This window comes from Epinephelus fuscoguttatus, linkage group LG23 (assembly GCF_011397635.1).
Source record: "Epinephelus fuscoguttatus linkage group LG23, E.fuscoguttatus.final_Chr_v1".
NCBI lineage: Eukaryota > Metazoa > Chordata > Actinopteri > Perciformes > Serranidae > Epinephelus > Epinephelus fuscoguttatus.
This window is the reverse complement of record NC_064774.1, coordinates 26004946-26126841: the sequence shown is the minus strand read 5'-3', so window position 1 is coordinate 26126841 and position 121896 is coordinate 26004946. Positions and strand designations below refer to the sequence as shown.

Sequence of the window (121896 nt, the reverse complement as noted above, 5' to 3'; positions counted from 1 at the left end):
TTTTCTTGAAAAATCTGAGATAAAATAAATACAAAATCCAACTGGTTACATTTTTATGCTCCTCCCCTAAGCCAAAATAAATATAAAAACAAAAAAAAGTCTCTTACCTTAAGTGAATTTGTGAACACACAGCACACGCTACATCCGTTTAACGTATCCATCCATCCATCACAGTCAATTTGTACTTTTATATAATTGCATCATAAATGATTCTGTGTATTCAAGTACTTACTGTCTTTATAAATGATTCTAACAACATTGTAGAAAAATAACTCATTCTACGAATAGTATTTAAAGTATGGGTATCCTGAATTTATTCATCACCACACTCTCATTCACAAGCATGTTGTCATTTACATTACATTGATTTTGCCGCTAAAGCAGCTTACTTTAAGTGCATTCAACCATGTGGGTACAACCCCAAAAAAGGTGCAAAAAGAACCAGACAACTACCTCAACTCCATCATAATCACCTAAATGCAATAATGCATCTTTTGACAAAGGGCCAAGACGGGGCCTGAAGAGATGACTTTCCTATCTACATGAGTAGTTGCATTACACTTAAATCTTAGCCTCTAAATTAAATATATTATTAGGCCTATATTTTACACACAGACACAGGGGATGGTGTGAGCGCAGTCCCCCACTAGCATAAATTTTGCATTCCAGATTCCCACATTTGATGAATTTGCAGAGGTCAAAAAGCCAGAGCACAATGACAGTGCCTCTCCCTGGATGAACCACCTCCATGCCCATGGCATCACCCCCTCCATGTAAAGATGATGAAGACCTACTCCACAGGAGATCATCTTTCAGCCACATATGAGTCAGCTTCATGGTGTCATGGAAGCAAGGAGCTATACATTAATAGGGTGAGCATAATGATCAAACAACTTGTGCACCAGTCGAATAACATTATTTTTAAACTATAAAAGACTAATCATAAATCATTAGTATTCTTGCATTTTCCCATCATGATTCATAATTGTTTAGGTGTCCCGTGGTAGATTACTTCCGGGAGGTTTTGGTTTTCACTTTTACAAGCGAATAAGCTACTGTCTACACGGTTTATTCTTCAAATTTTACTTGATAAAAAGTTTCATTCGTCGACTACAGGAGCACCTGCACAGTGACACTTAGATCTCTCTGAAAACTATTATTTGTCCCGTTTTTATTTAGGCTGCTCCATCTATTGTCAAACGACATATTCCATTCCTCTTTTTTTATGAGTAGTGGGAACACAGCCTTTATAAACCTCGACTGCTACTGAAGGTAAAATAAAATATCTGGTAGACCAACAAACCAATGACTGTATACAGTCTGTGGTAGAAAGCCAAAGCGACAAAATACTGCTTTGATCCTATGAGATAATCACACATAATTGGATTTTGGCGCCACCTGGTGGAGTACACCATTAACTACATCCGTATTAGACAACATTTCAGTCCCAGGTGAAATAAATTGACATTTACACTCGTTGGAAAACATTTTAGTCCAGTAATAAGGCCACACTTAAGAAAAAAGTGGGTGGAATAATAATACACCGAGTATTATACTCCTAAAAATATTACCCTTTGACATATTTAAATCACAGCTGCAGTGAACACACTTCAGGGGCTTAAACGCCTGGTGGAGCTGTTAGTGGTTTGGGGAGAACATATTTCCCTCAGTTAATTAGGCTGCCTGAAAAGTCATGTTTTCTTCACCTTAAACTGAAACTGTATCCACACACAAAAGCGTTTGAAATAATTTCAGATATTTTAATAAGTAAAAAAGGTCTGCTGGGTTTTCCAGGGAGCAAATTTACCTTGGATGAAGAAGAGGGCCGCCATTGGTGACGTTACAAGTACGCCACTAAACTCCAAAAAGTTGTCTCAAAGTCATGTCACGGTCATTCCTCCAGCAGGACACGACAGTATTTTTAATAAAATGCTACAGATACAATAAATTGACCAGTATAATTAAGCCATTATACCTATTTTGAGCACAGGTATCGAAGAGGCGAGGAGCGGTCAGAAAAAGTCCCTAATTAGTTACACGTGCGCAACGCCGTTCGTGTCCAAATTGACCGGAAGTAGAAGTTAAAGGATATGTCCGTATTTTTTTTTTAATGTTCTTAGTTAAATAAAACACTCTTAAACATGGAAAAGTTAAAAGCAGGGCCACAAGAGCATCTGAAAATTTATTTACCAGTTAATTATTAACAATAATGAATGCTTGTTATGCATTCTGTAAAGCAAATAATGGTATGAAACACAATTTTTGTATGACAAAACAGAAAATTGAAAATGACAGCAATGAAATGAAATGATAGATGTGAAAAAAAAACAGCCTCTTCATTAAACTGTTGCTAGCGTTCTATTGGATAAGTTAGATAGAGTAGGTTGGTCATAGTATTGCCCAGTAACCCTGCTCTTGTACATGCCTGTACCACTCTCTTTTCCAGTCATATTGGAGTGATCACCACTGGCTCCAAATATCTCTGAATGATCAGGGTTTAATTATTTTTATACCACAGTTAAATGAAGTTTATGCATTGGCATGAAATTACAGGCTATATGTGATCAAATATTGTATTTGTATTTTAAATGTTTCAGTCTGTCATTGTTTCCATATGATTTCTGTAGTCACTGCAGAACCAAGAGCAGCTCTGCAACACTACAGGGCCAATGTGAAAGCTTTTGCAATTGCAAGGGCCTCTGAATAAAGACATTTCAATCTGGGGTTTGAACCAAGAGGTTCCTGTCCTCTTGAAGGACACGTCAGTCACACTGCCGCTCCACGTTTTGCTTTCTAATCGTTGGCTGCATGTTTAGCCAGGTAATTACCTGTTAAGCCGCTGCAATTGAAGGAGGTCAGAATACAGAACAGACAGGATAGTGTGCAGCCATTCACAACACAAGTGGCGCACTACTCAAGGAGGACGAGAAGGGCTGTGCTGCTCGTTTGCTGTTTTCTACTCTAAACATTTAGCAGAGGGAATTAAGGTAAGCAAACTGCAGTGAAGTAACTGGATTCATATTTAAGATGTTGGATGTCAAAGATTAGTGGTGGAACCAAAGAAGTTACTTTTGCATTAAAGTCTTTTCATAAACATGAGCTTTGATCCTCTTGCAACCTTTCCTTTTGCATCCCATTATGCATTTATAAAAAATATTTTATTAGCACGTCCAAAAATGCATGTTTACTGCAACCAATACAGGCGAAACATTGTTTTTGAGTGAATGTTACCATACACACTGTATATCCACAGCATGTCCAAAGCAGAAGAGCGGACAGCCTCTACAAGTTCAGTCAACTCAGCTGTATCAGAAAGGTAAGTTTAGATGTACAGCTCTCACTGTATATGTGCAGTTTTGTGGAGGCGCAGTCACCTTTTACAAGCCCCACTGTAATCTTTCATTTACAAACCACGAAATATGCCAATGCAAGTTCTCATGATACATTATGTATGTGGGTCAAGGGAAGTTTTCCCTATAATCAAGGTATCTTCAAATCTTTGCCATCTTTGCTTTTTAATGTTTTTCCCATGTAGTAGCAGAGATGGTTCCACATCAGGTTCAGTCTCTGAAACACCCAAGAAATCATCAAAGAAGTCCAAGAAATCCACTGAGAACATGAACAAAGTCTACAACTCTGTGCTCAACAGTGTTTTTGGGGCGGTAAGTAGCACACATCCACATTTTGTGAATTAAATCAATATTGTTGAACTGGATGTGACCATCTTCTACTTGGCTATAATGGTGCTTGACCTCTGATGTGGCCCTGTGACCTCTATCCTGCACTGCAAGACGCCACTGAAAGAGTTTAAGTAATAGCTTTTTACTTTAAACACCAATTTACCCCACTCTTTATTTAATAAAATTTGTGTTTCAGCTGAGCATGAAGCTTTTCCTCACATGTTAAAGCACTGTGATCTTTTAATGATGGGCTGAGAAAGGCTTGGAGATTGCTTTGAATAAGATCAAAAGGCACAGATGCTCTTCACCAGTTAAAGGCACCGTATGTCAGACATTAAAACATCAGAGTCAGAAGTGAGTAGGAAGTCAGGCAGTGTGCTTAAAGTTTTGTACGTGATCTTTCTCGAGCTGCTATCACTAAGCTGGGTGTGTCTGCAGCATTAGTGGCTCATTAGCTGAGGCTCACTGTCAAACCCTATTAGGGTTATCCAAGTGAGGAGCACCACCAAACACTTTGTTGATTCAACGTGAGAGTATTTACTTTTTCCATTGTATATATTTATTGTTGTCTCACACAAGACAATGAACCATGATCATACCCGAGAATTGCCCTCGGGTATGATTCCCTTTGTCATTTAATTTTGTTTTACTGCTTATTATTACTTCAACATGCAGAGTATACATGTTCAGAAATACAAAGTACTTACATGTCTTCGACACTGAAAGCAATACAGCCATTTATGTATAAGTCAAGATACTTTGGTAGTTTTTAATATTGCACAGTGCACAATTGTCTCTCCAGTTATAAAAAATATATTAGCCTTTCAACATGTGTTTTATTACTGTCTCTGCAGGAGCGAGAATTAGCTCAGGCTGAGTTGGATGGTAAGTGTCATTGCCACAGCTCACCAGATTACAGAGTCATTATAACTGTTGACATGTTAAAAGCTCCATCTGAAGTAATATCAGAAAACCTTAAACCCTCTGGAACTGCTGTAATCTCTCTGTGACCCCTGACCTTTCTTACAGAGTTGCAAGAGGCCTTCAAAGAGTTTGACTATGATCAAGATGGGTACCTGAACTACAAGGATGTGGCTGAATGCATGAGGACCATGGGATACATGCCCACAGAAATGGAGCTGCTAGAGATAGTACAACAGATCAAGATGAGAAGTAGGTTGATATAAGATCCTTTAAAAATGAGCCAAAACCAGACCCTTTAATAAATGTATAGAATACATGCACACAATGCCTTTAAAATATGCATCTGTCCTCTCCGCAGTGGGCGGGTTAATGGATTTTGAGGACTTTACTGAACTGATGGGACCCAGGATGATGGGGGAGACTGCTCACATGCTCGGACTCAAAGAGCTCCAGTCAGCCTTTGTGCAGGTATGTCAACTGATAATTTGAGCAATTTCCGTGCCTTTTTTCCCACTCTGACACACACTGAAATGTCCAAAGTAAAACCACTTGTTTGTGCAGTTTTCAACCCATTCTCATCATGACTTTTTGTTTTTAAAAGTTTGACCTCGACGGAGACGGAAAGATCAACCAGGATGAGATGAAAGAGGCAATCAAGACGATGCTGGGGGAGAAGCTGAAGAAAGGAGAACTGGAGGAGATCTTAAAGGAACTGGACATCAACTCAGATGGAAGCATTGACTTTGAAGGTGAGAGTAAGAAGTTCAGACGATAATTGCACATCACATTTTATGCATGTGGACCAAACATCATTGGCTATTTGCTGTTAAACCAATAAACTCAGCACTGTCTTAACTTGCTCTGTTATCTCTCTCTGCTCTCCAGAGTTTGTGATGATGCTCTCCATTCGCTAGTTGCTGAGAAGACTGACCACAAGGACAAGATACAGTAACACTTCTGAATCATTCCATAGATAGTTAATACAACTATGAATGTAATGCAGGTATAGACATCTACAACATCATGTGTGCCTAACTGTAATAACTGTATGACTTGCTAAGATATTCTTATCGATACATGAAAGTTTTGCAGTGATGTTACATGTAAATAAGACTGAGATGTTTTGCTATTTTTAATAAAGAAATTAAAATGAGTTTTTAAAATGTGTCTTTTGATTAAACACCATGACAACATTATTATAATATACAATATAAAAAGTAATTAATTGACTGGTCACATTCCTCTCAAACAGACTTTATTCCAAAAACAAGTCTTTTATTACCCCCAGGTCATTGTCAAACAACAAAATGGATGTAATCATCATCTTCTAGCGAATATAAGTTAAATATAAATTAAAGTCATGTCACTTGTCAATTGTTAACAACAACAATGCAGCTTTGAGCTTTGTCACATCTACTGTCTTCAGAACTGGAGAAGCACTTGTACATCCAAAACCATGATGGTGCACGTGTGTCAGGAAAAAAAGTCACATTTTCAGAATAAAATCCCACATCAGGCCAACATTTGATGGTGGCACTGGAACCAATCATAAGGAGAACTTATGTCCTGTTTGAAGATCTAAAAGCTTAACACTACTGGTAACTTAATCTGATTATTATTATTATAACATCAAACTATATGTGCACAGTTAAGAAAGATCTGCAAGATGCACCACGTGTGATCTGCTGAAATTAAACTCTTGTTATCAGACAAGAAACAGAATAAAGGAGAGATATTCAACTTGGTGTTTCACAGGAGGAGAAGAGATGTACGAGACAATGCCATCACAGGAGTCAGGAACGGGGCTTCAGGGAATACTAATTCAGATGTCTGAGGACTGTTTGCAAGCATGTGCTCTCTACTGTACATGTAGCGCCAGTACCACCACAAAAAAAAATGTTGGGATAAATTAAAAACAAACATATCTCACATCAAGTATATCACTCCTCACGAAACCTTATGAACTTGTGTTTCCATGTCTTGCTTGCTCAATAAGTACAGTAGACTATGTTAGGGTGTATATGCTAAAAAGGGGTGACTGTCTGTCAACATTGCGTCTGTCCACAGTGAGTCAATGACTCGTCTATTTCCTCTCCTCTTACAGGAATGTTTGCACTAACTTTTGGAAACCTTTTAACGACCTGAAATACCATCCAAAAAGCAGATTTTGTAAACAAATGCATATAAGTCTTCTGGCATGTAAGAGCTAATGTGAACATTTTGTGCACTTTGTATGGTACTCACATTGGCAGGGTTGAGGGTATTCAGGCATCCCCAGGATGACACACACTAAAACTGGATGCACTCAGGTTACTGTAGTGTAAGATGCTGCCGGATTAAAGCCCATACTGAATGGTATAAGGATGCATGTTGTGTCACTTCCACAGCTTTGTGAGGCTATCATGAATAGATTCAGCAGCTTGTTACTGTGTGCTGAAGGTACGTTTTGAGTATTTGTGGCAAGTTTGGACCAACATCATGCAAGGGTGTATTGTCCAATGGTCACACTGCAGTCACTCAAAATCACATCACAACATCCTTCGATGTACAGCCCAAAACACAACAAGCAAGTGGCTACAACACCTATGCCTCTTGTCTCTCTGTTAATGCCAGTCTCTACGTGCTATTAAATCTCTCTTCTTCTTGTAACTTCTTCATTTTTCAATCCTTTCTTCTGTCAGTCCCCCTACATGGTAGATAGATACAGATGGATAAGCTTCTTCTTCTATTTTGGCTATCCACAACTCACAGTGTCTTCATGGTGCAACAGGACAACTGCTAGGCTAGTAAGACTTGTTGACGATCTGCTGTTGTCTACAGCTCGTTGGTCAGTTCGTCAGCAAATTCAGCCATGATGTCATGCACCCAGATGTCCCTTTCTTCCTGTGAAGTGTCAACCAGGAAGACCGTCAACTTCCTGTCCCATGGGTTAGTGGCTTCCTGTATGGCCTCCAGCTGTGCCACGAGTGGTTTCTTCTCCACATGGTTCCTGAAAACGATCGAAGCCTCCTCTGACCACTGCCTCGGCTTCAACCCTGCAAGGGAAACAGGTGTGAAGGTTAAGGTGAACTTCACGTTAATGATGAAATATTAACATTTAATGCTACATGAAACTAGATAGGCACTTTGCTTGCTGTGTGCATAACTATTCCGATGATGTTCTGACTGACTTTACACTGTGGGTCAGTGACAATACAATTATTTTACTGCCCTACAAGAATATAACATAATATTCATAGATACTATGTTATTATTGTTATGTGAATTTCCATTTATTGTAAACTGCTCCGAACTTTTAAGTAGGTCTACCCCTATTTTTCCTCATTTATGATTGTTTGCCCTAAAAGGGACTCATTTAGTAGATGACTGAGAGAAACTCAATCTCCTAACAGATGAATGGGTTTTATTTTCCACTGTGTCTCTAGCACTACCATTAGCACAGAGTGTTCTTCTAGCAGGGATGGGTTGCACAAAACACCATTAGTTTTCTCCTTAAAGGAGAAGTCTGGTATTTTGCACTTTGAGCCCCATTTCTGGGTTGTTGAAGATGAAATGAAGAGTAGTTTCTATCCGTGTTTTCGCTATTCATCTCGATTGTGGAACTACTTTTTCAGCTGCCTCACATCTGTAAACTTTGATCGATCATTTGACCCTGAAGCGTTATACACTCCAGCCCACTTGATGGCGATAAGGCTCCTTTACATAGGTGTCGCCAACCGTCAGGAAACCATTGCAATGTAATGGGAAAACAAACGTTTAGGGTGGTTTTAGGACAGGTTCACACATGGCTATAGGCAGCAGTGTTAAGCCAGGCAGGGGAAAGCCAAAATTTCCCGAAAATGAGCAGTCGTCACTATTTTGGTCTTAGCCACTCTATTTCGTCATAAACAACCCAGAAATGGGCCTCAAAGTGCAAAATACCGGACTTCTCCTTTAAGGCTTAATTTCTCCTTGGTTAAGGGACTTACACAGCTGCACAGAAGCCCTTCGACAGTTTCATTAGTTAAGGAATAACTTAACTCACCTACTGCATTGTAAGAGATATTAGTGTAGCAAAAGTTTCCATGGAGATTGTCTGTGACGCTTGTGGCGCCTGTTATCATCTCACAAAGTTGCTTATAGTTAGATAGTGAAAAAATGGCAGAGGAAAAGAACCATATTGGTCAGAGGAGGAAAAGATCATACTACTGTAGGAATACAATCATGGAAAGCACATCCTACAAAGTAAATTTGATCCCCAATTACCAGAAAAGTATTTTAGGAAGGAACTGCAACAAGAATGAATTTAGTCAAACTATAATAAATAAATAGTATTAATCTGTGAGATATCAAGTAACTTCTGCTGGCATGTAAATGTACAGCTTTTCCCTCTGATAGTAAGGTAGAAATATAAATTAGGAGCACATGGAAATACTCAAGTAAATTCAGAATACCTGAAAACAATACTTATGTATGTCACTTTAGTAAATGTACTTCATAACATTCCACCCCAGCCATCAGACTCTGTTGTGGTGGAGCTCTGTATGGAGTCCTTTCTACTCACCAGCCAGCTGAGCAGTGATTCCCTGGAACGGCAGCTGTCTGAACTCCTTTATCAGAGGCCTGAGCTGTGTGCAGCTGACCAGCTCATGTTTACCATAGTCCAGCTCGTACACAGACACCAGCCCATTGGTCAGAACTCCCTTCACTAACACACGATGCCAGCTGAGAGAACAGAAAGAGGGAGAGCAGATATATTTAGGCAAAGCACAAGCTGTGATTGAATATCAAATACAGAGAGAAATGTGGCAGAAGGCACCACAAATACTCTGTGAAAATCAGAATAACTCACCTGTTCTCCACTTTAGCAGCGTATATCTGATTCTTCTCTATATTGACTGGTTTCTCCTCAGTTTTATTATAGTAGAGAATCATCTCTCCCATCAGCACCACCAGTTTGTACATATCTCTCCAAGGCTGCAGCACAAAGTGGCCTGGATGGCACGCCACTGATACGTAGACATCTATGTTGTTTCCTGAAAACAAAAAGACCTCTGTGTGAGGATGTTTTTCTATGCTACATTAAGGTCCAAAAATATTCCCACTATCTTTTTTACCTGCTGGGGGCAGCTCCAGTAACGGTGGCAGCTGGAGAGAGGATGAGGGGGCTGATGGTGTCTCTGGTGGGCTGGTAGTGGTCGTGTTACCTCCTCCACCTCCTTTGGGTCCTGACAGAGCCCTCCTGAGATGAGGCTTGGCTGGGACAGAGGCTGACGTTGGACTCCCATTAGTGTAGTCACTGGTGCTGGGAGTCTTAGAGGATAGAGTGGCTGTAGAGATCTTGCCAGGGCTGTAAAATAAAATTAATAGACAAGACATTAGGTGTATAAGATAAAACATACGTTGTAACTGAACATTAGCCAGACAGTGAACTGATAATACAAGCGAATATAAAAGGCGCAGAGACCTGTGGCTTGTCAGGAAAACATCTGGTTGCTGTTTGAAGAGGTCAGACTGAGCCATCTGATGGTTGAGGCTGCGGGCCGGGTCGTGGAAGTTCTTGTCGGTGAAAAGGTGGACGTAGATGCAACGCTTGGTTTCATCTACCTTGGCAACCTAGGGGGAAAAGTCAAGGTGGGTGTGGAGGAAAATGAGGAAGAAAAACAGAGGGGCTGAACAAATGAAGGCATAATTTGAGTGATTTCTAATACAAATCATCATCACTTCCATATAATGATGACTATCATTGAAGAGGTAAGCATACCTTCATGCTACAGTCTGTGGTGTTGAGCACTTTCTCTCGAAGCCATTGGACAGCATCTGGAGTCCAAGATCCAACACTGACAGCCAGGTCTGCCAGACAGCATTTCACAGCCTAAACACAGGTTGCTAGAAGTCATTTTCTCAGATAAAGTGAAGGACTAGAGGGCGCTGACAAGAGTACATAGCAAAAAGCATGATGTTCACACTTGAAAGACAGTGATGCTGACCTGTGGGGGGATTGCCATGAGGTCACGGAGAAACGGTGGTGGGATCTCTCTCAGCTCAAACACCTCGACAGAAGCCTGAACACCCACATCAATGAACAGGATGTCCAGCACTCTGCTGCCGTGCAGGTTGGTGATCTTAAGATAGAAACACAGACAGGGAAGCCTCATATTTTTTACAGTTGTCAACAAAAGCCTAGATGACCACTGCAGTGAACAAAATAAGTAAATCAGTTTCAAAGTGGTATATGGAGGTATAGACTGTTATGCAATTGCTGTTAGATTTTCTGACAATTTCAAATTATGTCTCTCTGGTGTACCTGTTTGACAAGACTACTGTCATCAGTACATCTCACATTTAAAGGAGCCACTGTTACAAAATCTAAATCATGATAGACTTGTTAGTTTTGTAAATCAATAATGTTGTTAACATAGCCAGGTAGTGAGACTTCTGCGTTTTAGAACTTATTTTACAACAACATCTTAAAAGCACAATTCAAAAATACTTATTTCTCATTATAGCTGTAGTGGTCAGTCTAGATTGTTTTGGTGTGAGTTACCGAGTGTTGAAGATATCGGCTGTAGAGATGTCTGCCTTCTCTCCAATATAATGGAACTAGATGGCACGCAGCTTGTGGTGCTCAAAGCATGCATGCATTTGAAAACCTCAGCAGCAATGTCTCTTTCCAGAAGTCACCACCTGTTACTCAAGATAATCCACTGACCTTGTTGTGAACAGTTTCATGTGGGAACCATTTTCTCTCCACCAAAGTAAACTTGCCAACCATATATCATTACAGAAGGAAGCGTGCACCTACTCATGGACGAGAAGTTCGTGTTCGTGACAGTGCGAGACGTAAACTTTAATGGTGTCCACTTTGGCTGAGCTTGGTGCTTTGAGCACCACAAGCTGAGTGCCATCTAGTTACATCATGGAAAAGGCAGACATCTCTACTGCTGATATCTCCAACACACAAAACAGTCTAAACTGATAAATAGTACTACAGGTAAGAGGAAAAACTTATATTTTTGATTTGGGGATGAACTGTCCCTTTAGCAATAGAGGGGAAGGGAGTGTGTGCATGGAATAATACCATAATTTGGATGGTAATAGACTTTGTAAAATCTTTCTTTTTGATCTCTATTCTTATGGTAACTAAACCTGCTGCTATTGTGCAATCATGACTTTATTCCTATTGTCAGGCCAACATCAATCAGATGTGGATTTATTTGACAGTCTTTGCTGTGGTGAACAGTGTAATCTTACCTCTACGCGAGACCATTTGCCTTTGTAGCGAGCCAGACATCCTTTCCCACAGAAAGGTCTGGATACCAGAAACTCTGATGTTACCTGGAACAAAAATATGTTCCATCAAGACACCAGTATCATCAGATTATTGCAAAATCTGACAGTACTTCCTCTGGGTTGGTGAGGTTATTGAGTACGTGTAACTGCTGCTTTATAACTGCAATAAAATGATACTGTAAAAGCTCACACAAACATTTCACAGGTCCACCCAGTCTGCTGCAGGTGTACACCACAATGACATCAAAGATGAGGACTTCAGATCTGTGGTTACTTGAAATGGGAAGGGGATGTTGTCAGTGTTTAAAGAAATTAGGATGAAGTATGAATTACAATTATGAGTGGTTGATTTATTCCTGAAGGAGTGATATTTCCATCTTACTCAGGTGATTGATGACACCAAAGTTACCAATAACAGCAGAGGGGGTTACCCTAACAGGTAAAGAATATACATTTTGCTGGTCCCAATTATGGATTACCAAATCTGGGTATTCAATTTTCAAAGTTATTCTCTGAACTTTGTTCTGACTAGAAAAACAAAACCAGACCATCCGGTTTGTTACAGGCTGTGGAAATCATAAGTATGAAGAATGTAATGAAAATGTCAAGTGTAAATATTTTATTATTTTGCTGCATGCCTGATGACTTCATATATGCTCTCTGGAATTCCAAGAAGTCTCTAGCCATCGTGAAACACAATACCAGACTCCACACTGTGTTTCCCGAAACACTGACGTAAAGCATTACTGAGCTGCAACTATGAGCTTTAAAGGACAGCAGTGGCACACCTAGAAAAAGCATCAGCTCCACTGTGCTGCTAACAGATTAAGTGGCTTGGCAAGATTATCAACCTTAATCTCAATCTGTCCACAACTCTGTTTGAAAGAAGCAACACAACACAAATACATTCACAAAAGGCTTGTGTGAGTCTTAGTCTGCTCAGTTTACTTCCTGTGAATATGGCACCTGACTAAACATGCTGGAATGACATATATACACTGCTAAGATTCATCATAATGGACACATATGTAAGCACACAACAAGGAAGGTTGATATTTTTCTCTTATCATTTCCATCCAGGAATATGCAACACACCATGTATGTTCCATTAAGAAAAAGTAATTCTATATTGATAAAAACAAATGCAGAAATATGCTAAAAAATGCTGTGCCTGCTAAATTTAGAAAATGGTAACATGTATAGCTATAGAAAAGAAGTCTAAGATGTGCAGAACCCAGAGAAGCAAATTAAATGGGCTCTCAAATGCTTTGAAGTCTGGAATAAGTTCACAGGAGTAGTTCCAGACCAAGAGTGGGTCTTTAGGTCTGTCATGAAATTACTACATTTTGTAGGGGTGTTCCATCCTTTGTAACCCTCCTCCTACAAGAACAATGGCTCTTACAGTAAATGTCATGATCACAGTAATTCACTGCCAGGTCTCTATCTCTCTACAAATGGCGTTCTCCTTCCATCCTGTGTATTGATGTATGTGTAATTCTACTAATTGAAACATAATGAATATAATGATTTAATGATGTTAAAGGTTAAGGTTGATGTTATACTATATTTTTCTTATTATTTTTCTTATATGCCATGAAAAGACCAAATTCAGCAACATTCTTTCAAACTGTCTTTGGGACCACACCCATTAATTTCTACTGAAGATATACATTTTCAAAAGGCTGGTCAAAAATATGTAGCTTTATCCTTAATAAAGGAAGAGTCATTCCTTAACAGCTGGGCATTGCATACACTTTTTAAACAAGAGCAAATAGTGCATTTGTCTGGGATTATTTTCTGCAGTAGATTACTACACATAAAAAGTATTTATGTATAGTATATACAGCACCAGGACCATGAATGTTGCATAAATTAATATGTCAATGTTAACTGTAATGAGAGACCTTGTAGCCTTGTGTAATGATGTAACTCCTTGATGTGTTTTAAATGTTTTTGTCAAAACGTAAATAAAGAATAAAGATTTCTACAGTTTCAGTGAGACAACAAATGTAACATGGTGTTAACCTGTGAGTGGAAGTATGTCTCGATATTCTCCAGTATCTCATTCAGCTTTGCAAGGCCTCTGGAGGGCAGCTGACAGTAGATGGTCCCATCTGAGCAGACGCTTCTGACAGTCACGTTCATATAAGCGCTGTTCACCTGAGGAGAGCCAGGGATAAGAGTTTAATGTGTCACACACACACACACACACACACACACACACACACACACACACACGCTGACCCAACTATGTACATAGACAAACTCTCCTGTACCTGTAACGGGCTGGCTAGCGTCTTGTCCTGCAGGGCTTTCATGCAGGCGGCATTGATGTTGACATCATCATCCTGCGACGTGTCATACAGGACGACAAGAGGGGTCTGCCCTCTCTCTAGGATCTCAGCCAATAGGATCTTTCCACTTGCCATTGTCTCAAACTTCTTCAGCACGGCAGGCTCCTGGCAGAATGGCTCCAGGCCTGGATACACACACACACACACACACACACACACACAAATAGTTAATAAATTTTAACTAGTCGGGGAAAATAGAAGGGTGAAACAAGTAGGACAAAACAAGAAAGTGTTTTTTCAGGCTCACCTGCCAGTTTACACTTGGTCGCCTGAAAAGGCAGCTGGAAAAACTTCTCATGCAGCTCAAACACTTTGGTTTTGCTGATCACCTCTGAGAAGCCATGATCCACGTAGTACACCTACAAACCAAAAGACAGGAATTACTGATACTTCCTCATGTGTCAAAAGCCCACAGTCCACTTGACAACCTTCCACATATCTTTCGCAATCATCCTCTGCCTTCCAGGAAACCTTTGATCCTCTGAGTTCAGAAAGATTGCTCCATTTGTCTTGGATCCATTACTTGGCCTTCAGTAACTACTGCCCTTACTTATTTTCTTGACTTCTCACCTTGACCTTGTCGGCCATGACCTCACAGACTTGTGCCCTCAGAATCTCCTCCTCTTCCTCTGCCCTGACAGCAACAAGTTGGCCTGAGGATGGCGATGACAGAGGGGTTGGACTGCTTTGGTTCAGGCCATAAAACTCTCTCATTTCATCCTCCATGGACTCCTGTGCCTGGGAGTAACCCTCACCAATATACCTGAAAGAGGAGAAGAGACAGACAGTGAGGGATTTATGAACTGGAGGGTCTTACAGCACATTTGCACATACACTTCTCTCCTACCTGAGTATAACTCCATTGGTGTTGGTGGCCTCCACCACTAACACAGAGGGGTACTCCTCTTTGGGGATCTGCAGAGAAGGCACTGCGTGGTTACTGAGCCTCCTCCCCAGTTCCTGCCTCACCCTCAGCTCCTCCTCACTGGCCGAGGAATTTCTCCTATTACAGTTCTCATCTTCTCCTCCTCCATCTCCACTGCTGCTCCTCCTGTACAAGATGGCCCTCTTGGGGTTGTCAGGCATCGGGTAGTCGATGGTGCAGATGTCAGAGAGGAGGTGTAGGTTCTCCAGGACGTGTCCAGGCAGTTTGAACTTAAATAGATACAATTAAATGTAATAAATCATAAAGTGTACCCAGCTCTTAAATTTGGTAATGTGACTAATATAAAAGTGTTTCAAAATGTTACTGACTTTGTAGGTGTCCTGGAAGAGCTTGGGGAGCGCGTGGGCCCACAGGCCGTTGGAGTACTTCACCAGCAGCTCCTCCAGTTTCAGCTTCAGGTCGGGGCTGAGGGTGGCGGGGGAGGAGGGAGGGCTAGGGGATGAGGAGGACGATGGAGGAGTCTGAGGAGAGCGAGAACCAGAGCGAGTCGGGTGGGTGCTGGGGGGTCTCTGCTGGGCGGGGGACTGCATGGGTTTGTCTCCTGGGGTGTTTGAAGACAGGACAGGGGCAGAGGTGGAGTTTGGGTTTAGGATGGGCGGAGGGGAGGATGTGGTGGTCTGTTCCTTGGCAGGGTATAGTAGCAGCTCTGATGGGTTACTGCTGCAGGTTTTCTCCACCTAGGAGAATAAATGGATAGGAGTTATTATGAAAGCATTTATTATTCATTATACAGACTGATATAATTGCCAGTGAGCTGCTTAACATGTACAATATATGATATCACAACCAATGCAAAGTGAATTGTACAACACAAAAAATAATTCTGTATATTTGATTCCATAAATAATTATTTGTGATTATTCTTTGAAAACAAAAATACATCTTATAATAATAAAATATAACAAATAACTACAGTAACATAAGGAATGCATACAGTGCATATGTGCGTCCAGGTCTCTAGGTCTTTGATGGCCTCAGTAGGCATGTCCTGTTTGTACAGTTCTCTGTAGATCTGAGGCAGCTTCGACACCCAGAACCCGTTACTATACTTCCCCAGGATCTCCTTGATGCGACCCTGGACCTGCTGAGGGTTGTAGGGCTTTCCTTTCCCCGAGCCGAGGCTCTCGTTCAGATTCATGGGTGCTGGGAAAAAAAACAGAGAGAAGGGGGCATTAGGCATACACATGCTTGCAATTATGGCTTTGATCATTTTGCCCCTGGAACTTATGGGTTGCATGGCATGCTTTTCCCAAAAACAAAGGCACTTGAGTTTTTAGAAATGGATGATTTGAACCAAAAAGAAGAATGATAATGAGAGATCTTCACAACCAAAGTCATGCTTCCTTTTGCCCCTGGTTTTGTCTTTTGATGGACTGGAACTTGTCTTTTGGTTTAAATGAGCTATAAATGAAGACGAGGAAACAACAGAGAGACACCAAGCCACTAACCTTCAGGCTACTTTTTCCTTTAATAAAACTTTAACTGTTAAAGTGGTCAAACTGTCAACAGTCCACTGAAACATGTTGTTTGCAAGTGTCAATGTCTGGGCCTGAAAAATGAGGCCAACACCCAAGTGCCAAAAACTGCAGTTTCTGAAATGGCCACCTGCTGCTAGCTTCAAAAGCAAGTCGATCCCCCCTAGACTCCCATGTTTTCTGTACTTTACAGAATAAATAAACATGTTTACATCCTGGGAGGGGGGTTTATATAACTCAACTGTTTGCATTTTATTATTTATATTATTACTTAAAGTTGTGCATAATTAGGAGCGTAGCTGCTTTGAGTGAGAGGTGGGTGCCACCACCACGACGTTTGTTTGGTAACTTAACCATGACATGACCCCAGGGTCACCGAGTATAGACTTAGCCTTAGCTGTCTTATTTCAGTGTATTTTTAGTTCATGAAAGTTAATTTTAATGTTTTGGTTGGCTAAAAAAGACAGGTTGTACTTAAAGAGCCTCTAAGAAGTCAGACGTTCAGAAATATATTTTGCTTTTATGTTGTGAGCCTGTTCTTTGCTGGCAAAAATTAGCATGAGCATTATCACCCAGCAAGCAATAGTCGTGATTTAAACGTATTGGCCATATTTAGCTCTGATTTAGTCTAGCTACATGTAACCCAAATCTAGCCGATTTAATTTTGAAATTGATTAAATGTAATTTTCGCCATTGCAGATGGCGTGCGGTATGATATTCAATCACGTATGGAGAGTCAACAGTAATTAAAATATGTTTATCTCCATTTTTTGGACATGGTCTCTACCTAGCCGTATAATTGATGACATCTACACTTTGGCTGTGGTTAGACGTCTACCAAATTTTCACTGACAGCCCAAATTCAGCCGTGATTTAGCCTAGACGTCAGGTCTTCATGTAGATGGCTATTAGACGTTTTTTAAACCAAAAAATGCTTGCTGGGCACAGTTGACCATAGCCATAAACACACTGTGCTAATCAAGCCAGAAGCTAGCATCAGTGTTAGCTCCACCCTCTTGTCCAAATATGGTCACTTCTGGCTCCAAAAAGGAGGTCAGAGGTCTCAATAAACATCATTTCCTCCTCACTCAGGGATGTCTCTTAACATGCAGGAAGCACAGGCTCTTAAACCAGTCAGAATCAAACATTAACAGTTTCTTCTGACTGTAGGGGCCTCAAATAAACATCTGAAATTGCTTGAGTTTTCAACACACGTTCCTCAAAGCTACGCAGTTTATTACATTCTTGTGCATTTCCCCAGGCTATACCCATGGTATCCCCTCTTCAAACAGGCAACATGGCAACAACACATTCTTAGTAAAGGAGGTGCAGAGGAGGGAGGCTGACACAGAGAACACAGCCCCTGGACAGTTGATTTACTTGAATGTTTTTTTAAAAAAAAAACTCATTAGGAACCTCAGAGAGCCCACTGAGATAGGGTTGCTGTTTGTTTGCTTGACACATCACGAAACTGTGAAGGTCTGTAAGAGATGTGATTTGATATTTTAGCACAAGGCAACACAGCATGACACTGGAAAATGGATCTTTGCTTTGTTGAATCCTGAATGTCCTCCGGTAATGGTTAGAGAAGCTGGCCAGCATTTGAAATGCCCGAAGCTATGTACAGGTCTGGGCTACATTTCTATTCATTTAGAGGACAAAAACCTACACAAAATGTATTTTTAGCGTAATAACAAGCAGCCTGTCCTACTTACGACCGGTCTGTTGGGAGTTTCTGGAAAGGTGAGCATGCACCTCCTTCTGAAACCGTGATGGGAGGGTCATCCTCTTGTCTGACCTGGACACAAGAGAAAAGAACAAGGAGGAGCATTACTTTCTATGGGCTCCATGAGAGAGGACAATTGTGAAAAAGACTGATTGGAAATGACCTTTTTTTTCTCTTTTTTGAACCTTCAAAAGCTAAAATATTTTCCATTCATATTGTTTGTGAGTAGTTTAAAAAAAAATCACTTCTGACTTCAGTTTTGAGGCTTGGCTAGGCATGACTCTGTGCTGCGTGTCTGTTCTTTAATCTCCCATTAGGCAAAGCACATTCTGAGATGTGAGGACTCTGGTAACATCTCAAAGTCTAACCAGATAACCTGATTAAGTTAAGTGCAAAACAGAGTCTTTTTCTGGTTTGTCCTCAGTAACAGGACCCATTAATCAAACTGTCTTCATCCCCCACAAATGTAGAACAATGGGTCGTGACATATAGCACACTGGATACTGCATTGCACTGTAGATGCTACTCCTCAGACGCAGTCAGCAACAAACTGAGAATGCATTAAAAGACTTCTACACTGTATAAAATACATCATTCTCTTTTTGTATACATTGCTGAACTTTATCGTGTAGGTCAATCTTTTCTTTCTCTCCACCCCTCCAATATCTTCTTCATCCAATCCTTATCATGCCTGCTGTACAGTAACTGCTTTGTTTAAACATTCCTCCTAAGTCTCCTGACTCAGCCTGTCTATCCCCTTCTTGTCTCTCTCTTCTGTCACAACTCCTGACTCACCCTGGTACATAGCTAATAATGGAAGCAAGAAATCAATAAACAGAGCAGAGCTATTTACTTTGTGACCCTAAATGGCTGTGAAAGGGTTTGAAGGACTTTAGTACCTCATACATAGATCCCAGAACATAAAATCAGCAATCAGTGCACTCCATTGACCTAAATTAGTTTTTCTTCGTGGCTGGTGAAGGTAGTGGAAAAAAAATGAGAGCAAGGATCAGTCATCACTGATGATTCTCTGGAATGAACATAAAAGCACTGCCGCTTTAAGAGACACACATTAGTTTACTTAAAGTTAAGGCTTCAGTTAATCACTCTCTGAAGGAAAGCCAATAACCAAATTGGCTTCATAATGTTATTTTTGTTCAGTAGAATAAATGTTGAGGTGTCAACTGGTAGCAGTGGGGAGGAATTTCTCTACTGGAGGCCAATTTCCATACCAACACTGCAACTTTAAGAGTACAAACGAGTTGCAAAGCAATGATATTTAAGTTGGCACAAGCAGTGCCTGTCAGTTAAAGTCATTCTAAGTGGTTAAATCAAAATGATCATTAATTTTGGTAGTCTAAGTCCTTACTGGCAGAATAACAAGGACAATTCTCCTCTGGTCTTCAGCCAAGAGACACTGACGAAGAAGTCACCTCTAAACCATATCTACTGTGCATTTCCATGACAACGGGGCAAACTACATCTGCAGGGGAAGATCGTGTGATACGATCGAACCCCCCTTAACAGCTGCTGAGTTGACTTTGTGGTGATGTTGTTTCTAGTCCAAGTTGAAGATTGTGGTTGAAGTGTTTTCTGGAGCCTGCTACACTGTACTTTAATTTTGATTATGCTTCAATAATTGTGCATTTATTGACAAATGAACCTGTTGCTTGAACTTGAATGTCAGGATTTCAAGAGTCAACTAAAAGCTACCCAGCCTGTTGCACAAACTCATCATCATATTTTCTCTCCCCAGACAGAGTCAACATTTTCTTCTGCATACACAAAACTCTCCTATCCAGGCACAGACTGGCCTCCTAGACTAATTTCTCCTGTGTTTCTATTTACATAAAATAATCAAAAATTGTATCATGTTGTTTTTTTAATTTGTTTGTTTGCTGAATCTACCTCTTGTACTGCCAGGCATCCCATAGTATACCTGCAGGCACACACACACACTCACACACAAATGATGATGGCGCTGGCCTGCCAGAGCACTGTCCAATGGAAGATCTAGAGGAATACAGAGAGATGTGCTGATTCACTCTGTGTCGGTTTAGAAGCGTTAATCTACCAGAGAATAGAGCGGGGATTAGAAAGGGCTCACGTTCCCCCTGCTCTGGGCTCGTGTCCCCTGCCAACACATCAGGCTTCCCACCCTGCCGCCCCATTGTGCTGCGGAGGGCCAGCGGCACACTGGACACCCGTGGTTACACTGACAGAGGACTGATGTCAGTTGTTTTCACAGTGGACGGACGAACAGAGCCATGGATGGATGGAAGTGAGAGAGCCAGTCAATGAGCTGGATTAATCTTGGTTCACCGTTTAAGCAATGCAGATAGATAATATCTCGCAATGCTTCTAGATGACTTCTTCAGTAACAACAAACCATGTTTTTAAGTCAGTTCAGGTCACATTAAATGACAGTAGACCTCTGAGGCCAAAGTCTATTGAAATAAGTATTGTTTTAAAAGGGAAAAACAGATTTGGGCCAATTACCAGAAAAGGGGGCTCAAAATATAACAAACAATTTACAATTAAATCCACAGAGAGTGTAAGAAAGAGAAGGGTAAATGATTGGGAGCAAAGTGAATACTTAAAATGAGCCAAACATCTAGTTGAGCAGGCAAAGAGAAAGGGGGGAAAAGGAGAAGTGATGGGAGGAAAGATACAGACAGAGTCAGACAGAGAGAGAAGCAGAATAATCTAGAGAGCACATCATCAGCCCAGTGCTGAATAAGCAGCAGCAGGGAGGCAGTTTGCACTCAGAAACCAACCAGAGTTCAACCAGCCCCCATTCACCAGCAGCCTATTCTGATTCAGCTCAGACCACACAGGTGGGAGGAGAGGAGGGGGGGCAGACAGGGAGAGAGAGAAAGGGAGAGAAAGAAAGAATGGGGGACATGTAAGATTGATTTTCATTGCATTTTGGCTGTATTTTGGACTGGATGGTGGAGAGTGACAACAAATGATAAGAAAGTGATTAAACATGTAATTCATCACTCTAAAATATTTTAGAAATATTAAAGAAATGTATTTCTATCATCTTAGCCAGTTCAAAGAATTTTGAAAGCATGTAGCACTGCAGAGTGAATCCACAGGAAATGGTCTGGCATGAGATCTAGCTTCTCTGCGCACATTGGTCATTTGCACATTCCTTTACTTGGATTCCCCAAGCAGTATAGAAGCCAGGTTGGTGACTTCCACATGTAATTGTGCTATAAAATCCCACAAATATGTGGAGAGATGTGAGCTAAAGTTGTCTTTCCATACTAAAGACCTGCAACAAATCAGATCTTCAATGCTACATTCATATTTTTTTGTAGACTTGTCCCAAACAACATAAAACTGACAATCATCAGTCATTCAAATTAAGTGATCTATCAGTGTCCAACTGATCACATGTAATTATTCCTAACGTTTCCCTTGACTCACTTCTCTGCAGGTGCGTTTCCTTTCCTGCTGGGTGTGTTCTGATTGGACATCTTGTTCGGATGCGCCCCGGTCTTGCCCTCAGACTGGCCATCCCTCATGTCCCTTGCCTGTCTAAAGTCTCCATGTCCCGCCCCTCGGCTGCCGCCTCCTCCTCTGCCCCCGCCTCTGCTGCGGTGGTTGGGCTGCCTCAGAGAGGTTTGAGGTTTGGCTGTGCAGAGAAAGAGAAAGCAAACAGGAGAAGTAAAACTATTGACTACACACACACACACACACACACACACACACACACACACACACACACGCCCTGACTCAGCTTAACTTGATGCTGAGACAGGGCACCGTGTCTGTCTGGAGGGCACAGTGTCACAGATAGTTCAATAACACAGTGGGTCTGATGAGTAACATCATAGCCAGAAAGCAGTGACAACACAATATCACAAATGTAAAACGACATCTTTTCGAGAAGTTGAGAAAACTCTCCCATGGCTTCATTCTTGGATTTGTGTAATAAACAGGTGGGGAAGATCAAAGAAACACGCCTATTTGCTTTGAATGTTAGATGACAAAGTCAATACCACTCCCATGTCACTGTATTATCATGGAGCTAGAACAGGGGGTTGATTAGCTTTGCTTAGCTTAGCATAAAAACTGAAAGCACAGGGAAAACATGTCATCTACCACCACCCCTAAAGCTCAGTGATCAACTCGCTGGGGAAGAGAGGGAAAACCAGCAAACGCTTCAGGAAGAAGTTAGCTTCTGCACGTTATTCCCTGTAAAACTACAACATGTCATGTTTGCAATATTGTTTGTTTTCAGATTAAGCAAACAAGATTTAACACGTTGATTACTGACCTGTAGAGGTGCTGGTATGCATATATTTTAATTCTGGAGACAGCCAGGCTCTTGTTTGTTTCCAGTCTTTATGACAAATATAGGATTTAAGCCTATGCACAGTACCATTTCGGTAACGTTTCTGGTTTTCAATGACATTGCACTAGCTCTGGATAACAAAATGCCTCATGCTGCTCTGTTTTACAGACTTGTCTAAGGCATTCAATACTGTTGACCATTTATTACATTTAAGAAAAAATTCTCGTATTAGTTTTGATTCTGTCAGTTGCCTATATGGTTTAAAAACCACCTCTCTAATTGATTACTCTGTAAAAATGGGTGATGTCCATTCTAATTTTATACATACTAATAAAGGTGTTCCACAGGGTTCAGTGTTAGGTCCAATGCTGTTCCTAATTTACATAAATGATATGTCTTTGTTACTGCTCAGCATCATTTAAAATTAAGGTCTACATCAAATGATTCCCTGAGTCTTAAATAAAGATTCGATGAGGACGATGATGAAATCAAGATAACTAGCGTCTGCTCAGCTGTAGTTGCTCAGTAGACAGACAGACTTGAGTGGTATTGATCTTCTCATCAAACTCTCTACAGGAAGGCCCATAAGTGTATTTGCAAAAATTATTGAAAAAAAAAAAAAATCTTACTTAGAAATGATAAAACACTTAAAAATACCTAATAGGAACCTTCTAAATGGGCCCTAATTCTATTATGTGTTACAATGATTGCAATCAATAGTTGGAGGGAATGAACTTCAGGAGCCTGTGGTTACACTAGCAACATTTAAGGTGAATTAAAGTATGTGTGTAAATATGAAGTGGGTTTCTGCTGGAAAAGAGCATACTATATAATATACCATACCAACAGTGCTGTAAACTTACACTCTGAATAAAAAAAAATATGTTTTTTTGAAAACTTTTTCAATGCTTGTTGAATGATTGATTTTTGTTAACAATTCTCTCCTCAGTTTAAGGCTGGTGACATCACTACTAGCAGAGAAAAGTCCATTTAACACTGAGCAGCAGGATTATTTTAGCATGACTACAAAACCCAGTCACTGTAATCTGTGATAGTCACTTTATGTCCGGTAAAAATGCCCCAAAGTCAGAGTGCAATGATCCTAACTCACCCCCTCATCACCTCACTGTTACATCATTCAAGCACAGCATGACCAGCATGACATCACATTCCTACTAACTGACATCACCAGTACATCCTGTTGAGCATAACCCTTAGTCATTTCCACTCCCACACTCCTCTCTCCTTTTCAGGTCTCCCTCCTACTGTCTCTTCTTTTATCTTCACTTGCTTCTTCATTCCTCTTTTTTTCCTCAGCGACATCTAGAACTTTCTCCTGCTTTCTCATGCTCATTGTTCCTGCTGAATCTCATTAAATCTTTCCAGTGACAAAACACAACAAGCAGCTTCATCAGCCCACATCTTCAAAAGTCACCAATAGGCAATTTCGATGTCTAAATCTAATTCTTTTCTGTCTGAGTGGATGTGCTGTTTATACTCTATGAGCTATTGGCAGTTAATCAATTAATCAATCAGCCAATTAATGAATCAATATAACTTCCAGACGCATACACATTACAGGAACTCAGCGGTCGCACGCGCAGGCAGGTGCAAGCTTAAATCCACATGCAAATATAGGCAAGGACAAGCATACACACTCAGAGCAGACGCCGCGTCACCTCACCAGCATGGACACACAGTCCCTGGTCTGTCTCTGCCTGAATATCAATGTCCTGGTGAGGTGGTGGAGGAGAGAATGAGAGAGAGATGAAGAGGTTGAGTCAGCTGCTCTTCGCTTGCAGCTGAATCTCAGCCGCTATAGGCTGCATTAGCCTCAAATCTCAACACCCCACCCCACTCTCTCCCTCTCTCTGACTCCCTCCTTCCCTGTCATCTGTCCACCCCCTCCCTCTTTCCCACTTCACCATCCCTTTGCTTGTCTTTTCCTCCGACACTCTCTCTCTCTCTCTCTCTCTGCCTCCTCTCTCCTCTTCTCCCTTTCCTCCCTGCACTACCACCTCCCACTTCCTCCTCTGACTCTCTGAGTATGTTCTGCGGCATCACAGTGTAGCGGAGGTGTATGCGCTAAAAAGGAATCTGCGTACATGTGTCTGTATGTGTGTGTGTGTGTGTGTGTGTGCATGTGTTTGTGAGATTGCATGTCTGCATATTTGCAGGTCCAGTAGTTTTCACGAGTCTGTTCATAGAGCAAATAAAGTCTGCAAAAGATGAAAAAAAGGTTCAGAGTTATGTGTGGATATACAGTAATACTGCATGTGAGCTCTCTGTGCATATACAAACCTGAGACACCTGTGCAGCTTTAAACATTGTGTGTCTGCTTTAGTGTGATATTCTTAGTTCCGACGGAGATGCAGGTCTCCACAGAGCAACAGTTAAAACAGGCCAGTCATTCATCAACAAACCGTCTGGTTGCAGCACAAAAAGCATTTGCTAATGTTGCATTGTCACAGTACTGATACAGACACTGGATACTTTCTAGTTTTCTCTTACTGCAGCACTGCTGCACTGTAGCACCAGCCCAAAAAGGAGTCTGGAAAAGGTTTACAAATATTCAAGAAACTAAGTGGTTGTTATGGATTGAGAGGAGCTAAATAGATATTTCCAGGCTGCAGCTTACTGGGACTGAATTAGTTTTATTAGTCTAATATTTTAATGTATAAACATGTGGTAAGTTAAGACCCAAACAAAACTGCTCTGTCATAATCAATATGCAGACAAGAATATTTTAAACTGCAAAGATACATAGTTAGTGGCCCACCTGTGAAATCCAGACCTATGGTCATTTAGTATATAGAGTATATACATTAAATAACCTATACGTACATATCGTTTTGTGATTTTATTCCTGGCAGTGTGGAAAAGGCTTTGAAAGCGAATTTAGCATGTTAGAAAATAAAATGTAAGGATAATAGTAGAAATTAAATTAGAGACTATAAGACTATTTTGTGTTCTGGCATTTTTTTTTTCGTGGGAAAGGAGGCTGTAGACTAATGGCCTCAGTATTTCTTAAGCCCTGGCTATGGCGCTGACTGGGACTGGTAATAGCCAGTTGTAATAAGCACTCACAACATGTAGTCAACAAGTTCCAATGTCCTCTCATTTCTGAATCACTAAAGCAACTTTCTAACCTACTCAAACTGGCTGGCAAAAGATGGCAATCCAAACATTTTGAATAGAAGCAAAAATAGTGACTGAAAATTACTGGTTAAGATTTCATCATAATTTCAGAACTTTAAAAAATATATTTTTCTATATTTACAATAACAGGACAAAGGGGAAGCCGCTAGGCATTTTGTGTCACACCACATGTACTGTATATCAGTGCTGATATTAATCCAGAGTTCTCTTTGCTATGCTGTCAAACATGTTTTGAATGGTGCAGCCACACTCATTCACATTTGGAGAACGTTCAAGTCCTGTATAAACATGTATTGTTCTATTCCAGTGTGGATAAACACAATGGTCCAACACACACAAGACACCCAACACCAGTTTGTCTTGCAGAGCAGCTTAAGTGCTACAGTGCTAACCACTGAGCTGCAGAGCTGCCAGACCATTCGTGACTCTATCCTTGCACGCTGATAATTATTTGCACTTCTTAAATCAAAAATACGAATTACTGATTGAGTCTACTTCTGCTGTGGACTTTTGAAAATCAAAAGTAAAACTACAAGCTTTCAAAGATGAGGCATTTTTAATCATCTTAAATTAGCTTTAAGACACACACTATACAGCAGATGTTGCATGTATACTCCTTACATTTTAACAGTAACTGTAATGACATTTAATCCAATACCTAACTGATTTAAGGCCATCTTGTGACTCGGGAAACATCTGTGTAATTGGATAGAGCTAAATGTGTGTTCTCAAGAAAGAGGCTGACAAAAGGGGAAAGCCTATAAGATTACAGGTGGTATGTGCAGTGAAACTGGATAATAGTTTGTTGAATACTGTAATGGTAACGCTGTTAGATCCTAAACTATTGCCTTGCCAATTTGATTTCTCCCTATATCACTGAATATATTTGCTTGCTGTCTCTCATAAAGAAACTGTGAGATCCAGTGTGCACAAAGCCAACCATGTAATGTTTTTCAAACCCTCCACAAACCGATTTAAATTAGACTTCATACCTTTGATTAAAGTGACCAGCCCAAAGCTTTGCATGCAAAAGAATGTTTGAATGAAGTTCCATGTGATAGATAATATATACACTTATCGAACTGACAGTTATTTTTAAGATCAGCGAGAGAAAATGGCTGTGTAGTTGTGTTGATGTTTGCAAATGCCCCAAAATGGTGGTCTAAAATCTTACCATTGAGGACAAGTGGGGCAGCCGGTTTGACCCTCATCTGAGTGTTGACCAGGTGGGGTCGGCCTGTCTTCTTGGAGCTGCGCTGACGAGCCACCACTTTAGCTAAATGGGCCGTCTCACTGGCTCCTGAGGCAAAACACACCGTCTGTAGAGAGAGGAGGAGACAGAGAGATATTAATAAGAGATTCAAAACAAGGCTGAGCAAGTTATTACCCACTATTAACACCCAGGTGTGCATCTTATCCTCATTATGCACACTTACTTTGGATACAGTGGGGTATGGGCTGCTCTTACACAAATATTTTAGCCACAGACTGCCAACATCCCACAGAGAAGATAATGTGAGCATCTAAAGGGAAGTCACTGTAGAGGAATTAGATTATAGTAGCTCTTACAATAACAACCCACTGAGAGCTGACTTGCTGTCATCAGCCTTTGAAATTAATCTGAGACTGAATCATTTTAGGCTATATGAGATTGTTTTTCCCCCTAACTACTAGACTAGACAGATATCTATATCTATATCTATATATACATATATAGATATAGATAGATAGATAGATAGATAGATAGATAGATATAGATATGTAATAGCATGAGGAAAATAAATCCTACATATCTACCCTGCACACAAAACATACTACAACAGCCACACACACACTCACAGACCTCTCCAGAGCGGCTGCGCTCCGTGCGGACTACAGAGGGCATGCTGGCAAGCAGTGCATCCAGGTGGTTGTGTCCCATCTGTTTGTACGGTATCTGCTCCCCGGTCAGCTCTTTGTACTCCGACTGCAGACGGGACAGTGACACTCCGCCTTTGTTGGCCTGGAGGACGGCCCGCAGCATCTTCTTCACCAGCTCCACGTCAGCCATCTGAAAAATAAAAAAAATAAATGAGCAAATTGAGAAGACCTATGTAGAAATAGTTGAAGGGTGTAAATGGAGATGGTTCTACATCTGCCACCTGAAAGGAATTCAGTGGGACCAATCCATAGGACTACAGTTATGACAAACTCATTTTTGGTTTTCCCTGAGCCATTTAAGGCAGGATGTTAGTCTGAGAGTGACTGCTGCTGCTGATGATGCAAGCCCATTCAAAATTGCAATAGTCTGCACATAGATTCTGTTCATTCCATGGACCAATGGCTGACTTGTTAGGCCAGTTTTTATTAATTGGTGATGAAATTTCCAAAGCAAATAGTGTATTTCAGTCAGGAAAAAACCCTGTTACAGTCTGATTAAGTGGATTACAAATGTTAGTTTAGAATTTTTTAATGAAGATTGTTTTCATACGATCAAATGGGTATTTTTTTAGTCATAGTATATGACCAAAAAAGCATCTACCCCATCTACTTTTCTAATGGGGAAGGCAATCTAATTTCCAATTACCATTCCACTATTCTATCTAATAAGCAATTACTAAATGATGATTTAACTCATTCTGAGATAACATGTCTTTTAAAGCCACACACTATTACTGTAGCCCCATAGAGACATTTTGGTAAAGGACTTTAGGTTCAAAGTGTTATTAATTTCCCCTGGTGTGCAGCCTCTTACATTCCATCTCCCTGCAGAAAAACACAGTCCACTGTCAGCTTGTCTGCAGCCAGACAAAACAGCCCTAAACAGGAATTTACAAAATTCTTCAAAGTTCAAACCTGAGCCTTTGTGATCTTGGTGAAAAGTGTAAATAAGACTACATCTCTCCACTTAAACAAGTATGCAGTTTGATAGAGAATTCCGGACGCTCGCGGATGTGGAGACACACCCTCAACAAAAGGCAGCTTAAACTTTCAGCAGAGAGGTCTGTCCAGCAACACTGTATTTTTTAACGAGTGGCCATCCTATAATCGCCCTCTAAAATTGCGACATTTTTAAAATTTCATGGATAATGTCTGGTATTTCTGGTGTGCTCAGCTGACACGCAGGAATGCACACACCGCAGGAAGAGTCCATGTCATCAATTTTGCATGCCGTGTTTGTATTATTTTTGGAAAGACGCCCTTAAATGTAATAGCACTGTATCTTCTTTCTGGACTTCTGTCTTAAGTGTAAGCCTTCGACTGAAGAGTTCAGAAATATATTCCACCCCGGGCTTAGATAATACTATGACAAAGAAAGGGGTGAAAAAGAAAGCACTGGAAACAAGTGTGATGAACTTGTCAGATTTAACCTTCTCGTCATAGAGAAAATGTTTCGGCACAAGATGAGTTTCGGCCACTTGTTGATGATGGCCACTTTCTGCAGCGCAGGCAGCAGACGGGACAGAGAAACTATGAATGACGTAACTCGTCACACTTCGACTCCACACCCTCATCGGGACCAAACTATTTTGAATAAGTTTTCCTTTCTCTTTTCGATTTCTACACAAAACTCTACTTAAATAGTCATGACAGGGTGAAAGACGCTAATAAAATGCACCAGACCCTGTATGCACTTAGCTCAGGCACCCATAATGCGCGTAATATCGAGTTAAATCCTCCTGCCACCTCCGGCGGATCGACAAGCTAGCTAAAAAAATACCAGAAGCGCACAAATGTTGCCTTCATAATAAAACTACTGAACATCGTATCCCCTCACACGTGAATCGCGCCTGCTACTATTTTGAAAGCCACTACCGGAAGTACACGTTTGTGTCCTAGCTAGCTTGCTAGCTTTAGAGCCATCCCAGCCGGGAATATCGAAAGAGGCAAAATAAACACTCGACAAAACTTTGCCACGACTGAGTGTTATAAAAGTCCGTGTAAGTGAAAGTAAAAGCTACAGAAATCATTCTACCTTGCTCTAAACAGACGGGATGGTGAAGGCAGGACCTGGTCCAGTCGCTCTCAGTGCTTTCACCGCCACGGGGCTGAGCTGCGGCCGAAGCACTGTCCTCGGGGTGTCTGCCAGCCGGTCCAGGCACAGCCTCTCCTCCGCTACCTGATTGGTCGGCTGTGCATGGGCTTCTGGCTAATTACATGTCAATATATTCATCCGAGGACACATCTCCTGTCCTAACGAGCAGCAGCAAGTCCCAAATCCTCACATTTGAGAAGCTGGGAGTCAGCGTTCAGCTTTTTTGTTTCAGAAAAATGATAACAGATTATCGAAGAAGTTGGCAATACATTTTGTCAACCAACCAAAAAAAATTCTAATACATGTTTTATTTTTAATTTGTTTGTTTAAATTGTTTCATACTTGGCAAAAAATGAAAACGTATTATGAATTTATTCAGCCCATTTATTTGTTTATTTATTTCCCATTATTATTCCATTCTGTTAGTTTAACTCACTTTTCCAAATAATGCATAGGCAATATTGATTAAGCATCATATTGTGTTACTTTTACCCTTGCCTCTCATCAGCTGTCTTGGTTTAAACACCACTTTTGCCCATATTTGACTTAAAATTTCAAACGAACAACTATTGGATTGCTTAGGGTGTGTCATCCTCTATTGAGTACTTTTTTTACATAATTGTGCATAAAGTTGTGAAAGCTTAAACAGCTCAAGACTATTTCTTTCATTGCTTTCCAGTCCTTTTTTGTTTACCTGTACATTTATTTTAAATGGATAGTTGTGACAATCATGACAGTTTATGGCTAAAAAGGAAACAACACCCAAACTTAGGTCCTGAAGAGGTAGAAGATGGCAATGTACTAAGAATACCTTGTAAAGTAAGAGTAAAAGGATAAAAGCAAGAGAGGCCACACCATCCCAGATGTGAAGTGGGCCCCTATAGAAGACCAAAAAAAAAAAAGAATAAATAAAAATAAATACAAAGAAATAAATGTATGAAAAGTGCAGGACTAAATAAATAATTATGGAAATAAAAAAGTAATTATACAGGAACAAATATATAAATAAATACCACAAATAATAAATAATACATAAATTAAAGATGACATAAATAAATATCTTTAATTTATTTTTTTGATTTTTGTACAACTACCTCCATTTCTTTATGTGTGTCTGTGTCTGTATGTTGATAAGGTAGGAGGTACTAACCTCTGCATCTCTTTATTTACGCATTTATTCATGTACGTATTTATTAATTTATTTATTTATTCCTCTATTTATTCATTGATACTTGGGTCATTTTTCAGCTCAGTGGGCTCGGTGGGGGAGTAACATTAAGTTTTTAATAAGGAGTGGGTGCAGCCACTAGGGGCGCTAACTTCCACTGTTCTTCTCAGCTTAGGTCTGTCAGGCCGCCGGAAGTGACCTGTCAAAAAACGGAAAAGACTACCGGATTTCTAAGCTAGTTAGCCACAAAATAACAACAGGGGATCATTGTTTATCTGCATGAACACTTCAAAGAGTTACATTTAAAGACAGGAATCTCTGTGTATGCCAGGTAAGCTTGATTGCAAAATACAGGTATTCTGTGTAAGATTCTTAACAGTACTTGTCTTTCTGATTTTAGCTTGCTTGCTAAACTGAGTTGGCCAGTTTTAACGTTGGCTAAAGTCAAACTAGCTAGCACAAAACTCAATTCTGACGAATAGCTAAACCTAAATGACAAAGTAAAGCGTAAGTGATGCCAGTATACAGTTATTTAGTATATGGCTGTTAGTATTAATCTGAACGTAACGCAAGCTAACAGTGCAGCAACATTAAAGCAGAATAGCTTGATTGCCTTTTAGGACATTTCTCTCTATTGCACTTTGTCCACCCTCTTCCTGTCGTAAAGCAGCTGTTTTGTTGCTTTGTGTATTTATTTGCAAGTGTGGCAACGTTATACTCATCTCATGTACTATTTTCTTTTTGACATAATAAAAACAAATGATTAAATTAATCTAGCATCCTCTAAATAACAGTAACGATACCAAGCGAAGAAGTGTTAGCTAAAGTTAGCCCCTGTTTGTCAGTTGGCAACTGATTGAATAATTACAAGAGCATTTGTTCACATGTTAGTTTGTTACAGATGACGTTATAAAACATATGAAATACGAGAATATAATGTATGCCAGAAATCTCAACTGAGTGTTATGTAATTGGCTATAACTATAGAAATGTAAAACTGTAAATTGCTTTTGAAGTGGCCCCATTGATATTTGAAGCTAACATCCATGTGTTTGTCCTATTGGAAGACACAACAGCTAGATGTTACCCTCCCTTTCTCAGTTTAAATCAGATGTGACGTGCTGTGATGCACCACCCATGATCCCTCCCTCAAATCACAGTCTTGTATTGTCCTCTCCTCTCTCTCTGGAAGAGGAAGGCATGTGAAAACAGAGAAAAATTAGTACTTGAGCCTTATCTTTGTACTGGAGGAGAAACCATCTTAACTTGTTATTATGGCTATGAACAGGCGACATTCGTATACCCCCCGGGTGAGTAACATGGACACTCGATAGTGAATAATCTAATTAAGTACATCAGCTGCACTTTAGATTGATGCATTTAATCAGTAGTAGTCATTACATTATAATGGCTAAACTTGTAAAAGTTAATTTTGGGCACTCACCATACATTGGATGCAGGATTCACTTTGTAGCATTTTGAGTCCTAATTGGTTAAAACAAGCAGGAATATAATTTGAGTAACTCTAGATATCCTGAAGGGAAGATGAAGTTTCTGTCCTTATGTTTGACCCGCAGGCAAGCTATGTTCCCATTAATCCTAAATAAATGTAGAGGAGTCTGCATCCTTCTCTTTGCTTCTCTCATAAGCATTTGATAACCCTGGTCTATCCAGTTTTCTGCCCTGTGGTTTAAAACTGCAAGGCAGCGTGAATTCATGTGTCTCCACAGCTCCATAAAAGGATTAGACTCTACTGCTGTCCTATTTTTTCTTGAATGAGCATCTTTGTATGAGCAAGGCAGAGATGTGACTTGAGGAAGTTTGGTGTGGTCCAGGACATATGACTGGGTGCATGAGTATGTTGCTGTGCTTTATGGCCTTAGGACTATGTCCTTGGATATTTTTAAGTACTAAGACTACTCTTAGTAGCTAGAGCAGGGAGAATTATGGGTTGTTATTGTTGCACATTAAACAATAGGTTTGTTCAGGTCACTTGCACATCTGGTGGACAGTATTAAAAAATTAAAATAATTTAAAATAATTTGCCATGCATACTCCATAGTAAGCTATGTCTATTTGAGCAAAATTCAGATATAAAAGCCTCCATATTTGAAGACGTAAGAAATTTTAACAATAAATTCTTTGGTTTGTAATGACCTCACCTTCCCTCACCTTATCTGTCTACTTCTCTCACCTAACATTTCCATTCCAAAATTCCCCCATCTGTATGTCCCAAATCCTCCAGCTGACCAGCCCACTGATCACCAAAATGAGCAGTGCAGGAACGGTGGAGAGTGGTAAACCTCCAAAGGTCAGTCACTTTCCAATACAGATACAAGGAAGTAGGAAATTGATGTAAATAAACAAAATACTATAAACAAATATGTAATGACTCACAGTCTGCCATCTTCTTATCTCTGCATCTCCTCCCCTAGATTGGCTCTATTGTTGAGGTGACAGGGAAGGGTCAGCGTGGTACCGTTGCCTATATTGGCGCCACCCTCTTTGCTTCTGGGAAATGGGTTGGCGTTATACTGGATGAGGCCAAAGGCAAGAATGATGGCACCGTGCAGGGGAAACGCTACTTCACCTGTGAGGAAAATCACGGGATATTTGTCAGACAGTCCCAGGTTGGTGGCATAAATGTGTTGAGATGCAAGAAAGAATGCCTTTGTACTTTCATTAGTATGAAAAGTGTGAATAGTTTAATAGGATATGTTTGAGGATCCTTTCTTTTTTTTTCCAGAATGTACGATTACAGATGATGTTTGTTCCTGCTCCTACCCTTGTTTTTTATGTCCATGTTGTCCTGTGTTTCTCTGTGACTCTGTACAGATCCAGGTGGTGGAAGATGGCTCCAGTGCCACCTCACCAGATACTCCTGAATCAGGCACTGCAAAGATACCAAGACAAAAAGGTGAGTGTGAACTGTGTTTGAAATTCATACTTTTAAAACTCAGTATCTCAAACTTAGTAATAATATTATCGGTAGACAATAATTCTTATTTTGTTTCCTCCAGACATTCCTGAGACTCCCAGAACAACCAAGCAGGTAGACAACCTTTACCTGCACCTCACAGCTTTTTTCATTCTTTGTCACTTTAGTAATCTTGTGTGGTTTCCATGACTTGGCTTCAAAGATTGTTGGGTTTTGTGGATCTTTGTGTATGCACTGTGGATTTAAAAAATATTGCTTGTCCAAATATTCAATCTTTTTCAATTCCTGCCCTTTTCAGAGCACTCATGTTGGTTTGAATGTGTTGAACAAGACAAGTCAGACCGGACTTGTCCTTTGCAGTGTTTTCCTCTCTTTTCTGTACATTGTGAATGGGTTCCAGCCTTTGGGTCTCATTTTTGTTTTTCTGAATACCTTTTGCAGACACCTGTGAACGTTAAGAAGGTAGAAACTTTTAAATCCAGCACATTTGCTTTTGCTTTGGTTGTTTTTAATCACACTAACGTGGCAACTCATCTTTTGTATTTATTTCTCCTTTTGACGTGTTGACGTTTGCACGGGACATAAAGACATCTCATCTGTTGACATGATTTTCATTGTATTTTCTCTCGGTTTTCTGTTGCTGCACTCCATTTTGCACACCAGATGTTGTCTGTTTGCTCTTTCTGTTTGATTTACTTTTGTATTCTGGTGAAGGCATCCAGTGTGCACATTTAGAGGCGACATTTTCACAGTTGTAAGGTCATAAAGATGATTTCTTTCTCATTCCTCCTGGCCTCACAATTCAGTGACATTTGTTCCACAAGTTCACATTTTATTCTGCTTCTATGGCGTGACTCATGAAGAATAACTGCTTTTTAAAATGGTGTTAAACAGTGCATGCAGCCATCAAAGATGATCAGTCGATATAAACTAACAGCTGGTATGCTTCTTTTGTGCTGCTAATCTCTTATCTTGCTTCACCACTGGATGTGTGTGCGCTTGTGTGTGTGCGCTTGTGTGTGCGTGTGTGTGTGTGTGTGTGTGTGTGTGTGTGTGTGTGCACACGCGTGTATGTCCATCCCTCTCTCTACAACTCACCTCCTCCCCTCCTCCAGTCCTCTACCCGCCGCTCTGGAAAGGTGAGCTTGTCTACAGCAGACAGGGGGAGGAAAACAGTGATTTAAAACAGCAGTTTTGAAATGTTTTGTTATTTTAATGTTTCTGCGTTCTGTGGGTGCTTGGCAATTTAATCAAGGGCACAGCTTTAAATGTTTGAAATCTTTTCAAAGGCCATGCATTTTTGTGTTGTATGATAAGAAATGCATGCTCATTCTCAAACTACAGTAAGAACACAACCAGGATTGCATTAATTTGACAAATCTAAGATTGAGATTCATAATTATGGGTATATATTGGCTCTTCAGTAAGCAATTCTCTCATGAAGGTTCTGTTGGATGGTTTTTAATAGTCCTATGGTCAACTAGATGGCAGGTTCTGGTAATTACATCTAAAAGCTTTTACTACAGTAGTGGACTCATAATGGCTGCACAGTTACGACTGAATATTTGGAGGTGTAGGGTGCAGGTGGCTTATTTTAATTGATATCTACCAGAAGAAATAATTACCATAAATGCGAACACCTACTTATTTAACAGATGATGTGTGGCTGTAGTTGATTTAGGTGTATGCTGTAATTTGATATAAACGTACATCATTGGAAGTCATTTAGTATAAGTATTTAGTGTTTTTTCTTGACCCTTAAAACCTTGATCAGAATGGTAAAAAAAAATTCTGAGTATTTAATCATTGTACGCTTTGTCTGATGATTATGTCAGTGTTGTTTACAATGTTTAAAATTTTAAAACTCTTTTTTCAAAAGTTGGTTGTACTTCTCTGCACTTGTATAAATATATACAGTATGAGCATAATAGCAGGATGGTTGTGTAACTGTCTTGGTAATTATAATGTGTATGAATAAGAACACAGTTAAACAAGGCTTTATTCTGTAGCATTAATCTAACTTTGTAGCTGAGTTTGACAAATAACCCTTGGGAGTCCTAACACAGTCTCTATGATCATGCTGTGGCAGTGGAGCGCTCCAAGTCGTCTCACGCCCGCCACCTCCCTTCCCTCCCTTTTGCTACGTCCCTCTGGACGGCCCAGCCTGTCACTCACGGTACGCTCTGTCATATCGGGGTACCTCACTGGTTATGTCACTGGGAGTGGTGATTTGTTGTCCTTCGGTGCACAGGTGCTGGGCTCTACCAGATAAAAGTGGTGTCTGTGTAAACTTGTAGGACAACATTCTTGGCGAGGGACACTAGGAGGTGAAATGTTTGGTCTCGGACGACACATGAACTCAGGAAGATTATTGTGTTTTAGCTCATAAGCTGTCATGAGGTGAATTCAGCGGCACGGCATGTTACCCTGGATGTTCTAATGGTTTGAAAGTTGTATGTGGGAGACGCTCTTGTTTTTTATTATTGGATTGTTTGCTGTCATTCAAATACCTAACACCATGCCATCTGCCTTTCCTTCCTATTTTTCATCTCGTTACTCTCCAACACGTACCTGCCTTGGTCAACAGGCGTCTCGTGAAAGCCTGCCATCCTCCCTGTCTGATGTCAGTGAGGCGGGCCTTTCCTCCCACCAGGGTGCACTGGGGGCTCCTGTTATGCCTCAGCCCAGCGGGTCGCCTGCAGCAGTGGCAGCGCCGGTCCCAGCGACTCCAAGCAAGGTGGGTCCCTGAGAATAAGAAGAGCCAATTTTGGTGTCAGCACGACTTAAAGAATATGCCCATAAAAGGTGTAAAGTTTCATAGTTTCATGTGGATTTGATGACAATATCAACAGCACAAAAGATCAACATGTGCTCTTTTAAAGATCAGTTCATTATTTTAGTGCTTCCAGCTTTCCCATGTTGTCACATTTCCATCAGTTTGTTTTAATTTTTCCATCATATTTGTCAGTTTAATGAGCTATCCCATTTCATTCATGTTCTTGTTTGACCAGGTGGAACCTGCCATTTCCAAGCAGGTAGAGTTTTCCAATGGCTACATGCATGCTGATGATACCTGGCATGAGTTTACTAACAAACTCGTAACATTAGAAGGCAAAATGACCCTCAGCACATCTTCTCAATACTTGAGTTTGGTTTGTAATGTCTTCACGGTGAATTATGCAGTGATGATGCATGGTTTAACGTTCTGAGACACTGAATGAAACACTCAATTCCACCATTGTGTTCGAAGGGAATGGATTAATCTCTCTTTATTGATCTTTAATGTTAATGTTCCTGTTGAGGCGGTGAATACTAAGTTAATTAACTGAGGAAATTATTGGCAAATTAATTTGGGGCAGCTAAATTTACATTTATAACCTTGCTCTTGGGTTTTGGTGGCGGAATATTGTTTTTATGTTTTTTTTACTGCCTAAAAAATAAAATCTGGGGTCATAAATGAAGTCCAGTTAATCCTCTACATTTGCTAAAGGCAGCACATTTAAACTGTCCCCTCACTTCTCCCCTTCACCCATCCATCCATCTCAGGAGGAGGAATCAATGCGAGCTCAGGTCAAGGACCTGGAGGAGAAGCTGGAAACGCTGAAGATGAAGCGGACGGAGGACAAGGCCAAGCTGAAGGAGCTCGAGAAACACAAGATCCAGCTGGAGCAGCTTCAAGAGTGGAAGACCAAAATGCAGGAGCAGCAGGCTGAGTTGCAGAAACAACTCAAAGAGGCCAAGAAGGTACACACAATGCTGACGTTTAGCATTATTGGTATTTACAATAAATTGTGACAAGGATGAAATTAATACAGATCTATACAACATGAAACATTTTCCAAGCCCGTAAGAGTGAGAGAAGCAGCTCCACTGTTACATATGAGACTCTCTAAAGTTTTTTGTGTTTTTTTTTGCATCCCCTCCTCTCAGGAAGCTCGTGAGGCACAGGAGGCCAAGGACCGCTACATGGAGGAGATGTCTGACACAGCAGACGCCATAGAGATGGCCACACTGGACAAAGAAATGGCGGAAGAGCGGGCAGAGTCACTGCAAGTGGAGGTAGACACACTGAAAGAGAAAGTGGAGGAGCTCTCCATGGACCTGGAGATCCTTAGACATGAGATTTCAGAGAAAGGTTTGTACTCTACTCACTAGTCCACAAAGGCCTTTTTATCTCTTTTATCTGTGTCTCTCTCGCTTTCTTTCTTTTTTATTTATGCACTGCTTTCCCTCACTGTGTTGCCTCTGTTCTCTCCTGCAGGCTCAGATGGAGCTGCCTCTAGCTACCATGTCAAACAGCTGGAGGAGCAGAATGGCAGACTGAAGGAGGCATTGGTTCGGTCAGTCAACTGTCTTAAAACCTCCTTTTGATTAAAGTATACTTTAAAAAAAAAAAAAAAAAAAAAAAAGTACTCATTGAAACTTTTAGATTTTTAGCTGTCAACATTCTGGTCCGCACCTGATAAAACATGTTTTAATTTTCCTTTTCCTCCTCAGGATGCGTGACCTGTCTACTTCAGAGAAGCAGGAGCACGTGAAGCTGCAGAAGCAGATGGAGAAGAAGAACACTGAGCTGGAGGCTCTGAGGACTCAGAAAGAAAAACTGCAGGCCGAGGTCAAGCAGGCAGAAGCCACTATCGATGAACTGAAGGAGCAGGTAAAGTCAGCAAGACACGAGAAAGAGAAGGAATATGATTACAAAGAGGAATGAGTTTCTGATTATGCTTTCTGGAGGTTACACTACAGTGAATATAAATACAGTTATTTACAGAAAAGGTTTAGGCTGAGGTACTTATAATGGACATTTAAAAGAAACAAGGACTGTTCTTGTTTGTTTGCCATCTCAGAATTTAATTGTACACATATGCTTGTGTGTGTGTGTGTGTGTGTGTGTGTGTGTGTGTGTACTTCATACCAGGTGGATGCTGCTCTGGGGTCAGAGGAGATGGTGGAGACTCTTACTGAGAGGAACCTCGACCTGGAGGAGAAAGTCAGAGAGCTGAGAGAAACCGTCACTGATTTGGTTTGTACAACTGCATTTAGGATTCCCATCTCCAGTATTAAGTCCACTGATCTTTCTTTTTTCGAACCAATACAATATATGTTCATACTATTCAAGAATTCAGAAGCAGTTAGCTTGTACTAACATAATGGTATAAGTAACCAGAAAATAGTTAAAAAAAGAGTAAGATTTTAAAAAAGGATATTTATCACTGACCTCTAACTCGCTGCTCTAACATTAGGAGGCCATCAACGAGATGAATGATGAGCTCCAGGAGAATGCCAGGGAGACGGAAATGGAGCTGAGGGAGCAGGTGGACTTGAGTGCAGCGAAGGTCAGAGAGGCTGAGAAAAGGGTGGAGGCTGCCCAGGAGACTGTGGCTGATTACCAGCAGACCATCAGCAAATACAGAGATCTCACTGCCAGCCTGCAGGTTGGTAGAGAGGAGGGAAACATGCATGCTCAAAGAAATATTCGCAAGATGTCCTGACACTGTGTGTGATTTTTCCCTGTGAATCAGGAGGCCAACAGGGAGCTGGTCAGCCAGCAGAGCGCAAATGCTGAACAAGTTCAGCAGCCTCCTGCTGAGCTATTTGACTTCAAGATTAAGTTTGCAGAGACCAAGGCTTATGCCAAGGTAGGTAATCTTCATGTGTTATCGCGCCAAAAGTGATGAGTTTACCCGTTTTACACCTTGATGACATGAGCTTATGATCTGTGTTCATAGGCCATTGAGATGGAGCTGAGGAAAATGGAAGTGGCTCAGTCAAACAGACAAGTATCCCTCCTCACCTCCTTCATGCCGGACTCCTTCCTCCGTCACGGTGGAGATCATGACTGTATTCTGGTCCTGCTGCTCATCCCCAGGCTCATCTGCAAGGTATGGAGCGGTTAATGTGTTTGTGGGTGCACTTGTGAGAAGTGCTTCTATATTTTGTTTTTCTTCATTTGTTTCTGTTATTCTACGTGTTCTAATAGGCTGAGCTGATCAGTAAACAGGCCCAGGAGAAGTTTGACTTGAATGGGAACTTGGCTGAGGGGACGGGGCTCAGAGGGCCTCCAGGAGAACAGCGCAGTTTTGCCGCAGGACTGGTGTACTCCCTCAGTCTGCTGCAGGCCACTCTGCATAAATATGAACAGTAAGCACTGCAGCTTCTGCAAATGGGTCAAAAATAAAACAGAATTTTCCGAGAATTGTGTCTAGGCTGCCAGAGACAAAAGCAGAATTACTGTTCTTTACAAATGACAAAAATTAGATTTCTTCTGAATAATTATTGCTGTGATATTGTGAAAAATGGTCTTACCTGTTGTTTTTTCTCCTCTTGGTTCTTCTAGGGCTCTAAATACCTGCAGCGTGGAGGTTTTTAAGCGCATGGGTACTCTCTACTCTGAAATGAGCTTCCATGAACGCTCTCTGGATTATTTCATTGACCTGCTGCATAAAGATCAGCTCGATGAGACTGTTCAGGTGGAACCTCTGACTAAGGCCATCAAGTACTATCAGGTAACAAATAAATGTAGTTTTATATTTAATTAACAGCTTTTGTATTGGTCTTCCAGAAAAACCGGCGCAATCAAATTTATCGATTTAAAGTGCACCGTAAAGGAAAGGAGTGCAATCTATTTTCCAACGTCATGATTTTGGTGCAACTTCTCATAATATTTTCGTAAAAGTGTCTCACTGTTGATTTGCCTTCCAGCAACTGTACAGTGTCCATCTGGCAGATCACACTGAGGACTGCACAGTCCAGCTAGCTGATCACATTAAGGTATCTCAAGCTTCTTTAGCAGTGTACTTTTCTTTAGTTTCACAGTAAACACAAATCCCAACAACTGCAATGTTTGAAACATACTTTTCTCCATGAAAAAAAACAAACAAAAATAAAATACCTATGATGAGCAAAATAAAATAGAGATTAGAATACAGCAATAGGGTTTCCTAACTTCACTAATTGTACCCTCTCACCTCTCAGTTTACTCAGAGTGCCCTGGACTGCATGGGAGTGGAGGTAGCTCGCCTGCGGGCGTTCCTGGCAGCAGGTCAGGAGAGCTCTGTCCTCTCTGTTCTTCTGAAGGACCTGGACACTTCCTGCTCTGATATCAAACAGTTCTGTAAGAAGATCCGCCGCCGCATGCCTGGAACAGATGTGGTTGGAGTGCCTGCTGCTCTCAGTTTTGGACCACAGGTATAGGGCACAGAAACAAACACATAGACAAGTTAACACACACACAGACACACAGACACACACACACACACACACACACACACACACAGATGACAGCTGTATGAACGTATTGCTCCACAGTATATGTTTGACTGACATGTTGTGTTTCATCTGGGAGGTGTCGGAGACGCTGACAGAGTGCAGGCGCCAGCAGACCCGCGTGGTGGCTGTGCTGCAGGAGTTGGCTGCAGCTGGAGCTCAGATGGTTGCTCCGCTGGCAGAACAGGAAGGCCTCAATGCTCTCAAACTGGAGGATATTGCCTGCAAGGCAGTGGAGCAGGTAGTCTGACACTAAATAATCATGTACAATGGTTGGGGATTTTTCTATCAAGAATTTAAATACTCAAGGTAGTCAAAAGTATGCTGACTTGATTACAAGACACACTGAGCACTGAAGCAGGAGTAAGTATTTCCAAATACTGTCTGATTCGTGTTGAACTTAAGTTTCAAAACACTATCCTGTGTTCTGAGTATTTTAAGTACTGTTGGGACAATTTGACAGGTGGTTGGTTTAAAGTGAGGTGTTATTGTGTTATCTAAATCTATACTCTTTTCTCAAAGGTGTATGGTGCTCACGGCCTGAATGGTCCAGAGTGTCTGCGACAGTCCTGCACCTCCGTCATTGCAACCATGAACAAGATGGCTACGGCCATGCAGGAAGGAGAGTATGATGCTGACAAACCACAGGGCAAGGTATCTGTATGCCTTCACTTTTTCACTTGGACTTAAACCCATGCACATTTCTACAGTGTGTCATGTTTTCCCTGTTCCAATTCTTATTGTTTGATCCTGTCCTCCACATTCTCAGACTCCTCCAGTGGAAATGAGAGCATCCATCGTCAGGGCTGAGATGACTGACGCTGAAGGTCTGGGAGTGAAACTAGAAGACAGAGAGACGGTCATCAAGGAGCTCAAGAAGTCCCTCAAGATCAAGGTGAGACACTCAAGCAAACAACAAAAATCACTCGTTTCTCTGCATATTGACATGCTACACAAGTCTGCCAGTTTGAAATGGAACAAATCAGAAACAGCAGGCATAACTGATGTGGCTGTATCTCCTTCACAGGGTGAAGAGCTGAGCGAGGCCAACGTCCGTCTGAGCCTGCTGGAGAAGAAGCTGGACACCTCCACCAAAGATGCAGATGAACGGGTGGAGAAGATTCAGACCAAACTGGATGAGAACCTCGCCCTGCTAAAGAAGAAAGAAAAGTAAGAACGATTGAGACACAAACAGAAGACAATGCATTTGTTCTGTTTCCCCTCACTGTCTTTCCTCCTTACCTTCAGGGAGTTTGAGGAGACGATGGATGCCCTGCAGGCTGATATCGACCAGCTGGAGGCGGAGAAGGCAGAGCTGAAACAACGTCTGAACAACCAATCAAAGATGACCATTGAGGGCCTGAGAGCCCAACCTGCCTCTGGAATTGCCTCCATTGTTCAGGGAGCCGCAGGAGGTGAATGTCTGTGTAGTTATGGTCACTTTTTGAAAGCAGATTGTCATTTCATGTTTGATAAAAGATGTGATGGCCTCTAATTCAACCCTCTGAAAAGCAGCTGTTGAGATGTTTCCCCTGCAGGTGGTGTAATTGTACTACACAATCACAAAAATAGTCTCCACATTTTGGAGAGAAACACAAGCTGTTATAGTGACTGAATGCCTCACCATTCTCCCTTTCTCTCTGCAACAGGTCTGCCTCCATCTCTGGCAGGACCAGTACAGGTGGTGGACTCTCCTCTCCTGAGGCAGCAGGTTGAAGCCCAGAGGCTGGGCATTAAACACCTCAAGAATGAAAACAACAGACTCAAGGTACACTGGTGTTGGGAGTTAGTAATAGTGTACAGTGGTATAGCTGGTAAACTGTGCTAAGTCTGGCAGAGCTGTACCAAATCGTTCAAAGCTTCATTTATAACGTTGACATTCAAATTCTAAATCAACACTTCAGTGCTGTGCAGCTTTGTCTTATGTATTTGCATGTCTATTCATTCTGTTTAAACTGATATTTTGCACAGTTGCAGATACATTTAAGGCTGTACCAGGATTATTAATGTTATACCATTTGCAGAATTAGTTTCCAGTGGTGGCTGGGTGTGTATCCCGGCCAAGCTCAGGTCTTTATAAACAAGTAGCAACCAGGTGCCAGACTGTAAGCAGCGAGCATTTAAGAGGCACAGGACCAAAAAACGCTAGTATAGCGAGGCAAAATGCCCAACGAGAGTGAATCTGAGGTTGGCTTTTCCTTTCAATTTTGGTGGCAAGCATGTACATACAATAACCGTCAATCCTGCATAGTATACCTTTAAAGAATGTTGAATTAATGAAAAAGACTAACTCATTGAATCTGACGAATTCATTTAAACTAAAGATTTTGTTCATGGATTATATTGTTTTTTTTTTATTTTTCTTTTCTTTTTTTTTGTGAAGACATGATAGAATATGAGCCATTCAAAGCTTCAAATGTTAAAGACATGAAAGTACAGTCCTAAAGTTTGGTGATACTGACATATAACTGGGTATATGTTGCTAACAGGCGGAGAAGATGAGAGCCCAGCTGGCCTCCCTGCCTCCACTCTGCCCTCCCAAACTACCACAAGCGTCCAAAGACAGCTCCATGCCACCAGATGGACTCAACACAGGAATCTATCGCAGGACTGACCAAATGCTGTCAACTCTGCTCAAGCTGAGTTCAGAGGTTAAAGTGGTGGACATTACTGGGAAGACAGCAGGTATGTGTGTGTGTCTCAGTTTCAGGACCTTCCTCTCTTTACAGCTAAGTGATTAATTTTTTCTCTTGTCCTCTCCTGTGTTTCTTCCAGTTAGTGCCAGCGCCCAGCTGCTGGAGCAGACAGCTCGACTGCAGAGCCTCAGTGATGCTCTGGCCAAACTCAAGGTAACAGCTTCAGAATCGTATGTGCTCTCCTCACCATGTCAGTAAGCTGACAGCAATAGAAAACCAAATATTTGGACATCTTTCTGTTTCAGGGAGAAGTAGCTGAACATGTGGTCTCCCATCAACCTGGCGCTAAGGCTTCCTCTGACTTCGCCACCTTCCCTATCTCCTCCTTTGTTAAGGTAAAACCATACAATACATACATACACACACCATCAGGTCCAAGATCTAACAAAGTTGTTCTACTCATATTTCAATACTTGTTTGCATAAATGTCACATTACACATGTAAAATTACATCATGTGTATGTATTTGTTGTTTCTTAGGCAAAGGAAGAGAAGCAGGGAGGAACAGTGTTTGTGGGTCGCGTTGCCATTCCATGCACCCGTGGACAGGAACAAGTCCACCGCCTCGTCCTATCTCAGCAACAGCTGCAGAAAGTGCACCGCCTCCTCATGGCCTAGGACAACACGCCATTGGCCCACAGCCATGATTGCCACTGGCAGTACATCAAGAAAAGCTTTTGTTCTTTATTCTTATTCCACTTCAACATTCTCTTCTATTTATCCTCTTTGCTTTTCACTATTCTCAGGAAACTGTATCCGATATGTTTAAAGTTAAGCCTATAGCACTAATAACACTGAGTGACTTTATGTCGACGTAACACTTCTTAGTGTTTTGAATGAAGTCCTAATGGATTTGACTCCTGAATGTCACATTATGATGGTGTCCTGTTTTCACTAAAACAGTTTGTATGCACCACTTTTACCAACACTTTGTGGGGTCAGAGGGAAACTAGCAACAAGTCATTTTTACTGTACTTGTACCTAGGGATAGTTTCTTTCCCTTTGTATCTTTTGTATTTGTAGTAATTCAGACAATAAACGCAACAGTTCAGTTCAGAGAAAGAAACATATTACTGTCAATTTCCATTTTTACTTATTCTACCTGTATGTCATCCGTAACCTGACAGAAATAAGGTGAACCAGTTTGCAAGTGCACATTAAGAGTCTAGATGTATTTGCTGTAGAGTATATACATGCTAAAAATACATGCTAGCTCTATTTAATCATGCCAGGGTAATCACTTTTATCTGAATAATGGAATAAATAAAAAGCTTAGTAAAGCAATGTTAGGAACAAAGCCTATAACACTTTTATTATATCAAAGGGTTAAATGAACAAGTTATTGCATGTTACTATAAACTGCATGAATCACACTTAATTCCACTTCAATGTTCAAGTCAAAATCACTTTGTGCAGAATTTAAAACGCATTGAAATGGAAAAATACACATTAAAATCTACTATTTAGTGCCAAACAAAAAAACTCAAAAACTGAAAACAACAATGTACTGCAGGTGAGGCAAGAGACTGCAGTAAGTAAGTAGAATTAGACCAAATCTGGGTCTTGTAAAAACTCCCTGCCTCAGTAGTAGTGGCCATGATGGTCGTATTGACTGGGTCTGCGATGAGTGTACGGAGCATAATGGTGTCTGGCATATCGGCTCCTCATCACCTGCTGATGATGGCGCTTGTTGTAGGGCTCAAAGTGGTGGGGAGGGCTGTAGTCGAAACCTGCAGAACATACAGGACATGTTAATGGGTTCTAGAGCTGACATGGCTGCTTGTGTACAGTTTCAATACATACAACCACTTCAGAAGAACCAAAAGATGTCTTGGTCTTAAAAACAAATATTTACGCTGCCGTGCAAGTGGTCTGGTTGATGGAAAATACATCATATGTTAGGTCACTCTGCCACAAACCAAAGTCTGCACACTTACCATTTCCATCCTGTCCATTTGTATATTGATGTCTGTGGACTGGTGGGTGAGGCAGTGGTGAGAGGGCAGGTCTGTAAGCTCCACCATCCCTATTTCTACGTGGCCGTGGGATGTTCTCAAATTCCAAGTAACCACAAGGGACCGAATCACTGTAGAACTCCTCCCTGAAGCAATCGTATTTTCCCCCTGTAAAAGGGAAACAATTAAGGTGGGGGGCGGTTTGCTTTGTTATGATCTTTTGAAATTACTTGTACTGCACAAGAACCTGACAGTTCACTGTTGACGCTTTAGATGACAGAGACAAGTTCTGCAGTCACAATGTGTTATATATGAGCTACAATATTTTTATGTGACATCATTTATTTGGCGAAAGGTTTTTAAAGCACTATTTTAAACACAAAACAATAACATAGCAAAGAGATTAAGCACAAAACATAAAAACCCAACAAGCCTGTCTGTGTAGATGTTTTAAGTCTTACCCATTTTGGAAGAATAGTTGGTGGAAGGAGGGTTGCTGTAGTTGGAGGCTCCGTACACTCCTGAAAAAGTAGCATGACATCATGCATCAAAAAACAGACAAGTAAAATAGAGAACTGCTTCAGGTCACAGGATTCATAGCAACACTGTGGTCATTCTCTAAACTGAAAAAACAACAACAACAAAAAACAAACAAACAGTGATACCATCATCTATTCAGGGTCTCTGCAGATTTCAGAAAGCCTAGCACCAGGCATTTTACTGATTTTAACTACAGCTTATTCCCACCGCTTTGCACTGTATTCACATAACGGTTACCAGCGGGATGACGTCACCATGGAAGTGTAGCACTCACCCTCCAATTCCCCTGGTTTACACTGTTAGCTCTGTCAGTGCTGTTCACGGAGTTTGCACTGTTACCCGCTAGCTCCTGACTCAGCCACCTCCATGTTGAGATCCTTGTGAAGACAACTCACCCCCCACCCTCCTCTCCCCTCCCCCCCCCCCCGTCCCGTGCATTCATCTTGGAAGATCATACGAGTTATTGGGATTTATGTTACCCACATTTGTTTCACTTTTGATAATCAATCAATAGAAATAATCTTAATCAACATATCATAAGCATCTTACCTGCAGATTTGGTAGCATTCCCAGAGGCTGGCTGTTGAGCAGTAACCTCAGTATGGTCTACAGTAAAACAACAAACTCATATCAACTTAATTTTATAAAACAAATTTCTTAAAAAAAAAAAAAAAAAAAAAAAAAAAGTAAAGAAGGTCATAAATGCATACTTTAGTCAAACAACTAAGAGTTGCCAGAGTATTGTATGTATCTGAAGTGCTCTGGACTACAAACACAGTATGTAACAACAGCACCATTCCATTATTACAGTAGGCCTAAACCACATGCCCTCTTGTGTGGGTGTGTTGGGCAGAATTCCTCCTCACCAACAGTAGTCAGGGAACAGGGCATAATCACACCCCAAGCCTCTGCGGTGTGCTGTAACAGCAGACAGGTTATCTTGCGGTGGGCAAGGGCGTTCCAGTGGATTCCATCTTTTGTACGATGGTGCAGGGAGAAGCGGAACTGGAAGTGGAGGTCCAACACATCCATCCCATGGAGGTCAGCCAGAGTCCCACTGTAGAAGTTGCCCTCAATCACGTCATAACGCAGCTGGGGAGCCTTGTGCTCAATCTGAGGTGAGGGAGGGAGAGTGGACAAAGTTTTAAGACTGGAAGGGTAGCAGAAGTCAGGAGAAAGTGCCAAGATATAAGCCTCTTACCCTCCGTCAGACAAAGTGTGGTGATGTTGGGTCAAAATTAGGCACCTTACCAGTGACAGGGGAGACAAGCGGTGGAATGGTTAGTTCCACTGATGAAGTGGGATCTGGTGTGGTCTGGGCCATTCAGTATCAGGGAGAGGTGTAACAGGTACCGCAACATTCTTTCTTGACGGAATAACACTAGTTTTCTTCACTTTGAATTACTGGGATGTTTTAACGGTTGTGATGTCGCTCAAGGGGGACTACAGGGTTTTCACATATAAACTTGCTGGTGCCATTAATTAATATAAAATGCTTGTGCAATTGATCAAAATGTTTAGTCGCCCTCTGGACTCATGTTAATAACAAACTGTGTACTAATATGACCCAACAAGACCAAATTTCCATGTCTGGTTATGATGCAAATGTCTGGTGATGATGTACCTCAGGCACCAGGAAACCACCTTTGATCCTCTCTCCTAAGGGCATGGTGAGGTTCCATATGACCAGAGTTTCCGCTGGCAGAATCTCTTTCAGCTCATCAAAGAACTTATGTAGGTTCTCCCTGTAATCATTAAGCCAAGTGGACTTGTACCTACAAAACCCAACACAGATACAGACAGATCCTTTATTTGGTGGGTAGAGTTAGCTGGTTGAACTAATACATGTGATTAGATAAATGTATATATAACTTTTCAAGTGTAGGGTGAGTCTTAAAAGGAAGAGAAAGAGTGACTTCGATATATAAATAATCAAAAAAATATTTTGCATTATATTTCTTACATAGAAAAAGATAGCAACTAACATAGGTACATGGGCAAAGCAATTAAATTATCTTTTTCTTTATTTCCATGTGTTCTCAATGTCATACATGATTTGTATCAACCATGAACAGGTCTTGAGCTTAGGTTTCACACCAAACCACTCTCACCACCTTAAACTACAGTATAACCATATGAAAGTAATTAGCACGGTTACTAATTATTCCTTCACCTACCCACCTTGAAATATCCCAAACGCAGGAGTTGATAATGACTACATCTGGTTTCAAGCCACGGCGGAAGTCTTCTAAGATGCTCTGCATGTAGCGAGAGTAGATGCGCGTCACAAAGTAAAAGCGGACCAGGTGGTGGGAGGACTGAAACTGCCGAACCTCCCGGTACTCTATCCCATTGTGCATTGGACTCAGACAACCTCCTTCCACCAGACAGTCCTGTTCAAAGCTCATCTCACCCTGAAGAAGAAAGATATGAGAGAGTGAGGACAAAAGGAATAACTGGGGCGGGAGACTAAGGAAATTTGTAAACAGATGTAAACCAATAAACGCCAGCCCGTTACAAATCACTTGCCTTGGTCCTGAGTTGTCTTGCAGAGAGATATTTGTCCTTCTGCAACAGCATGACAAGGTCCTTGTACACAGACCTCTGAACTGAGGGTGAGATACAGAGAGCATTAAAAAGTGGCAATGCAAAAAAATACAAAAGCCCTTTATGACTTAAATCTATTCATTTTAGATCAAACCCCAATCTTTCTGGGGGAAAGCCACGAAGGCAAATTTCTCCCAACAGCCAAAAGGACCAACATTCACAACTGAAGTGTATCCATGTTTCCAAGGTCCTCCGTTCCCCAGTACCACATTCTGTTAAGACACATCAACACTACTGTGTTCTTGCCACTTTCTTGTCACTCTGCTCCTAAAATAGCATTGGTCTACCCTGCATGTAAATCCTTAAGACAAATCAGATGGACAACAGCCATAAAAAAAAATAAAAATGGCGAGTAAGCTTGCCTGTGAAGGTTTCAGCCACTCTTTCCATGTCTTTTTTTTCCTAACCAATAGTCAGTTGTTGTACACTTTACCTTAACCGGACCTTTGACCTCTTTCCCAACCTGATCTGTGTAGAAATGGGAATTAAACACAGTCCTAGACATTTTTTCTAACCCTTAGTTAGCCCTCTTTCTCAGTCCTAATTGGTTGGTTGTTTTTCTCTCAATTAGTTATACTATTTTTTTTTAATTTTTGGGCTGCAATTATTTTTGCAACTATTCTTGTAGAAAGAGCAATCATATTTAGACAAACACTGTGCCAGTACAATTTCATCACTGAGTCATGATTTTAATTACCTAACTTCATATTAGATGATTAAAATCATATCAAGCAAATTCAGAGCTAAGGAACATCTTTCTCAGGTTCCCATCATGTGCTATAGAGCTGGGTAAGCTGGCAGATGGACAAACAACAACAAAATCAAGTCAAATGGGCTGCTGTAAAACTTTAAAACATACTTGTTCTTTGTAAAAGATCAGTTTTAAAAGGATATGAATTTAAGTGACTAACGTTACTCACTAGAGTCTCCCAGAACCACAACGAACTTGTTATGTAGCAGCTGGCTGGCCTGCTGGTGGCTCACAGGCCTCAGTGTCTCCTTCTGTTAATGACAAAGGCAAACAAACATGTTCGTTATTTTAATTAAGGAGCGACTTGAAAATGGGAGGTCCGTTAACTCAAGAAATAAGATGGCTGACATCAACTTACGTTTAGCCTTAATAGTGTTGTTTACTAAATTATAGAATTTCTTTACCACAGATAGTAATGGTGGTACTTTACACTTCAATTAACATTATTTAGCATAAGTTACCAATAAACTTTCCTTAGGCTAATTTGAAGTCATTATTTTAGCATTATTTAACTTCGCATACTAGCCTTAGGCTAATTAGCAGTCACTATTTTAGCATTATTAAACTTAGCATACTAACAAACTAGCCTTAGGCTAATTAGCAGTCATTATTTTAGCATTATTTAACTTGCTAATTAACTAATTAGCATGCTTAAACGTTCACTTCCATTAATATAATGTTAAAATATCATAACGTTATAACTTACCATTGTTGAATCGAGCGGCAAACTGTAGATTTATGTGACGGTTGAAGTTAGCCGTTAGCCGTTTTAAGAGTGTCTCGCTGTTCGCGCTGTTTGTTTGGATTTTAGCATTAAAGTGCAGACGTTAGCGAACTGCACAGGAAAATAAACCACCACAATATGAACGTTTTTAGCTCCAACTCCTAAAACCGAAATGGCCGCAACAACTGGTCCCTGGAGTCACAACTTATTGCAGTAGTCTTGAAGTTTGTGGGATTTTGTAGCCTCAATCTGGACGCTTGACGTGACCCTGCCGTTAGTTCGGTTTACAGGTGTCGCCAATTTTTTGATGCTTTCAAAGACAATCGGAAAATTACAGTTTCGCGGGACTAACTAAAAGCGAGATCAAGTGGTTTGATCGGTTTGATTGAGTTCCTCTGTGTTAGCAATAATGAAATTATGAACTGATACGCTTTCAGAAAGGAACTGCAAATATAACACTTTCATTTTCTCAAGAAAAAAAGCTGTAGGCCTACTGGTAAAAAGCAAATCTAATTACAGCTACATTTGCCTAATAATTTTTATTCTGTCTTTATATGATTAATTAATATTTTTTTCAATTGAAATCAAAAAAATCTATTAAATGTAGTACTTTGTTAATATATTTACTTGTGTGTCATATTCTGCTTAGCCCTTGGTGCACTGTGTCAAGCTCCCTTTAGAGTCAAATGATATGCCCAGACGCCTACAATGGAGCAACACAACCCAGTACCAGGTTTTCTGTGTATCAGTAACTAAATGGCGAGTTGATTAAACACAAATTAAGGAGCTAACCAGAGAATTTAAGATATGATGAAGAACTCCAGTGTGATGTTAAGCCTTTCAAAAAACACAAGAATCATGGTTTGTGATGGAACTGCAGCTGGCACCCAGGAGAGAGGCATGGGATATCTTCAGTTTTTCCCTTCAAATAACATATTTCTGAAATGATAAGTTGTCGGCAGTAAAGATCATCAGCAGATTAACACCACTCTGGCAAGGGAGAGCTTTCAAAAACAATACCTTTCCCAAAAGTTGGCTCTTAACTTTAGGATAGAATTGAATTGCATGGCTTTTTGACAAACAATACACACAGTCACGCTGTACATTTTTATTACAGCTCTTTGCTCTAACTTTAGTGGAGAAACAAAGTCACCCAGGAAAAATGTTGCGTAAGTCTACTAGGAAAGATCCTGTCGATCAGACACATGATGAAGACTACTGGATAAAGTGGGAGATTGAAAGACCTCAAAATTATAAAATCCATAAATAAACTTAAAAGAACAGCCTCAGATGCATTCCAAAAAATTACTCTTTATTTAATTGCTTTTGGAAATGTTGATGAAGAGGCTACAAACAGCAAAATAAGACACAAACATTCTGTTAATTTCATACTAATTGCTTTCAGAAGTCACTGTCATCATCATCATTATCTATTACTGGTATCGGATCTTTTTTCTGCTTCTCCTCTTGCTCCTCTTCTTCCTTCTCCTTCTCCTCCTCTTCCTCCTCCTCCTCATCTTCTTCATCTGTCTCATCTTCTTTCTTGGCCTCCTTTTTCTGGTGAAACTCCTGATATATCCCAGTCAGAGCTTTTGCTGCTTCCAGAGACACTTTCAGATTTCCTATCACCTCCTTGTCTTCATCCACACTCATGACTGGAGGAAACAGAGACACAGAGACAGATGTACTGTAAGAAAATTTTATGTTTCATACAATATACAAGAGAACTTCCATGATAAATATACATAACATTGTACAATGTACTCTATCTAAATCATTTTAACAATCTTGGTATGGCACCCATGCAACACCTACCGTCAATTTGTTGCTCACTGACATCATTTCCAGTGAGGAGCAGTTCCTGTAGGTCCAGAAAAGCATGTCCGACATCCACACACTCCTTTTCGTCGTCCATCGGCTCACTGACTACTGTGAACTTTAACCTTGCCGTGACACACAGACATACACACTTCAATTTTTTTGTTTGGGTTTAGAAAAATCCTTTAAGTGCAGAGACATAAACTGATGTATTCACTCATACTTCAACATGTAAAATGACACTAAAAGCAGCAGTGACACTACCTGCCCTGGTTGGGGTCAGTGCCCTCCAGCATGGTGTAAAGGTACTGTCTGAGTGGAGCTGACTGTGAACCATCCACATAAATCACTGCGAGAGGCAAACAGAGAGATTTGGGGGTTATAACATAATTAAAACTTTCTAGAAACAAACATAAACAAAGCCAACCCGGTCTCACCTCGAGTGAAGTTGTAATGAATCTCCTCTCCCTTTGTGGGTTTGCGGAGGGACATGGGTGTTTCTGTCGTCTCCATCGGGACACCCAGCAGCCGGTATTCCACATAAACACGCTGCACCGACTTGTCACGCGCCACACGTGAGGATGGTTCAAACGACAGGGACAGAATCTCGACCCTCAGTTTGTCTCCCTAAAGCATAAAACAAACTTAGTTTCATAATATCTGACCAGCTCATTTAAAATGAATGACCAAACAAAAACTAGATCCAGATGTACAAATGACAACAACAGCACAGCTAAAATCTTTTCCTGGATCTTTTTTGTTCTCTTTTATTCATACATTTGCTCCCACTCACACAGATATTTCCTTCATACCTTCCTCATTTTCCGTTTTGGTGGGATGATGATGATGTCGCTTTGTGAGCTTGATTCTGAAGACCCTGAGGTTTCACTGTCTCCTGCAGCAGCTGTATAGTAAAGAAAAACAACAATGTGAGAAGAAATGCATTTATTTCAATGTGAATTTGACTGACTGGGCTGAAAATGAAAGCAGGCACCTGGGAGAATTTGGACATTATGGTTTTCTGACAGAAATCTTTTCATTTAACCCAAACCATGATATTTTTTCCCCTAACTTCAACCAAGAAATCCCTTTCTGGCAGGAAGCCCTCAAGGCAAACTTCTCCCAACATTTGAAAGCCCTGTCAGCATGTGATCACTTCTTATCTGTTTCAGGCCTAGATTTTGAGTTCAGTTAGGTTCCTACATAATCCTTCTTTGCAAGGGTGTAAGTTCTGTTTCAAGATCTAGGGGAACACATATAATGCAGGGGTCCTATCTCAAGAATTCTGGGTTCATTTCCTGCATTCTGCTAAAATTTCATGCACCAATTTGTGCCTTTTCTGTATCAAAGTATGGTAATTTCATGATACTTCCTGTTCCAAAAGTGCAAGGTTGCTTAATCTTTTTTCAGTTTTATGGCAAAGTGCAACCATTGTTTTTATAGCTGAATACTGCCACCTACTTATCCGCAGACATCATTGCATGACTTGTGTTCAAGCAGGTTGTGTGGCTTCAAATTTCTGAAAGAAACTCAAGGCAGGTGTTTAGGCCTATTGTGTGTATATGAATAGTTACCACTCTCACTGCTCTCCTCTTCCTCCTCCTCCTCTTCGTCCATTGACACCTGATCCATAGAGGGAAGGTCCTGAGAAGAAATGACATATGAGTCCACTCACCAGCCAGTCCTCAATTGGTGTCCTCTAATTCTGAATATTTTTGTTCTCCCTCCACAACATTGCTTTAACTAATATGTTTTTCCTGTGACAATGAATCCAGATATTGTTTTAAAGCCTGTTAAGAGAGACAGTGAGCTCCTACCTGAGTCCTGGCAGAGCTGGCAGAGCTTCTCCTAGATGGTGTGGTGGGCAAAGACCTAAAAGAAGATTAAATTATTAATTAAATAATTGAATTATATCATACTTTTTGGGATTGTTGGTTTTGCAAGGTTCCGGTTTTCCTTCTACACAACTCCTGGAACTCCATCATGCTCACTGAGCTCTAAAATAATGCACTCAAAGAAATGACTTCATCTGTTTTCAGGTTTATGTATTTTGGTTACATAGGAAATTTTTATCCATCGTAGTCAAGTAATTCTAACACAAACCAAAAAAGTACCATTTATGTAATTAAATTTTAAAAAAAATGGAGATGAATAGGCTATGAGAATTTATGTAACAATAGCTTATAGAATTTACCTAATTTACTTTAACAAAATTATGTAAATACTATTCATAAATTCTGCATATTTCAAATATCTTGGATTTATTTATTTATCTAGAATTACTTGACTCAATTGGATGGAAATTCTACATGTAATTATATAATATGTAAACCTGAAAAAAAAGACCAAATCTTTTTTTGAGTGCAATATAAGGAAATGGATTTGTTAAAGAAAAAAAAAATCCGCGATTTACTTTCTTGTTGGCGAATGAGAGGGCGTGGTCAGTCTTGGCTCTGGGGTCAGATGGGGCGTGCCCTGGTAAAGGTCAGGCGATCTCTTGCTGGATCTCTTCCTGTCTGTGGTAAGCGGTTTCACAGGGATGGGTTGTTTGTTCTGTGAGCCTTTCTGTTTGACAGGCGGAGGCCGAGACTGTAAATAGATGAATAACCACTAAACAATCTCGTTTTTATGCTTGAGTTATCATGAAACCCACAGTTAGGCTGTGAATGTGCTACTTTTGTTGGTGCTTCAAACCTTACCAAAGGTTTAGTCTCTTTCTGCACAGCTTTGGTTTCTCTTGGCTCAAGTAGGCGAGTCTGTGGTTAACACACAGAGGAACAGATATTAAGTAAAGGATCTGAATACTTCTTGCACCTTTGGTAATTCCCAAACCTTTTGACACACAATATCACCTTCACTCTGGGCTTAGCAATGGGCTTCCGTGATGCTTCCTCTCTCCTCCTCTGCTCCCTCTCACTGCTTTCCATTTCTCTGTCCTGTCTTCCCTGTCCACCCAGCGCAGCATCCACCGACGGTTGGAAGGGGTACCTCCATTTTATCAAGACCCTGACCAGGCCCCGAGGTCCACCAGCTGGATCCCTCAGGACATAGTCACCTGGCAGGGCAGAAAAAAGAACCAATGAAAACATGTCTAAACTGCTGATTGGGTAGTTCGGGTTTTGAAATGTAATGTATAATCCACCTTCATCTAAAGCAACACTTCCTCTAGTGAGAGATGCAGATGATTAATGCAATGGTTGATCTGTCTGCCTCACCTCTGATCTCCCTGCCTGTAGCCAGGGCTCTCAGTGGAATGGGGGTCTTGGCCAGATAGGGTGGCGGTATCTGGTCATCACTGTCATCAAACACATATACCCACAAACTGCTGGACCTGGGCAAAAGAGGAGTTGAATGTTGTCAATATTTTTGGAAGGATTATCCAAAGCTCAAACTTTATCAGAATTTCAAGAAACATTATCTTGAATTTCTAACACTTTTTTTTCTGTTTCCAAACCATCATACCTCAGGTAGTGCAACACGTCAGCTGTGACTGCTAGTGGGTAGCTGGTGGTATCGTTGAACACTGGGTCAGCAGTGGACTGCACAGTTTGAGAGACGTGAGGCGGCAGGTCGTAGAACCTGTATGTCAGGTAGGCATCAGGAAGAAGTCCAGGCCAGCGAGAATTAAGGCCCACACAGCGTTCCAGCATAACTACCAACTCATTAGGGATCCCCCCTCCGTAGTCATGTAACTCCTGCAAATAGCATTGACAAATTCAATTTTTTTAACAGACAACGATCATGTTTTTTCCCAAATGATGTACACATTTTTAGGCTTTCTATTATCTCAAATGGCTTTTAAAATAGTGCATATAGCTACCCTAAATGGATAAAAGAACTCCATGGGAGAACACACCTCTGGACCCCCCCTAGGTTTGGGCTGAGCCCCAGTGTTTTCAACATCTGGCTTTGCCCCTGCTATACACTAGGTAAGCGAGAAAATATCACCCTCTTTTACCTCGTGACCAGTATCTTGCCAGCCCAGAGTGATCTGCACAGGCCTTCTTTGTGTCGCTGTTCTCCAGTCAGCTTCTCTCTCTGACACAGTGTCTATGGGCTCTGCAGGGTTAAACAAGCGTACCCAGAAATCCACGACACCAACAAGTGCACCCTCAGAGCCTTGGAGTGAGGCGACACATTTTTAGACATGGGTTGACAATTAATGATCAACTTAATGAAATTTACCACACATGATGCATTATATAATAAAAAGGCTGACAAACGTAATAAAATAATTACAGATAATTAATCTTGAAAGATATAGAATATCTTTGTATTGGCAATGAATTACAATGTATTACTTTCTCTTTATAATCATTAATCACCTGTGATTTTCACACTTCCACCAATGCGCTCATCTCTTCTTTCCATGGCACCCATGAGAGACATCTGCCCACTTCCATGTGTCACAAACCTAACCCCTCCTAACGCCTGGTGGAGCTCCACTCTGACCCTTGACCCCTGACCTCCCAGCCTGCCCAGATCTCGGGCTGTTAGAGCGTAGCGGGATGTGAAGCCGTAGTTGGGTTGGCTGCCTGACACCAGAGGAGTGGAGTGCACCTCAAAGTCCAAGAGGCTGTAGGTGCAGAATGTCACAATGTCTTCATGAGGGACACCGCTCATAGTACGAAGCCCTGTTGGGGTGAAGGTGGCGGCCTAGAGGTGCCAAAAAAGACAACACACACGTACAAAAAAACAGATTACAGTTTCATAGGTAAACTTGCTCCAAAAAAATCCATCAAATTAGTTTTTTTGGACCTTAAGGTGGATCTCCAACAGTGACTCTCCAGCCCTCAGCTGAGAGAAAGACAGGTCGTCCTCTATAGGCTGTACCACCTCCTGGTCTCCAGCCGGCCAGGTGTACTGCATCGGTATGGTCCGTTTGTAGTTCCTGGGGCTGTATGCTAATTCTTTCAACTGAGCTTCAGAACACAAATAGAAAAATAAAATAGTTTTGAGATTCTGGAGGTTGCAGGGTTTTTTTAGCTACTCATGCTAACTACCCACATATTTTATAATGGTTTCTTGCTATGACTGTTTCTAAACAAATGAGTGTTGTTGAAACCTTGTAAAGCGTTGATCTGAAGAGCTCTTTTTGATAAAAGTTTGTCTTTCTCTGCCATCCTCCTCCTGCTCTCCTCCCTCTCTCTCCCCATCTTCTGGCTGACTGTGTTCAACTCTTCCTTGGGAAGGAAAGAGTTTGATTGAAGACAAGTTTAGTTAAAATGGGACAAAAGCAGAGTGTTGCAGTTTTGAGTTGTGTACATGTATGTGTTATGTGCATGTACCTGCAGGTCTTTACTGATCTGGTGCTCCAGCTTAAGAATGTTTCTGGTTTTCTGTAATTCCAGCACAGTCTCTGCATGCGATACCTGGATGTTTGCCAACTCGCGGGGTGAATCCTCCGCCGTCCCATCGGCCCAAAGGAAATGCAGCCCCGCCCTGCTCTCCTGCTGAAGTCTAAATGCCTGTAGTTGGAGAAAAAGCATGTAAAATCATTTGATTTAGTATTTTTAAGCAGTCCTAGCAGAGGTAAAAACAAAGTGTGCAAACCTTGATCTGTATGAGAGTTTCACTGAGCTCCTCAACACTCATGTCAAACTCCTGGAAGAGAAAGAGATGATAAAAAGTGTGTCAGGATATGTGCTGAAAACAGGACAGCTATTTTGCAATAATCACTCCTTGTCTCTGACCTTGGTGACAGAGTCCAGTCTGTCCTGCAGAGCAGAAACCTGCTCTCTGTACCTGAGAACCTCCTGTTCCAGATGCTCTCGACTATCCTTCATCATTCCAGAAAACTCTAAACAAAACAACACACACACATACAAAAATGAATGGGATTGTTAATCCATGTCCTGTTTTATTGTTACTGGATAATCTGTTTTCTGTCTGCACTGGATGAGTTGAGGCTTCAGGTGTAAGGGTGCAGACCCCTATAAAATGAAATGTATCTAATCCCAAATCCGTTCCTTCTCATTGTCAAACTGCAGCAGATGTGGTGCCAACATGCTGAGAGTCCTACCTCTTTCTTGCTCCTTGCTCTCCTCTAATAGCTCCTTTTCTCGTCTCAGTTTCTCCTTCTCCAGCTCCAGCCTGCCTCTCTCCGCCCTCTCTGCTTGCAGCATGTCCTCAAGTCTCTGGATTTCCATCCTGCCGATGTTTTCCCCCTGTTCCTCCCTCCTCTGCTTCACTTCTCTATATTGTTCCACCTTACCATCATGGGTGCTTTGCACAGATAAAGTACTAGAAAGGAAAGAGGATTAAATATAGACATTGGAGGAGAAACACAAAATGACTTTCAGAGGTCATTGTCACATGTAAAAAAGACTATTTCATATTGACATAAACCTTATCTTAAGTTCTGCTACGGTCTCAACTTTCCAACCTCCTAGATAATGTTTTCCATAACATCTGAGAGATTGCACTGCAGGGCCTAGAAGACTTAAACTCTCACCTCTCTAGTAGAGTGTTATAGTTTTCTTTTATGAGATCCCTCTCTCCTTCCAGGTCTGATATCTGCTCCTGTAGCTGAAAGAGAACAAATAAATTAATAAAAAAAAAACTAGCATCACACTTTTTGATCTTCAGTCTTTCTTAGTCGGGTTTTATACACACATATACAGAGAGGGTACCTTGTCCAGGGTCTGTAGAGACAGGGAAGAGGAGGTAAGCTGTCCCTCCAGTGCCAGTGCTCTCTGTTTCTCCTGCTTCAGCTGTTCAGTCAGCTCCTCCACTTTCTCCAGCAGAGCTCCCTGGCTTTGTCTCAATGACCTCTGACTCTGGGGTGAAAACATGACACACCCAAAATCAGTATGAGTAAAATTTTAGACTATTAGTTGGAGGCATTTTAGAAAGCTTTTTGTGTTACAGGGCATTTACCTCCTCAAGCTGATTCTCATATGCCTGGAGGGAAGAAAGACAAAAAGAAATCTTTTGCGCACCAGTGGCTGAATTTATAGAAGTACTGGACCTGAATTCTTAATGTGATGTAGTCAAATTATAATAAAATAATAAAATACAAAATGATTTATAGACAAATACAGTAATGTAACCTCTTGCAGGTTGTTGAACTTCTCCTGGGTGACTCTCAGGGCGGTGCTCTTGTCTGTAAGCTGCTTTTGTAGACGGATCAGATCCACGTTCTCTCTAATAATTATTCTAACAGAGAGACAACAGCAGGAAATATTATTTTTATTTATCACAGAAGCTACACTGTAAGAGTGGATAGGGAAGAAAATCGGAAGTGAAATTGGAAGAAATGTCAGATTAGGCTTCTCCTCCAGTGTATGGCCCAACAGTTCTCCAATTTCTGAGTACTGAGTTTTAAGTTTGACTGTAGCAAAAGTTCACTGAAATGTATTCAAATTCAAAAATATTTCACAGATTTTAACTCCAAAAGATTAGTATGAGTAATATGATTGTATGTGGGCAGTGGCTACCTGTGTCTGTCAGCCTGTTGCTTCCTCATCTCCCTCACAGTCCCCTCTATCTCCTTCTCCTTCTCTCTCAGTGTGTCTCTGAGTGCCTGGGCTGTCAGCTCCATCTCTGTGGCCCTCACCTGCTCTGTCACACTGGACCTGCTGGGAGGGAGAGATGTGGAGGGTGAAGTCATGAGGGGGGGTTTGGGATAGAGGGTAGGTAATACAATATGGGGGGAACAATGTTGTGATCAGAGGAGAGAAGACATCCGCTCAATGTCCTGTACATCACACACTTACAATCTCTCCATCTCTGCCCTGGTGTCTTCCAACGTTGGGCCGTAGCGGGGTGGGGCAGTTTGGGCCGCCCTCCTGACTCCGCCCTCCACTTCCATACTTTTACCTGACAAGCAGAAGAGGAAGAAGACAAGGAGAAAGGTCAGTGATGGAAGAAAGAGCAGTAGTCACCCTGGCCTACATTCATGTGCAACACACACCTTTACTGAACCTATATGGCGTGCGTCCCCCGATATCCATAATGTGCTGCTTAGCCAGGCTCAGTTTGTTCTGCAGCACTCCTTTCTGGCTCTCCAGCATAGCCACACGGGCTTCCAGCTCCTGCATGGTGTCCTCCATTTCCCTCTCCTTTACAGCACCAGAGCCAGGACGGGCCTGACGGAGACGCATCAGTCTGGCAGACATCCTGAAGCATATTAGTAGACTTTTCTTTATCATATATATCTTTAAATCACATCTTAGAGGTGTCCAAGAGATGACTGTCCCAGCTACTCTGAGATGCCCCGTTAAGTGCCCAGTTTGGTGTTAGGTACAGTCAGTCAGGCATGTGTCAGTGTTTTTACTACCTACGTATCCTCTGCTCCTGTGTACGAGTGTGTTGTCTCAGCAGACTGTTTTCCTCTTGCAGCCTGAGACACAGGTCCTCCAGGTGCTCTCTGGGAAACCGAAACAGGCGCTGAGGATCTACTGAAGAGAGAGGGACAGACAAAGCTTTTTCTTTGTGTGTCTGATGCATAGACAACTAAAGACAATAAAGAGAACTTTTAATGTAAAGGTACTGTTGTATTCTTTTTTGATTAAAAGTCTGAAAATCTGAAACAATGAGTTTTTGCAAAGTGGTTTTACCTTTTGTCTTCATGACATTATGCTTCTTCCATGGCTTTACATCACGCAGAGTATCTGGGTATAACAGACAGATTTAGTTAAGAGTGAATCACAGAAACACACATTTACATAAATGCACTTCTATTGCAGAATTCCCCCAAAAATGTGTTATTTTTTTCTTAAACCCCTAACCTTCACACTTACAACTTAATACCTACACTTCAACTTAGAGTTACTGTAGCTTACTGTATTTGCACATCATTCATGTGTCCCAATGAGATAATTTGCTCTGTTGCTCTATGCTAACAAATGCTGACAGATAATCATGAGTGATATTGTAATGAAGTTGTTTTGTGTACAACATTGGTGACATTTTAACAATGTATGTGTTGAATATTTCCAACTTCCACGGGATACATATGTGATAGAAATTAGGATAGTTAAAGTGATTATACAGCAGATGATTATGGTCTCATACTGGCATGAGACTGCATACACAAACCTGGGACAGTTGGCATCAGTCCCCCCCTCATCAGTCCCACATCTCTGACGGGGAGATCCCCGGCTGTCTCGTCCATCACTGGCGACATCACTCTTCTTTACTCACACCCAGCCAATCACAACGCTCCAGTCTTTGAAACGTCACAATTGCAAACATGTCACATTGATCCGCTGCTGGTTCACTGGCAGCAAAACAGAGAAGCCAAAGGTATAATTCAATCTTGTGACCATGACTTGTTACATTTACATTTGTGTAATCACACAGCCAGAAAAAGATCATTCTTTCTTAGTTTTCCTAGCACAGTGGAGCTTAATGGGATCCAAACTGAAAGCAGGGCTTTTCACAACACACACATACAGGGACACACAATTAAACCAAGTTAATGGCAAAAGGTAGGAAACTAAGATCTATGCAGTGTACGTATATTTTAAGTTGCACATCTACTTTTTCACTGACACTTGAAATCACAACCTCAAGACTCTGTACACACTGTATATAATCTGCTTAAACCTGGAAAAGCTGTCAGCCCCAACAGTTTTAGCTTCACTGTAAATTATCAATAAAGTTTTTGCCCAAATGTGGCAATTCTTAAACATATTTGCTGTTTTAAGGTCTACATCGCTTCACAATTGATGATAAACACCAGGAATCCTGGTAGGACAGATGATATTCCCTCCTACATTTACAGACATCAACACTGAAAACTAAATTAACAAAATATTTGACTTACCGTTGTTTGATTGCCATCCAAAGAGGTTTAACCTCTGGTAAAGAAATGTACGTACTTGCTTTTTCCTGGTGATCAGTGTAACTTCTCAGCTCTCTACATGTGTGTGTCTCCGCCTTGTGCTTGGATGATATCAGTTTTAATCCCTCTTCATCCCTTCCTTCTTCCTTCTTCCCCAAGATCTCTCTTTACACATATGATTAGTAATTCCAATTTTTTTTTCAGGAAGTCGCAAGAGTGTTAAATAATTACTTGCAATCACTGTGTGTTTGGGTGCATGCATTTAGTTTGGTGACATTCCTATGAGGGTACAGTATTCTGTGTGTGTATCCTGTCTCCTTCCAAGACTCAGTCCTGAAGTCTGTCTCAGCGCTCCATCTGCCTTGAGGCTAATCTCATCCCTGTGCTAATCTGATTAGCAACTGTCAGTCTGTTCAATTCAAGACATGGTCTGAAGTCAGTTTTAGGGTCAGCCTTTAATGACTGAGGACGGTTATTACTGAGGTGAGGCAGGTCTAAGATCTGTGCACAAGGTGGTAGTTTTTAAGAGAGCATGTGCAAAGGTAAGAGAAAAAAGGAGGAGGAGATGTGAGCATATATAACAGGCACAACAGTTTATTGAGGGAGTAGGTGCAAGTCAGGTAATGATCTATTTCAGTTCAGATCCAGTTGTGAATGCAACATGAATTGTCTAAAAAAATATTCATATCAATAGAGAGAACAGTTTTATGCTGTTTAAAATAAAATACCATGACAACTAATGTACATTTCACATCATATTGTAATGTCATCTAAATCCCCGACTCCATTGACTTCACTGACAGGGCGGATGATAAGTGGTGATTTGTTGCTGCCGCTGTCGCACATATCCGGGTTAAAAAAGGGAAACATGGCTTCAGTGAACTGAAACTGTGTAAAGGAATAGATGTGTGACTTGGCCTCTGCGTCATAGAACGCCACTGTCCCATCCTCGTAATCCAAAAACACCCCAACAACCTGTGGCCTCTGAGAGAGACACAGCAGCTCTGCCTGTCCTGCACATGCCCAGTACTCACTGCCTTTCCTCAAACAAACAGTCCAATAACCGTCCGCTGGACTCAGCGTGACCACACCCTTCCTGTTGACAGACTGTCGAGCCACACCCAAGTCCCACGCTGTTTTGTCTCCCACGTCGATCTGCCAATAATGCCTCCCTGTGGTGAAACTCTGCGTAGCAAGAGAGGCTTTGGTCACTGTTCATTTCTCACAAAGTGAAGCAAGATGTAACATCCCTACAGACATAAACACATACAGACCACATCTGTATTTACCCTGGTGCCGAGGACACATGGTGCCATGTCAAAACGCTCTGGTATGTCCACTAGATTCTGTTCAACATCGCCGTCCCAGACCTGTCTCCCATCCTCTGATAGAACCAGCCAAGGGTTAACTGTCCTGGGGTCCAGACGAACATCGGCTGGTAGACAAACAAAGTTTATATAGAATTTTAACTTCATTATCCTCTTCTTCCTCAGATTAAATTCTTTTTTATTTTTGGTTTCCATCAGATGAGGTGTCCAGAATTATTTTGTAACAAACTGTACCTGCATACTGCTGCATCTTCTCATGCTCTGTGAGTTAATAAGAACATATGATCAAAAATTAAAACAAACGTCCATGTACATGACATGTAAGTAGATTTTGTTTTTTTTTTTTTTTTACAGAATATAATTATGCTGCTGACGACAATTCTTTTCAGAGTTTAACCTTGAATAGAAAGTTTTCCCAAAGCTGATTGAAGCTGCTGTTCAATGTTTGCCACCACTCTCCTTAAAGTCCCCAAACATGTGTCTGAATGAACGATGATGTCAGAGCAGGCTTTGGCAGATGGAGGAGAACTCAGAGCTGGAAACCTCTGTCACAAAGAAGTCAAGTAAGAGAGAAATGGCTTTAAAGAAGAGAACAGGCCAGACAAGATGAGATGTCTGCTTGTATGACTTTCAAATATCAAATATCTTGCTGTGAGATGACTCCTGACCTGCAGAAGATGGAGGTGGTCCTCAGTGTGAGACAGCTGCTCCATCTCACTTCTCTTCCTCTCCAGCTCAGTGATTTCCAGCTCCAGCTCCGCGATGAGCTTCTCCGCCCTCTGCTCTGCTGCTGCCTGCTTCCTCTGGATCACCTCCACAAGCTCAGCCTGACTTCTCTCCAAGGAACGAACCAGAGTGGAGAGGACCTCCACGCTTTCCACTATGTCCCTCTTTGAGTTTTCCTGAAGACATTGGATGACCAAAAAAAAGTGAATTGTTTAAAGTCCCCCTCCACTCAGAAATATGCTCTGAACTTTACTGTGCAGAATCATGCATGGGCTGAGTTTGACAGTAGAGGATTTCTCTGTGGTCACATTAAAGTTTAACATGTGGACGCATGTGTGGAAGCCAATCATGATCCAGTATGCAATAAACGTAAATGTGAAGTGGAAACTTGAAACCTACAGTGCAAATACACTGAAAACAGACTTTTCAGTGAAGTAAGAGATGTATTGTGACCAAAGGTTAAAGTTACAAAAAAATTAAAATTTTTGCATATTCGTTGTTGCTAGAATTGTCTTTAATGAAGCAAGAGTTTTTGGTAACACTTGAAGGTATCTACATAAGGATGACATGACACTGTCATAACTATGACATGACACGGTCATGAACCTGTCATGAACATTATGTACATGTCATAAAAGTTTATGTTTATGTCATTAAGTGTCATTCGGTTTTTGTAATGACAAGTTGACATTGTTTGGGTTGTTTTGATTTTGACAAGTTGACATTAATCAAAGTGACATTACCAGAAGTTGTCTTTGTCATGACAAGTTGACATTAAATTTGTTGGGGATGACATTGACCAGGATGACATTAATTTACATTCACATTTAATGTCAACTTGTCATGACAAAGACAACTTCTGGTAATGTCACTTTGATTAATGTCAAGTTGTATTTAAAAACAGCATAGGCTGTTTTTAACTGCTGCTGTGAAATAAGCATGATCTTATGTCAGCTCACTTTGCTGAGCTTCACAGAGTGTTTGATCTCCTCCACTTTCTGCAGTCTGTCCTGGATCATCTGCTGAACATCTGCTTCAAACTTTTTCAGTTGAGCCTGAACATCAGAACAGAAATTAAAACCAAAACTGAATCAATGAGCGCCAGTGTACTTGATGGGATGATGAGGAGTTTAGGACCTTACCTTTTTCTGCCGACTCTCCCTCTCCACTGGGACAGTGTCGTGACAGCGGTGGTCAGTCTCGGTGCAGAGCACACACACACACCTCTGGTCGCTCCTGCAGAACAGCTCCAGGAGCCTTTGGTGCCGTTTGCACATCCGGCTCTCCAGCGTCGCCACAGGTTCAATCAGCTTGTGAATCTTCAAAGTGGCAACTCTCAGGTGTGGCTCCAGGTGACTCTCGCAGTATGAGGTCAGACACACAAGGCAGGACTTCAGGGCCTTTGTTTGTTTCCCCACGCACACATCACAGTATATGAATTTTCCTGCCACTGACATCCCGCCATTCTGCCTTCTCGCTCGGATCTGCTCTGACATTTCCTTGGCGAAGGAGTTTTCACAGAGCTCTGGGCGGCCCTCAAAGAATGTCTGACATTTGGGACAGCTGACGGCGAGGCTGTCATCCCAGTGTGATGTGATGCACGAGAAGCAGAAGCTGTGGCCACAGGGGATGGAGACAGGCTCAGAGAAAAGCTCCTGACAGATGCAACAATGAAACTGTACCTCTGACAGGAGAACGCTGGGGGAGGCCATGACCTCAGAAAAAAAGAAAGAAAGATCAGTGTTAACTTATTATAAAGAAGAAATTAATCATTTACATTCAGAGTCAAAGAGGAAATGTGTTTGGTCATTAACAATGACCTTAAAAATCAAGACATTTATAAAAGATACAGGCCACAGGATTTTTCAGAGCTGTTGTCTCCATTGTATTTAATGCAGGCACCATAAACTCTTACTGCAGCTAGAAACATGTGAACCTCTTTATCATTAACTTAAAACAATTCAAAGCTGCCTCCTGGCCAAAGTTCAGCTGCACATGACTCAGCCTCTCTCTCACTCTATAAGCTTAGCTTGAAACATGGATTTAAAACATGCATTAAAATCCAAAGAATAACAGGCATCACCCTGCAAGTGTTTATATGTACCACACTCTCATAATTCACTACAGTCCACACCAGGAATATCATGGCTTCAAATATTAGTCCCTCTTCCCTATCATTCAACCTGCCGGGCACAAGACAAACCAGAACCACCACTGAAATCATTGCAATTGTTTGGTCAAAATGGTAAAACATACCCATCTGTTATTTTTTCTTGGTCTTACCTTGTGGCTGAATGTGAAATGTGACCTCTGAGGTAGCAAAGGCAAACACTGGCACTGCAGTGAAGCCAAAGTCCTCCCGGTTTCGCTGTTACCACTCCCTCCAGAGCTTTTCAATCCCCACGTTGTTCCAGGGTGGGAGGAGTAATGCCTGGCTCAGGTGCCTTACTGGGTTTGTATTGTGTACAATTTCTTTGTATTGCATAATAGTATTGTGTTTGGATTGTTTTGCATTGGACTGAGCAACAACATGGAAGTACTTGAATAAAGCTCAGTCACATTCATCACTTTTCCAATGCTTTGGATCTTAAATAGGCAGAAACATACTATGTGCATTCGCACACATTATCACAATACTGCAACACTAAAAACGTAACACTGACAAACAAAAATCGATACAGCTATAACCACTCTCTAAGCAAGACTATTTGAGAAAAGATGGTAGTTTTGTTTTGAGAAAGATCCCTGTTGCTGTTACAGCTACACAAAGTGCAGGAAGTGAAGTTGTATAAAGCTCTTTCAAAAACTCACATTAAAACAAATAAAAAATAAATCCAGGATCAAGTGATCTCTACTTGACTCACAACAATGAGTGGAAAATACTTACTACACTCTAGAAGAAGCTTTTGGCGTTTAACGTAACAGTGATGAAATAAGTTGTAGTTTGTAAATGGTGCTTGAAGAGCTTTCAAAACATCTTAAATCTTAAGAAAGAAAGAAATTCTGCCTTCTCTTTCCAAAAGTGAAATTACCAGTGAACCCCAAAGTTTTGGTTCGACTGGGGCATGCATTCTATCATTTTGCACCATCTGAAAAGTTTTGCCGATTCCTCATTGCTCACCACCATCTGCCATATTTTTAATGTGAGATTTATCCAGAATTTTTTAAATCTCTAACAGTTGGGCTGCAACTTCTGTCCCAGAAACTGTGGCTGTTGGAGAAAAATTTGTAGTAGTATTGTTGTATTGTAGTATTGCAAATTCTAATTCCTTTGACAGAAAGCGTAGAAATAGTTTCTTAAACAAGGAAGTGCCATTCCTCCTCTTTCTTTTCCTCACTATAATATATTAAATTGGATTCTTGGTCTCTTTCCTCTTAACAGATCGAACCCTCAGGGACAACACCTGTGGGAGCAGTCCGTATTGTTTCAAGAGCTGGATAAAAAACACATGACAGAAAAAAAAAATGTCAACACAGAAAAAAAACAACAACCTGTAAGTAATTTGAAATAACTGAATACAAACTCGTGACATTAGAATAGAATGAACTGAAACAGCAGTTAGTCTCACCTCTGTTAATTCATGCTCTATGTCCGAGTTTGAAAGCTCAATAAATGACTGTAATCTAATGTTCAGTCCAACAACATAATCTGTTGACATAGATGCACAATGTTACATGAAATAATACACATCATAATATTTAAACAGATAATGTATCCTTATAATGTAGCAAAGTATTTCGTACATCTATTTTAAAATGACGATAAATACTGCACATACATCAGCTTGTACAATTACTTAATTATAATAAATTATACAAATACAAATATACAAAATATATACAATACTTTATTAATTGCTTTAAAGCAGCAGTGTGTAGGATTAATAGGATTTAGTGCCATCTAGTGGTGAGGATTGCGGATTGCAACCAGCTGATACCATGGAGCCAAATCATCCGTAGAGGTCTTCTCTCCAAAGCAAATGCACCAGCTGACTTAAATGAGTACAAACACCAAATAAAGCATTTTCACGTTAAATAGTGTTTTTCTGATGCTGCTTGTCAGGTAGGGGCTGCTAACTTTGGTAGCCAGCGCAAAAACGCCAACAGCCCTATCTAGATTTTTCTGTTTTGTCTATTCTAGGCTACTGTAGAAACCACATAGCAGCAACGCTCCCTATGTACATATAAATTGCTATTCTAAGGTAACTTAACATAACAAACAAAATGAAACATGAGATGAAAATAATATAGAAAATAATATAGATGCGGTGTCAATTAAAATCAAGCTGATCAAAATACTATTATTAATTGGGCACTCATGGCTCAGGACCATGTAATGAACGTGACAAATGCATGTACTTACGAGGCCCTTTTGTTGCAGGATGCAGAGTCAAGAAGTTTGGCCAGATGTGTTGTTAACATGGAAAGAAGAATATGAAGATGAATTAATGTTGATAACTTCAAAATCTGATATGTAAATTCCTCTAAAATGTAATTAAAACTTACTCAGCACTCTTTACTCCATACAAAAAGAAGACATATTAATGACAAGGAAAGGTAAATTATACTTACAGTGTCCTTTCAAATGTCATTGAACATTAAGCATGTTAACCAAAAGTTAGCCATAAAACTACTTCTGCAATACACTAGAAATTCAAATGTATTTGTCATCATATAGTATATTGGCAGGTATAAAAGAGGACAACAGTGTTATGCCGGGTTAAAAACAAATTGATGTAGTGACATATCTTACCAGTGACTGCAGTAATGTTTAGTCCACTGCTTCTGATGTTCTCAAACACAGAGAAGAGAGTGAATGTGTATTTAGTTCCAGCAGTGAGAGATGAGACTGTGTGAGTTACTGGTCCATCTCCATCTGGTGCACTGATGTTTATCTGTGTGCCATTAAACTGGAGAATAAAGCTGACATTGTTGTTGACTTTATTCCACTGCAGAGTGATACTGGTCTCATCTTGTCCTGTTGATCTGAAGCTTTCTGCATTTAGAGGAGCTGAGACAGGAAAGAGAAGTTTTCATACTTTTAAACATAATATTGTCTATAAAAAATGGAGAGGCTGAAAAGGACAAGGAGCAGTGAGATTATCTGACTGTCAGGAAAATTGCAAAAATCCCTCTGGCTGTGAAGGTGGTCCATTTTGCATCCCAACACGGAATAAAACTAACCTAGTGTAAGAGACTGTTTTAAATGGACATGCAGATATAGCATATGTTATGAAGTAGCAAATTAATTTAATCAGTTTTACACCCAGCATAAAACAATTGGTTTAACACTGGTGCAATGATAAGCAAATAATGGCTAGCTGTAAGTTCAGTATCTTACCAGTGACTGCAGTAATGTTTAGTCCACTGCTTCTGATGTTCTCAAACACAGAGAAGAGAGTGAATGTGTATTTAGTTCCAGCAGTGAGAGATGAGACTGTGTGAGTTACTGGTCCATCTCCATCTGGTGCACTGATGTTTATCTGTGTGCCATTAAACTGGAGAATAAAGCTGACATTGTTGTTGACTTTATTCCACTGCAGAGTGATACTGGTCTCATCTTGTCCTGTTGATCTGAAGTTTCCTGCATTTAGAGGAGCTGAGACAGAAAACAAACAGTGAGAGCATTTATAACAATTGACTGCCAGTAAAAGTGTCAGTTTTCCGACTGCCTGTTAAAGATGGTCAATTTTGCATCCCCATCTACTGTGAATAAAACAGTACTGTCAGTCAGAGACAGAACAAGTCAAATTCTTTGACTTACTAAGATTTATCTTTTTTGTCTGCATCAAGATGTCACTTTTTTTTAGGAGCAGTCATTACACTTTAACAACAGAAAAGTACTCAACAATTAATGAGGGATCATAATATTGGAAAAGTATTGATGATAATCATCCTGGACTTAAAATAATTTTAACATGTGGTCCAAAACAGCGCTGTGTTAAATAAACATGCTAGGAAAGAGTATGCTGTGAAATTGCTAATTTGTTACACCCAACGTTTACGTCTTGGTTTTATGCTGGTGTACTGAAAAGCAGATGGTGACTACATCAGAGGAAACAGTGCATAAAAATGTAGTGACCTATCTTACCAGTGACTGCAGTAATGTTTAGTCCACTGCTTCTGACGTTGTCAAACACAGAGAAGAGAGTGAATGTGTATTTAGTTCCAGCAGTGAGAGATGAGACTGTGTGAGTTACTGGTCCATCTCCATCTGGTGCAGGGATGTTTATCTGTGTACCATTAAACTGGAGAATAAAGCTGACATTGTTGTTGACTTTATTCCACTGCAGAGTGATACTGGTCTCATCTTGTCCTGTTGATCTGAAGCTTTCTGCATTTAGAGGAGCTGAGACAAAAAGGACAACTTATAGGACAGAAAGCTTTATGTCTGTTTAAGAAGTACAGCCTTCTGAACAGCATTTCTTTTTAATATATATCGTACACTGACACAATCTGACAATGAATTGTTATGCGGCACAGGAGCAAAAAAAGATGCCTTACTTGTTTCGTAACAGATGAATGGGAAACTGAGGAAACAGTTATCATCTGACCACCGCCCTGAGTCGTTGAACGCTGTAGTTACACATTCCCCTGCGCTAAAGTCTGGCTGTCCGTTGGCCCAGTGTCGAAACAGAGAGGAGCTCCCATCAGACCACAGCTTTTCCCGGTGCAGACCGATCCACAAAAAGCTGCCAGCTGACATGTTTTCAATGATGTCATTTTCTGCCTGATTTCGTATACTGAGGGAGAAACAGCAGCATATATGGTTGTAACTGTAGAGGCAAAACATGAAAAAGCCCCAAGCAATTGCACATTGCTATGCATTGTTGTTTGATTAAGTAGATATTTAAGGATGGTGTTCAGCTACATGGACAATGTATCCATTTAACTAAATGTACAACTAATACTGCCAAAATAATACCATGTGACTCAGCTTCAAGTGCCTTACAATCATAACCCTAAGGATGAAAAATACAATACTAACATACCAAAAATGTACAATTAATATCAAAGAACAGACACAGGAATGGAGGGATACAAAGAAAAAAAGCTCAAGATAAAACAGCCCGACAGATATCAATAGAAAAAGATAAATCCTTAAAAGCCTGGTTGCATTTTTGGATAACTTTGGTTGTTTTGTGAACATTCTTGTAATGGGATTTTAATCAACTGTCATAATAATGAATAAGCCTTATTTCATAAACACAACAGATCAAAACTTAAAGGTCCAGTGTGTAGGATTTAGAGGCATCTCTTGGCAGAAATAGTATATAATATTCATAAGTTTGTTTTCATTAGTGTAGAATTACCTGAAAATAAAAATCATTGTGTTTTTGTTAACTTAGAATGAGCAGTTCATATCTACATATGAAGCTGATCCTCTTCCACGGAGTGCACCATGTTTCTACAGTAGCCCAGAATGGACAAATCAAACACTGGCTTGCGAAAGGGGCATTCTCATTTTTGTGTGGGCCACCATAGTTCTTCTACACGCTTGGCACATGGTAAACGTTTAAGTATTGCAACCTCACTGCTAGATGCCACTGAAAGCTCGAGGCTAGACCTTAAGTAGTTGTTTCAGTGCAGATGCACTATGTCCTGGAGTCTTCATTAGCGCATACTGTACCTGGCTAGATCGACATAATGCTCCCTGCAGAACCTCTGAGCTTCATTCCAATTGGAATATGTGTTGACCTTAACAAAGGATGATGTGCCATTTACTGTACCTGGAAATACATGGATGAAGATCAGTTATTAACAATGACAGAGACTCAACACATCTGGATTCAGTATGATTACATATTGCTCATGTCACTGCCACATAACAAATACATAGAAGTGGTGAGATGTTTTTGGAAAAGTTAGGTCGAGGATCTGTTTGGCACATTTTTAATTCCTACGTCATAAGAAAACTCACCATTGTAGCACACAAAGCGTCGCTGGAGACTGCAGTCAGAGTCACCCCAAGTGCCAAAATATGGACTCCCACTGAGAAGCTCCACACAATGCTGTTGTCCTCTAAGATTGTTGGGTTGGTCAGCATGCCAGTTTCTAAACTCTGTCTCTCCTTCACTGTAGAAGCTGCTGTCACTCAGGGACCATCTCCAGCTTTTTACCAAATCATCGTAGAGACCGATCCAAGCCTTGCCTGTTTAAAAAGATTATTATTATTTAAAAACACTGCAATTTACAAATGTTTTCAAATGGTGAATAAACCTGAAATATAAATTATTTTACTGTGCATCGCTTAAATTACTGTATGCCTCTCCACTATCTAACACTGAGGACCACTGTTGATCTTTCACATCCCACGTGATCATATTTGAAATTTTATCTTTTCACAGTAAGTTTATCAAAAAGTTGTATGTTGGACTCTCTGAAAGCAATTCTTGAGATGAAACCTCATGTAATTCATAGTACGAAAGGAATGTATCTTACAAACATTGTTAAATGCAGCAAAGATATCCTGTATATATTCTCTTTTATAGTAGCCCATTTCTCATCAGGTCACCCTGGTTCCTCAACACCTGATGTAGACCTCGTTGACCCAGGCGACATCCCAGCTGGTATGACTATTTAGGCCAGCAGCAGCATTAAGAACTTTGCCTAAGGGTCCAGACTGGAAATGTGTTACCCATCCTAACCAGGAATCCAACTCTGGATCTGCCGCGCCAATGTCAGTAGCCCTAAACACTGAGCTATCCAGCTGCACGAATAGGCACATGGCCCAATACATGAGCAAGGCCCACAAAGTAATTGGTAGTATTACCATGGCAGCCGAGCACCAGCTACCGGTCAATAGAGCAGTCATCCAAAACTGCAAGACCAGGCCAAACAACCTGTGCACCACCTGGATTGACTACAAGACAACCTAGGACTCAGTGCCACACACATGGATACTGGAATGCTTGGAAATGTACAACATCAACAGGGTGCCAAGAGGCTTCATCAAGAACTCAATAGGGCTGTGGAAAATGACTCTGGAGGCCAACTCAAAGAAAACTGCATAAGTTACCATCAAGTGCGACATATACCAAGATGATGCACTGTCCCTGCTACTGCTCTGCATTAGCTTGAACCCCCTCAGCCAACTCATCACAAAGAGTGGCAAAGAGTTCCAAAGTGGAGCAACCATCAGTTACCTCCTCTACATGGATGACATCAAGCTGTATGCTAGGAATGAGCGAGACATCGACTCAGTGATACACCTCACCGGGATCTACAGGTCCTAAAAAGTCAGCTGAATGGAAAGAACAAGGTCCAAGCCATCAGCATGTACGCCCTGCCAGTCATCAGATGCCCCGCTGGTATAAAAAGCTGGCCAAAGGAGGAGATAGAAGCCAATGAAATCAAGACAACAAGTGCATGGGGGGAGGACAATGCATGGAGGGTTCCACCCCAAGTTCAGCACCCTGAGACTGTACACTACGCATAGCGAGGGGGGCTGAGGACTGGTGAGCATCAGAGCCACTGTCCAGGACAAAACAACCCAAGATCCAGGAATACATCAGGAAGATAGCCCCCAAAGATGACCTGCTAAGTGAATATCTCAAGCAGCAGAAACCCAAGAATGCAGAAGAGGACGACGAACCATCATGGAAGGACGAGCCCCTACACGGCATGTACTACCAAGAGATTGAAGAAGTGACCAACGTCAAGAAATCCTACCAGTGGCTGTAAAAGGCTGGACCGAAAGACAGCACAGAAGCATTGATCATGGCAGCACAGGAACAGGCACTTAGTACAAGATCTCTAAAAGCAGGAGTCTACCACACAGACAGGACTCCAGCTGCAGGCTGTGCAAAGATGCTCCTGAGACAATTCAGCACATAATAGCAGGGTGTAAGATGCAGGCAGGAACAGCATACATGGGACACCATAACCAAGTGGCTGGCATAGTGTATAGGAACATCTGCACTGAGTATGGGCTGGAAGTCCCAAGGTCAGAATGGAAGACACCTCCTAAGGTGGTTGACAATGACCAAGCTAAGATCCTGTGGGACTTCCAGATCCAGACTGACAAACTGGTGATGGCTAACTAATCTGACATCGTGTTGATTGACAAACAACAGAAGAAGGTAGCGGTAATAGATCTAGCAATCCCAAGCGACAGCAACATCAGGAAGAAGGAACATGAGACGCTCGAAAAATACCAAGGGCTGAAAGAGCTAGAGAGGTTTGGGGGTGTAAGGCAACAGTGGTGCCAGTGGTATATAGGATAGGAATAGGTGAATAGGATTCCAGTATTGAGAACTTGCCTGTGTAGTGTGAGGTGGTGCTGATAATGGCACTGGCATCAGCTGCGTTTTCTGCGGTGGCCAGGTCAGTGTAGAACTGTCTACAGAAGCTCTGAGCTTCAGTCCAGTTCAGTGGTGTGCTCACAAAGTGGTACTGACGAGTTTGGGTGGAGGCAACATTGACCAGTGCTCCTACAAAAAAGCATTATCATTTTTTATTATTTACATTTTTAAATAATGTGTGTAGACTCTTCCTTTTCTTTTACAGTGAATGTAGAGAGACACTATGCTCTAAGTTGTAACAGTAACATTATTGTGGGGTTTCAAAGAGCTTTTTCATCTTCTGAGGTTTTTGTGCACCATTGTCTGCAAGCAGTGTGATATAAGTTGTAAACAACACTTCACATTGTTTAAATATATAACCACGAATAAACTATGACCCTCCCTCCCTACCATTTATGCCATGTCATTGGCTGGGTTGTGTTGTATCATGACGACAGAGAATGGAAACAATGAATGCTTCACTGAACCTGAATCTAACATCCTGGATTTAATGACTTACCTAGCCAATCAGCTTGAGCCAGATCAAGTTTCAGTCCGTCTCAGCAGAGCAGTACCATAATTTGGGGACACCTGTATTTGCTTGATGCCCTCCCAGATTCAAATTCTTTACATGTTTACAATCTATCTATATTTTTGTCATTCTGATTGTCATACTGTTATTTTCAGTGTTGGTCTATTCTGTACACACAATATGTGTCACGTCTGTAACTCAGTTGCTCTTTGTGATGTTTGTTCATTTTTTTTTTAGGAACTGGAGGGTGTCATATGCTGTACAGACTGTAAAGCCCCTTTCAGGTAAATTTGTGATTTGTGGTATTGATCTATAAATTGACTTGAAAAAAGGCTGGGAGAAAACATCCTGTTACCCCTTAGGAAACTTTTTTGGGGTAGAATTCCTGCCCTAAAAACCTGGGCAGGAGTACATGTAATATATCAAATAACTGATGAATTAACAAACATTAAACTATCAGCTGTCATCACTTTATGCATTTTCTGCCTTTTAAATTGTCCTATGTCTCAGCACCCAGTGCAGAAACACCTATGTGCTGCATTGCTGAAATTGTAATTTCTTTCAAAAGACACATCAGAAGAATAAAAAAAGGCACTAACCTGTGAGCACAAAGATGATCAGCCCATAATCCATGGGTCAAACCTTTTAAAAATGCATTTGAAGAGATAAGCAATGTTAATTATTTACCTCTAAAATGTGTTAACAAACTCCATTCATCTAATCATATGAGATACACAAGGACACAGTATATACAGTAGATGTCCAATACTTGATTCTACTCACCATTATCTCTTCATACAGCCCTGTGTGCTGTGTGCGCTACTTGTACAGAAGCTAAGTACTTGTTTGAAGTTCAGTGCTCAGCTGCTATGGCAAAGACAACCTTGGTGGAGGAAGCAGGAAGTAAAAGCTACACCTGACAATTCTTTTCTCACTGGTTTTCTTTGAAATACACTGATGGATAGGTACGCAGATCTGGCTAAACCCAACCTTTCAAACTGTGTACTAATCCCTCTTTCTCTCACACTACACAGCAATAACTGCTCTCATGGGTAAACATTTGTTCACTTCAATGAATGGTACTTGAAGAGCATTTTGTATTACTTTAACTGAACATGTTTTGATGGAAAATTATTGCATCACTACTTTTTAAATCAAACCCATCACATCTTTTTTAAGAACTGCATTGTAGATATTGTGTTTATTCATTTCACACATGCCTATTGCACTCACATAGTTTATCATTTTATAATCGTCACACTGTCAATTTCCCCCCAAAATTCATCAAAGTAAGTTGCTTTATTGCAATATTTTTCTCTTCACAAACACAATATAATTACTCAGTTTAGAATAATTTCCTGCTTCCCTGAACCCAAGCTGGTCTGAAATGGTTGAAATTGGTAATAATTAACCTGCTGCTCACCTCCCTCCTAATGTTAAGAGGGTTAAACTTAGAGGAAGCAGTTGCCCACAAATGCCATGGGATTTCCCCTGTCTCTCTCTCACAGGTTTGAGGCCCTGGAAGCAGGATCAAATGGAGATCTGCTGGTGCGTGAGACTGTTCAGAATTATCATTGTTGATTTGGAGGGTGTCCTCTATCTTATCTTGAAACAGATGACACCCCCTATTTTGATTTTTCTTGGTCACAGGCAATCTAGTAAGACAAACTGTTATTATATCATTGTTGAAAACTTTTTTTCTGTTAAATATTGCTGATCATAGTAGTTCAATTTTGAAAACAGATCACACATACTCTTTATGGACAGCTTGTGGTAATTTGCGGTTGGGAGTTACATTGCTTCCTTCTGAACTGTAACCCCAATACCAAAAAAGTGACACTATGTATTACATACACATTCAATTCACATTCAATTACAATCAAATTAAATACAATGAAAAGACAAGACATTTAATGGTCAAACTGATTAACTTTATTATTCTTTCATTCTGAACTTGATGCCTGCTAAATGTTCCAAAAAAGTTGGGACATGGGGCATGTCCATCTCAGATGAGCTTGGGTCCAGAGAAGTCTGCGGCGTCTCTGGATGTTGTTGATGTTTGGCTTTTACTCTGAATGGCAGAGTCTTAACTTGCATTTGTAGATGCAGCGATGAACTGTGTTTACTGACAATAATTTTCCAAAGTATTTCTGAGCCCATGTAGTAACATCCATTTTCCAGTCTTCTGACCACTCAAAACACTTTTTACACTACAAATCACATTTACACACACACTACAAGTCACATTCACACACTGCTGGCCAAGGCTACCATACATGGTGCCACCTGCTACTCAGTAACCATTCACACGCACTCACCCATCAATGGAACAGCCATCGGGAGCACTTTGGAGTTCAATATCTTGCCCAAAGGATACTTTGACATGCGGACTGGAGGAACCAATGATCTTCCGATTAGTGGATGACCCGCTCTACCTCCTGAACCACAGCCACCCATGAACCCCATCAACAAGTAAGCCTTTTGAGGATGCCCCTTTCATTCCTATTGATGATACTATGTCTTTGTGCCAGTTGACTTGTTTACTTGTAGAGTGTCACAGGTGTTTTTGAGCATTCTCAAACTTTCCCAGGCTTTTGTCGCTCCTGCCCCAATTTTCTGTAACGTGTTGCAAGCATTAAACTCAGACTGAGTGTATTTGTCACAAAAAACAATAGTTTTATCAGTTTTAACAATAAATGTCTTGTATTTGTACTGAATTCAATTGAATATAAGTTAGAACAGATTTGGAAATTATTGCATTTGGATTTTATTTATGTTTTACACATCGTCCCAGCTTTTTTGGAATTGGGGTTGTATATTTATACATATTATCACAATACTGTAACAATAAAAACTTCACAGACAAAATAACACAGCTGTAGGGACTATTACAGAAAAGATGGTGAGTACAATAGATTTGTTTTGGTAAAGATCCGTGTTACGCAGTGACACAAAGTACAGGAAGTGAAGTTGTATAAAGTTCTTTCAAAACCTCACATCAAAAAAAAAAAAAAAATATCCAGGATCAAGTGACCTTTACTTGACTGCCAACCATGAGTCAGTTAAATTGCATGCATTGTATCATTTTGCAGCAGTATAAAATTGTAAAAGTATGTAGAATTGTTTTGCATAGTAACTACTAAAACAGTGTGCCATGATGTTGTGTAGATGATACACTTCAAGTTGAAATTATGCTTTACTTGGAGGTATCTAAAAAGTCATTCTGCACAAGGCCATGTTTGCCCCGGTGGGTCTGAAAACTTACTGTAGTGCACTTTTGTGTGTAAATGAGGAATAAGTTGTAAGTCTTTTCTTTATCCAGGATTCCAATCTTTTTTTAATGTCCATTGTTAGGAAGAATGCACACCATCTGAAAAGTTTGAACATGTTGTCGATTCCACCTGGCTTAACCCCCTTCTGCCATATTTTAAATGTGAGATTTAGCCCTTTTTTTTTTTTGAACCAAAAAAAATCTAACATTTGGGCTGCAAGTCCTCTGTCAACAACTGTGGGCCAAAGAGATAAATTTGTAGTCACTCCAAATTTTAATTCCTTCTGTTTGGCTTCCCAGTTGTACCATTATGGCAAATGATAGCTGTAGAGGGTAGAAAAACTTTCTTAGATAAGGAGGTGTGATTCCTCCTCTTTCTTTTCCTCACTGTAGTATATCAAATTGGATTCTTGGTCTCTTTCCTCTTAACAGATTGAACCCTCAGGGACAACACCTGTGGCGGCAGTCCGTATTGTTTCAAGAGCTGGATAAAAAACACACGACAGAAAAAAAAATGTCAACACAGAAAAAAAACCCAACCAAACAACAACCTGTAAATAATTTGAAACAATTGAATACAAACTCGTGACACACAGAATAAAGTTAACTGAAACAGCAGTTAGTCTCACCTCTGTCAATTTATTCTCTATGTCCGATTTTGAAAGCTCAATAACCGACTGTAATCTAATGTCCAGTCCAACAACATAATCTGTTGAAATAAATACACATTATGTTACACAAAATAATACACATAATATAAACAGATAATGTATTCTCATAGTAAAGCAAAGTATTTAGTAAATGTTTTTGAAAATGTGGTAAAATATGTAATAACCTTAAATACTATGCTTACATCAGCTTGTACTTTTACTTAGTATAATTTATATAAATACAAATATACAAAATATATATAATGCTATATTAATTGCTTTAAAGAAGCAGTGTGTAGGATTAATAGGATTTAGTGTCATAAGTGGTGAGGACTGCAGATTGTGATCAGCTGGCACAAAAACGCAAACAGCCCTGTCTAGAGTCAGTGTTTGTTTTGTGCGTTCTGGGCTACTGCAGAGACATGGCACTGCAACATGGCGATCTCCGTGGACAAGAACCTGCTCCCGATGTAAATACAAAAGACTATTCAAAGGTAATAAAAACACAAAGATTCTTATTTTCAGGTGATTATAAACTAAAAAAAAAACATATGATATTCCATTTCTGCCAATATATCCCCCTAAATCCTACACACTGCACCTTAACACAAATGAATGCTTACAAAAATGTATGAAACACTTTAAATGTTTGTAGCTTCACCAAAATATCTGACATGTACTTGCTGTATTCAGTATTACTTTAAAAATCTAAAATGATGTTTACATTTTATGTATTCATAAAAGTGTAAAGTGGGGGTTAATTCTGTGGTTTCATATAAATGTAAGGAATAGCAGCCTAGTTCCTGTTTTAGCAACACTGGATCCAAACACATCATGACTAATGACAAATACAAGACAGATAACATAAAAAATAATATAGATGTGATTACGATGTCAATTAAAATCAAGCTGATCAAAATACTATTATTAATTGGGCACTCGTGGCTCAGGACCATGTAATGAACGTGACAAATGCATTTACTTACGAGGCCCTTTTGTTGCAGGATGCAGAGTCAAGAAGTTTGGCCAGATGTGTTGTTTAACATGGAAAGAAAAATATGAAGATGACCTGATGACTTGTTAACTTGAACATGCGACATGTAAATTCCTCTATAATGTAACTGAAACTTAAGTTGGATATTAAAACAGCTGTTAATTACATCAAGTAGGTCAGGTTAAGATTTTCGAATGTATCAAGGAGATTGCTTCGATGGCTGGTGGTAAGTACTATTACCAGCCCAGTTGATTCTCAGTTTAAAAGGTATAAACAAATAACCTTTCACATACTTTTCTTTCTTTTTTAGTTTAAACTACTACTGCTGCAAACTGATTTTACTGATGCTACGTTGCACTCGCTAGATAGTGGCAAAAATTCATGTTTACCAATAGATAGCCTTAAAACTATTTGTGAAATACAAAAGGCAATCAAATGTATTTTTCATTATATACAATACTGGCATGTATAAAAGAGACCAGCAGTGTTATGCCTGGTTAAAAACAAATGAATGAAGTGACATATCTTACCTGTGACTACAGTGATGTTTAGTCCACTGCTTCTGACGTTCTCAAACACAGAGAAGAGAGTGAATGTATATGTAGTTCCAGCAGTGAGAGATGAGACTGTGTGAGTTACTGGTCCATCTCCATCTGGTGCAGGGATGTTTATCTGTGTACCATTAAACTGGAGAATAAAGCTGACATTGTTGTTGACTTTATTCCACTGCAGAGTGATACTGGTCTCATCTTGTCCTGTTGATCTGAAGCTTTCTGGATTTGAAGGGGCTGAGACAGGAAAGAGGAGTTTTTATACTTTGAAACATAATATTGTCTGTAATAAAATGGAGAAGACTCTCATCCCAACTGCTTCACACTCGACTGCAAAATGCCACAGTGCATGCTGGAGGTCATGGTGTGATGGAGCAAACAGAATCGCATCATCTGCAAAAAGCAGAGATACAATTCTGAGGTCCCCAGACCAGACCCCTTCCTCCCCCCGGCTGTGCCTCGAGATTCTATCCATGAAAATCACAAACAGGATTGGTGACAAAGGACAACCTTGGCGGAGGCCAACACCCACTGAGAACCTGTTAGACTTTACACCAAGTATGCGGATACAGCTCTCACTTTGGTCATACAGGGACCCGATGGCTCGTAGCACTGAGCCTGGCACCCGTACTCCCGCAGTACCTCCCACAAGACCCCCCTGAGGGACTGGATGGGCAAATGCCCACGACCCCTCCATTAACCTCGCAAGGGTAAAGAGCTGGTCCACTGTTCCACGGCCAGGACGGAATCCGCATTGCTCCTCCAGAATCTGAGATCCGACAATCGGTTGGAGCCTCCTTTCCAGCACCCTGGAGTAAACTTTATCCAGGAGGCTGAGTAGTGTGATACCCTGAGAGTTGGAGCATGCCCACTGGTCCCCTTTTTTGAAGATGGGGACCACCACCCCGGTCTGCCTCTCTGCAGGCACCGTACCTGACCTCCATGAGACACTGAAAAGGCGTGTCAGCCAAGACAGCCCAACAGTGTCCAGAGCCTTCAGCATCTCAGGGTGAATCTCATCCACAGCCAGGGCCTTGCCACTGGGGAGCTTTTTAACTACCTCAGCAACCTCTGCCAGGGATATGGGTGAGAGTTCTCCCGAGTCTTCAGGCTCTGCCTCATTCACGGTGGACATGATGGCCAGGTTGAGGAGGTCCTCAAAGTGCTCCTTCCACCGTCTGACGATGTCCCCAGTTCAGGTCAGCAGTTCTCCCTCTCTGCTGAGCACAGCCTGAGACAAGCCCTGCTCTCCCCTCCTGAGTCGACGAAAGGTCTGCCAGAACTTCCTTGAGGCTAACCGAAAGCCTTTCTCCATACCCTCCCCAAACTCCTCCCATACCCGGGGTGTCCACCAGCGGGTTCTTTGGTTGCCGCCATGACAGGCACCTTCTGACCACAGCTCCTAGCAGCTGCCTCCACAGTGAAGGCTTTGAACATCGACCACTCAGACTCCATGTCCCCAACCTCCCCGGGATGCACGAGAAATTCTCCCGGAGGTGGGAGTTGAAGACCCCACGGACAGGGGCCTCAGCCAGATGTTCCCAGTTCACACTCACTATACGTTTGGGTTTACCAGGTCTGTCTGGCAGCCTCCCCCACCATCTGATCCAACTTACCACCAGGTGGTGATCAGTTGACAGCTCTGCTCCTCTCGTCACCAGAGTGTCCAAGACACATGGTCGCAGATGTGATGATACAACCACAAGGTCAATCACTGATCTTTGGCTGAGGATGGTCTGGTACCAGGTACACTTATGAACATCCCTGTGCTCCAACATGGTGTTTGTTATGGCCAGTCCATGACTCGCACAGAAGTCCAATAACAAAACACCACTCGGGGTCAGATCAGGCAGGCCGTTCCTCCCAATCATCCCCCTCCAGGGTTATCGGTTATTGCCCACGTGACCGTTGAAGTCCCTCAGGAGAACTATGGAGTCCCCAGCCAGCACCCCTTGCAGGACACCTCCAAGAGACTCCAATTAGGCCTGGTACTCCACGCTGCTGTTCGGTGCATAAGCACAAACAACAGTCTGAGACCTTCTCTTTGCTACCCGCAGTTGCATCGAGATGACCCTCTCGTTCAAGATGTCACATCTTTTAGTAGTACCCATTACACTTTGACAGCAGAGAAGTACTCAACAATTAATGGCGCATCATAATGTTGGAAAAGTTTTGATGATAGTTATTCTGGGTTAAAACTGATTTAAACATGTGGTCCAAAACAGCGCTGTGTTAAATAAACATGCAAGTAAAGAGTACGCTGTGAAATCTCCAATTCGTTACACCCAACTTATATGTCATGGTTTTATGCTGGTGTACTGAAAAGCAGATGATGACTAAAGCAGAAGACACAGTGCATAAAAATGTAGTGACATATCTTACCTGTGACTGCAGTGATGTTCAGTCCACTGCTTCTGATGTTCTCAAACACAGAGAAGAGAGTGAATGTGTATTTAGTTCCAGCAGTGAGAGATGAGACTGTGTGAGTTACTGGTCCATCTCCATCTGGTGCAGGGATGTTTATCTGTGTACCATTAAACTGGAGAATAAAGCTGACATTGTTGTTGACTTGATTCCACTGCAGAGTGATACTGGTCTCATCTTGTCCTGTTAATCTGAAGCTTTCTGCATTTGGAGGAGCTGAGACAGAAAACAAGCAGTAAATGATTTAGTAAACCCACACACTCTGGGTGATACAATGATCCATTGTGCATCCCCACATAAAAACCACTGCACACTAGTAGAGAGAGAAAAGTGCAACAAGTGTCACATTTTATACAGAACTTCAGATCACAGAACAGATCACACAGCACTTCAGAACAGATATGAACTGAAAATTAAAAATACTATCAGAGCTTAATGGTCACTAAAATGTGATCTTCATGTGTGAACGTAAGATTTAATTGTGTAGTAAAATCCAGTGTTAAAGGAGCTGTATATGACCTCCAGAGCATTTGTATGATTTGGAGTCTGAACACGATAGGAACATGCACAACATGGAAAGGACTGAGTCGGCCTGGCAGCTCACAGCTAACAGTGCTAACAGTAGCAGCAATGCTAAAGGAGCCAACAATGTCAACCTGCGGAGAACCAGAGGAAGAGCATAAAGCTTATGCAACAATGCTGTGGGTCAGGACAGAGTTATCTGCGGTAACCACTGTATGAGTGCAGTGCAGAGTGGTGGTGACGAGCTAGCGTGTGTGATACACACACAGGGACGCAAATGCAATAATATGCAAGTGCTGCCAGACCATCTACCACAACAACAAACAGACAGAGAAGCCCAGAATGCAGCACAAACAGAGGGCACATCATTAACTGTTCAGAAAACCATTACTCCACTATATTTGCACAGCACCAATAGGTAGGTGCTATATTCATGCTCTGAATGTCATATACAGATTCTTGGATTTAAAGGTTTATGCAGAGTCAGTCAGTTAATATTATACATAGTAGATATATATTGAAGCAATAGGAGTGCTGTGTTATTATGCTGCAAAAAAATACAGTCAGGTATCTTACCAGTGACTGCAGTAATATTTAGTCCACTGCTTCTGACGTTGTCAAACACAGAGAAGAGAGTGAATGTGTATTTAGTTCCAGCAGTGAGAGATGAGACTGTGTGAGTTACTGGTCCATCTCCATCTGGTGCAGGGATGTTTATCTGTGTGCCATTAAACTGGAGAATAAAGCTGACATTGTTGTTGACTTTATTCCACTGCAGAGTGATACTGGTCTCATCTTGTCCTGTTGATCTGAAGCTTTCTGCATTTAGAGGAGCTGAGATGGAAAGGGGGCAGTAAGAAAATGTATTTACAATCCATCGCAAGTAAAAATGTCAATTGCCGTTAAAGATGGTCCATTTTGCATCCCAGTCTACTGTCAATAAAATTGAGTACTGTCAGTCAGAGACAGAGCAAGTCAAATTCTTTGAATTATTAAGATATTTTTTTTTTCTGCATCAAGATGTCACATTTTTTAGTAGCACTCATTACCCTTGAACAACAGAGAAGGACTCAACAATTAATGGAGGATCATAATGTTGGAAAAGTATTGATGATAATCATTCTGGGCCTAAAATAATTTGAACATGTGGTCCAAAACAGCGCTGTGTTAAATAAACATGCTAGTAAAGAGTACGCTGTGAAATTGCTAATTTGTTACACCCAACGTATACGTCTTGGTTTTATGCTGCTGTACTGAAAAGCAGACGGTGACTACATCAGAGGACCATATACATAAAAATATGGTGACATATCTTACCAGTGACTGCAGTGATGTTTAGTCCACTGCTTCTGACATTCTCAAACATAGAGAAGAGAGTGAATGTGTATTTAGTTCCAGCAGTGAGAGATGAGACTGTGTGAGTTACTGGTCCATCTCCATCTGGTGCACTGATGTTTATCTGTGTGCCATTAAACTGGAGAATAAAGCTGACATTGTTGTTGACTTTATTCCACTGCAGAGTGATACTGGTCTCATCTTGTCCTGTTGATCTGAAGTTTCCTGCATTTAGAGGAGCTGAGACAGAAAACAAGCAGTGAATGATTTTATCGACTTACACCCTCTTGTTGTTACAATGATTCATGTCACATCCCACTTGAAAATCAATGGCCACCATGGGAGACAGAAAAGTGCAACAGGTGTTTGTATTAGAAAGAATTCCCTTTGTGAGTCAAAGTGTCACATTATATACAGAGCTTAAAAAAATCACACAGCACTTGACAACAGATATGAACTCAAAAAAAGGACTTTTAAAACTTAAAGGACTCTAAAATGTGTTATTGCTGTGTGAATATAGGATTTAACTGTGCAGGTGGATATAATAAGTTACATTTAAATGCAGATTCAGTGATTAAATATTATATCCATCAAATATATTCTCAGTTAACAGTAGTGCTGAGTTGCTATACAGCAAAGAAATACAGTCAAGTATCTTACCAGTGACTGCAGTAATATTTAGTCCACTGCTTCTGACGTTGTCAAACACAGAGAAGAGAGTGAATGTGTATTTAGTTCCAGCAGTGAGAGATGAGACTGTGTGAGTTACTGGTCCATCTCCATCTGGTGCAGGGATGTTTATCTGTGTACCATTAAACTGGAGAATAAAGCTGACATTGTTGTTGACTTTATTCCACTGCAGAGTGATACTGGTCTCATCTTGTCCTGTTGATCTGAAGTTTCCTGCATTTAGAGGAGCTGAGGCAGAAAACAAGCAGTGAATGATTTTATCGACTTACACCCTCTTGTTGTTACAATGATTCATGTCACATCCCACTTGAAAATCAATGGCCACCATGGGAGACAGAAAAGTGCAACAGGTGTTTGTATTAGAAAGAATTCCCTTTGTGAGTCAAAGTGTCACATTATATACAGAGCTTAAAAAAATCACACAGCACTTGACAACAGATATGAACTCAAAAAAAGGACTTTTAAAACTTAAAGGACTCTAAAATGTGTTATTGCTGTGTGAATATAGGATTTAACTGTGCAGGTGGATATAATAAGTTACATTTAAATGCAGATTCAGTGATTAAATATTATATCCATCAAATATATTCTCAGTTAACAGTAGTGCTGAGTTGCTATACAGCAAAGAAATACAGTCAAGTATCTTACCAGTGACTGCAGTAATATTTAGTCCACTGCTTCTGACGTTGTCAAACACAGAGAAGAGAGTGAATGTGTATTTAGTTCCAGCAGTGAGAGATGAGACTGTGTGAGTTACTGGTCCATCTCCATCTGGTGCAGGGATGTTTATCTGTGTACCATTAAACTGGAGAATAAAGCTGACATTGTTGTTGACTTTATTCCACTGCAGAGTGATACTGGTCTCATCTTGTCCTGTTGATCTGAAGCTTTCTAGGTTTGCAGGAGCTGAGAAAGAAAACAAACAGTGAATGATTTGGTCATCTCAAACCCTTTTGGTGATACAATGATCCATTGTGCATCCCCGCATTAAAATTAGTGCACACTAGTATAGAGAGAAAAGTGCAACAGGTATTTGTATTAGAAAAAATTATGTTTGTGAATTATAGTGTCACATTTTACACAGAACCTAAACAGATCACACAGCACTTGAAAACAAATATGTATTGAAAATTAAAAATACTATCAGAGCTTGATGGTCACTAAAATGTGGCCTTCATGTCTAAATGTAAGATTTAACAATGTAATAAAATCCAGTATTCAAGGAGCTGTATACGATCTCCAGAGTATTTGTATAATTTAGAGTTTGATTTAAGTTGTTTGCACACGGTAGGAACATGCACAACACAGAACAGACTGAGCCAGCCTGGCAGCTCGCAGCTAACAGTGCTAACAATAGCAACAGTGTTAAAGGGACCAATGGTGTCAACCTGGGTGAACCAGAGAATGGGAATGAAGCTTACACATCAATGCTGTTGGTCCGACAGAGTTATCAGCAGTAACCACTGTAGAAGTGAAGTGCAGCGTGATGTTGATTAGCTAGTGTGTGTGATATACACACACAGGGACTCAAATGCACTAATATGCAAGTGCTGCCAGACCATCTACCACAACAACAAACAGAGACGCCCAGAATGCAGCACAAACAGAGGGCACGCTATGTCATTCTCTGTTCAGAAAACCATTACTCCACTATATTTGCACAGCACAAATAGGTAGGTGCTATATTCATGCTCTGACTGTCATATGCAGAATCTTTGATTTAAAGTTCTAATGCAGAGTCAGTGAGTTAATGTTATATATCAAATATATATTGGTGCTAGAGAAGTGCTGTGTTACTATGCTGCAAAGAAATACAGTCAAGTATCTTACCAGTGACTGCAGTAATGTTCAGTCCACTGCTTCTGACGTTGTCAAACATAGAGAAGAGAGTGAATGTGTATTTAGTTCCAGCAGTGAGAGATGAGACTGTGTGAGTTACTGGCCCATCTCCATCTGGTGCAGGGATGTTTATCTGTGTACCATTAAACTGGAGAATAAAGCTGACATTGTTGTTGACTTTATTCCACTGCAGAGTGATACTGGTCTCATCTTGTCCTGTTGATCTGAAGCTTTCTGCATTTGGAGGAGCTGAGATGGAAAAGGGGCAGTGAGAACATTAAAGAAAAAATGACTGCCAGTAAATGTGTAAGTTTTCCCTAAAGTTGTTAAAGATGGTCCATTTTGCATCCCCATCTACTGTAGATAATTTGAATACTGTCAATCAGTGAAAAAACAAGTCAAATTCTTTGAATCATTAAGAAATTTTGTTTTTTCTGGATCTGTTGATCTGAAGCTTTCTGCATTGGATGGAGCTGAGACAGAAAAGGGGCAGTGTCTTTTCAGCCACCAAACATGCATGTTTTTTAGCTACCTGCCACCACGTGTCCTGACAGGATAGTACAATAAAAAGCAGTGAACTTTCTTATAGCTTTTGTGCCCAAACCTAACCACATGTTAACGACAGCTTTATTGAAATATAAAATTTTTATATATCCACGACATAATAACATCTAAATGTGGTGTATTCATAGTTGGCAGAAACACACAGTACGTACTGTTTTTCGGAAATTGGGTTGGAGTATACAGTATTAAGTCAAATTTAGATACAGATTCAGGGAACAAATGTTAGAACTGTGAAATATACTCTTATTTTACAGTAGTGCTGAGTTGCTTTACAGTAAAGTAATGTAGTGACATATCTTACCAGTGACTGCAGTAATGTTTAGTCCACTGCTTCTGACGTTGTCAAACACAGAGAAGAGAGTGAATGTGTATTTAGTTCCAGCAGTGAGAGATGAGACTGTGTGAGTTACTGGTCCATCTCCATCTGGTGCAGGGATGTTTATCTGTGTGCCATTAAACTGGAGAATAAAGCTGACATTGTTGTTGACTTTATTCCACTGCAGAGTGATACTGGTCTCATCTTGTCCTGTTGATCTGAAGCTTTCTGCATTTAGAGGAGCTGAGATGGAAAGGGGGCAGTAAGAAAATGTATTTACAATCCATCGCAAGTAAAAATGTCAATTGCCGTTAAAGATGGTCCATTTTGCATCCCAGTCTACTGTCAATAAAATTGAGTATTGTCAGTCAGAGACAGAGCAAGTGAAATTCTTTGAATTATCAAGATTTTTTTTTTTCTGCATCAAGATGTCACATTTTTTAGTAGCACTCATTACCCTTGAACAACAGAGAAGGACTCAACAATTAATGGAGGATCATAATGTTGGAAAAGTATTGATGATAATCCTTCTGGGCCTAAAATAATTTGAACATGTGGTCCAAAACAGCGCTGTGTTAAATAAACATGCTAGTAAAGAGTACGCTGTGAAATTGCTAATTTGTTACACCCAACGTATACGTCTTGGTTTTATGCTGGTGTAGGCCTACTGAAAAGCAGACGGTGACTACATCAGAGGACCATATACATAAAAATATGGTGACATATCTTACCAGTGACTGCAGTGATGTTTAGTCCACTGCTTCTGATGTTCTCAAACACAGAGAAGAGAGTGAATGTGTATTTAGTTCCAGCAGTGAGAGATGAGACTGTGTGAGTTACTGGTCCATCTCCATCTGGTGCAGGGATGTTTATCTGTGTACCATTAAACTGGAGAATAAAGCTGACATTGTTGTTGACTTTATTCCATTGCAGAGTGATACTGGTCTCATCTTGTCCTGTTGATCTGAAGTTTCCTGCATTTAGAGGAGCTGAGACAGAAAACAAACAGTGAATGATTTTATCGACTTACACCCTCTTGTTGTTACAATGATCCATGTCACATCCCACTTGAAAATCAATGGCCACCATGGGAGACAGAAAAGTGCAACAGGTGTTTGTATTAGAAAGAATTCCCTTTGTGAGTCAAAGTGTCACATTATATACAGAGCTTAAACAAATCACACAGCACCTGAGAACACATATGTACTCAAAAAAAGGACTTTTAAAACTTAAAGGACTCTAAAATGTGTTATTGCTGTGTGAATATAGGATTTAACTGTGCAGGTGGATATAATAAGTTACATTTAAATGCAGATTCAGTGATTAAATATTATATCCATCAAATATATTCTCAGTTAACAGTAGTGCTGAGTTGCTATGCTGCAAAGAAATACAGTCAAGTATCTTACCAGTGACTGCAGTAATATTTAGTCCACTGCTTCTGACGTTGTCAAACACAGAGAAGAGAGTGAATGTGTATTTAGTTCCAGCAGTGAGAGATGAGACTGTGTGAGTTACTGGTCCATCTCCATCTGGTGCAGGGATGTTTATCTGTGTACCATTAAACTGGAGAATAAAGCTGACATTGTTGTTGACTTTATTCCACTGCAGAGTGATACTGGTCTCATCTTGTCCTGTTGATCTGAAGCTTTCTAGATTTTCAGGAGCTGAGAAAGAAAACAAGTAGTAAGAGCATTTATTAATAATTGACTGCCAGCGAGAGTGTCAGTTTTTCCATTAAAAGATGGTATTAAAGATGGTCCATTTTGCATCCCCATCTACGGTGAATAAAACTGAATACTGTCAGTCAGACACAGAACAAGTCAAAGTCTTTGAATAACTAAGATTTATTTATTTTTTTGTCTGGATCAAGATGCCACATTTTTTAGGAGCAGTCATTACACTTTGACATCAGAGAAGTACTCAACAATTAATGAGGGATCATAATGTTGGAAAAGTTTTGAAGGTAATCATCCTGGGTTTAGAGGGAATTCACTGTGTGATCCAAAACACTGCTGTGTTAAATAAACATGCAAGTAAAGAGTATGCTCTGAAATCTCCAATTTGTCACACCAAACATAAATGTGATGGTTTAATGCTGGTGTACTGAAAAGCAGATGGCGATTAAAGCAGAAGACACAGTGCATAAAAATGTAGTGACATATCTTACCAGTGACTGCAGTAATGTTTAGTCCACTGCTTCTGATGTTCTCAAACACAGAGAAGAGAGTGAATGTGTATTTAGTTCCAGCAGTGAGAGATGAGACTGTGTGAGTTACTGGTCCATCTCCATCTGGTGCAGGGATGTTTATCTGTGTGCCATTAAACTGGAGAATAAAGCTGACATTGTTGTTGACTTTATTCCACTGCAGAGTGATACTGGTCTCATCTTGTCCTGTTGATCTGAAGCTTTCTGCATTTGGAGGGGCTGAGACAGAAAAGGGGAAGGGAGGAAAATTTTCACAATTGACTGTCAGTACAACCGTCAGTGTTCCCTATGGCTGTTAAAGATGGTCCATTTTGCATCCCCATCTGCTTTTAATAAAATTGAGTATTGTCAGTCAGAGTCAGAACAAGTGACATTCAATGAATTACACAGACTTCGTTTTTTTCTGGATCAAGATGTCACATCTTTTAGTAGTACCCATTACACTTTGACATCAGAGAAGTACTCAACAATTAATGAAGGATCATAATGTTGGAAAAGTTTTGAAGATAATCATCCTGGGTTTAGAGGGAATTGACTGTGTGATCCAAAACACTGCTGTGTTAAATAAACATGCAAGTAAAGGGTACGCTGTGAAATTGCTCAATTGTTACACCCAAAGTACACGTCTTGGTTTTATGCTAGCATACTGAAAAGCAGATGGTGACTACATCAGAAGACACAGTTCATAAAAATATTGTGACATATCTTACCAGTGACTGCAGTAATGTTTAGTCCACTGCTTCTGATGTTCTCAAACACAGAGAAGAGAGTGAATGTGTATTTAGTTCCAGCAGTGAGAGATGAGACTGTGTGAGTTACTGGTCCATCTCCATCTGGTGCACTGATGTTTATCTGTGTACCATTAAACTGGAGAATAAAGCTGACATTGTTGTTGACTTTATTCCACTGCAGAGTGATACTGGTCTCATCTTGTCCTGTTGATCTGAAGCTTTCTGCATTTGGAGGAGCTGAGACAGAAAGGAGGAGTTTTTATACTTTGAAGCATAATATTGTCTGTAACAAAGTGAGAAGCTGAGAAGGAAAAGGAGCATTGAGAATATCTGACTGTCAGGAAAATTACAAAAATCCCTCTCATCTCAGGTGGTCCATTTTGCATCCCAACACAGAATAAAACGTACCTAGTCTAAGAGACTGTTTTAAATGGACCTGCAGATATAGCATATATTATGAAGTAGCAAATGAATTTAATCATTTTTACACCCAGCATTAAATAACTGGTTTAACACTGGCGCAATGATAAGCAAATGATGGCTAGCAGGAGTGAAATTAACATAGTGACATATCTTACCAGTGACTGCAGTAATGTTTAGTCCACTGCTTCTGATGTTCTCAAACACAGAGAAGAGAGTGAATGTGTATTTAGTTCCAGCAGTGAGAGATGAGACTGTGTGAGTTACTGGTCCATCTCCATCTGGTGCAGGGATGTTTATCTGTGTACCATTAAACTGGAGAATAAAGCTGACATTGTTGTTGACTTTATTCCACTGCAGAGTGATACTGGTCTCATTTTGTCCTGTTGATCTGAAGCTTTCTGCATTTGGAGGAGCTGAGACAGAAAGGAGGAGTTTTATACTTTGAAACATAATATTGTCTGTAAAAACAGTGAGAAGCTGAGAAGGAAAAGGAGCAGTGAGACTATTTGACTGTAAGGAAGATTACAAAAATCCCTCTCGTCTCAGGTGGTCCATTTTGCATCCTAACATGGAATAAAACTTACCTAGTGTAAGAGACTGTTTTAAATGGACATGCAGATATAGCATATGTTATGAAGTAGCAAATTCATTTCATAATTTCTCCACCCAACATAAAAGAAGTGGTGTAACACTGGCGCAATGATAAACAAATGATGGCTAGCAGGAGTGAAATTAATATAGTGACATATCTTACCAGTGACTGCAGTAATGTTTAGTCCACTGCTTCTGACGTTCTCAAACATAGAGAAGAGAGTGAATGTGTATTTAGTTCCAGCAGTGAGAGATGAGACTGTGTGAATTACTGGTCCATCTCCATCTGGTGCACTGATGTTTATCTGTGTGCCATTAAACTGGAGAATAAAGCTGACATTGTTGTTAACTTTATTCCACTGCAGAGTGATACTGGTCTCATCTTGTCCTGTTGATCTGAAGTTTCCTGCATTTAGAGGAGCTGAGACAGAGAAGAGGAGTTTTTATACTTTGAAACATAATACTGTCTGTAAAAAACAGTGAGAAGCTGAAAAAATCTGATATGTACATTCCTCTAAAATGTAATTAAAACTTACTCAGCACTCTTTACTCCATACAAAAAGAAGACATATTAATGACAAGGAAAGGTAAATTATACTTACAGTGTCCTTTCAAATGTCATTGAACATTAAGCATGTTAACCAAATGTTAGCCATAAAACTACTTCTGCAATACACTAGAAATTCAAATGTATTTTTCATCATATAGTATACTGGCAGGTATAAAAGAGGACAACAGTGTTATGCCGGGTTAAAAACAAATTGATGTAGTGACATATCTTACCAGTGACTGCAGTAATGTTTAGTCCACTGCTTCTGACGTTCTCAAACACAGAGAAGAGAGTGAATGTATATGTAGTTCCAGCAGTGAGAGATGAGACTGTGTGAGTTACTGGTCCATCTCCATCTGGTGCAGGGATGTTTATCTGTGTGCCATTAAACTGGAGAATAAAGCTGACATTGTTGTTGACTTTATTCCATTGCAGAGTGATACTGGTCTCATCTTGTCCTGTTGATCTGAAGCTTTCTGCATTTAGAGGAGCTGAGACAGAAAGGAGGAGTTTTTATACTTTGAAACATAATATTGTCTGTAACAAAGTGAGAAGCTGAGAAGGAAAAGGAGCATTGAGAATATCTGACTGTCAGGAAAATTACAAAAATCCCTCTCATCTCAGGTGGTCCATTTTGCATCCCAACACAGAATAAAACTTACCTAGTCTAAGAGACTGTTTTAAATGGACCTGCAGATATAGCATATGTTATGAAGTAGCAAATGAATTTAATCATTTTTACACCCAGTATTAAATAACTGGTTTAACACTGGCGCAATGATAAGCAAATGATGGCTAGCAGGAGTGAAATTAACATAGTGACATATCTTACCAGTGACTGCAGTAATGTTTAGTCCACTGCTTCTGATGTTCTCAAACACAGAGAAGAGAGTGAATGTGTATTTAATTCCAGCAGTGAGAGATGAGACTGTGTGAGTTACTGGTCCATCTCCATCTGGTGCACTGATGTTTATCTGTGTACCATTAAACTGGAGAATAAAGCTGACATTGTTGTTGACTTTATTCCACTGCAGAGTGATACTGGTCTCATCTTGTCCTGTTGATCTGAAGCTTTCTGCATTTGGAGGAGCTGAGACAGAAAAAGAACAGTGACCAAATTTATTCCAAAATGACTACCAAAAGTGACAAGTGGTAATGTCTGGCTGTTAAAGTGGGTCAATTTTGTATCCCAACATGAATGTCAACTTACTCATTAACAATAATTGTACTTATGTGGGCATCTGACAAAAAGAAGTAGGTGGTATAAAAATAATAACACATTTTTGGACCGCCCTGATCACTGTTCACACAGCTGATAACCTGATCAGAGCACACTGATAGCAGCAGCACAGTAAGACGGGCAAGCAAAGAGAGCTGAGTTTCTCCTCACAGCACCAAAGTTTCTGAATTAACAGTAAAATGTTCAGCTGTGCACAGTGACTTATTCAGACTTCTACAGACTACTTTCTTTTAGTTTTAGTTTTAGTCAGACAAGGTTGCTGGCCCTGACAATATTCCACCATCAGGCCTTAAAGCAGATCCAAACTTGTAAACAGACATGCGCTGCAGTTTGTTTGGGAAATGCTGGAAAGAGGCAAAGACACCAACACAGTGGGCAGAGGGTCAGACTGTTAAAGTACCGAAGAAAGTTGACCAAAGAAAATGCAACAACTACCGAGGGTCATCATGTAGGAGCAGCTGGATGACCATGACTTTCAGAACGACATAGCTCTCCTTTACACACACAGATAGAAATGCAGGAAAAGACAAGCAGACTCCCACAAGCTGCTTCTAAACTTGGTCTGACACCCAATACAACAAATACACAGGTCATGAAGATCCACTCAAAAACCGGCAAACCCCATCATCATACACAACAACGCCCTAGAGGAGGTTGAATAGTTCACATACTTGGGCACTGCTGTGGACATCGTTGGAGGGACAGAGGCCGACAGGAAGAGCAGGATCAAAAAGGCTAACACATATCAATCAACGCCAAAATACACATTTTTAACTCCAGTGTGAAGCAGGTGTTGGTGTATGGATCCGAGTCACGGAGAACAACAAAACACACAACTAACAGGCTGCAAATACTCATGAACACCTGCCTCAGGAGAATGCTTAACATCTGGCGGATAGACAAAGTAAGCACTGCAGACCTTTGGAAAAGAACAAAGCAGGATCCCACTGATTCACAAATTCAAGGAGAAAGTGGAGTTGGATTGGACACAACCTCAGAAAACCTGCCACAAACGTCACCCAACAAGCCCTAAAATGGAATCCACAAGGAAGTAGCTGCAGAGGTGTCCAGACAGATATATGTAGGAGCAGGCTCAGCTGGGAAGATCTAGAGCGAACCGTCAACCACCAAATAAAATGGAGGCCCCTCAAAAAACTGCCTTGCTATATTATTTTCAGCCTTCTCTCCAACTTAGAATGTTGGTAGGGTATTGCCAGTTGTACAAGATGTACTTGAAACTTTTTTTTAGAAAAACTTTGAATAGCACACAGGAAGTTAAAGTCAGAGTCCTGCGTTCAGGAGAGGTATTATTAGCACAATGTATTTACACTTAAAGTTTGTTCAAGGTGGAGCTTTTAATTCTTATCTCATGCTGGATCGCTTAATCAATAATAATGTATCTTAGTTTAATTGTTGTATTTTAAGAGTACAATTTTGTGAGTTTATGGTAGTTTATTTAATGTTTGCTCCCACATTTTAAAACATAATCAGGCACATATGTAAATATATAATTTGAAAACCAAGTTGAAGTCTAATCTACTTGATGACCGCTGCAAATATATATTGCTATGACAACAGAGATGTACTCTACAATAAATGCTGATTCGGAATGTTAGGAGAGCAGTCTCATCCCGTCGTTCTTCTCTGAAGATTTCTCCGTTTGGAGGAACTGAGAAGGAAAAGGAGCAGTGAGAATAATTACTAACAAAGGACTGCCGGTAAAAGTGTCAATGCTCCCTCTGGCTGCTAAAGATGGTTCATTCACACGTTGACAACAGAGATGTACTCGACAATAAATGGAGAATTATGTCAGAAAAGAGTTTTAAAAATAATCATTCTGGCTCAGAAATACTTTTACTGTGTGGGCCAAAACAGTGAAAAGCAGATGTTGACCAAATCAGAAGACACAATGCATGAAAATGTGGTGACATATCTTACCAGTGACTGCAGTAATGTTTAGTCCACTGCTTCTGACGTTCTCAAACACAGAAAAGAGAGTGAATGTGTATTTAGTTCCAGCAGTGAGAGATGAGACTGTGTGAGTTACTGGTCCATCTCCATCTGGTGCACTGATGTTTATCTGTGTACCATTAAACTGGAGAATAAAGCTGACATTGTTGTTGACTTTATTCCACCGCAGAGTGATACTGGTCTCATCTTGTCCTGTTGATCTGAAGCTTTCTGCATTTGGAGGGGCTGAGAGAAAAGACACATTTTCATACTTTTAACCATGATATTGTCTGTGTAAAAAATGGAGAAGCTGGGAAGAAAAAGTTGTAGTGACAATAATTATTAACAAAAGAGCATCAGAAAAAATGCACATCTTTTGTATGGCTGTTAAAGATGGTCCATTTTGCATCCTCACATGGATTAAAACTTGCTGTGTGTAAGAGATGTTTTAAATGAACATGTAAATACAGTGTATGTTATGAAGTAGCACATTAATTTATTGAATATTACACCTGGCAGTGCACCCCGTTTTATACGGGTGCACTGATAAGCAAATGATGGCCAGCAGGAGTGACATTAATAAAGTGACATATCTTACCAGTGACTGCAGTAATGTTTAGTCCACTGCTTCTGACGTTGTCAAACACAGAGAAGAGAGTGAATGTGTATTTAGTTCCAGCAGTGAGAGATGAGACTGTGTGAGTTACTGGTCCATCTCCATCTGGTGCAGGGATGTTTATCTGTGTACCATTAAACTGGAGAATAAAGCTGACATTGTTGTTGACTTTATTCCACTGCAGAGTGATACTGGTCTCATCTTGTCCTGTTGATCTGAAGCTTTCTGCATTTAGAGGAGCTGAGAAAAAAAGGACAACTTATAGGACAGAAAGCTGTATATCTGTATAGACTTTTTCAAATGTAAAACATAAACACTCTAAATGTGTCCTTTTGTATTTACTGTTGGAATGTTTTGCATCGTTTGGGAATGACATCAGCTGACGGGAATTAAACATGGACCCAAGCTGTTGCCTGGCAATGCTATTCCAGTGAGACGATCAATATGTAGTACAGCTTCTGAGCAGCATTAAGCATAATGTAGAGGAACTGTAGAAATACACAACATTCTTGCTTCTGCTTTACTCTCATTTACACACTGCTATCTTCAGTGTAAATTTGATCCGATATACAATTTTTAGTATATATCGTACACTGCTTTAATTAAACAATGAACCTCTAAACAATATGTGAGCAGAAATTAGATGCCTTACTTGTTTCGTAACAGATGAATGGGAAACTGAGGAAACAGTTATCATCTGACCACCGCCCTGAGTCGTTGAACGCTGTAGTTACACATTCCCCTGCGCTAAAGTCTGGCTGTCCGTTGGCCCAGTGTCGAAACAGAGAGGAGCTCCCGTCAGACCACAGCTTTTCCCGGTGCAGACCGATCCACAAAAAGCTGCCAGCTGACATGTTTTCAATGATGTCATTTTCTGCCTGATTTCGTATACTGAGGGAGAAACAGCAGCATATATGGTCATAATTGAAGAGGTAAAATATAACATACAAAAAACCCAGTCTCCATTAGTTCATACTGTACCTGGCTAGATCGACATAATGCTCCCTGCAGAACCTCTGCGCTTCGGTCCAACTGGAATATGTGTTGACCTTAACAAAGGATGATGTGCCATTTACTGTACCTGGAAATACATGGATGAAGATAAATTACAAACAGTATTGTGACAAACTCAACACTCCATTTTGATCTGGATTCAGTATGATAACATATCGCTCACATCATCCCCACATAACATACACAGACATGGCGAGATATTTCTGAAATATTATGTAGAGGATCTAGTTGGGCTTTTCTTCAGTCTTACGCCATAAGAAAACTTGCCGTTGTAGCACACAAAGTGTTGTAGCTGGATGCACTCAGTTACTCCCCAAGTGCCAGAGTATCCATAAACCTGCACACACTGGTGTCGTGCTCTAATATTGTTCGGCTGCTCCTCATCCCAGTTTCTAAATTCTGTCTCTCCTTCACCGTAGAAGCTTCTGTCACTCAGGGACCATCTCCAGCTGCTTACCAAATCATGGTTGAGGCCTATCCAAGCCTTGCCTGTTCATATAGACGTTTATAATAACAAAAAAAGAAGAGAAAAAAGGCAATGAACAAATGCTTTCAAATGGTGATGATACAAAAAGTAGATAGTCAGACAGTTTTGTGACTGCAGTGAAAATGTGTTTTTAAAGGCTATATGCCAACGAATATGGATTAATGCTTAATATTTAAACATGATAAAAAACATGTTGTGAATTGGAAATGATTACATACATCCACACTTGAGGGCGAGCTTTACCTTCATTACTGGCACTTCAGTGATGCATTTGGACCTGGGCGCTTGGTGCCAATAATGACAGTAAAGCACACCCTCTTGTGTAATACTGCTTAAATAGACCTAAGATGTAAATTATTTTGCTGAACATCACTTAAATTACTATACTGTATATGGCTCCTGTATTTTCATTGAGGGCCTTTGTTGTTCTTTCACATTTCACATTATCATATTTTATCATTTCATCTATGTATGTTATGTTACATATTTGATCCCAGTGTTGAAAACTTGCCTGTGTAGTTCGAGAAAACTTGCCTGTGTAGTTTGATGTGGTGCTGATAATGGCACTGACGTCAGCTGTGTTTTCTGCGGTGGCCAGGTCAGTGTAGAACTGTTGGCAAAAGCTCTGAGCTTCAGTCCAGTTCAGTGGTGTGCTCACAAAGTGGTACTGATGAGTTTGAGCGGAGGCAACATTGATCAGTGCTCCTAAAACAAAACATATACATTTTTATATTACTTACTTTTTTAATATCGCATGTAGACTCTCTTTTTTACAGTGTATGTGGAAAGACACTGCTTGAGGTGGGTTAAACAACATTACTGTGGGGTTTTACAGAGCTTCTTCCTCACTGATGACAGCCATGCTGCATTTATTGACTTGACTTGAGCCAGATCAAGTTTCAGTCTGTCTCAGCAGAGCAGTTTTCACTGTTCATCACTGACATTAAAAAAGAAGCAGTTCATAAACCATCTGAAAGTGATCATAAAGAATGAATTGTTAAGTCATTGGACTCCAGTGAGTCTCTATGCATTGACATATTTGTCACTGTACCATAATCTTCATTTATGCTTGTTGTTTGGTGACACCTGTAGTTGCTCCATGCCCTCCCAGACTGAAATTCTTCATATGTTTACAATCTATCTATATTTTTTATAGTGTATGTATAGTATATTATTTTCCGTGTTGGTCTATTCTGTACACACAATGTGTATCACATGTCTGTTCGTCCTGGGCAGGGGGTCCCTGGCAACATCATAACACAAAAAGCATTGCACAAACAACAAAATGAAACACAAACATATTAAAATCAATTCTGTACTTCACTGGTAACCAGTAAAGAGAGGCCAGTGCCGGGGTGTTATGGTCTCTCCTCCTGGTACCAGTGAGGATTCTTGCTGCTGCATTTTGAACAAGCTGCAGGCGGGATAGTGCTGACTGAGTGATTCCTACCAAGAGGGAACTTGGGGAGTGTGAGGAAATAAAAGCATGGGCTGAAATCTCAAAATCTTTGAAAGACAAGGTTTTAATTTTGCAAGTGACCTAAGATGGTAAAAACCAGTGCTAACGTCAGAGTTGATTTGTAAATGAGATTTAAAACCAGAATCAAAGAATATCTTAAATTTACTTGACTGGACTTGAAAATGATCAAATATCCAGTTACCCCTCAAGAAAACACTTTCTGCACTTAGAATTCCTGCCCTAAAAAACTGCTCAGGAATATTTGATCTTAAACAACTGATTAATTAACAAACTTTGTCTCAGTTCCACTGAGACAAAGAAATACCCCTGAGCAGCACTGAGTGAAGACTGCCGAAGTTGTAACTGCTTCAAAAAGACAAACAACAAGAAACACAAAGAGCAAAAAAAAAGAGGCACTAACCTGTGAGCACAAAGATGATCTGACAATAATCCATGAGTCAAACCTTTGAAAAATGCATTTAAAGAGGTACATGATGTTAATTATTTACCTCTAAAACATATAAGAAAACTCTATTTATCTAATCATATGAGATACACATAGATTGAGTATATACAGTAGATGCCCAAAACATTTCCTGGAAGAATATGGCACAGTTAATGATACTACTCACCATTTCCTCCTTAACCTCTTCTATTTAAAAATACAGCCCTGTGTGCTGTGTGTGCTGCTGGTACAGAAGATAAGTGCTTGTTTGAAGTTCAGTGCTCAGCTGCTGTGACAAAGGCAACCTTGGTGGAGGAATCAGGAAGTAAAAGCTACACTTGACAAGTCTTCTTTTCTTTTTTTTCTTCTTCTTTCAAATACACTGATGGAAAGGTATGCAGACATGGCCAAACCCAATCTGTCTAACTCTGTGTGCTCATCCCCATTTCTGTCACGGTACACAGAGCAGCGTCTTTTCTCATGGACAATAACTGGTTGTCATGGGTAAAAGTATGAGTCACAGTCATGTCTAGTATCACAAAATAGTTTTTTTCCCCTTTCAAAATTTCTGATCATGGCATTTGAATTTTGAAAATAGATCACACATTTCAGTTTTTTCTGTTGGTCAGATTAGAGATTAGTTTTCACCTGGGGAATTTCATCTAAATGTACAGATCATGGTACGCTGCGGTCAGAAGTTACATTGCCTCCTTATGAACTAGATAACCATTAAAACATTGTGACCTACTTTTATGGAAAACATCCACAAAATCAATGGTAGTACATGACACAATGCCTCTACAATTCCTGATTAACTAATCAACAACATATTGTTTTAATATGAACATCACTTTCAGGAGCAGCTCTTTATGGGATTCTCCATTTTCATATTTTCACAGTGTAATAATGCTGTCCTTAGTCTGTGTGACACATAATCACTTTTACTGTTGAATGTGCACTTTCAGATTTGATATAGACTCATATCTTATCATATCTTAGGTTTTAGTGGTGCTTCATAATTTGATGGAACATATTGTGTCTAAAATACTCTGTAACTATTCACTCCTTGAAACTGTAGCCATCAAGGCAACTGCATGAAAACTAAATAAAACCAGACTTAAACAATGATTTCAGTTTCTTAGCTGTAAATTACACAATATGTACTGAGAGAGGTGAAATAAATGTAGGCTAGTTAGATATCACATACTAATATAGTTATCTGTGTTGTGTGTCTAATGCTCTACTGCCTCTTGTGGTGGAACTGGAACTGCAGTTTGTCTAGTCCATTGAGTTAAAGGGAGGTATTGTACCTGTCCATCCCTTTAGGAAGCAACACCACTTCTGTCAACATGATGGCCATTAAGCTGCAGGCAAGAGATCAAGGCTTATTTAATGGTACTGAGTGGTTTAATCATCAGACTGTACAATGGTCCCCGAGTGCGCCAAACCACCCTGCGTCCTAATGTTGTCTCAATGTGTTTTCCACTTCCTCTGCCTGTTCTGTATTCCCCTTGTTTGTGATGTCAGCAAAGTTGCTGAAGCACTTTTCCTTAGAGAGCAAGCTGGCCCATGACAGCAAGGATGGTGCACCCATGCTTCATGTGGGCGAACTCCTGCTGCAGCTTCGCCACACTTGCTACAAGCTGCTGACACACAAACAGAGATGGAATGCAAACGTATGTTCATATATAGCACTTCCCGCTTCTGTTCAGGTAAACATTGTGTACGTTCATATGCGGGAAGTACCCAGTTATACCACATTCTTTGACTAAGTAACTTGCTCAGGGGCATCTTGAAGGAAGCTGTCATAACAGTTCAAGGGTTCCTGAATGCATACTTCCATATCTTGTTATGCCACATGACTTGAGGTTAGCCAACCAGTTTTAGTCTGTATATCTATATCTGTATCTATGTATATATATACATATGTGTGTGTTGAATATTCTAAGTCCTTAAGTGCATTTCATTGTTGGCATTTCTGCTAGTAGCCCCCGGCCCTGCCATATCACAGGATCAGTAAACTACTACAGCCCATATCAGCCAAACATTAAATAGTGATCTATTATTATTTATTCATTATTATTCTTTTTTTTTTGTTTGTTTGTTTGCTGATGAGTGTTATGTTGAAGGGATCCTGGCATCGACAGGATACAAACTGTAGGCAGTGTCAAGCATAATATCAATGTCACCCAGTGCACATATTTAAATTTTGCAATTCAATTTTGTGGATTTATGAAAACTTGCACCTATTTTTGACTAATTCACTGACCAGGTCTCCACTATGAGAAATAAATCTGATCTGCTATCAGCTCACCCTGTGGTCCGACACCAGTGAAATTTATTTTAGTTCCAGCAATGGGTGTTGTACACATACTGAGCAGTAAATATTTTTCTTAGGCTCCAAACACAATACACATACATCTGTTAAAAATCAGTACTATTGTAAGTGTACAATGGGTAAAAACTGTGTTTCAATGAGTATTATATTACAAAAGGCAGAATGTAAACAGCATTTTAGCTGAAACCTTTAAGAAACATACAGTTTTAGGCTATAATGAATTGGTCCTTGAGTGTGATTGTGAAACTACTCACACACACACACACACACACACACACACACAAACACACACCTTGGCCATCTTGCTTACAGGAGAGTGCGCCTGTGCTGACTGGAGACTGGAGGCAGATGCTGCCTTCATGGCTACTGGAAAAATCTAAACTATAAGAGAACACACTAACTGGGGCGTTGGTGGTTTAGTGGTAGAGCAGGCACCCCATGTACAAGGCTGTTGCCACACCGGCCCGGGTTCAACTCCAGCCTGTGGCCCTTTGCTGCATGTCACTCCCTCTCTCTCTCCCCTTTCACTCCCCCTTTCACACTTGTCTGTGCTATCCATTAAAGGCTAAAAATGCCCAAAAAATATCTTTAAGAGAACACACTAACATAACAACTAGAAATGGTAGGTAAGTGAGTAAGTCGGCATTTCCTTTGAACAGGAAAAATGGCTGAGACTACTGTAAATTGTAAAAGTCGCACTGTGGGTGAGTGTAACACTTATCAGTTAAATTTTCTATATAAAAAATAAAAAATTTAAAAATTTAACTCAATTTACTAAAATTTGATTTCTCGTTTGATAGGTCGATATTATAATTAAGATTTTGGAGTAGTTTGTCTAATTTTCTTCTGCTTTTTTACTACAGTTTTTTTCAATTGCTAAAACACATTGGTCACTACTGAAACTACTTTTCCAAAACTCTTAACACAGTCTGCAGTACAGACATGCATTTCAGCTAAACAGTTCATCTCACCTCAGAAAACTCTTTCTCACCAACAAAACACATCACACCTGTCTCAAAATAAGCCCATTCATCCACAAGACTGACAACAAGTTTCTTTCAGGAAGTAAACACTGTCACTGTGAGCACACTGAACTACAAAATACTAACAACAGAGAGCACTGGACTTTATTCAGTCTACTAAATCATTGTATATTGTAACAAGAATGAGTCTGCAATGCAGCAATTTGCTTCAATTACATTTATTTATGTTTTCAGTATCTTGGCAGAGTGATTTACAGTATTTAAATATAACATATTCACTCCTTCTCTTCTGTATTTGGCCACATGCTTTTGTCAACATCACATCTTATGTCTTCTCTGGCAAGGCACCTTGGGAAGAATCTTTTAGAATGTCTGATCCAACCCTGACAGGCTTCAGGTGTAATATCCCCACACCCTGCATTCATGGCATCCAGCAAGGACAGCTAGTCATGTGGAGAGTGGTCACAAACCTTCCGCCTCCACGCAGAGAAAAAGTCCTCTATGGGGTTCAGGAAGGGTGAGTATGGAGGCAAGAAAAGGACAGACATCCTGGGATGTGCAGCAAACCAGTCAGTGACTGCAGCAGAGTGGTGGAATGCCACATTATCCCACACAACAACAAATGTTGTGTTTCTTGCCATTTGACCTCTCTCCCTTGCTGGCAGAAGCTGATTATGGAGGTCATCCAAGAAAGAAATGAGCCTCTCTGTACTGTACGGACCAATGAGAGGTTTGTACAAAAGCACACCATCACTGGAGAGGGCAGCACACATTGTAATGTTTTCTCCTCTCTGGCCTGGGACATCCACAGTTGCCTTCCTCTGCAGCATGTTTTTGCCAGGTTGAATCCAGCTTCATCCACAAAGATGAAGCTATGTGGAGTTGGTCTGGCCTTCATCTCCATTACCGTCTAAAATAAAGTAAACCCACAGTTTTAGTTTATTATTATGCATAGCTATGTATTCAGACATATTGATAACGGAGTTCTTTCACATGTTCTCCGTTTCTTTCAAATGGTACACTGTGTACAACTACTTCATCCTTATTTTATGTTTTTCAAGGACTCTGGCAGTTGTTGTTGTGCTGACCGAATTCACACTGGGAAAAGTAAAATTGTCTGCCAGCACTCTGTCCAGAATTTCTCTCAGTTTTATGACATTGTTTGCCATGACCATATCAATGAGAACAGTAAGGAGGCAACCTTTGAGTCCTGCATACAGTAATATAAAACACAAAACAATCAAAATGTCAGTAGATGTGTACATAGTGTACTGTACTGTAAAATGTAGTTCAATAGTTTAGGGATGCATGTCTGACCTGTTGAGCGTTGCAAGTTTGGCTGCACCCTTAACCCGGCCTCTCTTGTAAGAAGGGCAAGAAGACAGGTCTTATTACAAAGAGTGTGTTCTTGTGATGCAGAAGTAAACTTTAAAGTGTGGCAAGCCAAAACAACCCTCATCCTTTGATCTAATTAGGTGTTTTTTGGTGATACATACAATCTTGAAACTCCATATAGAGGGCATGATAAGTGCATCAAACTATTTAAAGTATAAAAGAAGGATGAAAGACAGGATAGCCTGGAAAAGGGAGAGAAATCATGGCAGAAGTACCATTTTGATAGCATTTATTTTCCAGCCCAAGAAACATGGAGTTTTCCATAAGGTAAGTAAAGCTGCTGTTGGCTTTTTTGAAAAGAATATTTTGCAGCAATGGGCATCAACACTTTTCCCAGTTATCTACAAGTCCTGAAAATGCACTGTTTCTTGAATTTTCTATTTGTGGATGAATGTTGGATGGAAAACAGATAATCAAGAAACTGAAAATCTGAGAGTTTTATCTGTAATTATGTGTTGGGCTGCCAGAGAAGGTGGGCTCCATGCGCTAGACTCAACTTAAAGCCTCTGGAAACCCAAATCCACAATAGCCTTCTAACTATGTAATTTAGAGTCTTATGTACATAATATTAAACATGTAAAACAATTAGAAATCTGTTTCCATCCAAATTCGAAATATCTGTCTTTTAAGTTTTTGTACATTCTTGAAATTGGGTTTGATTTGGCCATGGTTATATCTGAGATTTATTACGCAATAAATTCCAAATCAATCATAAATCATCAGCCAGTTGTCTCATCCCGCCCCCCAGTGGCAGCGCAACAAAACCTTTCTGCTCCAGCTAAATCTGCCTCTTTGAGTCTGAGCCAACTCCTCTTTCTAGTCTTACGTTTAGAAAATACAGATCGTAAACTGGCTGAACCGCTCGGCTGCGACCCAGCGAAGGCTCTGCCTCCGGCGGGCTCCCAGCAGCACTCGAATCGGGTTGACCGGCTCCAGAGCCCGGACAATCCGAGCCTTTGCAGCTCGTGGAGCTGCAGGAAGAGGCGGCTTGTGAGTGGCCGGGCTTGCCCCCCGGCCCGGTGCCCGTGTCGGCTCACGGGGAGGGGACGTAATGTGCACCCTTCCTCACCCCTAACCCTGCGGTTAGCTTTACGCATAAACATATCCCCAATCGCGGAGGTGATGCTGCGGGAAACAACACAATTTTAGCCGGAGGGAAACATTATTCGAGGCGGGCAAATACTTCTACACAACGCCAGAGAGACGGCCGGCCAGCACCGGTCTCTCCCGCTTTGACGGTCGGTGTGTGTGTGTGTCAGAGTAAAGACATATTTAATCTCTTAAGACTGGATGTGTTTGAATGAAAAAGGCTATTATCAGAAAAACGGAGCAGATTTATGTTTTCAGTGAAAACGTATCTCAATGAAAAAAGGCAAAGCGCTAGCCTCCCGTTGTCATTCATCTCAGCTAACGGCCGGGCTCAACCGGGCACGTCTGCAGCGCGAGTCCCGTAGCAGCTCGCCCCCGGTAATCAATTACAGCGGCTCCACCGGCAACGGGAGCGGCACGACAACTCTATTTAAGCGGCTCTTCTATTGTTTATCCGTGACACTGTGTCCGTGGCGGACATTTGAAAGCGAGTAGATAACAAACAGTACAGTAAACTTGTAGATAACTCAAATATGTGTAATAACTTAGGTGGAAAATGCTTTAACATTTCATGCAGCCTACATGCAGCCTCTTGGCTCAGCAAACAATAAACAACCCCGCTGGCGTCTCTACGTGTCGCTTCCGTACGCAGTCAGTGGAGCCCAAATGAATACGCCGCGACGCTACGCTGTACGTTTGCAGCCGGTGGAGCCTGGCCGTAACATTGCATGTAAAAGTTATGCTAACTATTCTACTAAGTAACATTAATATGAATCACAAAACATTTTGAAACTTACCATTCAGTGACCACCTGAAAGGAATCATTTTTAGCTCCTGCTTCGTCCTCTGAATCATCAGAGGGCTCAAACATGTACGGCTGGATTAAATTTGTGGCAGCCATTGCTGAGCCAGGGAGATGTCAATCAGAGCATTGTCTGCCACGCCCACTCTGTCCTGGCAAGTGGTCTAAACAGCAAAATGAGCTGTTTTTAAACCAGGTTTTCTAATAGTTAATGGTTATTTTCACTCAGACTTTGGTGGATGATTAATGAGACACTCCACTTTGATATAATATATGCATTTTTACTATTTCAAGCTGTGTTTCCAAAGGCTTTAAGCCTGATTGGTCGCTTGTCTTGCCTGCATTCAAGGACTGCATCCTGTCATGGCTGCACACAGATGCCACTGTTGGTGAGTTGACATACCGTGTGGTCCGTAACTGTGAACATATCTTTACAGCATTTCCTCTCCATGAAACTGTATCCATCAAGGCAACTGCATGAAAAAAAAAACAGTAAAACAAGAATTAAACAACAATTTCAGTCTCTTAATTGTAAATTATGCAATATTTACAGAGTGGGGTGAAATAAATGCAGTTAAAAATTTGATACCAACATACAGTATCTCACATAAGTAAGTACACCCCTCCCATTTCTGCAAATATTTCATTATATCTTGTCATGGGACAACACTATAGAAATGACACTTTGATATAACTTAAAGTAGTCAGTGTACAGCTTGTATAGTAGTAGAGATTTACCTTCCTCTGAAAATTACTCAAAACACAGCCATCAACATCTAAACAGCTGGCAACATAAGTGAGTACTGTGCCAACCATTATTATCTAGCACTGCCTTAACCCTTTTGGGCATGGACTTTACCAGAGCTCACAGGTTGCTTCAGGAATCCTCTCCCACTCCTCCATGATGACATCATGGAGCAGATGGATGTGAAGACACAGGTGCACAGGTGAGTTTAGGGCTGGATACATACTTGGCCAGTCCATCACCTTCACCTTCAGCTTCCTCAGCAAGGCAGTTGTCATCTTCTAGGTGTGTTTTGGGTCAATACCAGACAGACACTTTCAGATAGACAGACAGACAGACAGACAGTCACTTGGAGACAGACAGACAGACATGGAGACACACAGACATGGAGACAGACAGACATGCAGACAGACTGACAGACAAACAGACAGACATGGAGACAGACAGACACGTAGTCAGACAATCAGAACGACAGACAGACAGACAAACAAACACTCAGACAAACAGACTGACAGATGGAGACAGACAGACATGGAGACAGACAGACACTTGGAGACAGACATGGACAAACAGATAGACAGACAGACAGACAGACAGACACTTGGAGACAGAAAGACAGACAGACATGGACAGACAGACACATAGAGACAGGCGGACAGACAGTCAGTGACTTGGAGACAGACAGACAGACATGGAGACACACAGACAGACAGATGGACAGACATGAATACAAACAGACATGGAGACAAACAGACAGACTGACAGACATGGACAGACAGACAGACACTTGGAGACCGACAGACAGACACTTGGAGACAGACATGGACAAACAGATAGACAGACAGACAGACAGTCAGACAGACAGACAGACAGACAGACAGACAGAGAGTCACTTGGAGACAGACAGACAGACATGGAGACAGACAGACATGGAGACAGAGAGACAGACACTTGGAGACAGAGACAGACAGACATGGACAGACAGACACATAGAGACAGGGGGACAGACAGACAGTCACTTGGAGACAGACAGACAGACATGGACAGACAGACACATAGAGACAGGCGGACAGACAGTCAGTGACTTGGAGACAGACAGACAGACATGGAGACACACAGACAGACAGATGGACAGACATGAATACAAACAGACATGGAGACAGACAGACTGACAGACATGGACAGACAGACAGACAGACACTTGGAGACAGACATGGACAAACAGACAGACAGACAGACAGACAGACAGACAGACAGAGAGACACTTGGAGACAGAAAGACAGACAGACATGGACAGACAGACACATAGAGACAGGCGGACAGACAGTCAGTCACTTGGAGACAGACAGACAGACATGTAGACAGACACACATGGAGACAGACAGACACTTGGAGACAGAGACAGACAGACATGGACAGACAGACACATAGAGACAGGGGGACAGACCAACAGTCACTTGGAGACAGACAGACAGACAGATGGACAGACATGAATACAAACAGACATGGAGACAAACAGACAGACTGACAGACATGGAGACAGACAGACAAACAGATAGACATGGAGACAGACAGACATGTAGTCAGACAATCAGACAGACAGACACATGGAGACAGACAGACAAACAGATACTCAGACAGACAGACAGACAGACATGGAGACAGGCATACATGGAGACAGACATACAGACACATGGAGACAGACAGACAGACAAGCATGAAAGACAGACATGTCGAGGGCAGACAGACATAGAGACAGACATGGAAACAGACACACAGACAGACACATAGACAGACAGACATGGAGACAGACAGAGTTGGACAGAAAGACATGAAGACAGACAGACAGACATGGACAGACAGACAGACAGACAGACAGACAGACATGGAGACAGACAGACAGACACATTGAGACAGACAGACAGACAGACAGACAGACAGATGGAGACAGACAGACACATTGAGACAGACAGACAGACAGACAGACAGACAGACAGATGGAGACAGACAGACACATTGAGACAGACAGACAGACAGACAAACATGGAGGCAGACATCGAAATAGACATGCATACAAAAAGACATGGAGACAGCCACGAAACTCAAGAGTATTTAAACTCTGTCCTGGCCCATACATATCAATGCAGTAAAGAAGGAGTAAATATAGCCACAAACCACATCAACAATATATTTTATCATGTGGCACAACAATCTAACTTACCCTTCCTAAAACCGAAACAAAAAAGGGGTCAACAAGAAAAATGGTTTGACTCAGAATGCAAAAATATAAGGAAAAAACTAAGACAACTATCTAACCAAAAGCACAGGGCTCCAGAAAATCAGGAGCTACGTATACACTATAGTGACCTGCTCAAACAATATAAACAAACATTGAGAACGAAAAGAAAACACCACCTTGAAAACCAGGTGAACTTAATTGAAGAATCAATAAACTCAAACAGTTTCTGGGACCACTGGAGGACCTTAAACTATAATAATAATAATAATAATAATAATAATAATAATAATGATAATCTAGCCATTCAAGATGGAGATATCTGGATAAAGCACTTTAAAGAATTATACCAAGAAACAAGTAACACACCTGAACAAGACCAAATAGAAGAAAAATTAAGCCAATTAGAAACAATAATCAAAGACTACCAAAACCCATTAGACTATGAAATTACTGAAAAAGAATTAGACCATAAACTGAAAACCCTAAAGTGTAAAAAGCCTGTGGACCTGATGGCATTCTAAATGAGATGCTTCAACACACAGACTCCAAATTCAGATCAGCCATTTTGAAACTCTTCAATTTAGTACTCAGAGTTGGCTATTTTCCTGAATCGTGGAGTGAAGGACTGATAACCCCTATATTTAAAAGTGGAGACAAGACAGACCCTCAGAATTACCGTGGGATCTGCATAAATTCATGTCTGGGAAAGGTTTTATGTAGTATACTAAATTCACGAACCATAGACTTCATTACAGAACATCAGTCATTAAGTAAAAGCCAAATTGGATTCCTCCCTACATTCAGAACCACAGACCATATTTTCACACTGCACACTTTAATTGATAATTATGTGCACAAAAATAATGAGAAAATTTATGCTTGTTTCATGGATTTTCAAAAAGCCTTTGACTCAATCTGGCACAAAGGCCTTTTCTTTAAATTAACTGAAAGTGGTATTGGAGGAAAAGTATACGACCTGATAAAATCAATGTATATTAATGGAAAATGCTCAATTAAGATTGGAACCAAGAAAACAGAATCTTTCTTCCAGAGACGTGGAGTAAGGCAGGGCTGTAACCTCAGCCCCACCCTATTTAACATATATATCAATGAATTGGCAAAACAAATAGAAAAGTCTCCTGGACCTGGACCACAATTACAAGAGACTGTAATAAAGTGTCTCCTCTATGCTGATGACCTGGTCCTGTTGTCTCCAACAAAAGAGGGGCTACAGCAACACTTATCAGAACTGGAAAAATACTGCCAAACCTGGGCCCTGACAGTTAACCAACCCAAAACCAAAGTGCTTACTTTTTAAAAAAGATGCAGATTACAAAGAAACAATAACTGTTTAAAAATTGGAAAAAAATTCATTGAACAAACAAACCATTATACATATTTAGGACTAAACATTTCAAACACAGGGAATTTTAACATGGCTGTGAATGATCTAAAAGACAAAGCAAAAAGGGCTTACTATGCCATCAAGAGATCAATAAACACTGAACTACCAATAAAAACATGGCTCAAAATTTTCAAATCAATCATCGAACCCATTGCATTGTATGGCAGCGAGATGTGGGGTGCACAAACTCAGCAAGACTGGACAAAATGGGACAAACACCCAATTGAAATCCTGCATGCAGAGTTCTGCAGAAGTCTCCTCCAGGTGCAGAGAAGAACTCCAAACTCTGCATGCAGAGCTGAATTAGGCCAATATCCTCTACTTTTAAATATTTAAAAACGAGCCCTAAATTTCGGGAACCACATAAAAACAAGTGACCCACTCACTTTCCGATAAAGCCTTATGCTGCCAGGAACTGAACCCACAAGGGAGTCCCCTCTATCTGCTTGTCCAGAGTCTGACCAAATCTTCAACCACTCAGGTCACTACATCACAACTACCTCAGCATCAGGACACATGCCCCCCGAAAATTAGACCCAACCAAATTATGACAAAAGAAAAAGAAAAATACAGAGAATATTGGACAGAACTGATAACATCCCAGAGCAAAATGGAAACATATAAAACCCTCAACAGATAGTACTCTGTGGCAACCTAGCTGAGCACAGTGTCTGATAGGAATATGAGGAAAACGATGACTAAGTACAGACTGAGTGAGCACAACCTGGCAGTGGAAGTCAGCTGACGCAGACAGAGCTGGCTGCCCAGAGAGGAGAGGTTGTGTTCTCACTGTGACCAGGGAACAGTAGAGACTGAGCTGCACTTCTTAACTCAATGTGACAAATATCAATGCATTAGAGAAGAATATTTCGCAAAAATAATAAAGATATTCCCAGAGTTCTTGCACTTGAATAACTTAGAGAAACTTCCGGTCCTACTGGGAAAGAGGGAGGACTGTTGTGTACTGGCGGCAAAATATGTAAAGGCCTGCCATCAACTTCACATCACACATGATGATTGATAATTGTTTATATATTGATAATTAATCTGTTCTATGAATTCATTTCTGTATGACTTTTACCCTGCCATAGCCACTCATGCTCTCCATGTTTGTTTGTTTTTTAATTGCAATTATTATAAATGTATTGTTATTGTTGATGTTCGTTATATTTGTGTTATATTGTGTTAATATGCTTTGGCAACATTGTTTTGAATGCAGTCATGCCAATAAAGACAGACAGACAGACAGCCATGGAAATAGACAGACAGACAGACATGCATACAAAAAGACATGGAGACAGACATGGAGACAGACAGACAGGCACTTGGAGACAGTCAGACAGACACTTGGAGACAGACATGGACAGACAGACAGATAGACAGTCACTTGGAGACAGGCAGACAGACATGGAGACAGACAGACAGACACACAGACAGACACACACACAGACAGACACACAGACAAACAGACATGGAGCCAGACAGACTTGGAGAGAAAGACATGGAGAGAGACAGACAGACATGGACAGGCAGACATGGAGACAGACAGACAGACAAACAGAAAGACATGGAGACAGACAGACAGACACTTGGAGACAGACATGGACAAACAGACAGACAGAGACAGGCAGAAAGACATGGACAGACAGACATAGAGATAGACATAGAGACAGAGATGGAGACAGACAGACATGGAGAAAGGGAGACAGACATGGACAGACAGACATGGAGATACATATAGAGACAGAGATGGAGACAGACAGACATGGAGACAGGCAGACAGACATGGACAGACAGCCATGGAGATACATATAGAGACAGAGATGGAGACAGACAGACATGGAGACAGACATACAGACAATAATGGACAGACAAACATGGAGACAGACATAGAGACAGACAGACAGAAATGGAGACAGGCAGACTTGGATAGAAAGACATAGAGACAGACAGACAGTCATACATGGAGACAGACAGACAGTCAAACATGGAGACAGACAGGCATGGAGACAGAAAGACAGACATGGACAGAAAGACATGGAGACAGACAGACAGACTTCGACAAACAGACATGGAGACAGACAGACAAACAGACAGACATGGAGACAGACAGACATGGAGTTAGACAGAAAGACAGGTAAGGAACTAGACAGACAGGTTGAGACAGACAGAAAGATAGGCAGACAGACAGACATGGAGACAGACAGAGACATGGAGACAGACAGACAGACAGACAGACAGACAGACACTTGGAGACAAACATGGACAGACAGACAGACACTTTGAGACAGACAGACAGACATTCGGAGACAAACATGGACAGACAGACAGACAGACAGACAGACAGACACATTGAGACAGACAGACAGATAAACAGACAGACAGATAGACAGACACTTGGAGACAAACATGGGCAGAAAGACAGACAGAAAGACAGACAGACACTTTGAGACAGACAGACAGACAGACAGACAGACACTTTGAGACAGACAGACAGACAGACAGACAGACATTCTGAGACAAACATGGACAGACAGACAGACAGACACATTGAGACAGACAGACAGATAGACAGACAGGCAGACACTTTGAGACAGACAGAAAGACAGACACTTGGAGACAAACATGGGCAGAAAGACAGACAGACAGAAAGACAGACAGACAGACAGACAGACACTTTGAGAAAGACAGACAGACAGATAGACAAGACACTTTGAGACAGACAGACAGACAGACAGACAGACACTTTGAGACAGACAGACAGACACTTTGAGACAGACACGTTGAGACAGACAGACAGATAGACAGACAGACAGACACTTTGAGACAGACAGAAAGACAGACATTTGGAGACAAACATGGGCAGAAAGACAGACAGACAGAAAGACAGACAGACAGACACTTTGAGAAAGACAGACGGACAGATAGACAGACAAGACACTTTGAGACAGACAGACAGACAGACAGACAGACAGACACTTTGAGACAGACAGACAGACACTTGGAGACAAACATGGACAGACAGAAAGACAGACTCTTGGAGACAAACATGGACAGACAGAAAGACAGAAAGACAGACAGACACTTGGAGACAGACAGACAGACAGACACTTGGAGACAGGCATGGACAGACAGACAGACAGACAGACAGACAGACAGACATGGAGACAAACAGGCATGGAGTGAGACAGACAGACAGACAGACAAGACAAGACACTTTGAGACAGACATGAACAGACAGACAGACAGATAGACAGTCACTTGGAGACAGGCAGACAGACATGGAGACAGACAGACAGACAGACACACAGACAGACACACAGACAAACAGACATGGAGCCAGACAGACTTGGAGAGAAAGACATGGAGAGAGACAGACAAACATGGATAGAGACAGACAGACATGGACAGGCAGACATGGAGACAGACAGACAAACAGAAAGACATGGAGACAGACAGACAGACAGACACTTGGAGACAGACATGGACAAACAGACAGACAGACAGACAGAAACTTGGAGACAGACATGGACAGACAGACACAGAGACAGGCAGAAAGACATGGACAGACAGACATAGAGATAGACATAGAGACAGAGATGGAGACAGACAGACATGGAGACAGGCAGACAGACATGGACAGACAGACATGGAGATACATATAGAGACAGAGATGGAGACAGACAGACATGGAGACAGACATACAGACAATAATGGACAGACAAACATGGAGACAGACATAGAGACAGACAGACAGAAATGGAGACAGGCAGACTTGGATAGAACGACATAGAGACAGACAGACAGTCATACATGGAGACAGACACACAGTCAAACATGGAGACAGAGAGGCATGGAGACAGAAAGACAGACATGGACAGAAAGACATGGAGACAGACAGACAGACTTCGACAAACAGACATGGAGACAGACAGACAAACAGACAGAAATGGAGACAGACAGGCATGGAGTTAGACAGAAAGACAGGTAAGGAACTAGACAGACAGTTTGAGACAGACAGAAAGATAGGCAGACAGACAGACATGGAGACAGACAGAGACATGGAGACAGACAGACAGACAGACAGACAGACAGACAGACAGACACTTGGAGACAAACATGGACAGACAGACACTTTGAGACAGACAGACAGACAGACACTTGGAGACAAACATGGGCAGAAAGACAGACAGACAGACAGACAGACAGACAGACATTCAGAGACAAACATGGACAGACAGACAGACAGACAGACACATTGAGACAGACAGACAGACAGATAGACAGACAGACAGAAAGACAGACAGACAGACACTTTGAGAAAGACAGACAGACAGATAGACAAGACACTTTGAGACAGACAGACAGACAGACAGACAGACACTTTGAGACAGACAGACAGACACTTTGAGACAGACACACAGACAGACATGTTGAGACAGACAGACAGACAGACACTTTGAGGCAGACAGAAAGACAGACACTTGGAGACAAACATGGGCAGAAAGACAGACAGACAGAAAGACAGACAGACAGACAGACACTTTGAGAAAGACAGACAGACAGATAGACAAGACACTTTGAGACAGACAGACAGACAGACAGACAGACAGACACTTTGAGACAGACAGACAGACACTTTGAGACAGACAGACAGACACTTTGAGACAGACACACAGACAGACACGTTGAGACAGACAGACAGACAGAAAGACAGACAGACACTTTGAGAAAGACAGACGGACAGATAGACAGACAAGACACTTGGAGACAGACAGACAGACACTTTGAGACAGACAGACAGACAGACAGACATTTGGAGACAGACAGACAGACAGACAGACAGACACTTGGAGACAGGCATGGACAGACAGACAGACAGACAGACAGACATGGAGACAAACAGGCATGGAGTGAGACAGACAGACAGACAGATAGAGAGACACTTGGAGAACAATGCGGACAGACAGACAGACAGACAGACAAGACAAGACACTTTGAGACAGACATGAACAGACAGACAGACAGACACTTTGAGACAGACATGAATGGACATACACTTTGAGACAGACAGACAGACAGACACTTGGAGAAAAACATGGACAGACAGACAGACACTTTGAGACAGACAGACATTCAGAGAGAAACATGGACAGACAGACAGACAGACAGACAGACAGACAGACAGATACTTTGAGACAGACAGACAGAAAGACACTTGGAGACAAACATGGGCAGAAAGACAGACAGACAGAAAGACAGACATACAGACACTTTGAGACAGACAGACAGACAGACAGATAGACAGACAGACAGACAGACATTTGGAGACAGACAGACAGACAGACACTTGGAGACAGGCATGGACAGATGGACAGACAGACAGACAGACAGACAGACAGACATGGAGACAAACAGGCATGGAGTGAGACAGACAGACAGACAGACAGATAGAGAGACACTTGGAGACAAACATGGACAGACAGAAAGACAGACTCTTGGAGACAAACATGGACAGACAGAAAGACAGAAAGACAGACAGACAGACACTTTGAGACAGACAGACAGACAGACAGACATTTGGAGACAGACAGACAGACACTTGGAGACAGGCATGGACAGACAGACAGACAGACAGACAGACAGACAGACATGGAGACAAACAGGCATGGAGTGAGACAGACAGACAGATACAGAGACACTTGGAGAACAATGTGGACAGACAGACAGACAGACAGACAGACAGACAGACAAGACAAGACACTTTGAGAGAGACATAAACAGACAGACAGACAGACACTTGGAGAAAAACATGGACAGACAGACAGACACTTTGAGACAGACAGACATTCAGAGAGAAACATGGACAGACAGACAGACAGACAGACAGATACTTTGAGACAGACAGACAGACAGACAGAAAGACACTTGGAGACAAACATGGGCAGAAAGACAGACAGACAGAAAGACAGACATACAGACACTTTGAGACAGACAGACAGACAGACAGACAGACAGACAGATAGACAGACAGACAGACAGACAGACAGACAGACATGGAGACAAACAGGCATGGAGTGAGACAGACAGACAGACAGACAGACAGACAGATAGAGAGACACTTGGAGAACAATGCGGACAGACAGACAGACAGACAGACAGACAGACAGACAAGACAAGACACTTTGAGACAGACATGAACAGACAGACACTTTGAGACAGACATGAACGGACATACACTTTGAGACAGACAGACAGACAGACAGACAAGACAAGACACTTTGAGACAGACATGAACAGACAGACAGACAGACACTTGGAGAAAAACATGGACAGACAGACAGACACTTTGAGACAGACAGACATTCAGAGAGAAACATGGACAGACACACAGACAGAGAGACACTTTGAGACAGACAGACAGACAGACAGACAGACAGACACTTGCAGACAAACATGGACAGACAGACAGACAGACAGACAGACAATACACTTTGAGACAGACATGAACAGACAGACACTTGGAGACAAACATGGACAGACAGATAGACAGACAGACAGACAGACAGACAGACCGACACTTTGAGACAGACAGACAGACACTTTGAGACAGACAGACAGACAGACAGACAGACAGACAGACAGACACTTTGAGACAGACATGAACAGACAGACACTTTGAGACAAACATGGGCAGACAGACAGAGAGACAGAGAGACAGACAGACAGACAGACAGACACTTGGAGACAAACATGGGCAGACAGAAAGACAGGCTCTTGGAGACAAACATGGACAGATAGAAACACAGAAAGACAGACAGACAGACAGACAGACATGGAGACAAACAGGCATGGAGTGAGACAGACAGACAGACAGATAGAGAGATACTTGGAGAACAACGTGGACAGACAGACAGACAGACAGACAAGACAAGACACTTTGAGAGAGACATGAATAGACAGACAGACAGACACTTTGAGACAGACATGAACGGACAGACACTTTGAGACAGACAGACAGACAGACAGACAGACAGATCGACAGACAGATCGACAGACAAACAGACAAACACTTTGAGACACACAGGCAGACAGACAGACAGACACTTGGAGACAAACATGGGCAGACAGACAGACAGACAGACCGACACTTTGAGACAGACAGAAAGACAGACAATACATTTTGAAACAGACATGAACAGACAGACAGACAGGCACTTGGAGACAAACATGGACAGACAGACAGACAGACAGACAGACAGGCACTTGGAGACAAATGTGGACAGACAGACAGACAGACAGACACTTTGAGACAGACAGACAGACAGACAGACAGACAGACAAGACAAGACACTTTGAGACAGACATGAACAGACAGACAAGAAAAACATGGACAGACAGACACTTTGAGACAGACAGACAGACATTCAGAGACAAACATGGACAGACAGACAGGCAGACAGACACTTTAAGACAGACAGACAGACACTTGGAGACAAACATGGGCAGAAAGACAGACAGACAGAAAGACAGACAGACAGACACTTTGAGACAAACAGACAGACAGACAGATAGAAAGACAGAGAGACAGACAGACTCTTTGAGACAGACAGGCAGACAGACATTCAGAGACAAACATGGACGGACAGACAGACAGGCAGACAGACAGACAGACAGACACTTTGAGACAGACAGACAGATACTTGGAGACAAACATGGGCAGAAAGACAGACAGACAGAAAGACAGACAGACAGACACTTTGAGACAAACAGACAGACAGACAGATAGAAAGACAGAGAGACAGACAGACTCTTTGAGACAGACAGACAGACAGACAGACACTTGGAGACAAACATGGGTAGACAGACAGACAGACAGACAGACAGAACGACCGACACTTTGAGACAGACAGACAGACAGACAATACACTTTGAGACAGACATGAACAGACAGACAGACAGGCACTTGGAGACAAACATAGACAGACAGACACTTCGAGACAGACAGACAGACAGACAGACACTTGGAGACAAACATGGACAGACAGACGGACAGACCGACACTTTGAGACAGACAGACAGACAGACAGACAGACAATACACTTTGAGACAGACATGAACAGACAGACAGACAGGCACTTGGAGACAAACATGGACAGACAGACAGACACTTTGAGACAGACATGAACAGACAGACACTTTGAGACAGACAGACAGACAGACACTTGGAGACAAACATAGACAGACAGAAAGACAGACAGACACTTTGAGACAGACAGACAGACAGACAGACAGACACTTGGAGACAGGCATGGACAGACAGATAGACAGACAGACACTTGGAGGCAAATATGGACAGACATGGAGACCAGACAGAGACTTTGAGACAGACAGACACTTGGAGACAGGCATGGACAGACAGACAGACAGACAGACAGACACTTTGAGACAGACAGATAGATAGACAGACATGGAGACAAATAGGCATGGAGTCAGACAGACAGCCAGACAGCCAGCCAGCCAGCCAGCCAGCCAGACAGACAGACACTTGGAGAACGACATGGACAGACAGAGAGACACTTTGAGACAGACATGAACAGACAGACACTTGGAGACAAACATGGGCAGACAGACAGACAGACAGACAGACAGACAGACATGGAGACAAAAGGGCATGGAGATAGACAGATATGGAGACAGACACACATGGAGATAGACATACAGACAGACATGGAGACAGACATACAGATAGTCATGAACAGAAAGACATGGAGACAGACAGAAATGGAGAAAGACAGACAGATAGACACTTGGAGACAGACAGACAGACACTTTGAGACAGACAGACAGACAGACAGACAGACAGACAGACAGACAGACACTTGGAGACAAACATGGACAGACAGACAGACAGACAGACACTTTGAGACAGACATGAACAGACAGACACTTTGAGACAGACATAGACAGACAGACAGACAGACAGACAGGCAGACACTTGGAGACAAACATGGACAGACAGAAAGACAGACAGACACTTTGAGACAGACAGACAGACAGACAGACACTTGGAGACAGGCATGGACAGACAGACAGACAGACAGACAGACAGACAAACAGGCAGACAGACACTTGGAGACAGACATGGACAGACAGACAGACAGACAGACACTTTGAGACAGACATGGACAGACAGACACTTGGAGACAGACATGGACAGACAGACAGACAGACAGACAGACAGGCAGACAGACACTTGGAGACAGACATGGACAGACAGAGAGACGGACACTTGGAGACAGACATGGACAGACATACAGGCAGACAGACAGACAGACAGACGGACACTTTGAGACAGACATGGACAGACAGACACATGGAGACAGACATGGACAGACAGGCAGACAGACACTTGGAGACAGACATGGACAGACATACAGGCAGACGGACAGACAGATGGACACTTTGAGACAGACATGGACAGACAGACACTTGGAGACAGGCATGGACAGACAGGCAGACAGACACTTGGAGACAGAAATGGACAGACAGACAGACACATTTAGACAGTCATCGACAGACAGACAGACAGACAGACAGACAGACAGAGATGACGACAGACAGACAGACAGACAGACAGACACATGGAGACAGACAGACAGAAAGACATGGAGACAAACAGACAGACAGACAGAAATGGAGACAGACAGACAGGGAGACAGACATAGAGACAGACAGGGAGACACACAGACAGACAGACAGAAATGGAGACAGACAGACAGGGAGAGACACAGACAAGGACAGACATACAGACATGGAGACAGACAGACAGAAATGGAGACGGACAGACATGGAGATACACAGAATTGGACAGACAGACAGACGGACAGACATGGAGACAGACAGACACACAGACAGACATGGAGACAGACAGACAGACAGACATGGACAGACAGATGTGGAGACAGACAGATAGACATTCAGACAGACATGGATACAGACAGACTTGGACAGACAGACATGGAGACAGACAGACTTGGACAAACAGACAGACAGACAGACAGACAGACAGACGGACAGACATGGAGACAGAGAGGCATGGAGTCAGACAGACAGACAGACAGACAGACAGACATGGAGACAGACAGACAGAGAGGTGTGGAGGACAGACATACAATAGTCATGGACAGACAGAATACATGGACAGACAAATTAACAACATGAAACAGATTTCTTCCCCAGACAGACAGACAGTAAAACAGGGCTGCAGTCTCAGTCACCCTCTTCAGACATCTATATCGATGAATTGGCCAAATCACAGACAGACAGACATCCCTGGTCTCACTCTGTCAGACAGACAGACAGACACATGCAGACAGACAGACTGTTTGACAGACAGATCTAGACATTGCTGGAGACAAACATGAAGACAGACAGACAGACAGACAGATCAGAAAACAGACAGACAGACATTTGACAGAGAATACAGACAGACAGATATGAGACAAATGGAGACAGACAGGAGACAGACAGACAGACAGACAGACAGACACTTTAGACAGACAGACAGACAGACACTTTAACCTGGCTGTTGATGATCTCAGAGAGAAAGGAAGAAGACAGGGCTTTCTATGCTATAAAGAAATCTTGAGACATTAACATGCCCATTAGAATCTGACAGACAAAATATTCAAATCTATAATTGAGACAATTATTCTGACAGACAGACAGTGTAGGACAGTCCTCTTGCAAATCAAGATAGAAGACAGACAGAAACAGACAGACAGAAATCCTGAGACAGACATGGTGCAGACAGACAGACAGTGCAGAACAGACAGACACTTTGAGCAGACAGACAATTGACAGACAATTAGACAAAAAGAGCCATCAAATTTATAGACAGACAGACTTAAAACAGTGACCCCAGACTCCTAGACAAAGCTCTGCAATGCCAAGACAGAACATGGACAGACAGACACTCAGCCAGCTAGTCCTGAGGCTCAGCTCCTCTAACAACACAGACCTCAGCACAGCCCTCACACAATCTGGA

General features: G+C 41.1%; 8 protein-coding genes and 1 non-coding gene across 19 annotated transcripts; 2 read left to right on the top strand and 7 right to left on the bottom strand.

Moving 5' to 3' along the window:
• Nucleotides 1–618: 618 nt before the first annotated feature.
• LOC125884522 (U1 spliceosomal RNA) lies at nucleotides 619–781 on the bottom strand. The gene has a single exon (XR_007448726.1). It is a non-coding gene; the product is annotated as a U1 spliceosomal RNA (small nuclear RNA).
• A 2758-nt stretch (nucleotides 782–3539) lies between these two features.
• si:cabz01076231.1 (calcium-binding protein 4) lies at nucleotides 3540–5615 on the top strand. Its single transcript, XM_049568403.1, has 6 exons — nucleotides 3540–3662; nucleotides 4535–4565; nucleotides 4710–4853; nucleotides 4963–5072; nucleotides 5206–5353; nucleotides 5490–5615. Exons 1-6 carry the CDS (start codon nucleotides 3618–3620, stop codon nucleotides 5516–5518), a joined length of 507 nt encoding a protein of 168 aa, XP_049424360.1. The 5' UTR covers nucleotides 3540–3617; the 3' UTR covers nucleotides 5519–5615.
• Nucleotides 5616–5841: 226 nt separating this feature from the next.
• Nucleotides 5842–33451, bottom strand: tdrd7b (tudor domain containing 7 b). 5 transcript variants are annotated; one of them, XM_049567762.1, is made up of 20 exons: nucleotides 33423–33451; nucleotides 27686–27892; nucleotides 27017–27161; nucleotides 21813–22020; nucleotides 18367–18449; nucleotides 16111–16319; nucleotides 15485–15853; nucleotides 15078–15385; nucleotides 14801–14993; nucleotides 14478–14589; nucleotides 14153–14355; nucleotides 13902–14036; nucleotides 11838–11921; nucleotides 10574–10708; nucleotides 10348–10458; nucleotides 10051–10199; nucleotides 9701–9933; nucleotides 9436–9619; nucleotides 9148–9308; nucleotides 5842–7639 (listed from the first exon to the last, which is right to left on the bottom strand). In XM_049567762.1, the coding sequence occupies exons 2-20, from the start codon at nucleotides 27890–27892 to the stop codon at nucleotides 7419–7421; spliced, it is 3450 nt and encodes a 1149-aa protein (XP_049423719.1). In that variant the 5' UTR covers nucleotides 33423–33451; the 3' UTR covers nucleotides 5842–7418. The 5 variants fall into 5 exon arrangements, with proteins under 5 accessions (XP_049423719.1, XP_049423717.1, XP_049423718.1 ...); XM_049567760.1 differs by lacking the exon at nucleotides 33423–33451 and adding an exon at nucleotides 32470–33262; XM_049567761.1 differs by lacking the exon at nucleotides 33423–33451 and adding an exon at nucleotides 29798–29921.
• LOC125883473 (dynactin subunit 1-like) lies at nucleotides 31215–44995 on the top strand. Of its 5 annotated transcripts, XM_049567759.1 has the most exons (32): nucleotides 31215–31356; nucleotides 33271–33336; nucleotides 33461–33655; nucleotides 33861–33942; nucleotides 34046–34077; nucleotides 34405–34425; nucleotides 35079–35102; nucleotides 36053–36139; nucleotides 36551–36700; nucleotides 36975–36998; nucleotides 37510–37707; nucleotides 37894–38098; nucleotides 38225–38303; nucleotides 38461–38620; nucleotides 38882–38986; nucleotides 39207–39398; nucleotides 39486–39602; nucleotides 39693–39845; nucleotides 39944–40104; nucleotides 40301–40469; nucleotides 40666–40734; nucleotides 40939–41151; nucleotides 41309–41470; nucleotides 41752–41883; nucleotides 41999–42124; nucleotides 42257–42399; nucleotides 42478–42644; nucleotides 42879–42997; nucleotides 43719–43914; nucleotides 44005–44078; nucleotides 44171–44260; nucleotides 44406–44995. In XM_049567759.1, the coding sequence occupies exons 2-32, from the start codon at nucleotides 33295–33297 to the stop codon at nucleotides 44541–44543; spliced, it is 3825 nt and encodes a 1274-aa protein (XP_049423716.1). In that variant the 5' UTR covers nucleotides 31215–31356; nucleotides 33271–33294; the 3' UTR covers nucleotides 44544–44995. The 5 variants fall into 5 exon arrangements, with proteins under 5 accessions (XP_049423716.1, XP_049423712.1, XP_049423713.1 ...); XM_049567755.1 differs by lacking the exons at nucleotides 35079–35102; nucleotides 36053–36139; XM_049567756.1 differs by lacking the exons at nucleotides 34405–34425; nucleotides 35079–35102; nucleotides 36053–36139.
• A 225-nt stretch (nucleotides 44996–45220) lies between these two features.
• On the bottom strand, nucleotides 45221–50825 carry fam113 (family with sequence similarity 113). Its single transcript, XM_049568207.1, has 10 exons — nucleotides 50485–50825; nucleotides 49948–50029; nucleotides 48950–49029; nucleotides 48602–48834; nucleotides 48045–48195; nucleotides 47287–47533; nucleotides 46970–47026; nucleotides 46342–46401; nucleotides 45863–46048; nucleotides 45221–45655 (listed from the first exon to the last, which is right to left on the bottom strand). Exons 1-10 carry the CDS (start codon nucleotides 50485–50487, stop codon nucleotides 45507–45509), a joined length of 1248 nt encoding a protein of 415 aa, XP_049424164.1. The 5' UTR covers nucleotides 50488–50825; the 3' UTR covers nucleotides 45221–45506.
• Nucleotides 50826–51859: 1034 nt separating this feature from the next.
• On the bottom strand, nucleotides 51860–61450 carry rpgrip1 (RPGR interacting protein 1). Its single transcript, XM_049568409.1, has 30 exons — nucleotides 61363–61450; nucleotides 60882–60935; nucleotides 60602–60722; nucleotides 60236–60441; nucleotides 60039–60141; nucleotides 59760–59900; nucleotides 59373–59478; nucleotides 59200–59223; nucleotides 58953–59099; nucleotides 58775–58848; nucleotides 58343–58563; nucleotides 58014–58120; nucleotides 57874–57924; nucleotides 57609–57788; nucleotides 57386–57503; nucleotides 57079–57242; nucleotides 56646–56976; nucleotides 56279–56439; nucleotides 55783–56015; nucleotides 55536–55651; nucleotides 55173–55375; nucleotides 55020–55076; nucleotides 54734–54909; nucleotides 54138–54192; nucleotides 53895–53964; nucleotides 53133–53224; nucleotides 52758–52947; nucleotides 52585–52669; nucleotides 52318–52445; nucleotides 51860–52157 (listed from the first exon to the last, which is right to left on the bottom strand). Exons 1-30 carry the CDS (start codon nucleotides 61448–61450, stop codon nucleotides 51904–51906), a joined length of 4056 nt encoding a protein of 1351 aa, XP_049424366.1. The 3' UTR covers nucleotides 51860–51903.
• Nucleotides 61451–62697: 1247 nt separating this feature from the next.
• Nucleotides 62698–67989, bottom strand: LOC125884266 (E3 ubiquitin-protein ligase TRIM39-like). The gene is made up of 9 exons (XM_049569164.1): nucleotides 67734–67989; nucleotides 66448–67598; nucleotides 65307–65879; nucleotides 65124–65219; nucleotides 64107–64340; nucleotides 63836–63983; nucleotides 63673–63699; nucleotides 63400–63545; nucleotides 62698–63295 (listed from the first exon to the last, which is right to left on the bottom strand). The coding sequence occupies exons 3-9, from the start codon at nucleotides 65874–65876 to the stop codon at nucleotides 62864–62866; spliced, it is 1653 nt and encodes a 550-aa protein (XP_049425121.1). The 5' UTR covers nucleotides 65877–65879; nucleotides 66448–67598; nucleotides 67734–67989; the 3' UTR covers nucleotides 62698–62863.
• Nucleotides 67990–68605: 616 nt separating this feature from the next.
• LOC125884265 (tenascin-like) lies at nucleotides 68606–97452 on the bottom strand. Of its 3 annotated transcripts, XM_049569163.1 has the most exons (19): nucleotides 97427–97452; nucleotides 97098–97336; nucleotides 96428–96685; nucleotides 93472–93729; nucleotides 92873–93130; nucleotides 91654–91911; nucleotides 89545–89802; nucleotides 88867–89124; nucleotides 88121–88378; nucleotides 87247–87504; nucleotides 86065–86322; nucleotides 85387–85644; nucleotides 84709–84966; nucleotides 83968–84225; nucleotides 82828–83085; nucleotides 80425–80682; nucleotides 70256–70513; nucleotides 69506–69763; nucleotides 68606–69175 (listed from the first exon to the last, which is right to left on the bottom strand). In XM_049569163.1, the coding sequence occupies exons 2-19, from the start codon at nucleotides 97297–97299 to the stop codon at nucleotides 68835–68837; spliced, it is 4671 nt and encodes a 1556-aa protein (XP_049425120.1). In that variant the 5' UTR covers nucleotides 97300–97336; nucleotides 97427–97452; the 3' UTR covers nucleotides 68606–68834. The 3 variants fall into 3 exon arrangements, with proteins under 3 accessions (XP_049425120.1, XP_049425118.1, XP_049425119.1); XM_049569161.1 differs by lacking the exons at nucleotides 70256–70513; nucleotides 80425–80682; nucleotides 82828–83085; XM_049569162.1 differs by lacking the exons at nucleotides 70256–70513; nucleotides 80425–80682; nucleotides 82828–83085; nucleotides 91654–91911 and adding an exon at nucleotides 91055–91312.
• Nucleotides 97453–103474: 6022 nt separating this feature from the next.
• Nucleotides 103475–107947, bottom strand: LOC125883859 (uncharacterized). The gene is made up of 3 exons (XM_049568467.1): nucleotides 107317–107947; nucleotides 106861–106930; nucleotides 103475–104081 (listed from the first exon to the last, which is right to left on the bottom strand). The coding sequence occupies exons 1-3, from the start codon at nucleotides 107478–107480 to the stop codon at nucleotides 103680–103682; spliced, it is 636 nt and encodes a 211-aa protein (XP_049424424.1). The 5' UTR covers nucleotides 107481–107947; the 3' UTR covers nucleotides 103475–103679.
• Nucleotides 107948–121896: the final 13949 nt, after the last annotated feature.

Coding starts and splice junctions, on each gene's coding strand:
- LOC125883473 (XM_049567759.1), top strand. CDS start 33,295: ATGAGCAGTGCAGGAACGGTGGAGAGTGGTAAACCTCCAAAG. Junction 35,103..36,052: donor CTACCCGCCGCTCTGGAAAG/GTGAGCTTGTCT, acceptor ATGCTGTGGCAG/TGGAGCGCTCCAAGTCGTCT. Junction 42,645..42,878: donor TGTTCAGGGAGCCGCAGGAG/GTGAATGTCTGT, acceptor TCTCTGCAACAG/GTCTGCCTCCATCTCTGGCA.
- LOC125884265 (XM_049569163.1), bottom strand. CDS start 97,299: ATGTCAGCTGGCAGCTTTTTGTGGATCGGTCTGCACCGGGAAAAGCTG. Junction 84,226..84,708: donor AAACATCACTGCAGTCACTG/GTAAGATATGTC, acceptor TTTCCATCTCAG/CTCCTCTAAATGCAGAAAGC. Junction 83,086..83,967: donor AAATATTACTGCAGTCACTG/GTAAGATACCTG, acceptor TTTCTGTCTCAG/CTCCTCCAAATGCAGAAAGC.
- LOC125884266 (XM_049569164.1), bottom strand. CDS start 65,876: ATGGCCTCCCCCAGCGTTCTCCTGTCAGAGGTACAGTTTCATTGTTGC. Junction 63,700..63,835: donor GGGAAAACTTTCTATTCAAG/GTTAAACTCTGA, acceptor ATTAACTCACAG/AGCATGAGAAGATGCAGCAG. Junction 63,546..63,672: donor GAAGATGCAGCAGTATGCAG/GTACAGTTTGTT, acceptor TTTGTCTACCAG/CCGATGTTCGTCTGGACCCC.
- si:cabz01076231.1 (XM_049568403.1), top strand. CDS start 3,618: ATGAACAAAGTCTACAACTCTGTGCTCAACAGTGTTTTTGGGGCG. Junction 3,663..4,534: donor TCAACAGTGTTTTTGGGGCG/GTAAGTAGCACA, acceptor CTGTCTCTGCAG/GAGCGAGAATTAGCTCAGGC. Junction 4,854..4,962: donor ACAACAGATCAAGATGAGAA/GTAGGTTGATAT, acceptor TCCTCTCCGCAG/TGGGCGGGTTAATGGATTTT.
- LOC125883859 (XM_049568467.1), bottom strand. CDS start 107,480: ATGACAACTGCCTTGCTGAGGAAGCTGAAGGTGAAGGTGATGGACTGG. Junction 106,931..107,316: donor GAAGCAACCTGTGAGCTCTG/GTAAAGTCCATG, acceptor TTTTTCATGCAG/TTGCCTTGATGGATACAGTT. Junction 104,082..106,860: donor TCACAGTTACGGACCACACG/GTATGTCAACTC, acceptor ACTTTATTTTAG/ACGGTAATGGAGATGAAGGC.
- tdrd7b (XM_049567760.1), bottom strand. CDS start 32,502: ATGCTACAAAGTGAATCCTGCATCCAATGTATG. Junction 15,854..16,110: donor CCTGGACGCACATATGCACT/GTATGCATTCCT, acceptor TTATTCTCCTAG/GTGGAGAAAACCTGCAGCAG. Junction 14,356..14,477: donor GACCAAGTGTAAACTGGCAG/GTGAGCCTGAAA, acceptor GTGTGTATCCAG/GCCTGGAGCCATTCTGCCAG.
- rpgrip1 (XM_049568409.1), bottom strand. CDS start 61,450: ATGTCGCCAGTGATGGACGAGACAGCCGGGGATCTCCCCGTCAGAGAT. Junction 59,224..59,372: donor AGTTCAACAACCTGCAAGAG/GTTACATTACTG, acceptor TCTTCCCTCCAG/GCATATGAGAATCAGCTTGA. Junction 52,446..52,584: donor ACTGACCCCAACCAGGGCAG/GTAGTGTCACTG, acceptor TGTCACGGCAAG/GTTAAAGTTCACAGTAGTCA.
- fam113 (XM_049568207.1), bottom strand. Junction 47,534..48,044: donor GTGGTTTCCTGGTGCCTGAG/GTACATCATCAC, acceptor CCCTCACCTCAG/ATTGAGCACAAGGCTCCCCA. Junction 46,049..46,341: donor CAACTATTCTTCCAAAATGG/GTAAGACTTAAA, acceptor TCCCTTTTACAG/GGGGAAAATACGATTGCTTC.